Here is a 117,014-nt window from a genome sequence, read left to right on the forward strand (position 1 = left end):
ACCGGGAGAGTCTCCGAGGCAACAAATACAGTGGGAGTGCCCAATAGGTCTTGACAAGAGAATCACTTTTTAAATCTTAGGGAGACCGGCATCCCCGACAAAAGGAAAAGTATTTCAAACCCCTCACTGTGGGGGGAAAATATTTTTCTTAAATAAAAAAAGGAGGGGTGGGGAGACACAGAAGTTCCAACTATAAGGTGCTAAACCTACTACTACAAAGCACTAATTATGTAGCTAAAAGACTAACAAGGGAGATAAATGGACAGCAAACAGGCACATGCTAGACTCCATCTCTGGCCGAAGGCAGCGGAGAAGGAACTGAGGGCGGTTCACCCGTACAGCCCTTTATAGCCTTGGTACAAGGATGCGTAGGACACATGCACAGACAGAACAGGCACTGCTACCAAAATCTCCAATCAAAGGTGCAGTGGCACCTGCGTGCCTGGAGTGAAGCACTCACAGGGACAATACTTGAAGAATCTCTCATTTAACTGCAATATAAATTAGATCCGTACATGGATATAAAATGGTACTTTATTGATACAACTATGCAGACCGCCCTGCACACTATCTGCTCTCTTATATACCCTTGCAGCACTGTGCATCAGCACAGATTTCTGCTGCAAAATTTGTATAGTTGCAGCAGGGAAAAAATTCAAAATGTTCAGGAACTTGCCTTAAGAATACTCACTCCTCATCCTGCTAGCCTCAACAATGAACTTGGGAAAAATGTGGGGTTTCCACCGACGGTGACACATGATTCCACCTCACTATTTCAGCTGTAGGCAGTTCTCAGTAGACTTCTTTTTTGGGTTTGTTCAAGTTTGTGACTTTGGAGAATGTGTTTTAAAGCCAAAGACAGAAAATGCTGCATTTGCCAGCACCAGTTTCCTGATTTACTCCAGCTACAATATGTAACATGGGCACATCTCTTTTATGTGCTCCTGGCATTTAGGTGGCGTTTTGTTTTTTAAAATACATCTTTTACAGGATCTCATTGTTTTGTACTTTGTTCTACTCAGTGGAAACTGGATAGATGAGCAACTCCAAACAATTAAAACGTAAGTGATCATAGATAGGACAATGAATCTCAGATGGTTCAGTTTCATTTCTAAATTTCAAAAGGATCTTCCTTATTAATGGAATTTATTAGGGCACTTGAAGTGATCTGAGAGCAGCTTCTTGAATTTACCCCCTCACCACACAGATCAATATTTCTGAAATGAATTCCCTCACCAGCAGCATTATTTTTAGTTGGCTGGAAATTGCACCCTTTTCGCCAATTTACTATTAACCCCCCTCCCCCACCCACTGAGATTAGTGCTTAATTATCTGCCTGACTTGTCATTAGTTCCATTTGCTCATTTCCTCCTTGTTCACGGTTTGTTACGCTAAACAACTGGATTCCCATTCAGCGTGGCTGAAAAAAAAATCTCTCTCAAAGCAAAAGCCAATTTCATAAGGAGCGTTTGTGTAACATCCTCTCCTCCTAGAATATCATCATAGCTGTATTCCTAACTGGTTTAACGTCTAAGCAGCAAACTACATTTCATGTGCAGCAAGGTCTCCTAGCACACCAATCCACTGGGGGGTGGGAGGGATTATTAATTCTCACCCCCTACTGAGCAATTTCAATGTCAATTGTGTAATCTCGGTATTGAATTCATGTCACCTACCTCTCCCAAAAGCACCCAGGTCTCCTCCCGCCTTTGCCGAGCTGCAGTCACTAAACTGGGAAGCGAGGGATTCGAAATCTTCCTCTCCAGATTTAATCTTCTGGATGTATCCTGTTGACACACGTGATAATTCATAGTCAGAGGCAAAAGTCAGAGAGCATGATTGGGAGCGGGGGGAGGGAAATATTCATAATGAAAAAGGGTAGATAAATCTGAGCTTTTGTTAGTTACTGAGGAGCATTTCAAGGGACCTGCTTTTCCCCTGTGCTATTTCAAAGAGGTGCTTCAGTCTTAGCATCCCCTAATGGTAAGTGTGAGCCACTGCAGAAGGTCCATAACTCCCAAGAAACTAGTGCAGCACCTCAGGACTTCACTTTGTGTTCTTTGTGCCAAATACCAGTGGCCTTTTGCTGCACTGAATCCCAGAAATTCAGGTTGCACTTGCAAGCATGACTGCCGCTTTGGCCATGTCTACACTACTGGCATTTACTGAGGCACTGCTATGTCACGATAGCACCACAGGGTCAAAGTTTCCTACAATGACAGGAGGCGTTTTCCATCACTGTAGAAATTCTGCCTTCCTGAGCAACAGTAGCATTCTTCCGTTCACCTTCATGTGTTTGTATTACAATGTATTTGATCATGTAAATAACATTTCATGCTTTTCTACAACCTCAGATGCTTTCCTAGGATCATTTACTACTGTGTGCGGTTCTGTGTATACTAGAAAAGAATCCATGACAGTGACTTACACAAGATGTGCAACAAATGGGGAAGCAGCTCCTGTGAAGCCCTAACCTCATTCACTAGTCACCAGTTGTAGTCTATAAAACTAGAAGTACTAGGTTCCTACAGAACCTGTCTCAGCGATTCACACCTCAGACGCCTTTTCACCACCCAGCTAAGACAGACAGTAGTGTACTTTCCAAAGTGCTCTGCATGCAAGAAGTGAGGTTTGCAAACCCTCTTAAATGTAAATCAAGTCACAACTATAAACTTTCCCCACAACACTCAGAAGCACTTCTTACTGAAGGCTATTTCCAAGCACCTTTCAATCTTCCTTGTGCATCTTAAGCCTTTTCATCTCTAGTTGCTAAAAAGGGTGATGGGGAGAGAGGGGTTGAAATGCAGAGACTCACCACCAACAAATCAAGACAAGAACTTTGTACTTAAATCTACAAAAGTTTACCCTTGGTAAAAGGCCAAACATGGAAAATTTCAGCCAAATAGGTGGAAGATTTGGAAAGTTATGGGTGTCCGACAATGGGGTTATAATGGAAATACTCAGAGCCTTAACTGGAAGCTGTCTTTTACAACTCCAGCACATGTACTACCCTGCCCTCATATCTGTGTAACAAGAAACAACAGAACGTAACTCACCTTTTAGATTGTTCCTTCACATCAGCAACTCAACAACATTTGACTTGTATTTTGGAGAGCGGAAGGGGGTATCTAACTACTCAGGCATTGAAAACATTTAATCAGAGACAAGCAAAACCATGTCACACGCAGGTATCTGAATTATGCCATGACAGACAATTCTTGATGGTTCATTGAGATCCATTAGCCTCCTGAGCAAAGGGCTATGCAGGACTTCGGGTTCCAAAAAGAGAAGTTCATAGAGGATACATCCATCAACTACTATTAGCCAAGATGGGCAGGGGTGCAACCCTCACGTTCCAGGTGTCCCTAGCCTGTGACAGCCAAAAGCTGGGAGTGGACAACAGGGGACAGGCCACTCGATAATTGCCCATTCTGTTCATTCCCTCTGAAGCACCTACCATTGGCCACTGTCAGAAAACAGGATTCTGGGCTTGATGGACCATTGGTTTGACCCAGCATAGCCACTATTGTATCTTAATGCAAATGAACGGGCCATTCTGAAGAGCATCTCTGGCATACAGAGTACTACACCATTGCTAAATCAACCAGCACCGACCCTGCTTTACTTTTTAATTAGAAGCCATTAGCATTAAGATTAACAAAAGCTCTCAATGCCCACCAGCTCTTTTTGGGAGAGGCACTCCACAAAAACCATGAATAGTATAGAAATTTGTTTCAGTGTTTATTTTGTTTCACTGAATGAAGAAGAATTTCCCTCCACCCAGAGCAGAGACCGTTCCCTGCACTGCATTCTCCCAGGCTCTGCATAAGTTCCAGTGGCTCAAGGAAACGGGCTGCCACCATTTCCACTACTGCACAAGCTGACAGAAGGTCTGGGGTTAGGGTACTAGCCCAGAAGACTTGGGTTCAACTGTCTGCTCCACCCCAGGCTCCCTGCATGACCCTGGATAAGTCACTCAGGCCCAGTCTTCAAAGGTATTTAGATATGCAACTCCCACTAAAGTCAATGGCTGTTAGGTGCCTAACTACTAGTCTGTGCCTCAGTTTCCATCTGTGAAATGGGACAACAGCACTGCCCTGCCTCTCAGGGGGCTTGCAATGATAAGTACTGTAAAGCTTGTCAGGTGCTCCAACACAATGAGACTGCGAGTCCAGACCAGTACCACAGAATATGTGCATCTCTGCCATTAGGAAATGCCACCTCTCTTCTTCCTGTGTCTCCTAGTTAGCTTTTATCACCTAGCTTTCATCCTCACACTCCTGCACTTCCCTAGTCAGTTTCGGTCTCCCCTTCGCATTTACACCCTTCACAGAAATGTTGCAGCCACCTCAGTTGTGATTTGGTGACTGATGATGAAATAAGCATGTGCTTTTTTTTATTTTTTTTTAAACAATAATGGCCTAAGCTTAATAGCAATACTATTAACAGTCAAGGAGTACTGGGGTATTAATGTTACAATAGCATCTAGAACCCCAAATCAGGGCTCCCCCCAGAGCTACGCACTGTGCCATGTAGTGAGAGGGGCCCTGCTTCAAAACACTTACAGCTTAAATAGACAAAAGAGCATGAGGGGAAGTCACAGAGGGTAAGTAACTTCCCCAAGGTCTCACAGGTCAGCGGCAGAGCTCGGAGTAGAGCACCGATCTCCCAAGTCCCAGTCCAGTGCTTTTCCCTCTGGACCACAGGATGTTAAGTCACGTTAACAGCATCATACCTGTGTGTGCTTTAAAGAGAGAGAAGCCATGGCACGCCCCTAAAGAGGGGGAAGTTGAAGGAGGATTAATCAACAGCAGTGTGCCCACTTCACAGATCTCCTGGGATGAGATCATGGCAGGAAGACGAGCACTACCAGCTTGTAGCATTTCAAAACTCGGGAGGTGGTTCTCTCCTTTAGCAGTGAAGAACAGCAGGGGACCGGAACAAGTCAGTCTTCAGATTATTTATAATTAGGGAAGGCAAGGTCCTAATGCTCTTTCAGATAATACAGGAGAACACAGATGTTAGAGGGAGAGATTCAGATCTCGTGTGCATGCCTCTCCTGAGGCACCCTGCAGGTGCACATGCCTCAAAGGTGGTGTCGCTACCTACTTAACTTCAAGGGTTCATGTCTGGGGAGAACTTCAGCACCCCAAACAAAAGGTGAGGGAGAGCTTCTTACTTCTTTCAAAGTAAGTCAAGCTTTGCTGCCTTCTGGACACCCAGTCTTCCATCTCCAAAGAGAAATGCTGGACACAGCAATTGCTATGAAAGGGGAAAGACTGTGCTTGGTCCAGCCATTATCAGCATGAGCATCCCACCAGTGAAACCCTGCAAGATCTTGGGACCATAAGGCAAGGTAGGTGTGGTAGTTGGACTTTCAATACAGCAATGACTGCTGGTTCTCCTGAAGCATTCAGGGAGAAGCACACAAGAAAAGGAAGTTGTTTAGCCTGAAGTCAATAAATCTCCTGGTTTCAGAAGATGAAGAGCTTAATTGAAGTAACTTACCATTTAGGCACTGTAAGCCAGGTGAGAGCACTCATGCTCTGAAAGATGGGCATCTGGACACTAGATTTCAAGCTGTAGTTCATTGCTGTAGGAGGGTCAGTGGAAGAGCCTTATTTCAGAGTGTGTGCGTATGAACGAGAGAGCGCTAAATTCATTTTAATAGTTTGGGGGAATGCTCAGGGACAGAAGAGGGCAACATCAGATGCAAAAGTTTGAGGGGATAAAAAGTTTTGCTACCATATACTCCAAATACGGCTCCAGAAATGCTCCCTCATTAGCAAATATTTTACAGATGAACTGCATCTGCACAGGAAGCAAATGCCACTCTAGCATTATACGGGTGCAAATGGCGCTTTAAGCCCTTTTTCTCTCTGTGTGCACTATAAAGAGCAACTCAGTCAAGCCACAGGTACAGCAATTCAGGTGCAAGAAGCCATGGAGACTCTCAGAGATCAGCACAGGTAGCTCATGGAAGAAGTGGGCTCTGAAGTTAGGAAAGTAAGGCCACTTAGCACAGAGCCATGGGTGGCAAGAAAACGAGCAAGAGTGGGAGAGGGCAAAGCAACTAGAGGGGAAATAGAGGCGCGAACAGCAGCAGCTCATGCGGCAACAAGAGCGAAGATGTTAGCAGCAATGGAGACCTGCAGAGCCATGTTGACAGCACCACACATGAAGAGAGACCATGAAGCGAAATGCAAAACTCCAAGTGTCACCAGAAGGAGTGAGCTTGTGGAAAGAAACACCACATTCCTATTGGAGTCGTGGTGATTCCTGCCTTGCACTGATGGTCCAGTGGAGTTTAGCAATGTCTCAGTGCTTGTTGGAATTTTAAGGGTTAGCCATTACATGCAACAGTCACATCTCATAGCAAGGAGACAGGAGCCTGTCAATAGTCAGAGAGGGGAAGGAAATGAGCTTCCTCCTCAAGACCCCAGAACTACCCACAAAAGCTTGTGGCAGCCCTTGCCTTGGATGACACATTGCAGTAAGCTGCCATGTCCTGAAGAAACGAGAGGAAAAACACCTCACTGACAGCAAGCTAACCAGTCACTGCCAAACAGCTACACCTCAATGATTCTCCAAAAGACTGTCTGGTTTTGGTGACCAACCAGGGACAAAAATATATGGTTGATTTTTGTCTTAAGCCAGTATGACTCAGTCTTCTGCTTGGCTAAGTTTTGTCTATTTTTAGGGACTGAAAGAGGATAGCCTGGTTTTTAAGGAAAAGAAATCTGTCAAACTACATCAGATTTCATTCAGGCAGTTCCCAGTACAATAGTCTTCCACTGACTGAAACCGAGCATAAAAAACTATTCCTTATTGCTTCAAGTCTTGGGATTTCCCCAACAATGGCGCATTTCCCTCCACCCACCCCAAAGTTCAATCAATAGGATCCCTTCAGCTGAAATAATTGCCAGTACCCTACATCTGTGTAATTATGCAAGGAATTTAACTGAGTAGAGAATTGTTTCTGTATCTTTAGCTGGACTAGTGCTAACCTCAGAACCAGGCCTGTAGGAAAGCTGCCAGAGAGTGGCAGAGAGGAAGAATGGGGGACCGACTTCGGACTACAGCCCTGTGACTATATTTTGAGAGCCAGGGTAGTTTATATTCCTTCTGAGGAATTAATGTGATGATGTGCTTTAACGCAAAGACGCTAGCAGTAATGGGAGTGGTATTGCTAAATTAAAGGGGTATGCATATTTATCCCACCTTCTACTTTGTTTAATTAGAGGTGGAGTGGGAGAAGCAAGAGAGCACACAAAGGGAGCTGTGTATCAGTTCAGAATCAGTTCTGTATTTTATTTAAGGAAGATTTATGCAAGATTATGAGTAAGCCATTTACCCCAAAGAGGTTTGTTGTGTTTCTTGTGCCTCTGGGCAGAAGACCATTTGTTTTCATAGCATTTATGTATGCACACTGCAGTGGGAAAAATGAATATTGTTTATCTAATTAAACTAAACTGCTCCAGCCTATTGTAAACAGTATATTTGCACAATACATTTGCTATCAAAATACAGCATTCTTCCAAAATACATATTTGCATCACCCTGAGTGCATGCTTACTTCCAAGCATCATACTAACCATGCTGGTAAATGTGTCATATTACCTCCCGTTGCACCACACACACACGAAGGTTCAGCCTTAATTTGCACACTCATGCTAAAAAAAGTAAAGGCACTTGAGTTAAGAAAGGATCATAAGCTTTAATGTTGAAGTCCCTGAGTAGTCAGTTTGTACCACGACCTTCATGCTGTTAAAAGCTTCTGGAGAATGAAGTTGTTACAGTGAATTTCACAAGCCTGCAAAGTGAAACTAAACAATTTGGTTATCACAGCTCTGCTAAATCTATGACCGTTTATTAGCCCAAGCCCAAAACGTTCTTGCCAACTGGTTAGATGATCTTGTGGTTAAAGCACTAAACTGGGGGTCAACCGGTTCTGCCATGGACACCCTGTGCAGCTCTTGGCAAGACACTTACTCCCCATGCCTCAGCGCCCATCTCCAATGGGATTAATGGTCCTTCCTTTCACCAACTCTGCCTTGTCTATTTCAATCAGAAGCTCTTCAAGACAGGTACTGTCTCTCACTATGTATTTGTGCTGAGCCTGGCACAACGGGGCCCTCTAAGCATTGCTATAATACAAATCAAATCAGGATTATAGTGAAAACTAATTTAACCTACACATTTTAGTCACCCATTTTAACTTTCGTAATGGTATAAGATTTTGCAATGCTGGTTTATTCACAAATAATGCATCACCTCTAGCTGTCTTCAATCTACTTTCCTTATTACTCAAAAGAGAATCACAAGCAAGTAAAATGTCCAAAACTAACCAAAGTTTGTCTATCTAAAACGCTAACCTTTAGCAGGTTCCTTGAGGGCAGGAGACTATAACGAAGCATTTTCTTTAAACAAATTCCAATCACAGGTTTATATTGCATAAAACTTTAATTCCAGAGTTAAAGATTGTGAAGGAAATAGAGACTTAACTGCTCTCTAAACAAAACTTAAGACTGTGGTGTGCTATGTCTGTCGAACAAACGCCTCCCAGGAGATCTACTTAAACAATTCTGTGCTATAATTACGTTCATCAAGTACAGTACATCTGCACAAAGAAATTCAATGATACCTGACTATTTGTCAGAAATTGTAGTGGAGTTAAGTTGTGCATTCATGCAATACATTCTCTAGTGGGTTTTTTTTTTTTTTTTAAACTTTATAATTTTCTGCCATTTTCAGGGGGATAATACCGGATTGGCTCTTTCCAGGTCAACAGTATCAATGTGTCAGCTCACCTTCCTGGAGCAAGGAAAATGCAGAAACAACCTACATAAAATAATTATGAGTGGATGTTCCCTATGACCTTTGCAGGGAATAGCGTTTATCAAGCACAGATGAGAGTGTCGACAGAAATAGATTTTCTGATCATTCCATTTCATTCTCAGGAGACAAAAATACAATGATAATAAACATGATGAATGAAAGAATCCCTAATGGCCTTTATCAAGAACACAGCAGGACATTTACATCAAATAAGTTTTAATCACATCTCTCTCGTCCTCAGGCGCCACACAGGGAAAAAGATTGCTAAACATAAAAATTATCTGATAGTGAGGGGACTTCAGTCTCCAGGGCTGTCAATCCTGCACTTTAGTCTAGCACTAAAAATCACTTTAAAATAAAAATTACATCCGGATCTCATACAGAACAAGATTAAAAAAAGTCTCTCTCCATAACCTTATCAGATGTTGAAGACCTGCTGTGTGAGATAAAGGAGGGCACCCAGACAAAGTTATAAAGACGACTGATTCACGTATTCAGAATAATGTTATCGCCCCCTTAGAAGCCCAGATAACTTGCGTGCAGATCTTCTAACAGCAGAAAGTCTAACTGGCTATAAGGTTCTGAAATACCACTTAGTTAACACAACTCAAGAGAACTTTTCGCTCTAAAATTCACTCTCTCTCACTGGGACCTAAGTTTATGAACACTTGCTCTGTACCATGACAAAAGCACTCTTGCTTCTAGTACAATAAAACCCCATTTATCCAACCCTCCATTATCCAGCTCTCCATATGAGCCAGCGCACACAGGTCCAGAAACGGGCACTCTCCCCTGTGGCCACTAGATGGTGCTGCAGGCCCGCATTTTCCCATTCTCAGGATTATCCCAATTTTTGATTATCCAATCAGGCCCCAATCCCAGTTAGATCAGATAAATGGGGTTCTGCTGTATCAGTATAGGACAACAAACTTTGCTGTACTACAAAGTGTCAATTGTCAGTTATTTGGTGTGGTGTGAAATTCCCCCCATGCAAAGAGCAAACAAGACCTAGGCCCGCCTAAACCCTCACCTCTATGTGGGGGGAAGGGGGAGGCAGCATGAGGCCTAGGTACTACTGCAGTCACGTGCTCGCTCTTTGCACAGAGGAGAGTTTCACCCTAAGATATAAGTGAATCTACTAGGATTAATTACTGTTTATGACAGCCAGGCTGCAAATATTTCAAATTATTTTTATTTATAAAATTCTCAACTCCATGCGCACAGTGCTAATAAACTTTGTTGTAGCAATACACAACAGCTTCTTTATTATGCCAGTTATAACTAATTAATTAACTTAACTCACAAAAGAGATTTTCCTGAGAAGTTGCTAGCATTCTTGGCAGTTAATTCCGCATCTCTTTCAAAACACACTGGGCAACAGGTTAAGCTTCAGGGCTACACAGAGTTTCCTGGGGGTGATTTTCTTCTCCCCCAGATGCTGTCAAATTGTTGGCTTTTTTAATTGAAGCAGGATCAAGGCTGTTGCAAGTAAAACCTCATTGCTGAGCCTTCCAAAAGCAACAAGAAACTTTATAGTAACGTAACAGCATGCAGCTTTACAGCTTCAAAGCACTTTACAAAATGTCAGTCCTCACAACACCCCTGTGAGGTAGGTAGGTCAGACTATTTCGCAAATGGGAAACAGGTTAAGGTGCTGATCCAAAGTCAGAAGAAAGACTCCCACTGACTTCACCCCAGACCCTGACTAACTTGGCCCCAAAGCAATAGGAGAGTCAATGGAGAAGCTGGGATGAGAATCCAGTCTCTAAATGCCAATCCCATGCTCAGTTTGCAAGTCCAAACCTCACCGCCTAAGCAGCATCCCAATTAAAAGCTACTGCCAGCATTGCAAGGGACAATATGTATGGTGACTTGTCCCAACAGGCATTAGGAAAGACACAGGATTCCATCCCTCCTGGATCAGTTTAAGGCTACCGCACACTGGGAAACTTACTGTGTACATTTTGTGGATCATCAAAGCAGGATATTTGACTATCCCTGTGCAAATGTTTATGCACATCTCAGGCACAGATTTATCAGAATTTATAGAAACTGCATTAGGGCAAATGAAATCTTAAATATAGAAAAAGGAAGATGTTAAAGGAACATTTGTTTTAGCTTCAAATAATTATTTTATTTTTAAATATAAAAATATACACATTTACAAAGAAAATACAAACACACCTGTCTGACATGACATTACAAAAACAAAGAGGGGATGGGGAAGGGATGAATCCTGTTCTTAGGTCATTTAATCAGGGTCAGTGAATCACACAGCAAAATTGATTCCCCAAGTGGCTGTGCTACACGAAAGTCCATGTTCAAGCCACTTGGCTCAAAAACTTTGCCTTAGAGGGTTCATGACACTAATAAGGGGTGTGTGGGGGTGGGGGTGTGTGTGGGTCCGGCCCTAACAGGACTTTCCCCTTTTCTACCATCAACCTCTCCTGCTTTTACTTGCCATTTATAAGCTCCAGTGCCTCATCTTTGCTCCGCGTGATCTTTTCCTGCCTCCATGATGAGGGCCTTCTGGATTGGTTGTGCTTCACCAAGAGGTGTGAACAGCGCACTTTGGCGGGCTCTCCTTGGCCGTTCTTCCCGCCACCGCTGGGGCGCTCCCACTGGCTAGCATTTGTAATGTGGTTGAAGTAGTACACACGGCCTACAAATAAAAGGGAGTAGAGGGTTAGATTTTAGAAGTTCCTTTCAGACTCATGGCACTAGCTTCTTGCTTATCAGAAATACAAGACTGAATTTCTGCAAGTGGGTGAGAATGTGTGGACGCTGGCTCAAATCAGGAACTGGAAACACTCAATATCCCATAATAAGGGACTGCTGCAGCATTGCAGATGTCAATCCCATCTGTTAAGATTCTGGTCTCTATCAAACACTCCTAATAAGAAATAAAGGAAGAGGGTGTGAGCACAACAGCTCATTCAGCCTCTTTCCAGCTCTGGCAAGTGACTTCAGTCCTGATCCAGTTCTCATTGAAGTCCATGTCAAAACTCCCACTGATTTATATACAAGAAGGTCCTTAAACCTTCCCAGGATAACCTCCACCACAGGTGAACTGGATAGTTCATATTTGTAAAGTACTAATTATTCTTATGAAATCAGAAAGTGTGTCTGCAGCCTTCCGGCATCACACAACAGCAACACACCTTCGGAAGAAGTGCACTCACACAGCAGAACTCTGCCTGTATTATCCCTGAAGAGAAAATGAAAGGTTCTGGGTTTCTGGCAAAGAACAAGGAGATTATGTTTCGCTTTACCCCAGCATATGTGTGAAGATAAAGCATTGTGAAATCCCTACATAGGAAGGATGAAAGGCCTAGATATCAGTGACTCATACACCTTACAAATGCATCATAATTTACAGATTTCAGGAAAGATGTGGACAAACTGGAGAAAGTCTAGAAAAGCATAACGAAAATGATTAACGGTCTAAAAACCATGACCTATGAGGGAAGATTGAGTTTGGGTTTGTCTGGGGACACAACGGTTTTCAAGTATATAAAAGGTTGTTACAAGATGGAAGGAGAAAAACTGTTCTCCTTAACTTCTGAGGATAAGACAAGAAGCAATGGGTGGTTTGGGTTGGACATGAGGAAAAACTTCCTGTCAGGGTGATTAAGCACTGGAACAAATTGCCTAGAGAATCTCCATCATTGGATTTTTAAGAGCAGGTTAGACAAACACCTGTCAGGGATGGTCTAGATAATACTTAGTCCTTCCAGGAGTGCAGGGGACTGAAATAGAGAACCTTGCAGGGTCCCTTCCAGTCCTATGATCTTGCAGTTGGAAGACTAAGCAAGAAATCATGTCTGTGTGTGCCGGGCACTGCACAAACAATGGGGCCTTGATCCTGGATGTGTCTTTGGGTGCTACCACTAACAAAAACCACTCCTCAACCAAAATCAACTGCTCTTTAGAATAAGCAGCAAAATTCTCCAGAAGCAAGCAGTCAAGAGGACAGGGGACACTCGGCTGTGAAGCCAAGCCAATCAATACTGTAACTTGGAGATGCTGCAAGCTCCTGCCCTCCAAGCTGGCAGCAGCTAATTCCTGCACGAGCAGGAATTCACATGAGCCAGGCTGATTTTCTCCACTATTAACGTCCCTCTCTATAACCCCTTTCAGCCCAAAGGATTTTGAACCAGCAAACCAAGCACTCAATGCTCTTAAGGAGTGTGACTGTCACGCACAGAGCACTGCATAGAAGGCAACAAGGAGGAGAGGGAAAGGGAAATTCCAGTCCAAAGATACAGGGACCAAACCTCCAATTATAAAACTACCACTGTGGGCTTGTCAGCATCCTGGCAAAACTGGAACACATGATTCATGTCATGACCCTGTGCAGGTGCTTTGCCTCTAACTTGCACATGGAACATGTCATGTCATTGCTCCAGACTTGACCCTACCCCATAGCAGAACAAGCCCCAGTTTCCACTCCATCCACACTGGGACCAGCATCCAAGAAAGGCAGCTTCCAGCTTTCACTTCCCCCCCTCACATAGGGACACTCTAGAGCTTCATTCCAGACTTGCCCATCCACCCCAACGTGAACAAACATGAGACCTCCAGAGCTTGCTCTCTGGTCTCACATCACGGGGAAAACTTATCCCCAAGCAAAGACATGGTGAGATTCCCAGCCTGCCACAATAGAGCCTCCCTCCCCCACCACAGAGAATCACTGATAAAGTCACTTCAATCCTGGCTGTACTCAGTGCATGCAGCAGGGCACCCACACCCCATCCCCAACCTTCCCCCAGCAATGCCCTCCCCATGGGAACCAATCACCCTCCTCAAAGACACCCCCCCATAAGGAACAACCAACCCCCCAGGACATCTCCATGCATGCAACAGAACAACCCCCTCACAGACCAGCCCATGGGGACCAAGCAACCGCCCCCCCCATACACCTGTGGGACCAGCCCTTCACAGCTCTCACCTCCAGGCCCAGCCCCGCTGCACCCCAACCCCTGCGGTGCCAGCTCACCCCCCCAGCCCAAGCCCAGCCCCACTACACCCCAACCCCTGCGGTGCCAGTCTCCCCCCCCCCACCAGCCCAAGCCCAGCCCAGCCCCGCTGCACCCCAACCCCTGCGGTGCCAGTCTCCTCCCCCAGCCCAAGGCCAGCCCCGCTACACCCCAACCCCTGCGGTGCCAGTCTCCCCCCCCAGCGCAAGCCCAGCCCCGCTACACCCCAACCCCTGCGGTGCCAGTTGACCCACCCAAGCCTGGCTAGGCCCAGCCCCTCCACGGCCAGGCCCGCCCCACCCCCACCCCAGCCAGCCAAGCCAGTCCCCACCCAGCCAGGCTCCCACCCCAGGCCCAGGCCCAGGCCCGCCCAGCCGGCCCCGGCCACCCCACCCCGCAGCCCCGGCTCAGCCCCAACCGGCCCCGCCCCCAGCCCAGGCCCCCCGCGCCCCCGGCCCGGCCCGCGGTACCTGAGCTGCGGCTCATGCGCTTCTCCCAGCCCGACGGCAGCTTCTCCTCCTCCGCCATCTTCCCTCCGCCGCGCCGGCCACGCCCCGCCCGCCTGGCGCCACTGCCTCCCGTTGGCGCAGGGCAGACCGGGGCCACGCCCCCGCTGGCGCCCATTGGTCCAAAAGAGCTGAGGTCCCGCCCCCTCGCTAGACACTGTCTCATTGGCGCAGAAGATCAGTGATTGGCTACGGGCGAAAGGCCGCAATGATTCCGGAAGCGATTCCGGAGCCTCCGGACCACGTGACGGGGATGGAAGCCGGGGAGGGACAAGGCGAGAACGCTGCTGCCGGGCGTTCCTATGCCGAGCCACGCGGGGAGACAGCCCCCAGCGCACCCGGAAGCGTTACCTGCTCCATAGACTCCAGGGCTGGCAGGGACCTGCCGCGAGGGTCACCGGGTCCCGCCCCCTGCCCTCATGGCAGCACCAGATACCGTCTAGAGCGTCCCGGGCAGACACTGATCCAACCTGCCCCAACTAGCTCCAGGGGTGGAGATTCCACAGCCTCCCTGGGCCCTTTATTCCAGTGTTTAACCACCCGGACAGTTAGGGACTTTTTCCTGATGTCCAACCTAGACCTCCCTTGCTGCAGTTTAAGCCCATTGCTTCTTGGTCTGTCCTTAGAGGCGAAGGTGAACAAGTTTTCTCCCACCTCCTGATGACACCCTTTGAGATACCTGAAAACTGCTATCATGTCCCCTCTGTGTCCAGGGCCGGCTCCAGACCCCAGCGCGCTTGGGGCGTCATTTTGCCAGCAGGGCGGCAGGCGGCTCCGGCGGACCTTCCGCAGTCATGCTTGCGGGAGGTCCACCGGAGCCGCGGAGGGTTCGCTGGTCCCGCGGCCCCGGTGGACCTCCCGACTGCGGAAAGTCCGTCAGAGCCGCCTGCCGCCCTCCCAGCGCACCCTCCACAGGCACGTCTGCAAGAGGTCCCCCAGAGCCGCAGGACCGGCAACCGCCCCTGTCTGTGTCATCTCTTTTCCAAACTAAACAAACCCAATTCTTTCAGCCTTCCTTCGTAGGTCATGTTCTCAAGACCGTTAATCATTCTTGTTGCTCTTCTCTGGACCCTCTCCAGTTTCTCCACATCTTTCTTGAAATGTGGTGCCCAGAACTGGACACAATACTCCAGTTGAGGCCTAACCAGTGCAGAGTAGAGCAGAAGAATGACTTCTTATGTCTTGCTCACAACAAACCTGTTAATGCATCCCAGAATCACGTTTGCTTTTTTTGCAACAGCATCATACTGTTGACTCATATTTAGCTTGTGGTCCACTATAACCCCTAGATCCCTTTGCCATACTCCTTCCTAGATAGTGTCTTCCCATTCTGTATGTGTGAAACTGATTGTTCCTTCCTAAGTGGAGCACTTTGCATTTGTCTTTATTAAACTTCATCCTGTTTACCTCAGACAATTTCTCTAGATAATTTTTCATTTTGAACCTATGCTCCAAAGCAGTTGCAATCCCTCACAGTTTGGTATCATCTGCAAACTTAATAAGCATACTTTCTATGCCAATATCTAAGTCGTTGATGAAGATATTGAACAGAGCTGGTTCCAAAACAGACCCCTGCAGAACCCCACTCGTTATACCTTTCCAGCAGGATTGGAAACCATTAATAACTACTGAGTACGGTTATCCAGCCAGTTATGCACCCACCTTATAGTGCCCCATCTAAATTGTATTTGCCTAGTTTATCGATAAGAATATCATGCGAGACCATATCAAATGCCTTACTAAAGTCTAGGTATACCACATCCACCCCTTCTCCCTTATCCAATCAAAGAAAGCTATCAGATTAGTTTGACATAATTTGTTCTCTACAAATCCATGCTGGCTATTCCCTATCACCTTCCAAGTGTTTGCAGATGATTTCCTTAATTACTTGCTCCATTATCTTCCCTGGCACGGAAGTTAAACTAACTGGTCTGTAGTTTCCTGGGTTGTTTTTATTTCCCTTTTTGTAGATGGGCACTATGTTTGCCCTTTTCCAGTCTTCTGGAATCGCTCCTGTCTCCCATGATTTTCCAAAGATTATAGCTAGAGGCTCAGATACCTCCTCTATTACCTCCTTGAGTAGTCTAGGATGCATTTCATCAGGCCCTGGTGACTTGCAGGCATCTAACTTTTCTAAGAGATTTTTAACTTGTTCTTTTTTTATTTTCTCTTCTAAACCTACCCCCTTCCCATTAGCATTGAGTATGTTAGCCATTCCTTCAGACATCTCGGTGAAGCATCTCTGCCATTTCCAAGTTTCCTGTTACTGTTTCTCCCTCCTCACTGAGCAGTGGGACTACCCTGTCTTTGGTCTTTCTCTTGCTTCTAATGTATTGATAAAAAGTCTTCTTGTTTCCTTTTATTCCCGTAGCTAGTTTGAGTTCATTTTGTGCCTTTGCCTTTCTAATCTTGCCCCTGCATTCCTGTGTTGTTTGCCTATATTCATCCTTTGTAATTTGTCCTAGTTTCCATTTTTTATATGACTTTTTATTTTTTAGATCATGCAAGATCTCATGGTTAAGCCAAGCTGGTCTTTTGCCACATTTTTTATCTTTCCTACCCAGTGGAATAGCTTGCTTTTGGGCCCTTAATAGTGTCCCTTTGAAAAACTGCCAACTCTCCTCAGTCATTTTTCCCCTCAGTCTTGATTCCCATGGGACCTTACCTATCAGCTCTCTGAGCTTACCAAAATCCGCCTTCCTGAAATCCATTGTCTCTATTTTGCTGTACTCCCTTCTACCCTTCCTTAGAATTGTGAACTCTATGATTTCATGATCACTTTCACCCAAGCTACCTTCCACTTTCAAATTCTCAGTGAGTTCCTCCCTATTTGTTAAAATAAAATTTCTAGTCTTAAAAACATCTTGGATTCAGGATGAAAAGCATCATGGGACATGGGTTACATGTATGTTTGGTCATTAACTTGGTTTCCATTTTTGTTTTGTGAACTGCTGGGTGATCTTTGATTGTTTCATATTTTCAGGGTTTCTCACACAGAGCAGCAGGAAGGAACTCCATTGATGCATGATTAAAAATAGCTCAAAGGGATGAATAACCAACATTTAGAAGACAAGGGGAGAAGTCACTACAGGTAAAATAGAGGAAAGTGAAGCACAGGTGTCTGAGAAAGTAAGTCACCAAAAGTCCAGCAGACGGAGCAGCTACAAGCAAAGAGATAGGAATTCAAGAAGATATTTCAGTTTGTTTGGCTGAGAATGCAACTGGTTCCTTATTCCAGTAGAGCTACAAGGACGCATAGGGTAGGTCTAGTTAAAAATTATGTTAAAGGAGCCAGGAAAAGGGTTTCAAGGGGATAAATATAACAGCTGTGAGAGAAATCTTACCAGACTTTACCATGGAAACCAGGAGACAGCCTGAGTTAAGAATGAACGTATTCAGAAGTCTATTATTACTATTGCTGTTATTTGTTAAAGTGCTTTTTAATCAATTGCTCTCCTCTCAGTCTTGCTGCCAATTATGTCTCATTGATGTAAATTCTCAGGATCCTAGCCAATCATTTACGTTTACAGAGCTGAATGAACAGTTCAGAGAGGTTTTTTTGGGGGTGGGGAGAGGTTGTTTGAACGTTCAGTGAGAATGACAGGGCAGAGCATGCACAAGGTTATAGTACCTACCAACATAGGATGCCCATAGCTTGGGCAGAGGCTGTTACAGAAAGAAACATGATGGGAGTTGCTGTTTGCATGTTCCTGCCTGGATCATAGCTTAACCACAGAACTACTGCAAAGTTTCTTTTAAAAATGAGAAAAATCTAAATTTAAAAGGACAGATACATTTGCTTGGGTTTGTGCTGCTTAAGCTAGCTAGAACAGAGTCCCTCTCAGCAGATGGATTCATCTTATTCCAGAAAGTTAAATGGCCTAGAACAACACCACTGCTTCCAACAGCTGTATTAATTAGGGCTCCTGTGGCAGTTACTGAGGAAGAGAGATTTCTTCTGACTTAAAAAGCCAGGAGCAGGACACTGAAGTTGTCAGGAGACTTTTATTACGAACAATTTTTTAAAACAAAATCAACCTTCTTACAAGTTTGCAGCTAGTTTTATTGCCATCAAAGCTAAAGACATCTGATAAAACTACATGCACAACTTGAGCTTTTCATTTCTACCTTACATGAAATAAAGTTTATAGACAAGTTTTATATTAGAAAAAAAATAGAAAAGTGATGCCCGCCATATGCAACTGCAGCTAGAGTCAAGGCTACTGATAATATAACTCCAGGTTCATGCCATCGTGGATTTCATCTGGAAGGAATGAGTTAAGGGGAATTCCCCAGGAAATGCTCAAACTCAAATGGAAGAAGGCATTAAGTTTCTACCAGCTCAATACTTCAAAATAAACTACAGCAGCAAATGTATTCTTTGATACATTGTACAAATTCTCAACAACAGAATTCTCCTTCCCTCTTTACTACTGGTGTGTGTTTCTGTCCCAAATGGACAAACTAAACTGCTAGTGTTATGGAAGGGAACATGGGTCATATGAGACGTTAGCAAGCATCAACGTTAGAAGCAGCAGCATCTTAACTTAGCAAATTAGTCCCCGTCATATGCCACCCCACTCAATTTAGTAAGGGACTTTTTCCTATAAATTCACCAGTTATCTTATGATGGCCTACCAATATCATCAGTCACCAGTACCCAAGAAGATAAGCAAGACCTCTGTTTTGCGACAAGCAACTATGTCAGATTAGAAAAGGTCTCTGTCTAGCTATGTATTTATAATGTGCCTGTCACTCCACTACTTAGGTGGTGGATCTTGTAAGTGACAGTTATTTTAACTAGACAAAGGGTTTCCCCAGAAGCTACAGTTTACTCAGACTATTCTAATGTTCAAGGATACAGTCTCCCAGTGATACATGGTCCTTGAAGATTGTGTACCTGCACAAACGTTTTTAAAAGGAAGTTAGTCAAGAACAGAAGTGTAATACAAGAATTAACAAAAGGAAGTGCAGTCAATAAGAATGGAACAATTGTGATAGTGCCCAGAGGTTTGCTGGTATCAGTTACTACATTAGAAAATCACTGAAATGTTAAAACAGGTTTCTGAAAAACAGTGTTTTTTAACAAATGCCAGTCATGAATTCTGTGGGGAAAGGGAAGAGACTGCCTATGTGCAGTTAGAACAGGAGTACTTGTGGCACCTTAGAGACTAACAAATTTATTTCAGCATGAGCTTTTGTGAGCTACAGCTCACTTCTTCGGATACATAGAATGGAACACACAGGAGATATTTATACATACAGAGAACATGAAAAGGTGGAAGTATGCATACCAACAGGAAGAGTCTAATCAATTGAGATGAGCTATCATCAGCAGGAGAAAAAAAACTTTTGAAGTGATAATTAAGATGACCCATAGAAGGTGTGAGGAGAACTTAACATAGGGAAATAGATTCAATTAGTGTAATGCTCACGAAAGCTCAGGCTGAAATAAATTTGTTAGTCTCTAAGGTGCCACAAGTACTCCTGTTCTTTTTGCGGATACAGACTAACACGGCTGCTACTCTGAAACCTGTATGTGCAGTTACAGTATTAAATATATAACTTCACATACAGTTGGCTATACAGGGTCAGACCAAAGGTCCATCTAGCCCAGTATACTGTCTTCTGACAGTGACCAATGCCAGGTGCTTCAGAGGGAATGACCAGAACACGTAATCATCAAGTGAGCCATTCCCTGTTAGGGGAACAGCAGGAAATTCTGAAAAAAAGATAGAGAACCAAGTAAAAATCTTGAGTCGAATGTCACTGCACATGAGAATATGAAGGAAAACTCCCTCAGTAGCATTCATCCAGAATAATTTGTAGTTATTTACACTTTTGTTTTATGAAGTTTAGAGCCACTGGCCTGCCTCTCAGACGTTGTTAAGTGAGAGGTTTGTCCAGAAACATTGGACAATGGGGAAGGTACAGAATGTGAAACATCTGAGAATTAACAAATTCAGAACCTAAAAAGAAATCTTAAATGAACACTCACTGGAAGTCTACACCTCATGCCTCCTCTCCCTAGGATCACCCTTTCTGTTGTATTCTTTAAGATTTTGCATTCATATGCAGCTTTCCATCCCAGAGTGCATCACAAACTATTGAGACATATTATCTCAAATACAGCCATCTCTGGGTATGTGTGGTGTGAGGGGTGTGGATTGTAGCTGAAGACTGCACCAGACACACCCACATGCAGGGAAGTGCACAGAATTCAGTTTACCTGCCTTGGGAGGACGAAGAACTAAAATGACCCTGCTTGGGATTGAAATCTGTAGCTCCAGGGAGTCCCAGTACATCAAGCCTGCTAAGGTGGGGGTGGCCAACATGCGTCTCTTGAAAAGTTAATATGTGGCTCCTTGTATAGGCACCAACTCCAGGGCTGGAGCTACAGGCGCCAACTTTCCAATGTGCCCAGGGGTTCTCACTGCTCAACCCCTGGCTCTGCCACAGGCCCTGCCCCCACTGCACGCCTTCCTGGGTCTGCTGTACTCTCACTCCTCCCACTCAGAGCCTCCTGCACCACCACGAAACAGCTGATTGGGAGGTGCGGGGAGGGAGGAGGCAGCGCTGATCAGCAGGGCTGCCAGTGGGTGGGAGGTGCTGGGAGCAGGGTGGGGGAGCTGATGGAGGGCTGCTGACATGTTACTGTAGCTCTTTGGCAATGTACATTGGTGAATTCTTGCTCCTTCTCAGGCTGGCCACTCCTGTGCTAAGATGTTTCCTTCCGTCGCCCCTGCGTTTAATTCACCCACTTACCATTTCTTCAGCACAATTTTGTCCCAGCGGGTCCCAGTCTGAGCCGCAATGAGTTTCTTCAGGTCACCGATTGTGTCCTCAGTGCTGAGCAACAGGGTTAAGGAAACTACATTCGCACCCAGGTATCGAGCGCCTGGAGAATGCGACATTGACCAGGGCCAGAATCCCACTCCCCTGCAAGGGGCTACACATTTATAGTTGCCTTCCCCACCTGTCATGTTACAGACACCCACCACCACGGTGTTGTGACGAAGTGGGACTGTTCTTAACGTTTCCTCTGAATACTGTAGGGGTGCCTCAGTTTCCCCTATGCCTTTCTTAAGTCTCTAGGTGGTGGGATAAGGGGGTGTAATTGTTGCAGAACAAAGGGCTGACACTCTATATCCTGGCAACTAATGGCCGGGGCCCTTCCCCCCTGCAAGGTGATAGCTAAAGGTGTTGGAGAACAAAGGAATCAGGTGACCTCCTGGCCTGGGAAAGGGACAAAGCCCACAGGAGGAGGGGCTGGAGGGTGAGTCAGTTTGGGGCTGGCTGGGGACAGAGTGAGGGGCAGACATCAGTGTCTGGCTCACTGCCCCTCAAAATGGACCCGACTGAGAGGTCCTGTTCTTTGTACCTACAAGCTCTGTTTTAGAGCGTGTTCCTGTCATCTAATAAACCTCTGTTTTACTGGCTGGCTGAGAGTCACGTCTGACTGAGGAGTGGGGGTGCAGGACCCTCTGGATCCCCCAGGACCCAGCCTGGGCGGACTCGCTGTGGGAAGCGCACGGAGGGGCAGAGGATGCTGGAGGCTGAATGCTCCAAGGTCAGACCCAGGAAGGTGAAGCCGTGTGAGCTTCTTGCCCTGGAGACAGTCTGCTCATAGAGAGGAGACTTCACCAGAGTCCTGACTGGCTTTGTAGGGAGCAGTGCCAGAGCATCGCCCGGGGACTCCGTGACAGGCATCTCCCACAGGGTAGGGTGCTCTTGCTAGGAGAGGAAAGGGCACTGATGGAAGCTCCCATTCCCAAACGCCCCAAGGCTCCCACAAGCTGTACCCCCAGCATCCCCTCCGGAGGATACTTGCATTTGACCCGCACTTTCTTGCCCAGCCGGTCGTTACAGACAACTTCAATCATCCTGCCTGCCTGGGGGGAAGCGAGAGGCGTTAGGGGTGGAGGAAGGGGAGACCCCCGGAGCTGGGGAGAATTGGGGCTGAGAGCTGGGAAGACTGACCCCAGGTGGTCGGGGCGGGCCTGGCTGAGGGGCGGGGCTGGCTGGGGGAGGCATTAGGCGTGGGGTGGGGTGACTCCTCCGAGCTGGGGAGAATTGGGGCTGAGAGCGGGGAGGAGGGCTGATCCCCAGGCAGTCGGGGCGGGCCTGGCTGAGGGGCAGGGGCTGGCTGGGGGAGGCATTAGGCGTGGGGCGGGGTAACTCCCCGAGCTGGGGAGAACTGGGGCTGAGAGCTGGGGAGGGGAGACTGATCCCCAGGCAGTCGGGGACAGGCCTGGCTGAGGGGCAGAGCGGGGAGCTGGCTGGGCGGGGTGACTCCCGAGCTGGAGGAGAGACTGACTGAGGGGCTGAGCAGGGAGGGGAGACTGACCCCCAGGCGGTCGGGGGGCGGGCCTGGCTGAGGGGCGGGGGCTGGCTGGGGAGGTGTTAGGCGTGGGGTGGGGTGACTCCCCCGAGCTGGGGAGAACTGGGGCTGAGAGCGGGGAGGGAGGGCTGACCCCAGGCAGTCGGGGGCGGGCCTGGCTGAGGGGCAGGGGGGCTGGGTGACTCCCGAGCTGGGAGGGGTGACCCCAGGCGGTCGGGGGCGGCCTGGCTGAGGGGCAGAGCTGGGGCGGGGTGACCCCTGAGCTGGGAAGGGGAGGGTGACCCCAGGCAGTCGGGGGGGGTAACCCCAGGCGGTCGGGGGCGGGCCTGGCTGAGGGGCAGGGAGCTGGCTGGGGAGGCGGGGTGACTCTGAGCTGGGGAGAACTGGGGCTGAGAGCTGGGGAGGGGAGACTGACCCCAGGCAGTCGGGGGCGGGCCTGGCTGAGGGGCGGGGGCTGGCTGGGGGAGGCGTTAGGCGTGGGGGGAGGGTGACTCCTCCGAGCTGGGAGGGGTGACCCCAGGCGGTCGGGGGGCAGAAGGCTCTGGCCGGGGAGGGTCCCTTCCGGGGCCGGGGCCGGGGGCGGGCCGGGGCCGAGCCGGCCCCATCGACCCCGCCCCGGTCACCCACCGCCGCTGCCCCGCCGGCGCCTCGCAGCTGCCGAAAGTGCCGAGGAGATGCTGGGGGCTGACCCGGAAGCGGAAGTGCGCTGCTAGCGGCAGGAAGTCGGTGTGGGGGCCGGGCTGACCCGGAAGCGGAAGTGCCTGGCGATGGCGGCGGCCGCGGGTCTGGGGGCGCTGCCCGACTCCCTCCTGCTGGAGATTCTGGGGCTGCTGCCGCTGCACGAGCGGCTGCGCGGGGCCAGGTGCGGGCGCGGCCCCCCCGCGGCTCGGTCCAGTCCGCCCCTCCCCCTCCCGCGGCTCGGTCCAAACCGCCCCTCCCCGCGGCTCGGTCCAGCCCGCCCCTCCCCGCGGCTCGGTCCAGCCCGCCCTCCCCTCCCCGCGGCTCGGTCCAAACCGCCCCTCCCCCGCGGCTCGGTCCAGTCCGCCCCTCCCCTCCCGCGGCTCGGTCCAAACCGCCCCTCCCCCCGCGGCTCGGTCCAAACCGCCCTCCCCCCCCAGCGGCTCGGTCCAAACCCCCTTCTCTCTCTTTCTCTCCCGCGGCTCGGTCCAGTCCGCCCCCAGCAGCTCTGTCCACCCCTCATCCCCATCCCCCGGGCCCAGTCCAGCCCCCTGGAAAGGCCCTGGGGACTCCTCCATGCCCCGGTGGATGAGCTCGTTCCTGTGCCCCCAAAACTGAGCATGGATGCTGCTGTTCCCACAGGGTCTGCAGACGCTGGCGCAGGCTGGTACAGGACAAGATGCTCTGGAGATTTGTGGATTTAAGGCCCTACAAGGTACCAGCCCAGCTGTGTCCCTGCAGCGTGTCTCCCACTCGAAACCGCTCCAAGGGGCTGATAAATGTTGTCCCAGGGGAAGGGACAGAGGGGCCTATGGGGACCAGGCGCCTACATCTGGGATTCAACATGAGATGGTGAATGGGAGAAGAGAAGGAAGAGGAGAGGCACAGTGAGGATATCCCAGGGGCAGATCTTGCACATATGGGGCATTGGGAGAGGGAGCTGCGTATAGGAGGCTAGTGTTAGACGGGCAGAGAGGCCATGAGATCCGCTGGACCAGTTTCTGAAGAGCATTTAAAACCAGGAGGGTTGTTTTAAGTAGCTCCCTGGAGTCAGGGATGGTGTCTGAGGACAGAGACTGTGTATGTGGAGGAGAAGGCAGCCCCAGCATCTGGCACATGCTGGAGTGTGGAGAGCAAGGACTGAGGTTACTCATAGGGAAAGGAGCTGCAGCAGTCAGGGTAAGAGAAGCTATGCTGCAGGGTCGTGCCTGTGGCTTACCCTACGGGGGTGGAGTATCTTCCTTTAAGATGAATGGGAAAGAGGTATATGAAGAAGAGCAGGGTTGGGCCTTTCCTTGCTCATTTACTGCTTCTGTTGAGTTTGTTCCGTGTCTCGTCAAGGTGCTAAGTGCTGTGTTGCTTGCTCTCTTGTGCTCAGCTCAGCTCCAGGATCCTGTGGCACCTGCTAAGGCAGTACCTGCGCAATAGCCTGAGGGTACTGAAAGTGGGAGGAGCTCTCTACTCAATGAGAAAGCATGAGTTCCTTTCCCCAGCGCTGCTGCAGGCACTCGGGAAGCAGTGTCCCAGCCTCTATCACCTCTGCCTGACCCAGGCTGACCTCCGTCGGCTCCCATATGACTGTATACCATCTTCTCTAAAGAGCATGAAGCTGAGCCAGTGTGAGATCCCTGCTGTGTGGTTCCAAAGATCTGCATCTCCAGAGACTCCCAGAGTCCTGCCACAACTGCAGCATCTCATGATCCATAACGTCTCTGCCTTTTCTGATCAGCATCTGCTTAACATATCATCTCAGACCAGCCTAAGGACGCTGACCCTCTCTGGAACCTACCGGCTGACGGATACTGGAATTCAGAGAGCAGCCCCATATCTGGAGGACCTGGAATGCCTGGTCCTGCGCAAATGTGTCATTACAGATGCTGCTATTCACTTCATCGGGCGCCATATGAAACAGCTCCGCTCTTTGGAATTCAGCAATACTTGTTCCCTAACAGATGCAGGCCTGGCTTGTTTAGCAGCCTTGAAATGCTTGGAAACCCTCCGCCTCGAGTCCAGGTTTAAGCTTTCCCCTGATGCCATTGTTGCTGTGTGCCAGACACTCCCCCAGTTAAGGAATCTCAATTTAGATGGGATTGACTTTGAAGACCAGACAGTACATAAAATTCAGGCAAGTTTGCCCAACTGCCGTTTCTAATGTGCTCCCTGACACACATTCTGAGACGAAATGTTAACAATGGGGAGTTGTATGGAACACATGAGGGTGAGATGTGGGGTGTTCACCCCCATGAAATAATTCCCAGAATTGCTTCTTCTGGGCAGGGTTGTACTCCCAGTGGCAGTTGCATTTATCTGTCTGGAGGCAGAATTTTCTCTGGCTAAAACAATGAGATGAGCAGTGTAGGACGAGGACCATCCTGACAGCTTGTATCACCTGAAAACAGGCCAGCAGAAATTCAGTTCTGCAGTCTGCTTGGCTGGGATCCTGAAGTGATCTCTCACATTCTCCTACTAAGAAAATAACAAGGCCCGGTGGAAAGGTGGCATATGAGGACCAGTGGCCCTATGAGCTTATTTAAATTAGAACCAGTTTGGCAGCAGGGGGTTCTCTCTTAAGTTTAACCCTGTCTCACATTAAACACCATCAGGCAACAGGTGAATTATCCCCAAGCACGAGGGAGCAAGTCAGCTGTCATCCTGATGCACAGAAGTGTTTGGCTGCCCAAACCTTGGACTCTAGATAAAATTTAACTCAGGTCAAAAGGCATTAACCACATTGCTGTGCTATGAGCATACTCCAAAACATACCTAGTAGGAAGTGGACAAAGGATTGTGCAAACACACATTTTAAATGCAGGGAACAGAACCTTTAAGGGGAAAGAACCCATCATGTCCATTTCACAAACACAGACACCAACCATGTGCCACACAGGTCAGTGCATATGCGACTGTGATTGTGTCCTGTCCTGCAGGGTGGAGTGGTGGGAGTTCTGCTGCGACCTCAAGGATACGTGGAATGTGGCGGGAGGGGGAAGTATAAGGAAGTCCTGGAATGCATTTGTCTGTGTGCTGCAGGGGGAGGCAAACACACATCTGTTCAGCCTGAAGTTCAGTCAGAGATCGCAGCATGTGTGTTTGCTCCTTGAGCAGCACCATCATCTCTACCTGTCTGTTTTTCCTGTCCTTGCTATCGCTCTGCATTCTGTCCCTGAGCGTCACCCTCCAAGCCTGGAATCTGACACAGCAGAACCTTACAGGACCTCCTGCAACATGTCTGCCCTTGTCCTCTTCTTTCTCCTGCTTATCTGGGCCAGCCGCTCTTTCAGGGTGGATGGAGAGACCATCAAGGCCACGTTTGCAGTTGCAAAAGAAACAGTGGACAGAGGTACTGTTGTGAATGCATTCACGGCCCCACAAGTTACAAGCACAACATTCTCCCATCTCCTTGGGATCCATAGAGCTGGGCAGCAGTCCCAGGCATGATGAGTACGTCCCGGGGGGCGGAGCGAGTTGGGACAATAACTTGGGGTAGCTCACGGGCGGGTGGCAGTTGCAGATGGGGCAGCAGAGCTGAATAGTGTTGCCATGGGAAATGGGGGCTTTAGACTGCATAGCTATATCTGAACGGAACGGGAAAGGAGGCTGACAACGCTCCTGCACGCATCGCTGTGCGCTGGCTGTCCTGATGCCATGCGCTGCTGCTGGTGCTTGTGTTGTGTGGAGTGTGTCCTAAGGCAGCCCCTCCCAGAAAGAAACCTTCGGCAGAGGATTGCAACCTAAACTCGAGAAAGTTCTGGAAAGATCTCTGGAAGATGCGTGCACATAAACAAACTGTAAACAAACTCCTGTCTCGCAGGGTCTCTCTGTAACTGTACAGCAGGGAATGAAGGCAGACCAATAGAACCAATAGAGAGTTGCTATCTCTTCTCTCCTAAAACCTGAAAAACTTGAGATGATGATGTGCGCCTGCAAAGACAAGCAAATACTTACCAGAGTTCCTTTTCCTTTCTCAGGCTTTCCAGCTGGATGGATGATAGGGGCTCAACTGCTCTCTCTGGTCAGAAGACACCACTGGATCCCCGATCGCCTGTCCCCCAAACCCCTCCTCCTGTTCCTCGTCCAACAGCTTGTATGCAGGGTTCACGCCAGTGGTGCATGACTCTGACTCCTCCGAAGTATCCACAGGGCCCTTGGGGTGGTGGTGGGGTCACCGCCAAGGATGCCATGCAGCTCCTTGTAGAAGCAGCATATCTGCGACTCTGCACCAGAGCAACTGTTTGCCTGCCGCAGCTCCTTGATTTTCATGTGGCCCTGCTGCGTTTCCCTCTTGTAGCCCTTCTCCACCTTCTCCCAAGCCATCTGTCTGTAGATATCTACATTTCTATGGCTGGATTGGAGCTGTGCCAGCATAGCTGCTTCTCTCCAGAGACCCAGGAGATCCACCACCTCCTGTGTACTCAAGGCAGGAGTGTGTTTGTTGCGTGGAACCAGCATGGTCAATTGGGCAGATGCTAGGTGAGCTCTCCAAACAGGAAATGAATTGAAAAGGTATGTGGCGAGTACCTGGCCACCGGACAGTGGAGTTCAAAACAGTGACTAGAGTGGTAGTAGTGTGGCATTGTGGGACACCTCCTGGAGGCCATTAAAGTTGATGTAATTAACACAGTGTCTACACTGACACTGCATCGTAGTAACTATGTCGACTTAAATGCTATGCCTCTTGTGGAGGTGGAATTATTAAGTTGACGTAGCGGGTGATTTACTTTGTCAGGAGCATCATCATAGGGTAGATGCTGATCGAATAAGATCGACGTAAGTCACCTTGCATTGACCTAACTGTAGCATAGACCAGACCCAAATGTATGCGAATAACTAGAGCGTAGATCTCAGGTATTATATTTGAGTAATATTAGCAGGCCGCCAGCAGCCAGATCCTGCACCTGGTTTGTTGGGTTACGTTGCTGTGCATGGCTGCTTGTGCCTTCCATTGTTTAAATACTCCCTCATCTTCACCCGCTGTTACAAAGCCCTGAGTCCGTGTTAGCATGTTTTGGCTGACATTAAAATGGTGGCTGTTATGAAGTTTCCATTCTGGGGCACACTGAGGTTTTGAATCTGCTGAGTTGTTTTCTGTAATCAAATGTAAAATTTATTTATAAAATAAAAATGCTTTTAGATCTGTAAAGTCGTCTCATGCTGTCAGGTTTTGACTGAAATGTGGCAATAGTCGACTTGTGTTTTTTAACAGATCAGCGATACTGCTTGTGTTGTATGGAGAGACCCACCTCTTCCTCCTTTGCCTGGGGCCCCGCTCCTGTTCTGTCTAGTGTTCCCCCATTCCACTCTCCCCCCCAGTGCAGACCCACAACCCGTTTGCTACTTTCTGCATGCCCCCCATGGCCCCGAGACCAGAAAAGCGCTGTCTCTTGCCTCCCACCCCCCGCCACCAGGACCCCAGGCCACAGCAAGGCGTGAGAGCTCCCCCAGCCCTGAGGCTGCGGCAGGTAGCAAGAGCTCCTCCAGTTCTGGGGCCACAGCGGGGGTCCCAGTGCAAGGGATTCCCCTGCCCCCCCTCTCCCTCCAGCTTCCCCTGCCGTGCCGACCCTGCCCACCCAGTGCTGCTGCCAGGGAGCGGGGTTGGGACGTAGGGTCTCTAGGGACCCCCAGTTGGCCAGGGCCCCATAGGCCCAGTGGCTAATCCGCCACTGCCCCATTTCTAGACTGAAAGCATCTTGTCTAATGAGCATTATCCAGGTGTAACTACATTTGAAATACAGCTACATAGTCAATATTCATAATTTCAGATACAAAATCACATCGCGTCAACACCCACCACAGGCCTTCGCAATGCTTTGTTTTAATTAAACTGTCGGATTCTCCTGGTCCGCACCAGTTCTAAGTCAGCTGCTAGGCGCCGGCCAAGGCAGAATGCCTCCCACCCGTCCCCACGGAGGGGGAGAGGCAAGCGATGTCCACCGCAGCTGGGGCAATTCACAGGAAGGGCCCGGCTTGCGTCCAGAGTCGCACCCAGCCCCACTTTGTGCCCCAGCCCCTAGAGCCAATATGTATCCCGAAGTTACGGATCCGGCTTGCCGACTTCCCTTACCTACATTGTTCTGACATGCCAGAGGCTATTCACCTTGAGTCCTGCTGCAGATTCGGGTACGGCCCAGCGCGAGATTTACACCATCGCCCCTGGATTTTCAAGGGCCAGTGAGAGCTCACCGGACGCCGCCGGAACCGTGATGCTTTCCAAGGCTCGGGCCCATTCTAGGGTGCCCTGCCCTTCACAAAGAAAAGAGAACTCTCCCCGGGGCTCCCGCTGGCTTCTCCAGGATCGATTGCGTTACCACACTGGACACCTTGCAGCGCCGATCTCCGCCACTCCGGATTCAGGGATCTGAACCCGACTCCCTTTTGATTGGCTGAGGGCAACGGAGGCCAACGCCCGTCCCTTCGGAACGGCGCCCGCCTATCTCTTAGGACCGACTGACCCATGTTCAACTGCTGTTCACATGGAACCCTTCTCCACTTCGGCCTTCAAAGTTCTTGTTTGAATATTTGCTACTACCACCAAGATCTGCACCTGCGGCGGCTCCACCCGGGCCCGCGCCCTAGGCTTCAAGGCACACCGCAGTGGCCCTCCTACTCGTCGCGGCGTAGCCCCCGTGGCTCTCGTTGCCGGTGACGGCTGGTTATGGGCCCAACGACCCAGCGCCATCCACTTTCAGGGCTGGTTGATTTGGCAGGTGAGTTGTTACACACTCCTTAGCGGATTCCAACTTCCATGGCCACCATACTGTTGTCTATATCAACCAACACCTTTTCTGGGGTCTGAGAGCACTAAGTTGTCATTGGTTAAGAGGGAAGATCCTTTCATGGATTGAGAACTGGTTAAAAGACAGGGAACAAAGGGTAGGAATTAATGGTAAATTTTCAGAATGGAGAGGCATAACTAATGGTGTTCCCCAAGGGTCAGTCCTAGGACTAATCCTATTTAACTTATTCATAAATGATCTGGAGAAAGGGATAAAAAGTGTGGCAAAGTTTGCAGATGATACTAAACTGCTCAAGATAGTTAAGACCAGAACAGATTGTGAAGAACTTCAGAAAGATCTCACAAAACTAAGTGATTGGGCAACAAAATGGCAAATTAAATTTAATGTGGATAAATGTAAAGTAATGCACATTGGAAAAAATAACCCCAACTATGCATACAATATGATGGGGGCTAATTTAGCTACAACTAATCAGGAAAGAGATTTTGGAGTCATCGTGGATAGTTCTCTGAAGACATCCACACAGTGTGCAGCGGCAGTCAAAAAAAGCAAACAGGATGTTAGGAATCATTCAAAAAGGATAGCGAATAAGACAGAGAATATCTTATTGCCCTTATATAAATCCATGGTACGCCCACACCTTGAATACTGTGTACAGATGTGGTCTCCTCATCTCAAAAAAGATATACTGGCATTAGAAAAGGTTCAGAGAAGGGCAACTAAAATGATTACGGGTTTGGAACGGGTCCCATATGAGGAGAGATTAAAGAGGCTAGGACTTTTTAGCTTGGAAAAGAGACTAAGGGGGGATATGATAGAGGTATATAAAATCATGAGTGGTGTGGAGAAAGAGACTAAGGAAAAGTTATTTACTTGTTCCCATAATATAAGAACTAGGGGGCCCCAAATGAAATTAATGGGCAGCAGGTTTAAAACAAATAAAAGGAAGTTCTTCACACAGTGCACAGTCAACTTGTGGAACTCCTTGCCTGAGGAGGTTGTGAAGGCTCGGATTATAACAGGGTTTAAAAGAGAACTGGATAAATTCATGGCGGTTAAGTCCTTTAATGGCTATTAGCCAGGCTGGGTAAGGAATAGTGTCCCTAGCCTCTGTTTGTCAGAGGGTGCAGATGGATGGCAGGAGAGAGATCACTTGATCATTACCTGTTAGGTTCACCCCCTCTGGGGTACCTGGCATTGGCCACTGTCAGTAGACAGGATACTGGGCTGGATGGACCTTTGGTCTGACCCAGTATGGCCATTCTTATGTTCTTATGTTTTCTTAAAAATGATACATGCACACAAATCATCACTTTTCAAATGACCCCTCACATGACTTGCACAAATACATCATAATTATGTCATAATCATATCATCATATCACTGTGAAGAATATGGGGTGCAGTGTCACACCCAGGAAGCGTCCTAAATATATTTTAAAAATTGGCTCCAGAGGAGAGGATTGTGACAAATGTGAGCTCCGTAGTGAGATGTCTCTTAACAACAACTAGTCTTTGGGTTTATAGATAGGTGCTGTACATACCTATATAATATCTTCCTTGGGTCAATTAATCTTTAACAGCCTCTGCCACTGGACGGAAGAGCCAGCCGAGCCTGCTTAGAATACAGAAGTTCATGTGATCAGTTTATGACTAACGTTAATCACAGTGAATAGATGCCATGACGTAGGCCCAGTGAAAGGTCTAGCATTCGCAGTATCACCAGATCCAGCTCGCTCTCTCTGAATTCCCCTCCAACCCACTGGCCTGTGATTTTGATTCAAATTGCCATTTCTTTCCTGGCAAGACTGTCTGCTTGTCAGGCAGGTGCATGAGAAGAGAGTGACACACAGCTGCTGAATTGGTGAATTCCCTAGCGTATTCATCGACTTGTGGTCTGGAAAATACATCAGACGGGCTAACTTCTCAGTTAAGCCCCAGTCGCAGGCCTGTGTTTTTATATAAACAACAAATTTTTCTAATCGGCTGTTTTCCTCCTTTCCAGGTATAGGTTGTGCAAGAAGCTTTCAGATCAAACAACAGACCTGGAAGGCACTGAACCCGTGTGGTGAAATCTGTGCATCTTGGCAACAACGGCCCTGTGTGCCTTGGGCTGACATCGTGTCTTTGTGGTCATACAAAAATAAGATCAGTGCAAAATTTAGGAAAATAAACAGTGGCAAGGGCCCCAGCCTTGCATTGGGAATGGTTCCAGCCTGTTTGTTTAATACCTACTGTGACCCCATGGTGCCAACTGGCAGAGGGCACAGCGGGGGTGCACAAGGTTTCAAGGATTCCCTGGGTCAGGCATATGCATAGTAATTCACCAAAGGGTGGCATGTGAGGTTTCCCCTGAAAGCTCACTGGTCATAATCATGGTGAAATGTATGTAAGCATATTCTAGACAAAGTTATATATTTATACTGAAATGTGTGTTCTTCAGGTGTGTAAGTTAAGACAGATCACTAGAAGGTGATAAACAAGTTCTGCTCAGGCAGGGGATAGTAGACATTTATCTCCCTAAGTGGTCATTGAATATTGCATATCTTACAATATAAGTCTGTTTGCATACGGAGCTACCAGCTAATCAAGATTTCAAAGTCTACAGGAAAACACAAAATCTACACGAGGGAACACAGCAAAGTGTGGCCTCTTTATGACTAAAATCAAAGAATTAGTCTGGTATATCAGGAGAATGCAAGGAAACACAAGGTATTATTCACAGAGTAGACAAGCTGAGTGTGTGGCTTGTTTAACTGAAAAGTGATTACAGCCTACTGGCTGAAAAATGCTGGTAAGCAATACTAGAAGACATGAAAGTAACTAGCTAAGTAAGTCATCTAGGTTCTAGAATGTGTGTTATAATTTTATTTTACTTGTCACCATTTCTTTCTAATACCTCTGCTTGTGATCATTGAAATCTCTGCTCTTTATTTCATAAACTTTTACCTGTTGTCACTATTAACATACTTCTGTGCTGAATGTTAAGCAGAGTGTGATCTGAAGGGAAATGGGTAAGCTGGTGTTGGTAGCATCGGATCTGTGAATTCCGCAGGTGTCCAGTGGACCAGGGGCTGGTCGCTCCAGAGTGACACACAGGGGTTAGAGTGTCTCTATCACTAAACTGGAGAGAGAGCAGGGCCTGCGTAGGCCTTGAGAGGAATGCCTCTGTTGCCTATGGCCGGGGGCTTTGTGGAGCTCACTCTGAGCTGGCACAGACAAGGCTTCCTCATGCTAAGCAGAGGTGGGAGCAAGGGTCCTCACAACCCAGGCACCCTGGGAAGTGTCACACCTACTGATACCTGTTTATCGCAAACACAAAGGTTTAAGATAGAGTAAAGGCTGCAAGGAACTATGTTACCTTCCATAGCATCTGCCACTGGGGCATCTGGTCCCTTTTTAACTACAGACATGAAAACAAATTGGCAAAAATGAAAATCAAAAGCACAGCAAAATCAGTCAGTCCAGCTCTTACCACAGTTCAATGGGTCCAGGCTGGGACTCTGGAATCTGTAAGTGCTGTAACTACAGGTGCTGCCACACCCCCGGCTTGGAGTGGTTTCCATTATACCCAGGGTTTACAGTTTGGTTCAAGTCTCTCAGTACCCCCACTATAAACATTGTTCCAGCTCCCCTGCTGAAATCAAAATGTTCTCTACAGTTGTTAGCACTGGGATGTTTGCAGTCCGCCAGCATCGTGTGCTGAACAGTCTCGTTTAATATTTATAAGTCCCAACTTGCCAGTTTCTCAACTGAGATTTTCTATCCCAGGGCACCTGCGGAACATGCACGTACTAAGCATGGAATGGCAAGGGAACAGCAATTCTACCTTTCATGTACTATCAGACCATTCAGCTGCATTAATGTAAGGAGTCTGGGTATCACAGGCGTCCTAGGGCTGTGCTGGCAACTTGCTGAGACTAGATGACTTTGGGCAAGTCAGTTCTTCTCTCTGCCTCTGTTTCCCCTCCCATCCATTGTGTGCCTTGTCTGTTTAGAACGAAAGCTATGAGGGCAAGGACTGTCTGTTACTGTGCGTGTCTGTACGTCACCTGGCATAGAAAGGTTCCTGTTTCAGACTGGATCGTTGGGTGCTATCACAGTACAAATAATGGCTAATATAAACAGCACAAATATAGCCATATGTTAATGAGCATTACATCAATAATTGCATTTGGACAGCGACATTAAATGAATATAAAACATTCACTAGATGAATTGTGACTTAGCTGGAAGCAGTTAAATTTTACAGTGAGATACAGCACAGAAAAAAATGGAAGAATTCAAACAAACCTCCCAAGATTTCTCCAGGGGCGAGATTATTAAAGGCACAAGTGGTGGGTAGACAAATAACTCCTCCTGTTGCAGGGGTTCTCAAACTGGGGGTCGGAACCCCTCAGGGGGTCACAAGGTTATTACATGGGGGGTCGCGAGCTGTCAGCCTCCATCCCAAACCCCGCTTTGCCTCCAGCATTTATAATGGTGTTAAATATATTAAAACGTGTTTTTAATTTGTATGGGGGGGTCACACTCGGAGGCTTGCTGTGTGAAAGGGGTCACCAGTACAAAAGTTTGAGAACCACTGTCCTATTGCCTGTGCAAGGCATTTAGGCACCTAAATGCCATTTGTGCCTTAGTTATATCAGTAAAGATGTTTTCAAAAATTACTCCTGGAAGATGACCTGAGGCCCATGTGTGTTTGTACTGGACACCGAGGGGTAAAATAAACCCAACATCCTTGCAACAAGATGTCTTGGAGTTAGGAGACAAGTGACAGTTGAGACCTCACAGTGAAAAGCTACAGTGAAACCCTGCTATAACACGATGTCTGGGTCCAAAAAATTCCATTGCGATAAAAGCAGGGTCGCGGTAAAAAAGCCAGTCAGTTTAAGTCAGTGGTCCCCAACACGGTGCATTGATGTGCCTGTAGTGCCCAGCAGGGGAGAGAAGCCGCGGCCCTGCGCCTGCCAGGGATAGAACTCTGAGGCTGCGGGCCCCAGTGCTCTCTGTCCTTGGCAGGCGCGGGGCCGCAGCTTCTCTCTGGTTTCAAGGGGAGCCGCGGCCCCACGCCTCCCAGGGACAGTGGGCACCGGCACCCGCAGCCTTGGAGTTCTCTGTCCCCGGCAGGCGCGGGGCCGCAGCTTCTCTCCGGCTTCAAGGGGAGCCGCGGCCCCACGCCTGCCAGGGACAGTGAGCACCGGCACCCGCAGCCTCAGAGTTCTCTGTCCCCGGCAGGCGCGGAGCCGCAGCTTCTCTCCCCTGCTGGGCACTAGGCGGGGGCACGTCAATGTCCTGGCGGGCGCCATGGCGTTGGGGACCACTGGTATTAGGCCTTAAAAGGGAGCCAACTTATGATCGCGTTATATGCGATTTCGCATTATGGCAGGGCGCGTTATTGCAAGGTTTGACTGTACTTGTTTTTCCAAGTTCCATCATTCAAAAACATTGCATGACCTCAAACATTACAAATTACCATGAGACTCTTACTAAGCACGTGAGATTTTGGGCTCAAACAAAGCTTTTTTGAGAGTTGGAAAAGGGGTTGAAAGAGCACTTAAGACTTGATCCTCCTTTATCCTGCCCCTTTGTGCAGGCATTTATACCAGTGCAAAGGGAGTGCAAAACACTACCGTTCTGATCTGATTGCATCTTGCACCAAATTAAATGACTGCACAAGGAGCAGGGGAATTGGGTACCTAGAACTGAAAACGCTTCAATTACAAAGTAAGGACTATAGCTCCATAATACATATATTTGTAGGACAATGATCAGCCTGGGATCCATTTTATCTTCTTGTGTAAGCATGTCCACTGGGACACTGCCGGTTCTGTATGGAACAACTCTGCGAGTGCTTAGCAACTGCTTTCCAAAGTCGAGTGCTGTGATTTTCTTCCAGAAACAAGGTTGTGAGCTGTTGCTTTCCAAACCCTGCTTTTGTGACCAAGCTGGATTTTTTCTTACCTGCATGAGGGGAGCAGCTTCAGGAACCAGACATCTTGTATTATTGCTCTTGCACAACTTAAAATTGACCAAGAGAGTTTTGAATAGAAAGAATGAGCTGATTGGCCAGCCGAGACCTTTTAATCTGTTTGAGCAGAGAAGTTATCAGGACCCTGTTTGAAATGGAAGCAGTCCAAATGGCCAGGGCTAGAGGGCAAGTTGCCTGGGACATGGTGTGGGCACTGCAGGTTATACATTAACCTCTGGATTTAACATTCCTAGTAGAATTGTGAATTTTCTATTCTAGATATTCCTGTGAGCAGGGTTCCACTTTGCCATGTTCTAATGCCATTTAAAGTCACCTCTGCCTCCCAGGAATCATTTACAGCATGGATAAGGAAAGGCTTCAAGATGAGCTGCGCATTTTTAGAGGTAAGCCCTCTTCCTTCCCTTCCATCCAATAGCTCAGGAATGGGAGGAAAGAGAGAAACGGGTCTCTAGACCAGATGAGTGGCCAGTCATGGGATAAGAGGGAAGGTCCTCTCACGGATCAGCAGCCAGTTAAAAGATAGGAAACAAAGGTAGGAATAAATGGTCAATTTTCAAAGTGGAAAGCAGTAAATAACGAGGTCCCCCAGGGATCTGTACTGGGCCCAGTGCTGTGCAACATATCCATAAATGCTCTGGAAAAGGAGGTAAACAGTGAGGTGGCAAAGTTTGCAGAGGATACAAAATTACTCAAGATAGGGCAAAACTGGGAAGAGAGACAAAGGGATCTCACAAAACTGGCTGACTGGGCAGGAAAATAGCAGATGAAATTGAATGTTGATAAGTCAGGGGCGGCTCCAGGCACCAGCACACCAAGCGCGTGCTTGGGGCGGCAAGCCACTGGGGGCGCTCTGCCGGTCGCCGCGAGGGCAGCAGGCAGGCTGCCTTCGGTGGTTTGCCTGTGGAGGGTCCGCTGGTCCCGTGGCTTCAGCGGATCTCTCGCAGGACCCTCTGCAGGCATGCCGCTGAAGGCAGCCTGCCTGCCGTGCTTGGGGCGGCAAAATGCCTAGAGCCGCCCCTGTACAAAGTAATGCATGTTGCAGAACAGAATCCCAACTATCCATACAAAATGATGAGGTCTAAATTAGCTCTTACTATTCAGGAATGAGATCTTGGAGTCGCTGTGGGGAGTTCTCTGAAAACATCTGCTCGGTGTACAGCAGCAGTCAAAAAAATAACAGGATGTTAGGAACCATTAGCAAAGGGATAGATAATAAGGCAGAAAATATCATAATGCTACTTTATAAATCCATAGTATGTCCAGACCTTGAATACTGCATGCAGTTCTGGTTGCCCCATCTCAAAAAGGATATATTAGAGTTCTTAAAAGTACAGAGAAGAGCAACAAAAATGATTAGGAGTATGGAACAGCTTTCATAGGCAGGACACTGGGCTAGGTGGACCATTGGTCTTACTCAGTGTGGCCGTTCTTAGGAGTCTGCTCCCTCTGCTGAACAGATCCAGCAGAGAAATCTTTCCTTACCCTGACCTGCGAGAAGGGAGATGAGCATCTCTGGCCAATTCAGCCTTTGGCCTCTCTGCTCTGACAGGCAGGCTAATTAGTGCCAATTGTGCGGGGCTGTTTGGGACGAGGATCCTGGCCCTGCTGGGAGCTGTATTTTATGCTTTTCAATGAAAGGGAAATAGTTTGTTGGCAGGTGAGAGAAGGAAGTGGCCTTTCTCCCACTGTAGAGATGTTACTGCTTTGAATTAAGACTCGTGGGCCCTGGTATTCTGAAAGGACTGCGAGTGTCCGACTCGAGACGCCTCAGAGGGGCTGGGTTGTTTAGGCACTCAGCATTGTCTGAAAACCAGAGTCCCCCTTAAGTTGTCTTAAACCGGGCACAACATCCGGAATGTGGAGCCACTCTCCAAAGGCTGAGTCACAGGCCTAATTTCCCTGGGATGAATTTGGAATGTTTGTTAAACATCAATTAATGATGGGGAAAAAATAATCCTCTAGAGGGCATGTGCTAAACAAAACTGTAACCTTAGATACTTGGTCACAGTCTGAATGGAAGCTTAAACCCTTCCATTGCTCGTGATTATTACCAGCCATTATAAGCATGTTACAGTCATGAGAGGAGTGTCTCGTGGATGGTGAGAAGCTTGTAAGCTCTTTGGGGCAGGGCCCATCTCTGTTCTGGGTTTGTTCAGTGCCCAGCACACTGGGGTCCTGATCCAGGATCGGGGCTCCCAGACACTACCGCAGTGTGGCTAAGAAGAAAAACCTGATAGATAGCTGTAAGTTGTAGTTATAAACGCCCTATTGACCTCTATACCAAGCAATTAACCATCTAATTTAGGGTTAATACGATAAATGGGACCTTCCTGCAAAGCGGCACCAGAGCCGCTGCCAAACCTGTCAGTCTGTGACCCTTCGCAATCTTTATTCTGTTCTAAAGACACGAACTTCCTCGGGCAGAAGCTGAGATCCTCCCTCACAGTCTATGTGCTGCTGGCGCTTTCTTACCTGCTGATCCTCATCCTGTTTGCGGTGTCACTCTCCAGAGGTACCGTGCATGGGGCCTTCGGGAGATGAAACGTTTCACGTCATTAATGAGGAAGGAAGTTGGGGCGACTCAGAGAGATGTGGGGTCTGTGTGCTCAGAAGCCCTGGGGTCTAACCCTGATACTGACTCCTCCTGGGTCCTTGTTCTTCTTTGTCTTGCTAGTAGCAAAGAGCTCATCCAAGAGCCCCACTGCGCTGGGTGCTGCGTGGACACACAGGGAGCCAGCCCCTGCCATTCAGAGCTCGCAGGGTGGGAGGGGAAGCAGCTGCCCAGGCTCCCCCAGCAGGCCAGGGGTAGAGCCAGGAATAGAATCCAGTGTCCTGAGGACCAACCCTGTCCCCTGCCTGTCCACCTCGGTAGCAGGGCCCCCGCCCTCTCTGCGTCTCCCTTTCTCTCCAGCTGCGAAGTGGGGGTGGTATTGCATCTTGTTCTCTACCTGGCAGGGGAGGCAGGTGAAGTGACTCTGAAGGTGTGACGCTCTAGCCTTGTTATCTTCATCAATGAGGTACATGAAAGCCTTGCTCAAAGGGAGCCTGCTGGGCTGAGAGGGGGCAGAGGGTGATCAATTAGGTCAAACTTGTTTAACCCTTCCACTGTCTCACACTGAGGTCTTGTTGCCGATGCTGGGGATGTTCTGCTGGACGTAGGCGGCACGTTGAGCACTAGCAAGGGGGTTACTCTGTCAGCACTCTCCAGCCCAAGGGAGCCACATCCGAGCCTCCTTGGTCATACGGAACGTGGCCATAACCCCAGGGCCAGGCGGATTCTCAGAGCTTCATGTTAGGACTTTTCTGTGCTTGGATTTTTGCACTGATGTTGTGCAAATCTCTAGTCACCTTTCACGCCAGCACCGCTACGACAGCATAGCTACCCTAGTGCACCAATGCTTACTCGTGGGGACAAACCCTTGGAAACACTCATCACAGCCTTTGCAAAGCCGCCTGCCCCTTTCTCCCCTGGTGCCTTTGGTTCAGGTCACAGTTGCTTGGAATTTCTGGTGCCCAGTGGGGATTGTCTAATGGCAGTTTTTCCCTTTGTGTATCCCAAGGTGTTTTTGTTTCCCACCAAACCTGTTAAGTCCTGCTTCCTATTCCAGGCTGAACCAGGTTGTAAACCCGGGAGAATTAGTGCATTAAGGTGCCCAGATCACCTTGCCCTGCGACTGGCTGTAAGGGCATGGTTCTGGCTTTCCTCATGGATTAAATAAGCCTCTTGGGAAGGCGTTTCTAGCACACGCAAGTGCTGGTGAGCTCACTGGGTAAAGGGTGTTGAAACCCAAAGATGACTCAATGCCACTCAGACATACTAGGGTGGCAGCAGGGTCAGATAACCTGGCGTGTGTTCTCTCTCCCCCCCTCCCTTTCCCTCCACCCCTCAATTTTAGTTTCAATGCTTTCTTCACAACTTAATGAAATGCGCAATGAGCTGAAACGGAATCATTCCAGCAACGATTTCAAATGTAAGTACAGGGCACTGCCCTATGCCCCGCTCCCCCCTGGCCTCCCCTCAGCTCCTGGCTCCTTTTGCCTCTGCTGTGCCCTCCCCATTATACACTGCCCCTGCCGGAGCCTCTTCCTTCCCAGTTCCTCTTCCCTCCTCTGTCCTCTGCTCTGCCCACCTCCCTGGGTTGCCCTGGCTCCTTCTGGCCACAGCTGCTGTTCCCTGCTGTGATCATCACCTTGCAGGGTATCTGTTCAGTCTCTAGCACCAGGGATCCTAGCAGCAGTTTTGGGGCATTACCTCTTCTGATTTTCCTTGGCTCACTTCATGCTGCCGCAGGGGATCCCGGCTTCTGAACTATTTATTCGCTTTGGAGCCTGGGCCCCAGCTTTGTTAGCCAGAAGCAAACCCCTGTAGTATTGTGACTGGACAGTTCCAGCGATAACCGCTGCCTTGGAAGTCAGGTCCTTGCAGAGCTGGGGTTGTGCTGTCATTTCCACATGGGACAGGGTAGACCTGCCCCAGTTGGTGTCTGTGACTCAGCTGGTCCCTCCCTTTTCCAGTGTTCCCGTGCGGACCTGAGGCCCGGGAATGGGAATACTTCAGCGGGAAATGTTACTACTTCTCCTTGCGTGAGACGTCTTGGCAGGGGGCAAAGGTGCTGTGCGAGGAGGAGCATTCGCGCCTGGCCATCGTTAACAGCCGCGCCCAGCAGGTAAAGACTAGAGAGTCTGGATGGAAAACTCCTGAGCTCCTTTCTCATGGCTGCTTTCTCTCAGGGCCTCTGTCATTCCCGCATTGTTAGCACCCACAGAAACTAGCCGCTTCCCCCAGTTACCTCTGCATCACCCTTCTGTGGGTTCCCAACATGTAACACATGTAACAACTCTCTGTTGTGGGTGGCCAGTGGGAATTGAACATGGCAGCATCACCTCTGAAAGGACAGGCTTCTACCACTTGAGCTGAAGGAGCAACTCCATTAGCAGTCCCAGGCTTTTGTGCTCTTTGTGCCAGCAACACAAAGGAGTCGTGAGACCCTGGTCCTGTGTGGTACATGGTCTGTTATGGGTCCCTGGATGTATGTAGTGGCAGAGCCCTGTGGGGTGTGTTACACATCGAATAGACATGGCTCCCCCAGACCCGCTTCTGCTGTGATGGAAATGAAGAGTAAAATTGTGCTGATCCTGGTAAAGGAGATGACTCTGTGCTTCCTCCCCCACCCCACTTCCGGCTGCAGAATTTTATCATGTACAGGACACGCAACCAGCGCTTCTGGATTGGCCTCTCAGATGAGAACTCAGAAGGGGAGTGGAAATGGATCGATGGGAGCGACTCCACAACCGGTTTCACGTGAGTGCGGGCCTGACCCTTGCTGGCTATCACTCTCCCTCTTCCTTAATGCCGCAGGCTTCCTTCTGCAGAAACAGCCTCTGTGTCTGTTGAGAGAGCCCGAAGGCATGGGGCCGGGCCACATCGGGGTACGATCAGGTCATGGGAAACCGCATGGGACATTGATGTCCAACTTTCCATGGTGTGTAAGGCTGATGGTTTTCACCAGCAATGAGCCTACACTTCAGTCTCTGAGCCAAGCGTCCCCCTAACTCCAGGACACGCCGGCTTCAAATCCCCGTTGTGTATGGCTCCGATCCACCTCCAGCTTTGACCCCGCTCTGTCCCCTGCACCCCGTTCCTGCCACTCCAACTGTAGCCCTGCTGTGTTTAGGTACTGGAAGGAGGGGGAGCCCAACAACAGTGGCCAGAACGAGGACTGTGCGCACGTCTGGACCTATGGGGAGTGGAACGACGTGCATTGCACATACGAGTGCTACTACATCTGTGAAAAGCCTGCACCACCTCCGTGAGCAGAGACCGGACCAAAGCCACCTCCCAGCCACACTGCCTGGACCTGCCGGTCAATGCAGAGAGCCAGCGCTGCCTCCTGGTGGTGACAAAGATACAAGCCAAGGTCCCGTACTTTGAGGCTGTGAACATCATACTAATCTTTGTATTCCCGCCCCCCTTCTGTTCTTAATTTATATTCCCTTTATCTGTGTGTCCATTTCCTGCCAGCTCCTCCATGGGCCGTTGGGTCAGTGTCCTGGAGAGGACCCAGAATGGACTTCCCATGCTAAAAGTCTGCACCTCCACAGCCTGAGCCTAGGGCTGATCCAAAAAACTGTTTTCAAACAAAGACATTGTTGAAAAGTTGCCTTCTTGAAACCAATTTTTTGCATCCGAAGAAGTGGGTATTCACCCACGAAAGCTCATGCTGCAAAACATCTGTTAGTCTATAAGGTGCCACAGGATTCTTTGCTGCTTCTACAAATTTTAAAAATTAGTTTTCAGAATGGTCTGGGGTTTTCACTGCCCCTCTCCATGCCACGAAGTGAAAAAGGGAGGGGGAAAGAGTGAAAATGGGAAAAATTTGAAACCAAAAAATTTGGGTAAAAAATTATTTTTTGGGGAAAAAAATGAAAACAAGTTGTGAAGTTTTCAAAAATAACCAAATTTTCAAAATCCATCCCATCTCCCCACCCCCAAATTGCATCTGTTTTCGTTTTTCAATCAACTCTGGCTGTAACAGACTCGCGTCCTCGGTGGGTTGGGCACCTCGGTAACATCCGCAGACTTGTGGGTCACGCGTGGATGCACTTGGAAAGTTACAGGAAAACAATATGCAGAGTCTGCTGAAAACCACAAGAGGCCGCAGTGGGATCTGTGCCCTCCCTCTTTTTAGCAGGTGACATAATGAGAGCACAGGGCAAAGTTTGATGCAATCAGGGGGAAAGTAGCCAATTTAGGATCGATAAGAGCAAACACAGATTTATCCAGTGTGCGATTCCCTGCCCTCAGGCACAGTCCCTAGGTACAGGGTATGCCCGTTAATAGCATTTATAGCCATCTCTGCAAGCTCTGATCGTGAGGTTAGAGGAATTGTAGTGGGGATTAGGAAGAAATTCTTTCCCTCTGTAGTGCTAGTTATATTGCCAGAGGGGAGGGTCTGTTTTTCCTCTGAAGCAATGAGCAGCGGCCACTGATGGAATAGATGGACCCTTGGTATGAGATGGGGGTGATCCCAGACTAGCTCAGGCAGTGGCCCTCTCGGATGTGAATCCTCTAATGCTATGTAAATTCAGAGTTAACGGCCGCATCTGCAGCTCTGTTAGCTTCTGTGGATTTGTTTACTCCACAAGTGCTGGAACTAGGGGTGCTCCCACCCCCCCTGGCTTGCAGCGGTTTCCATTATATGCAGGGTTTGCAGTTTGGTTCAATGGCTCTAAGCACCCCACCATACACATTGTTCCAGCCCCTCTGCAAAACTCTGAGGTCTCTTCCCCCACCCTACAAACCCTGGTGCTGTTTCCTCCAGGAATTCTCTCTCTGTGGCATGTGACTCTCATATTCCCTACACAGGGAAAGCTCTGGGGTCAGATAATTCTGGTGGCCGGAAAAGTCTTCAGCGAGGGATAGTGACAGATACATCTCTCTGCATCAGACATGGTTTGGTTCAGCAGCAGCTGGTCTGGAAATTAGTTCCCTGTGAAAAACTTCATTTTTGTCAACATGTGACTTTGAAAAATATGGGGGAAATTATTGAAACCACCCCCCACCCCAATAATTGTTTTTCAGCCAACAAAAAACAAACACTTTCCATTTATAACCAAACGATTTCACCTGCACATCCCTCCCCCCCAAAAAATATTGAAAAAGATAACTTGGAAGATAATGTCCATTTTGTCAACTCTTGATGGAAAATGTACAACTAGCTGTAGTTATAATCTGTGTGCAGCAGATGGCGCCCTTCAGCCCGCAGCAGAGCCCTCTACATGGAAAGTTGTACTCAGCATAAAGAACAGCTTCCTTTGCTGTCTCCTGCACTTTCTCTCCTTTCTTCATTGTACACTAGAAAAAGAAATTGAACAGGCTGCAAATTGCAGGCCTGACAGTAAAACTATTTGGCTGGGGGGCTGTTGCTGCCCTGCCACCCCTGAGCACTGTGGTGATAATAAATAATTAATACTACCTAGCTCTTCTCATCAATCAGTCCACAAAGGAGGCGACTCGTTATTCCCATTTTACAGACCTGCATTGTACATCCCCTTAGTTCTCAGCACTCACAGCAGCTTACATGGGGTTATCACATTCCTAATAAAAACAGCCAAGTTGGAAGTGAAATGGGTGATGTTGAATTCAGAGCCCCTGGCGCTCTGAGCACCCACCAGTCCCATTGACCTAGCAAATCAGACATCCCCTGTCTGGATTAGGAGGAGGCACATGAGGTAGGAGTGATGCTAACACGGTTTATTAGGTGTGTTACGGGAGGGCCTTGGACCCCACGCATGGAGCAGGACTCCCGTGTGCTGGGGGCTATACAAAAGATTCTTGTATACAAAACAGATTAATAACCTCTGATGTACAGACACCTAGGGCCCAAGCCTGTATTCCTGGTGAAGGCCTGGGGCTGGATTCTCCAGTCATGTGCCCTGGCATAAATCTGAGCTGCTAAGGCAGGGCCTGCCCCTAGAGACCCATTGTGCTAGGCGCGGGACAAGCACAGAGTGAGAGCGAGCTCCAGAGGCAGGCTGGGGTGGTGTCTCACTCTTCTGTGTAGCAGGGCCCCATCGCACTGCGCCTGACACAATCCCTGCTCTGCAGAGCTTGAAGTCTAAAGAGGCAAGACAGAAACCAAGGCCCAGATCAGAGGCAGAGCTGGGAATTGAACCCAGGTGTCCTGGCTCTGCCCAGTGCCAAGCCGTTAAACACAGGCTCCCTCTGAGAGGCCCCTGGAGTGGAGCTAGGTTCTAATTCTGGCTGGGGCATGGGCAGCAGTTGTCAAGGTTCAAGTGCCAGCATGAAGGATTTGAGTCGGATCCTTCTCCTGGAGCAAGAATATCTTGCAGACAAGTCTGTCACCTTTGTTCCCGTTGGAGTTTGAGGGTAAAAGCGACCAGTGGGCTGTGCCTTGCCAAGCCCCGACTCTGAGAGCTCGGAGAGCCACCTCGTCAAAGGGACGATGTTTAGCATACGCAATAGCTGGGATGGATATGAAGGTGCCAGCCACTTCCTGCATCCCTTAGCTTGGTTGGGGTGGGGAGGATGCACAGTTGGGCGGCTCTGTGCACATGTTAAATAGCCAGGCAGCTGCTGTAGCCCAGGGGGCCGATACGCTCTTCCTCTGCATTTCATTGGTGGACAGCGTTCGCCAGAGAGTTTATACGGGCGAGTCCCCAGAAGGCTGGGGATTGGGAGTGGTTGGCAGGTGCCACTGTCGGAGTCACCAAGCAGCACAGTCCATCGGCCTGCCTGTACACAGGTGGGACCCCCTAATGTGCTGCGGCCTTCAGAGGGTCAATCTGCCTCTGTCTCTTCAAGGTGGAGTGAGGCCGTCTGGAAAGCTGGGGCCCATTGTTACTCTGGCAGGGGCTAGCATGAGTAGGTGGGACTGGATGGCGAATGCTGAGGTTTCCCCCCACACTTAATCACTCACGGGGCGGAGAGGGTCCTGCTCAGCCAGGGGAAGTGGGCTGCGCTTCCCCAGAATCTCCTCCGGCAGCAGGGCCTTCCACGGTGCCGCCATTACATGAGATTGATCACATGTTAGAAACCTCAGCTCCTCCATCTGTAGCGGCTGCCTGGGGAGAGATTTTGCCAAGAAGCTGCTGCACTCCAAGGCCTGGCACCAGCATGCATTGCAACTGCCAGGGGACGCGTACTAGAAAAGGCCATGGCTGGAAGGGAGAGCTCTAGCCAGGGGGACTAGAAAAGTACCTGGGGGCTAGAGCAGGTCAGAGAATGGGCAGGATCAGCTGTGACAAGTTAAAAAAGAAACTGCAAATTTCACCCAAACCTTTTGGGAAAATTTTCAACAGAACAAAACTCCAAACAATTCCGGTTTGGGGGTTTTGGGTCCTCCTCCACCCTGCGTCCCTTCTTCCCCCTTCAAAACAGGAGGGAGGGAATGAAAACACACACACACACACACACACACACACACACACACACACACACACACACACACACACACACACACACACACACACACACACACACACACACACACACACACACACACACACACACACACACACACACACACACACACACACACACACACACACACGTTTGCTGCCAAACATCTAAACTTTTAGTTAAACCAAACACATTTGTTTTTAGATTTAATTTAAAAACGGGGTGACAATGGCTGATGAGGGCAGCAGAGGCCTCCCAGCACCAGCCTTGGCTGAGCACAGGTGAGGGACGGGGGCAGGAAATGGTGGGCCGGGGTCGCTGCTGCACCCTGGACAATGCTGCCCAGGCTGTGCGGCCTAAGGGACATTTCAGGGCCTTGGTCCTAGCGAGAGTCACACACCTGTGGTGCGTGGGCAGGTCAGGCCCCCCAGTGCCCCCTGCTGGCCAGGTGCAGGCCCTCGCCCAGCCCAGCCCAGCCCCGCCTGGGCAGCAGGCTGGGGCAGGGACCCAGGGCTGCTGGTTACTTCTCTACCAGAAATAAGGGCTCCAGTAAGGGGGCCTTGTGCACCCTGGGGCATCTGACACTCCTCAGGCCAGTTTCAGCCCCCACCCCCACCTACCTGCTCCCCTGAGAGGGTCCCAGGGCCCCCAATTATATCCCAGGTAAAACCCCAATCCATGAAACAGAGAAAAGGATCTCTGGGGAGTGTGTGTATGTGGGGGGGGGGATAATCTGAGGGGCCATGATGGGGCAAGGTCCGGGGGGCATAACAAGGGGTCCCAGGGAGCGGGAGGGGGGTTCTGGGCTTTCTCGCTGTTGAGAATTTTCTTCAGTTTTTTTGTGCATGAAAATGTTGGCAAGAAAAACCCTGGAACCGCCCAGCCAGTTCTTGGCACCCCCTTCATCCCCCCCACCCGCTCTTCTTCCCGCCCCCCCCTTCATCCCCCTGCCGCCCCCGCCCCACTTCATCCCCCCACCCCCGCCCCTTTCATCCCCCCGAATTCCCCCCCCGCCTCCATCCCCTGCAGCCCCATGCCCAGCCCCACACCCGCCTTCATCCCCACCCCCAAACTCCCCTTCATCCTCTGCAGCCCCTACGCCCAGCCCCGCCCCACTTCATCCCCTGTACCACCTCTTCTCAGCCCCCACCCTTCATCCCCTGCAGCCCCCATGCCCAGCCCCACCCCCACCCTCATCCCCACCCCCAAACTCCCCCTTCATCCCCTGCAGCCCCCATGCCCAGCCCCACCCCACCCTCATCCCCACCCCCAAACTCCCACCCCTTCATCCCCTGCAGCCCCTATGCCCAGCCCCACCTCTCATCCCCCCCCAAACTCCCCACCCCCTTCATCCCCTGCAGCCCCCATGCCCAGCCCCACCCCACCCTCATCCCCACACGCCTTTCATCCCCACCCCTGTGCCCAGCCCTCACCCCGTTCATCCCCTACACCCCATCGCCCCCGCCTTCATTGCTCAGCCCCCCAGCCCAGGCACCAGGGAGGGGCGGTGCCCCCTACAGCCCCAAAGGGTCCGCAGCCCGCCGCCCTCCTCCAGCCGGGCCTGCGGCTGCTAATTGCGATGAACGGACCGTGCGGATTAATGTGTCTGCGCCTTAAACACCCCGAAGCCAAGACTGGGGACGCGTCCCTGGGCGCCCCTGACTCCCCTTGCGGGGCTGCCCCGGTCCCCCCGCCCTCCCCCTCCCCCACAGGAGAGGGGACCCTGGACCCGCTGCGGGGTCGGTTCGGGATCCGGTTTGGGGCAGTTAATGCGAGGGGTGTAGATTCGGTTTGGGGCAGGTAATGCGGGGGTGAGTTTAGATCCCGTGTGGGGCAGTAAATGCGGGGGGAGGGGGAGTGTAGGTTCGGTTTGGGGCAGGTAATGGGGGTGAGTTTAGATCCCGTGTGGGGCAGTAAATGCGGGGAGGGGAGTGTAGGTTCGGTTTGGGGCAGTTAATGCGGGGGGGGGGGGGTGAGTGTAGATTCGGTTTGGGGCAGGTAATGCGGGGGTGAGTTTAGATCCCGTGTGGGGCAGGTAATGCGGTGGTGGGGGGTGAGTGTAGATTCGGTTTGGGGCAGTTAATGGGGGGTGAGTTTAGATCCCGTGTGGGGCAGTAAATGCGGGGGGAGGGGGAGTGTAGGTTCGGTTTGGGGCAGGTAATGCGGGGGGAGGGGGGAGTGTAGGTTCGGTTTGGGGCAGGTAATGCGGGGGGAGGGAGAGTGTAGATTCGGTTTGGGACACTTTTTACACGCTTTACCCAGCTTCGGTTTGTTACACAAATCGGATTAACCCGAGCCCAGCGGATCCGGCCTGTAAGGACCGTCGCAAATCGCCCGGCCGCTGTGCCCGGGCCCTGTCCATTCCTGTGGGGGGATCCTGCCCTTTGCCCCGCCAGCAGGTGCGGTGAGAAGCAGTCACGGAGCAGGGCCGTCTGTGCCCTGAGCTGACCGCTCACTGCCCCGCTCCGAGCAGCCCCCGGGGCGCGGTCACGCGTGGGGTCTGTCACAGCCACTCAGACCCCTCGCCCAGGCTGGCCTGTCTCTCCACAGGTGCCGGTGGGCTCAGCCCCAGGCCCCGGCCCGCTCCACTGCCTGTTCGCTGCGGGTGACTCCCCAGGCCGGGATATGGCCCTGTCGCATTATAACGCCTGGCAGGAGCTGGTGCAGTGGCATCGCGGTGACCCCACAATCCGACGGGGACCGCAGCATGGCCCCTGGCCCGGGACTCCCCGCACCTTTCCCCCGGTACTCACAACCAAACGCCTGGTCTGGGCCTGCCCCGGTCTCTATAAACTGACTGCCGGTCCGTATAACCCGATCCCAGGCTTCTCCCGCTGGGCCTGCCCCGGTCTCTATAGACTGACTGCCGGTCCGTATAACCCGACCCCAGGCTTCTCCCGCTGGGCCTGCCCGGGTCTCTATAGACTGACTGCCGGTCCGTATAACCCGACCCCAGGCTTCTCCCGCTGGGCCTGCCCAGGTCTCTATAGACTGACTGCCGGTCCGTATAACCCGACCCCAGGCTTCTCCTGCTGGGCCTGCCCCGTCTCTATAGACTGACTGCCGGTCCGTATAACCCGACCCCAGGCTTCTCCCGCTGGGCCTGCCCCGGTCTCTATAGACTGACTGCCGGTCCGTATAACCCGACCCCAGGCTTCTCCCGCCGGGCCTGCCCGGGTCTCTATAGACTGACTGCCGGTCCGTATAACCCGACCCCAGGTTTCTCCCGCTGGGCCTGCCCCGGTCTCTATAGACTGACTGCCGGTCCGTATAACCCGACCCCAGGCTTCTCCCGCTGGGCCTGCCCGGGTCTCTATAGACTGACTGCCGGTCCGTATAACCCGACCCCAGGCTTCTCCCGCTGGGCCTGCCCGGTCTCTATAGACTGACTGCCGGTCCGTATAACCCGACCCCAGGCTTCTCCCGCTGGGCCTGCCCCGGTCTCTATAGACTGACTGCCGGTCCGTATAACCCGACCCCAGGCTTCTCCCGCTGGGCCTGCCCCGGTCTCTATAGACTGACTGCCGGTCCGTATAACCCGACCCCAGGTTTCTCCCGCTGGGCCTGCCCCGGTCTCTATAGACTGACTGCCGGTCCGTATAACCCGACCCCAGGCTTCTCCCGCCGGGCCTGGCCAGTGCCCCACTTCCACCGCCGACCCTTCACCCTCCTGCCCGCCCCGGAGCGGATCTGCGCTTGGGTCTGCAGCCGGGAACCCCGCTGGCTCCGGCTCGGAGACACCGGGGCTGGCTTCACTTCGAATTGATGCGTGTGATCGACCCCCTCGGGCCGATAGGAAACGCCCCGCCCCGGAACAGCCCTTTAAAAACTCCTCGAATTCGGGTCTCCCTATTGCCCCCTGCGGAGCCCGGGCTCCGGGGGCTGCAGAGGCGGGTGGGCGAGGCTCGCCGGGGACCCAGGCGCTGGCCTCTGAAGCTCGCTCGCTCTGGGGGTGGGGGCGAGGCGGACGGGGGCCGGGGGCGCCCCGGTAGCCGGGCACGGACTCGTTGTGTCTGGGAGCAGCAGCGCTACTTTCTCCCCCGGATCCTCCCGGCCTCAGACAATAGGACCCCCCGCCCCCCGTTAGCAGCGGGAGCGGCCGGGGAAGTCTCTGGCTCTGGCATCGCAGCCGGCGCTGGCCCAGCCTCCAACCCTGGTAGGTGTCGGGATTTTTGTCTGTTCTCCTCCCCGCGTCGCTGCGCCGGGGGGTGGGTGCACGGGCCGGGGGGCACCCATGGGGCGGGGGTCTCAGCTCAGAGGTACCAACTTATCCCTGGTGAATGGAGACCCTGGGACCCAGCTGCCCTCCTGGCCGGGCTCACCCCCCTCCCCCCAATTTCCCGGGCGCTGCGTGGGCGTCCCTGGCACTTCATGGGGAGTGACAATCCCCCAAGGCTGCAGCCCCCGCCCCGCCCCAGTGGTGAGGGGCGCGCCAGCTCCGTGCTCTGCCCGTCCAGCCCGGGCAGGTTCTGGGCTCTTTGCGGAGCCGGGCGGGGGGAGAGCGGGGTGCTGCCCCGCGGGAGAACCGCGTGTAAATCTGCACGCGCGGGCGGAGCAGCCCCGAACTCCCGGTTCGGGACCCGGACCCGAACCCGCCGCGCAGCCACAGCCCCCGCCAGCAGGCAGCGACCCGCCCCCGTCTGCGGGCAAGTCCCAGAGAAACGAACGCGGCCGAGCCGGGACCGAACCGGGGGGGTCGGCGGCTGAAACCGGGCAGGCTCGTTAGCGCGGGGAGCCCGGCGCTCGCCCCGAAATTACTGCGGCGAAACGCGAACCCCGCGGGCCCGGGAAAGCTCCGCACGAAGGACACCAAAGCGCCGGGGACTGGGGCAACGAACCCGAGGAACGAACGAAATTTCGTTGGTTCCGATTCCGCGGCGCCGGCCCGGCCCCGTTGTCAGGCGAGCGGCGGCTGCGGCACCGAAGGGAAGGACGCGCCGCAGGTGAATGCGGGTCGCGGGAGCGGGGCTGGGGGCCGGGGGGCGGCCGGGGGGCTGCAGGGACTTTACCCGGCCGGGGCCGGCCGGGGCGAGCGGGCTCCGGGGCGCAGGGGCAGAGAATTCGTTGTGGTTCCATCAAAGCGGCTCCGCGGGGCTCGCTGGACCCAGAGGCGCCGGGCGGGTAGCGAACCAGAACCGCGAGCCTCGAGCCGAACCCAGCGAGACCCGGCGGGGGAAGGAGGCGCCTGCGGGGCGCTGCCCGCCCGGGAGCGGGGTGGGTAAAAACCCACCTCGGCTCCGGGGATTAAAGCAACAGGCGGAAACGCGGGGTGGGATTCTCCCCGCCCCGGGGCTGGGGGCCGAGAACCCCACGTCCGAGCCCGTTATCCGCCCCACCTCCGCCCCGGTATCCGCCCCATTACCCACCCCCACGTTTGTCCCATCTTCTCCCCCATTATCCGCCCCATAACGAACCCATCCTGCCCCATAACTTGCCCCTGTAACCTACCCCACCAGCCTGCCCCATCCCGGCCCCATAACCCACCCCAGTGACGATCCGTAGCTCGCCGGGGCTGAGCCGGGGTAACCGCTGGGGGCTCTGCCCCCACACGGCTCGGGAAGCCTGGAGGTCGATAATGGTGGCGGGGGAGGTTCTTCATTGCCCCGACCCAGGTAAAGAGACCAGCGGATTAATTTGTGCGGCGGAGACGGGGCGGACGGACGGACAGGGGGACATGCTGAGCTGTGGGGACAGACAAGAAGATTAGTGGCCGGACAGACGGGGGACAGGAGGAGCTGTGGGGATGGGGGCATGGGGGGGAGACAGACCTGCACAGGCTGGAGTGGGAAGAGTGGCTCTGTTGCAGGACTCCGGGGCTAGGCTCCGCGGTCTCCTCTCCTGGGGCTGTCTCCCCCTCCAGCTCAGCTCCCACCCCGGGAGGTTCCCTCTCCAGCTCAGAGGATCTTCCTTCCCCCCCTGGTTTCCTGACCCCTCCCCAGGCCCAGGGCAACCCCTCCCGGTCCCCATCCCCTGCCGGTACTAACCCATTCCCTCCCCCACCAGGTTCCCCCCAGCCCGGCTGGAGCATGAAGACAGAGGAGGCGCCATCCTGCCTGCAGCAGGCCACCCCGGTGCTGGGCTTCGGTGAGTGTCTGTCTGTCCTGGGGCAGCCGAGAGACAGACCCTCCTCCCCCGGTAGGGAGTGGGCTGGCTGGGTCACACCCCATCACTGCTGACTGTCCGGAGCCCCCTCTCAACCAGAGCTGGAAAACAGAGCCGGGGCTTGTCTACACCGGGGCTGCTGATGGATTCGGTGTTTGTTACTGCTCCAAGCCTGGGGCTGCGGCAGCCCCCTTGTTCCAGCGCCGCTGCTTGTCTACACACAGATTGGGGCTGAGAGAACGACGTGGCTTTGAGTTCACACAGCCGGGCAGTTTGGTGTGAGTCTGGGTGCGGGGCCTGAGCATGAGCATGAATTGAGGGATGCTGCTAAATGGGAGAGGGCTCGGGGCAGGAGAATGAGATGAGGGTTGGAAAACCTGCCGGTGACAGATCTGTGATGGCAGCAGCATGGGGCTGACTAACCCGAGCGGTGTCCGGCCCCGATTGAGTATTACCCCCCAATACAGCCCGTTATTTACGGGGAGTGTTTTACAAATGCCCGTGTCTTGTGCTGGAGGATTTTGTGGTTTGTGAAAATCATGCCATTCCGGTATTTGTTACGGCGTGGGGGAGGGGTAAGGGGCGCCCCAAAATATCCCTGCCGCGGGCCCCAAACGAGCTAATTCTGCCTCTGGATAGACTCCTCTGTGTAGCTGACAAAGAGAAGGTAGAGGGGTGACTTGATCCGAGTCCACGAGTGTCTATTGAAGGGCAGAAATTGGCTAATAGGAAGCTCTTCACTCTGGTGCTAACCAGATCTAATGGCTGGAAGTTGCAGATGAAACCAGGTGCACAGTGAGGCTAATTAACCATTGGAGCAACTTGCCAAGGGTTGTGGGGGACTTTCCGTCAGGGCCATCTCTGAATTAAGGTGGAATTTTTCTATAAGATCGACTCTGTCAAGCCCAGTCACTGGACCTTAAGCAGGAAATAATACAGGAAACTCCTGTGGCCTGTTGCACAGACGGTGAGACCAGATGACCACATCCCTTCTGGCCTTAGAATCTATGAATGAATTTGGTAAGGAATCAGCAAACTTCCATTGCAATGGGACTCTTGAAAGCAGTTTGCCCTTTAAATTAATGCTGCACATTTTTCTGACTGGGACTCATTCGCCATCTCGCCAGTGCCCCCCTCGGAACAGGAACAAGATTTTTAAACTGTCATGTTTTTAAACTCAAACTGCTGCATTTTCTACCCATTAAGTTTAAAGCCTTGCAGTCCGTAGGATCCAAAATGTCAGAGGCTTGTTTACTTCCCGTTTCAAGTCCAGCCCCTTCTGAGGAGGTTGTGACTCTACCAGGGATTAGATATTATACAGACAAGCAGCATTCCCACTTATAAAGAGAACAATCCAACGATGCGAAGGGTATAAGTTATTGCTGGGTGCTTGGCCTTGTGCCTAACAAAACTCCAGGTGTGAATTACTGACCGTGCCTTCAGCCCTCCTGCTCACACGGCCGGTGTCAGTGAATCACAATACAGGCTGGCCCTGGGCAGGGCTCTGTGGCATTCCACATGGCGTAATCCTTGGCAACAGGCTCACTTGGTCTTTTAATAATATAACGTAAAGTGTGTTTTGAACAAGGAGGGGGAACCTCGCAGCATCTGAAGTTTTGTGACTCAGAGCTAGCTCAAGTTCACATACCTTTGTTCTCCATTTTAATATCTGTTCCTACTCCCTCTCCCAAAAGCTACTTAAGTATTAAAGAATCCCCTCGAAACCCCTAACGGGGAAGCTTATGCTTTTTGTAAGGGGTTGCAGTCACCGCAAAACCCAACCACAGAAAGATACACACCAGGGGTTCTCAAACTTCTGTACTGGTGACCCCTTTCACATAGCAAGCCTCTGAGTGTGACCCCCCCCTTATACATTAAAAACACTTTTTTAATGTATTTAACATTTTAAATGCTGGATGCAAAGTGGGTTTGGGGTGGAGGCTGACAGCTCGTGACCCCCCCATATAATAATAATCTTGTGACCCCCTGAGGGGTCCTGAACCCCTGTTACACACCGTACAGCCAATGGGATGAAAACAGAGCTGGTTTGAAATCTTTCATTGAAACTGTTATTGGACAGAAAACTGGGTTTTTTACTAAATGAGATGCTGTCCCCATACATTTTCCTTTCCACAGAAAACTTTTGGTCAAACAAAAACACCAACAGTTTTTGGAGTTTTGATGAAAAGTCAAATATTTCCATGGGAACAAAAAAATCAGCTCCAGACAAAGACCATGGGCCACACTTTCCGAGGAACCCAGCCTGGGAACTTCTGGAGCTGGGCACTCTAGAAAATCTGATCTTTATTTAGGTGCTTTGGTGGGAAATGAACTCTCTTGAAAATCTGTCCCCAGCTGTGGGTACTGAGCCCTTGGGAATCTAACCCTGGCAGTTTTTTTTTAAATGAAAACTTTTCTTTCTCCCCCCTAACTGGGGCATGAACCCTTGGATATATCTTCACTTTAAACTTCTCTAAACCTGAGTTAATTCTGCTCCTAGCGTAGCATGAGTGAGAGCGGTCACACAGCAACCTGACACTGGAACAGTGTGATTGTTAGTGGGTGAGGAGCTGACAGGCCAGCCAATTTGAGTTACAAGTCCTGCCACACACAAGTTAAGGGGGTTTTGTGTGTGGACAGGACTCAAGCGAGGGGCAACTCTTGAGCTAATTCTGCAGTGAAGACAAGCCCCTACTGTCCCCTGTGTCTGAGTCAAGCTTTTAAATCCACAGTGTCTGTCAGTTCCAAGTTAGGCAAAACAAGATCCCCCAGCCCTAGTGACAGGTGAGTGTCGCTAACAGCCTGGCATATGCCCCTCCACAAAACAAGAGGGAATCTCCCCTGACACCCCATCCTGACTCCTGCTGTGCACTAGCACCACAGCCTCACCCTTTCTGCTTTAAATGGACCTTCCTTGTTTGTGTGGGTTTAGACCTGAGCCTGACCCACTCCTGCAGAGTGTTGTCTATGCTATTCCCATTCCCTTAGGTGTCTCTTTTGAATATTTAGGGATAAGCAGCATTGGGCCCTGATTCAACAAAGCATGAAAGCATGTACTTAATTTTAGGCACCTGCATGAATCCATCCCTATTCAGCAATATAGTTATGCACATGCTTAACTTTTTGGCACATGCTCAGGTCTCACGGAAGTCAAATGGAACTTGAGCATATGCCTACATTAAGCAGGCGCTTTAGAGCTGCTGAATTGAGGCCTTAATGCTTCTCGGTGTGCATAGTGCAGTTTCACTGCGCTCTTGCAATTGGTCTGGTACTGAAGTGCTGCAGCTCCATCCTACATGACTGGCAGTAGCAGATCCAGCAGCTCACAGGCAAGGGTAGCTGAACAGAGAGCTTTGTGGCTGCATTTCATTTGTTTTTCTTCTAAAGGGGCATCAGGTCCTCTCTTCCGAGCTGGTGGAGTGTTTTGAATAAGAAAAAGGTGTCTTCAAGCTAGACAAACACAAAGCAAACAATTTTAAAGGTTTAAAAAAACCTGATTTGATCATTCAAAAAATGAGCTCCTCTCCCCAAATCATAGCCCCCGCCCCACATGCTTTCCAGCTGCTCGGGCTCAGCCATTGCAACCTGGAGTGAATGTGTCCTGACTGAATTTACTCACTTGTGATGACAGTGCTGGCAGGCCCCATGCAGTTCAGGGGCGTGCTAGCAACAATGAGTTGGAGGGGGAGGGACCATTATTAATTAACTGGATTACAGCAGCAGCCCCCACTGTGTTCTAGACTCCTTCCATACAGCATGGGCCCTGGCTCTGAGAGTTTATACTCTCACGTCCCAGTCATGTAATGCCAGGGTGCCAGTGCTTAATCTGTGCCAGGGCTGAGCCCCGGCACCTCCAGGCTTAGCAGTTCTGGGTTTGCTGTGTCTGTTATGGATGTAAAAGGTTGTTTGAGCCCCAGCACATCTTTCATTACAAATTATGCACTGCAGGGGTCTGCTCGCATAGTGCTTAGTGCAGCCTCAGAGACAGTGAGTTCAGGCAACAGAGGTCATGGGACAAACCACACAATCATTCTGCACTGCCATGTGCTAGAGCCATTATTAAGTGGCTAAGTTCTTACAGGCTTTACGGTAGAACTGGGTGACCTTTATAGAGAATCATTTTCATGATGGGTATTACGGTAGTGCTGAAAGGTCCCAGCTGAGATTGAGAGTCCATGTGCTGGGGGCGGCACAGGCAGGAAAGCCCCCGCTATACACAAAAGTGCTGCTTTATCTATCCTGGATTAGCTGAAGCAGCACAACCCCCCTGCTGGATGCAGTTATAACAATATAAATGTGCGTACCCAGGTGTAGCCGGGTATCGGTTCTTACACCTGTCTCATCACTGTGGTATCTGATCGCTTTCCCATAGTGGCTTAAGCAATGCGACTAACAACTGTCACTTCTTTGGTCTTTTATCCTCTTCCCTGGCAAAATGAGCACACTGACACACATTATTTTGGGAGCATAGGTGCTGGAACTAGGGGTGTGGGGGGTGCTGCAGTACCCCCTCACTTGAAGTGGTTTCCATTATATACAAGTTTACAGTTTGGTTCAATGGCTCTCAGCACCCCCACTATAAAAATTGTTCCAGCCCCCCTGCTCTGAAGGGTATGTTTACACCCCACATACCCCTGTATTGCTATGTGTTTATTAGACAACCGCCTTGCACTGTTCCTCTAAGGGGAGGGGAGGAAGCTATCCTGGTACAACTGTGTTCAGACAAGGAGTTGCATTGGTATGACTCTATCAGTAAGGAGTCACACCCCTAACTGGCACAAATAGTGTGTGTGGAGCAGACCTTGGTAAGAAAGAGTCCCATCTCCAAAGTGCCTATGGGCTGAATAGACAAAACCAAAACCAGCTGGGAGGGGAACTATCTTGTCACTGTTCACCACAGGGAATAGAACCTAGATCTCATGAGTCCTAGTCTAGTGCTCACCTTACTAAGCCACACTGCCTCATTACTCTGGGGGCAAGATGTTTCCCTTTAGATGCTGGGGAGAGGGCTAATAGGTTTTGTTCCCTCCAGCTGGCCCCATCCTCTGACTTGCAAGCCCCTCCCCCCAGTGTTTAGTTCAGAATATGTTTGAATCTGAAAGCTGTCTATGGCTTGGTGTAGTTCTGAATGTCCATGGCTGCTGGCAGAGCAGCACTCGGGTAGCCCTGCTCAGGAATGAATCATAGAGGCAGCAGTTCAGCTGGGGGAGCTGGCTCAGGTCCTAGTGAGCCTGAATGGAAAATCTAGCAGGGGCTGGAAAGTGCAGGGAGTAGCCACCTTCACTCATGATGCTCAGTCTCCCAAGGTGCCGACTATGGTAACAAGCCCCGATGAACCCAATTAATGTTACTTACTGCAAATGATTTCTCCTGCTTTTATGCACCAACGATAAGGTGCCCTTGCTGGCTAGTGATGGGCCCGTAGCTTAGCGCTAAAGAGGATCCTAGCAGCTGCCTTTTCTGAGCTGGCTCAGAATGGGGCTGGGCTGAGCTGAGCCCAGGCAAGTGCCTCTGACCATTTTGCTGTTGTATGTGGGTTTGGGACTCATGAAAGACTAGCTACAACTAGCCCTAGAGAAGGCAGGCCCTTCACAAATTGCCCCTCCACAGATTCCAAATGGCTCCACTACTCCAGTCCTGCGCTTCCCACACACAGCTGTTCCACTGTCCCTGAATCGTGACCTACAGTCCCTGTTATTCCAGCCTTGGGCTCCTCCCCCAACTCTTCAGATGCCCCTCACTCCTGACCCACAGCTCTCCTGCTATTCCAGCCCTGGACTTTCCACACGTGCACAGAGCTCTGTAGGGTTGTGCTGCTGAAATGCAATGAATGTTTATCTGTAATCACTTCTAGGCTCCCCTCATGGAGAGTTTGGTGAAAGGAAAGGGGAAAGGATGAAGGAAAAAGCAGAGGCAGTGGGAGGGGCAAGAAATTGGGGTAAGAAGAGCTGGAGGCAGAAGAGAGAGAAACATAAGAGAAAACATAAAGATTAAAGTGGGCGAGAGACCAGAGACAAAACCCAAGCAGAGCAAGCCTGAGTGAGTAACACTTCAGGAGAAACCTGAGGCAGGAGGTATTGCTTCCTAGAACCCTGATTCATGCCCCCAGCAGCAGCAGCAGCATTGGGGCAGTGTTTAAAGTGTATGTGGGAGGAATTCTCCAGGGGGCACAGACTTGGCAAGAATAAATACATACAAATAAATCAAGCCAGGTCACTTAATGGGAAATTGTTGCAAATTAACTAAAGGTGTTAAACTGAAGTGGATTAGCAAAAAAAATGAGGAGTCCTTGTGGCACTTTAGAGACTAACAAATGTATTTGGGCATAAGCTTTCGTGGGCTAGAACCCACTTCATCAGATGTATGAAGTAAAAAATACAATTAAATCCCTGTGTGGATGCTGGTATTCAGAGTTAAAGCGATCTAAACACAATTCACTACACTAACCCAAATTAAGGTCAGTTTAATTCTGCATAACAGCATCCACACAAGGATTCACTGTGGTTTAACTAAGCCACTTCAAATTCACACCATTAGTTAATTTAGATTAATTCCCTGGACGTCTGTGTAGACAAGCCCTCGTCCAAGCTGCTGCTCCCAGGCTATGGTTAGACTTCCCACGCACCCGTTTCCCACACTACTTTAGGCACCGATCGCAGCAGTTCCCAAACTGCTGGACTCCAACATACTGGCAGTAAAAGAGCTCAGGAGGCCGGGGCTGCGTTTCTGTGAGCTGCCACTTTCCCAAACCATCCCAGCACTAATATTCCTCCACCAAATTCAGCGGCTTCCTCTGCTCTTGCTTCCCTCTCCCAGGCCACAAGAATATCTGCTGATCTTCTTCCATATTGGCAAGTATGTGGTTTGGTGAGAGCCTGGTGGGGAGGCAGCTCCTGTTGGCAGAGGTTATTGCTGCTGAATCCTGCTTAAGTAGCGAGATGCAGCAGGAAATGATTGTCTAATGGCAGAGGCTGGGACAGAGCCAAGGCAGAGTCAGGCCATGCAGGGTTAGGGCTCTCCTGGCACCTGCATTCGAATCACGACTACGGTTTGCAGTAACACCGAAGGGCCCCATTGTACAAACAAATAACACAGACCAGGCTGGGCTCCAGAGACTTCCCAGTCTAAGATAGGAAGTAAAATCTGAAAAGCACAGAGCCTGATTCTCCTTTACCCTGCGCCGGGTACTGTGATTTACCCCTGTGCAAGGACATGAATGTAGACAGCTACCACATTGAGAGAGTAACTTTTTACACTCACTCTACGCTGCAGAAAGTGAATGCATGAGGTGCGAGGGGCCAAGGCATCAGGCCTCTGGATTCTAGCCTGGCTCATACGTCATCAGAATTGTTGGTTAGTCCGTTGCTTGGGCAGGCTCTGTCCTCTGTCACACCTGTTGCAGATAACTGAATTGTGACACTCTGCTGAGTGCGAGGCACCTGCACAGGTGTTGCTGAGGGGCTGATTTGGCTCACAGAACCTTTATTATTGGAGGGTGCGTGACCAGGGCTGCCTACTGCCCCCGCTTGCCTCTCAGATCCCCTAGGTAGTGAGTTTTGCAAGGCTGGAAAATCAACACTTCCCTTCTATCTTTGCAGACTGCCTAGAAATCACACAGGCCACTTCCCCCAGCGCTGTGCCCACAGTGCCCCTTTCCAAAGCAGGGCTGCTTTGTGTCCCCAGATGAGAGGGGCACAGAGCATCTCTGAGGAGGGAATTTTATGGCCTTTCTTTGTTGGACACTCCAGTTCTCTCATGACTGCGACATCCCTAGTGCTCGCATGGGGTAAAACTCACCCTGACCAGGCCCAGCGGGAAGCCTAGAGACCTGCGTGCCCCCCCACGCCACGCAGGCCCCAACAGACCCCTTGCCCTTGGACAGGCCCACCCTCAGGCCTGTCTCACCCCGGCAGGCCCCAGCACAAGGCCCTAACCCCACCCCTACCCCTGGGCAGGGCTCAGCATGAGGCCTAGGCCCTACTTAAGCCCCCTATGTGACTAGCTGGCACCTCTCGCACCCCCGCAGGGGGCTCTGGGTGAGCTCTGCCCAAAGGAAGATAAAAGAACAAGGGGCTGGTGAAGGGAGAGGACAAATGAAGGGTTTAAGAAACCGGAGCAGCTCAGCATGATGGCTGTGGAGATAGTGCACTCGGCTAAGGTACCTAGTACCTGCCTGGCTCGGCCTAGTGCCCAGATCCAATGCTCCAGACAGCGTATTTATTACCCACGTGCACTCCTCTATCTTGGAGTTATTGCAGGGAAGCCTTTGAAGGGTAGCCATAGATTTATGTGATGATAACGTCCAGGGAAAAAATCCCAAGTCTCTAGAGCTCTCGCTATTTTAACTGGTTTAGCACCAGGATCTGGCATACACCCGGGAGGCACAGGCTGGCCATTCAGACCCAAATCTGACCTCCTTCCAAACGCTTATTGTAGATTGTCAAAAGTACTCAGCATCCAACAGCTCCTCTTGAGAGCAGCAGAGCGCATCCACACACACATCCCTGAGCACAACAGAGAGTGCATGTCCTGCACCATTGAGAACTGTGAAGAACAGAGATACACACACACACATCCATTGCTACTGAAAACAGTAGGAGCTGCTGGGAGCAGATCACTTTGGAAAACCTTGCTGATGGTGCAAGTGACACTCGGGCCATGTTTTCAGCCCCCAGTGTGCTGATATCATGTGAATATCAAGTCCTGAGTGTAGGTGCTGGGCACTCTACAAGATCTAGCTATTAGAGTCCAGAGGGGATGGTCTCCTGCATTCTGTAGTTTTCTTTAGTGATGGATTTGGAGGGGGGTGGGGGGGGAGAGGATTTTTTAAAATGTACTACTTGAAAATTAGAAACCAATCCTGAAGATGCCATATATTTTTGTGGGAAAAACATTTTTATTTATTTATAAGATTGTAAAAATATGTGGCCAATACAATGTTTCTCTCTTTCTCTGGGTGCATGTACAACAATTAACGCTAGTAACACATGGCTTTAAAAACCAATTTAGCACAAACATGAGGCCTAGGCCTTGGGCCGGGTCTCCTCCCCCGGGGTGAATTCCACCTTAGCAGCACACATCCCCAGTTGGAAACCAGTCCTCCTTCCTGAGACTCATTTGCCTTTTTCTCTGTTGCCAGGGTCGGACTCCAAAATGCGGGAGGTTTGTGCCGGCTGCGACACGCCCATCTCTGACCGGTTCCTCCTGCGAGTCAATGAGCGCTCTTGGCACGAAGGTTGCGTGAAGTGTGCTGCCTGCCTGCAGCCGCTGTCGGGCACCTGCTACTGTCGCAACCGGCAGCTATACTGCAAGCACGACTACGAAAAGTAAGTGCCTCTGGCTTTGAGTTTTGGTTCTCCTCACGTCGCAAGCGCTGGCTATTGTGATTGAGGCTGCCATTAAGGGGGAAGGCAAGCAGAGAGAACAGGTGTGAGATGGATTCCTGGAGATGGACTGTGAAGAAGAGATGACTGGAATGATATGCAGCAGGGGATAGGAAGTATAGGGTCAGGTTATGTATATTGCAGTCATATCTAGAGGCCCATTGTTCGGGTGCCGCACAGATCCAGACAACAGAAGCCCTGTTTTACCAAGTAATTGGAGATAATAAAATCGAATGTATCATTACAGCAGGTTCAGTGCATGAGCTGCAGAAAGGAGCACTGCATCACTTTCTGCTTCCCATCAAACCACTGCAAAGCATTTTCCAATGCACTGAAGATATCAGACTGTGAGGGATGTCGACTTTTCACCATGACTTTCCCTATGTCATTTGTTTTCCACAAGGGAAGAATGGTTGGTGTAACTTACTGTTTGTAAGATTGGGGTGCATAAAATCGAGGTTCTGTTGTAGTGAGAGACCGTCCCTTCCCTAAATAGAGTAGAGCTTGTCAAAAAAATTTCCAGTGGGACAATTTTCCATTGGAAAATGCAAATTCAACAAAATTGAAACACTCCATGGCAACATACAGTATCAACTTTGTCAAAATGTTTATAGAAAAACTATCAGAGCACTTCATTTTGATTTGATTTGTTTCTAAAAATAGAATGGCTGAAATGAAGCACTTTGATAAGGTCATTTGGATCTTTCTAAAACGTTTCCAAAATGGAAATTTTTCTCAGTAAATTTTGAAATCTTGATGTTTTGTTCCAATTTAGGATGAAAGGCAATTTTAAAATGTCAGAATTTCCTGAGGAATGGAACTTCTGAGTTTTGACCAGCCCTAAGACAGACAAGGTAGGAGGGCAACAGAGGCAGGTCATGATTTGACCAGGATCATGGAGCTGGGACTAGATCGCAGGAGTCCCAACTCCCTACAAACTGGACTGATATGCCTGGGCTTACACTGGTGCAACGCCCTGCAATCAGTGGCCATGCACCGGTGCAAATGAAGGCAGAACTTGGCCAGTGCAGCTCTGCTGTAGGCCCGTTGCTGAGTTGCAAATGCAGAGAGAGAGATACGACTGCGTACTAGAGAATATCCTGCACAGTGAGCGGCTGCCTCTCCATGGCTGTCTGCCTGGTTCCAGATTGGAACAGGAGCAGTTTGCATAGAAGTGATAGCATGAGGTTCCAGAGCAACAGAGACCCAGGCCCTGCCTACCTGAGCAGAGACAGCTACTAACAAAGACCTGGAACGTTCTGCAGCTAAGGGGAAAGTTAGGCCTTCCAAAGAGCCAGCAGGGACCAGGGTGCATGCAGCTGGGCCATCCTGCTGGAGCTGAAGTGTATGGAGTTCCCTCGGTTTAAAAGGGAGGGAGCTGCCATGGGGGAGAGCATGTTCTGGTTTGTGGTGCAAAATGGCACAGTTCTATTGACATTTCAGGTGGGCTACTAGATCTGCCTGTCTGCACAGGCTCCTGGTGAGTGCAGTGAGCTTGGAGAGGGCACTGAGCTGTGTTTGTGCTCGGCTTGGCTGGTGGTAGTTGGTTTGTCTCCCCGCTATGGGGGCGAGGGGGTAGAGCCAGCTGGACGGTTACTCATAGACTCTATTTTGAGTGGCTGACAAGGGCTCCGGGAGCACAGAATGGGGCTTCTCTGCTAGGCTGGTTACGGTTTTTTTAAATTTTGTGGATTAAAGTACCAGAGTAGGAACCAATTCGGGCAGGAGCGGTATTGTGTGTAGCTGGAAGCAGAGATGGTATTTTCTGCCAAACGAAAGCCCATTTGTTTTTACAAATGTGGAGTTAAAATGTTACAGGTTCCCTCAAGGAAACACGGGTAGCTGGTGGAACAGCCTTCCCGTCTATCTGCGGGTTACTGCTCATGCTGTGTGTTGCAGTCCCAAATAGCCACTTCTGCATGTTACATCCCCAAACAAATCTGGGGTGAGAGAGACTGTGTGTTTTTGAAATTGAATTTGTACATTTGTAATGGAGGCAGAAGCCCAAACATGGCAATAAGGGATTTGCACTTTGGCCCATCTGCGAACTCCCATATTTTTTGTAGCTCCTTCCCCCAGAGCTCCTGCTCCCACCATTCAGCCCAGAGACACTAGGGGTAGAACCTGAGCTCCATTTAATAGAGATGTTGAAATATTTTACTCTCCTAATATTAACTAAACCTGGAAACCGAAAAGAGGAAAATGCAGACAAAAAAGTGAATAAATTTGGCAATTGGCACCAAGAGGAATCCAGCTATTAGATGGCTCAGAAATGTCTGTAGGGGAGTATTTACCTCCGATCCACCGTTGTCAGCAAGACCCAAACTCTAGAGTTGTTGACAGCCTCTAGAGCAGTGATTCTTAACCTTTACTGCAGCCTGCACCCCTTTGGTTCTCAAAATATGTTCTCCCCCCTGTATCAAAAATCGTTGAAGTAGGTCGGTTCTTTAAACCTAGATATATATTTTGTTTGTATATTACAGTAATCGTTAAAAATGTATAATGTTAATAAATACATAAGTTTGATTAAACAAAGTAGTGGTACTTACGGGCCTGTGCTTAATTTGTGGTTTTCAGTGATTTACCTTCTAAAAAAATCTACCATGTCTTGCACCCCCAGAAAGGGCATCTCGCACCCCCAGGGGGTACGTGCACCCCAGGTTAAGAACCACTGCTCTAGAGATACGTTTGTCCTGTATTTGTACAGTGCCTACCACAGTGATGTCATGGTCCGTGGCTGGAGCACCTAGGCACTACCGTAATACACCTAATAAATAATGTACAGCCCCTAGCACAGTGGGGTCGTGGTCCGTGGATGGGGCTACTAGAAGTTACCACTATATAAATGAACATTACCAATACCTGAATGGCAAAGCTCTTCTTCCTTGTCTTTTAAAAATAGTAACTCAATAGTACATTGAAGCCATCCAGAGGCTTCTGGTGACTTTCCTAACAGAGAAGAAAGATAGTGTTGTGGTGTAAGCACAGGACTGGGAGTCAGGACTCTGGATCCAATTCTTAGCTCTGCCACTGACTTGCTGTGTGACCCCCAGCTGGTGCCTCAGTTTACCCATTTGTAGACTGGAAAGGAGGATCCTGATGTCTTGCCTGGCTCCATTCAGATGAACCGAATTCCTCTATAGCAGGGGTGGTTGGAAAGCAAGGTGGCACCTGCTCTCTCTTCCTCCAGAGAGACCCCTGGGTCCCTGGTGGTCTCTGATGTGATGGTTTCAGGCTGAGCAGGGGTGCCTAGGGGGCCCAAAAAGGGGCTGCCCGCCCGCCGAGGCGGGGGGGGCAGGCGGACCTGCGGCCTGCCCGCAGTCGGCCTGTCCGGGAGGTCCCGAGGATGACCGGATGACGGAGGGGGCGCGGCGGCGGCGGCTCCGCCGCGCCCTCCGCCCCTCCCGCAGCGCATGACGGCAGCAGCTGCCGCTGCCGCGCCCGCTCCGCTCCCCGCGGGGTCCAGGTCCAGCAGCGGACCGACAGCGGACCCTCCCGCTCCGTCATGCCGGGAGAGGTCCGCTGCTCGCTGCCTCTGGGCGCCCCGCGCATGACTGCTTGGGGCGGCCAAAACGCTAGAGCCGCCCCTGAGGCTGAGCTCCAGATTATTAGCAGTTTGTGCATTTAAATTTCTTGAAGTCTGGAAGAACTTTGGGGCTGGGCAGGCTGAGGTGTTGGGAGCTGGCTGGAAAGGAATAGGGTGTGTGAGCATGTGGGGGCACAGCGCGGGGTTATTCCTGAATTGCCAACCAAGAGCAGCACAGAGGTAGGAAGGGGATGCAGGGGACTCTGCTCCTTGCCCTCACACACCGGTCCAGCTGGGACGCAGCCATCTGTAGCCATGTCCACTCTGCAAAAAGACAAGCCCTGAGGTTTTGGGCCCTGTGGACATTGGTAGGGCCCCCTCCTTCCTCAAAGTAGGGCTCCGCTCCAGGGGCTGCCAGCCCTGCACGGTACGAACGGTGTGCTGAGCTCCTGCGCAGGGAGTGCCCCCCCATACATACCAACCCCACCCCAGAATGCTCCTCTCTCCCCATCCCCACATGGACCTCAAATGGCTCTCCACCCTCACATATACCCCAACAACCCTCCACCAGCCCCCACCTATCCTGACAGCCCCCCCCCCACACACATCCCCGCGGCGCTGACGTACATCCCACTCACCTCATCCCCCGATCCCAACATCCCCACTTGCTCCCAATCCCTCAACCCCAACACTCGTCACTCATCCCATAACCCCTACAACTCCCCACCCACCACTTCTGGGACATTCCTGGCCACTCATCAGCACACTCCTCTCCTGTCCCAGTCTAGGGCAGCTCCCCCGGAGCCAGGCTGCCCCTGCAATTGCATGGCTCCACGCCACTCAGGCCAGGCTGCCCTCTCTCGTGACGGGGGCAGGGGAGGCAGCCCGGCCCAAATCTGAGTGAGTGGCTGTTGCGACCTGGCGCATGGGGTTGCACTGCTGCATGGCTGGTTTTTTCCCCTAGAGGTCGGGGCCTCCCCCAAGATGGGGTCCCTGTGAAATTGCACTAAGGGCACAGGGGTTACTCTGGACCTACAACGAGGCGTGCTGTTGCATTACTTTAGCAAGCTCCAAGTTAAATCCTAGAGGATACGGGGTACAGGTAGTTCTAACCCTGATGCTGCTAGTCGAGGCCAGTCCATTACCCACCACCTGGCAGGCACCGTGCATGCAACTTGCAAAATGTATTCTTCTTTTGGGGAAGGGGGAGTGAAAGGCCATTGGTTCTGTTAGGTCCTGGCTCTGGCTCTTGAAGGAGGATGACTTTGGGGAGCTGGTGTATGGGACGATCCCAGTCCGGCTGCCCCTGAAGTCCTCCTTCAACACGTCTGGAACAGCGATAAGCTGGAAGAGCCTGATGGGAGGAGAGGGGCTGCTCATCCCGAACGGGGCTTTGAATGATTAACCAAAGCTGCAGCCTTATGACTCCCCACGCTGGCCAAGTGGCAAAGCTCCATGGAGCGGGTCAGGGGAGATCCTGCAGGAGGTTATCTCCCTGCGCGGAGCACTTTGATCACGGCCATAAGCATCGCAGCTGCTTTGGGCAGACACTCGGCTCTCCCCTCCCTTGCAGCATGGGGGATGATTCAGAGCTTACATGGGTTCCTTATTTCCTGAGGCCAGAGTTGAAATAACCATGGTGCCATTCGGGCAAACTTTAAGAACCCAACCAGTGACCAAAATGCCTTTGAACTCCCCCTCTTTCCTCGGCCACACTGTCAGGACTTGGGGTATCTGTGTAAACCGCAGCTTCTCCTTTGGAATTAGCCTGAACGTACCAGCTGAACCAGGGATCTGTGATGTCAGCTACCTCGCAGCTCGGCCATAGAATCTCAGGGTTGGGAGGGACCTCAGGAGGTATCTAGTCCAACCCCCTGCTCAAAGCAGGACCAATCCCCAGACAGATTTTCACCCCAGATCCCTCAATGGCCCCCTCAAGGATTGAGCTCCCAACCCTGGGTTTAGCGGGCTAATGCTCAAACCACTGAGCTACCCATCAGCTCGAGTCACCATGGCAGCTAGTGATGTCACAAAGACAGGCCTGCAACACCACTGAATGAATCAGCAGGAGAAACAGGCCAAATGCAAGGTGGAGAAGCAGTGGGGTCTGGTGGTTGGAGCAGGGACAGGGCTGAGAGTCAGGACTCCTGGGTTCTCTTCCTGGCTCTGGGCATGGAGTGGGTGCTGGTGGTTAGGGTAGAGGGCGGGCTGGGAGTCAGGACTCCTGGGTTTCTCTTTCCAAACATAGGCCTCCTGTGTGGCTTTGTGCAAATCACATCCCCTCTCTCTGACTGGTTTCCTGGCTGTGCTCTGGGGATAAGAACAGTCCTCTCCTGCACAGCGGCAGGGTGCACTTAGTCTTGGGGCATTTGCGATCCACAGCCGGGGGGAGCATGGTGCTGTTGTGAAAGATGAGAGCGTCTATCTCTGCACAGATAGGTCTCTGGCAGCTGGCGTTGCCGGGAAAAGAAATACAGAGACGGCACATGAGGGTTTGGGGAGGCTGCTGGGAAGGAGACATCATGCTTTGTAAAGTTTCCTGGAGTTTGGCAGCCGCCTTTAAAGATTTTTCTTAACGGTCCAATCTTATCTCCTCCGCACTTCAGAAGAGAGAACACAGCCGCCTCCCTGCCGGTGACGCAGACACTTGGCAGCAAGCAGGGACAGTAATAAAAATACCAGGGCTTGCCCACTTCCCAGGGTTGGTTAGTCGTCAGACACGAGCCAGAAACTGCTGCAGCTGGCCACTCCTCAGTGTAAGGGGACTCAGTTAACATCAGCTTCTCTCAGTTTGTGCCACCCATTCTCCATCACCTCCTCTGCTTTATTTCACAGTTCCCCAGCTCTGCTGGATGCTTCACAGGCTGGTCCTGGCTCGAAAGAGCTTGCAGTGACCCTGACCTTGCACTGGAATCCAGGGAGGGACTTCAGAGGTATTTAGGCCTGATGTTGCCCCTCTGCGCTGGGGTGATATTCACCCGGAGGCCAAGATAGGCTCACAGAGGTGCCTGGACACGGAGGCTGACTTTCCAAAGGGCTGAGCTCCTTGGAAGTTGCTGAGCGCAGTTGTTGTGTTTAGGGCTTTTGAAGCCAGGTGACAGGGGCCCTGTGTAAATTAAGAAAAATGGTGCTTGCTTAAACCACGTTAGCTCAGGGCTTATCTGCACGCACAAGTTGTGCATTTTTAACTGTAGTGGTACCGTTACACTGGAACGACCCGCTCACCCAGTGTGGATGCCATTATACTGGTAAAGTTGCTTCTACTGGTGTAGCTTATTCTTATACCAGAAAGGACGTAAGTTATACAGGTGTGAGGCACCTTTATCATTAGGCTACACCAGGGCCAGCACTTTCAAGGTGTTAATACACCTTTTTTCATCCTCTAGACAGAGCCTGAGTTAGGTGCCTAAATCCGGGGTGTTTTCAAATGCGTGTTTGGGGCACCAAAGTCATAGATGCCTCTGAAAATCCCATTTGGAAATCGTTATTTAGGCAGTGAAATAAGCCTCTAAGGGTAACATTTTCAAAAGCTCCCAAGTTCCTTTTTGAGAGATTTAGGCACTTAGGAGCATTGGCTTTCAAGGAAACACAGACTTTTTGAAAATGGTACTTAGGTGCTTTTGAAAAAAATCACCCTTAGAGGCTTATTTTGGTGCCTAAATAATGGTTCACATATGGGATTTTCAAAGGCATCTGGGAATTTGGTGCCCCAAGTCACTTCTGAAAATGAGACTTAGGCTTCTTAGTCACTAAGTGTTTTTGAAACCCTTCGTCACTCTTGAAGATTTTACCCTAATATCCCTAGGCTCTGAAGCTGCTATTTTCAAAGGAGTCTATAACTTCCAACCCTCATTTTTTTTAAATCTTGTCCTCCCGTGTTTGCATTCTCAGCCTTCTTAAATGTACACACACGCACAACCCCAACCCCAGTGTTTTGGCCAGGGACTGATCTGGGTTTGCAGACTCCAACGTCACCATGGGCAGCGGTTTAGACCATGGCTGTAGCGTGTTGACCCAGAGGGGAGACCCATCTGGCACGTATCCCTCCTCATGTGAACTGTGCAATAAGAGGAAAATGCTTTAATGGAAAGATAAGCCAACAGCTGCAGCTGAATGTGGGGGAAGGAACGGGCTGTTGATCTAGAGATGAAATGTTAAGCCCGAAGATGGATGTTGCTCTCCGGTCCCTATCATATAAAACCACAATCTGAAGGCTTTTGTAAAACTCTCTCTTCCCCTTTTGCTTGGGGCCCTGCCAGCTATCCCGGCGCTTCGTTTGGGCACCTGCCCTGTAAATCCCACTCTGTGCAGCTCGTGTAAATGGTATCAAACAGCAACAGTTCGGGGGGAGGAAAATACTCTCCACTGATGATAAAGTGGCTGCAACGGCCTGGTCCCGGGCGCCTTGTTTACTTTGAAGTTTGTTTTGTGGGATGACAGGCGATGCGGGGGCTGCTGGGGAGCTGTCAGGAGGGATCTGAACCGCAGCCTCACTCTGGCAGGCATCCTTCTCTCCTCCGCGCTCTCCCGCTGCCCATGTGGAGATGATTTGCTTGTCCTTTTCAGAGATACCGGCTGAACTCGGCTCGAACCTGCTTTGCCAGGCACTCCATCGCCGGGCTGCTCGCACGTGACCGGTGCAGCTGAGCACAGAGACAGAACCCCTGAAATGCCGCCTTGGCCCCTGGTCTTGGCTCTGGCCTCTGGGTCCAGAGAAGTCTATTTGGAGTTTCTCTGATGTCGGCTCTGAAGGCAGAGAGCCAGGGACGGCCGACCAGCCGGCACGTCCCAGCGGGTGCCTTTGTCCAAGTCCCCTCTTGGTGCCTAGATTCCTCCCTTTGCATTTTCTCGGAGTTGCAGAGTATCACATGACTGGCCTGGTGCAGTTCTTGGGGCCGAGGTTACCCGCCTCTGAGGCATCCAGGGCCGAGCCCCAGCCAGAGGCAGGATGCTGGGCTTGATGGGCCAGCGGACTCTTCAAGAAGGGCAGTGAATCCTTCATGTGGTCACTTTACAAACCTCCTGAAGGTCACCATAGAGTTCCTCTCATTTCCTAGCGGGCTGTGTAGGCAGAGCTGGGGCTGGGATAGCAGGGGGCCTGCGGGTCGGGATTGGGGGGGCATTGGCAGAGCTGGGGTGGGGAGCCCAGCTTCCTTTGCCTTTCCTCATGATGGATTCTTTGGGCCTGCACCTCCCCTCCCTGGGGAGGTCCCAGGCCTTGGTTAGCTCTTGCACAGGGACACTTTGTGCCGAGCTGGCCCAGCACCTGTAAAGGGGGTGGGTGGGAACAGCCTGACACAGAGACTAGCAGGGATCTTTCTAAGCTTGGAATGAAAGGGAGCAGCAAACTTATTTTTCTTGTTGAACCCTGGCTGAAAAATACTGAGAATCCCCAGGAGCCTCGGGGAGATGCAGGAATAGCACCCAGATGCCTGGCGTTCATCATCTGCAGCGTGTACAGTTTGGTTCAGTGGCTTTCAGCACCCCTGGACGGGAACTTCTCATACTCCAGTACGGTGCAGTGAGGTGGAGAGACTAGCAGGAGGAGGAGGGACACTCCGGGGCTCTGCAGTAATGCCCCATGCTGCATTCGTGCTGCAGCCATGTGGGTCTGTGCTGTACCATTGTGCAATAGTTTTAATGGGGGGGAACCAGGAGGCCCAGATGCCAGCTGGGGAAAAGGGAACTGGAGGCTGTGATGTGTGTGAACAGGGAATGAAAGTGCAAGTGAGCCGATCCCCATTCGTCAGGCAGGCTAACCGGGTCACTGGCATCTTCAGTCTCCTGCACTTGGGAGGGTGCTGGCATGCATGGGCCTGGGAGCCAGGGCCGCGTAGGCGAGGGGTGAGCCAGCAGCACACTCCCTTCCAACCACTCCTCCCTGCAGAACAGGCTCCGAGCAACACAATGACCCTCCCCACTCGGCTCTAGGTGACTGATCCGGGTTCACACGCCTTGGCAACCACTCCATGAGGGCAAGTTAATGTTTAAAGACCGTGTGGGAAGGCTTGGTTTAAAGGTTTAAAGACCCTGTGCACCCCTTGGAGCAGAGGAGAGAAGATCGCCAGGGTAGGAGATGCCACTGGCTCTGGGATTGGGAGGATGGAAATTCAGCAGTTAACCTGCTAAAGGAGACCAAAGATTGTTTTAATAACAGATTATTTGTCACAATATCCCATGACCAAGGTCCAGGCCTGGTTACGCCAGGCCCTGCAAACACACACTGTGCGAGACAGTCCCTATAAAGAACAAAGGCACAGCAAAAGGAAGTAACTTTCCCAAGGTCAGCACAGGGAGTCTGTGGCAGAGCCAGGAATAGAACCCAGGTTTCCTGATTCCTACCCTTGTGCCCTACCCAGGGGGCGGTAGGCATATGGTCGGAGTCTATTGCCCTGCATCCTGTGTCGCTGTTTAGGCCAGTGCACAGCGGATGCAAAATGCCACCCAGTTGAGTGGCATAAAATCCAGCGGAGAGAGATGAGAGGTTCTCTATTCGCATGCAGTGAGGAGACAGGCAGAGCTCTGAGACTGACACTTCAAGATAAGTGTGTGACATAAGCATTAAAAACAATCCTCGTTTGATACAATAAACATCCTCTGCCCCGGGGAGGCTGCAGCCTGAGGGGCCCTGAGATCTGTGATGGAGGATGGAGCCCAGAGCTGGAGGAGCAGAGGGGGCTACAGGTCAGGATTGAGGGGGAACACGGTGGGTGAGGTAATATCTTTTATTGGGCCAGCGTCTGTTGGTGAGAGACACAAGCGTTCAAGTTTACACAGAGCTTTTCCTTGGGTCTTCTTTGGATTGACAGGGACGGGGGGGCAGGGGATAGCAGGAGGTCTGCAGGTTGGGACAGGGGGGCACCAGCAGACCTGGAGGCGGGGCTGGAAGCAGAGGGCTGCGGATCAGGACTGAGGAGCATCAGCAGAGCTGTATGTTGGGGGTGGGGTACAGGAGGGAGATAGCTGCGGGTCAGGATTAACTTGGTTCACCCACGACGTGCTACCTGTTGCTTACCCAGCCTTGCTTCGTGAATAGGGTCACTGCTGCTCACATGCGTGTCCCACGCTGCGGCTGCTCGTATGGTTATTAATGGTTTATTACTCCCTGCAGGCTGCACAGAAACAGCAGGAGGCATGGTCCCTGCCCTGTGGAGCTGCGTCCCCACCCCGCTGCCCTGGCAGCCCTCACGGCCAAGTGTTGATTGTTGTTCTGCAGCACAGGAGGGTCCCTTCGGGGCTGGAAGGAGGTGGGGAGAAGTGGCTGTGTGCTGAGGAGCAAGCAGACAAATGACATAATGAGCGGCCTGGATGAGGCAGTGATGAATGGAGCCCCATCCCCTGCCTCTCAAAGCCCCTGCAGGTGCTGCACCAAACCCAAAGGCAGAGCCAGGTGGCTGGGGAAGCAGGGAGAAGAGAAGGAAGTGCCCTGCACCTCCCGACCCCGCCAGTTAAATCTGGGAGAAGGAGTGGGAGCGATCTCTATCGGCGGTAATAATAATAGTAATAATTTATATCTACTGAGCACCTGAGGCTTGAAAAGAAGTTGCCAAACCCTAAGTCTTATTCCCCTTCCCCACCCCATGCCCTCAGAGGCCAGGGTTGCTGTCTCCATTTAGCAGGTGGGGAAACTGCACCACTGAGAGAAGGGACTTTGGTTACGCAGCAAGTCAGTGGCAATGGCCAGCAGCGAACCCAGGAGTCCTGGCTCCCCCTCCTCTAACCCACTAGACCCCACTCCTCTTCCAGAACCAGGACTTGAACCCAGGAGTCCTGGCTCCCAGGTCCAATGCGAAAACACAGGATGGCACTATGCGCTTATGATCCTGTGATCATATTTTACATCGGTCTTTGCCTTTGCTGTTAATAAGAGCTGAGTGAGCATTCCCCCATTCAGGTTTCTGTCCATAGTAGAGACCCAACTCTGACTGGATTCTCCCCTTGTCCCGAGCATTTTGCTTTCCCCAGCGATGTAAGGGTGGGGAAGATGGGCCCTGTCTCCCGCTGAGAGTGAAGTATGCACTGTGATTAATGATGTTAATTACACAAAGCTATTCCTCGCCCCGTTCACACTGTTCCCTGCACTGGTGGATTCACAGAGCCCAGGAAATTAAACAGTAACTTCATAATCGCTGCAAAATGAAAGAAATATGCAGATGTGCCTTGAACGTGATTAAGAAACACGCCACCATACGCTGTCCATTCCCAACTGCGGTTGGATTGTTTTCTTCTAACAGAGGGATGGGAGGGGGCATGCTTGTCATGGCAAATTATCTTTTTAGTTGAATTACATGTAATTGATAGCTCTCTCCCTCTTTTGGGCTGTTTTTTCCCACCCCACATTGTGTCCTCTTGGTCTGAGATTTTCTGGATAAGGTTGTGTCCATTCAGGGCCAATGGCCTTTTCCATCTGTCCATCTGCTTGTCTCCTCTGTCAGATCACAGCAAAGTCTCTGCAAATGGCCCCAGCCTTCCAGTTACTCTGTTGGGACTGCGCTGTGGGGACTGGGGCCAGATGGACAAAGAGGAATCCGAGAGAAACCAGTGTTGCCAACTCTCACAATATTATTTGGCATCCTTCTTAAAGCTCTGACCCCATGGAGTCCTGTGATGAAGGGAGAATCCCAGGGAAACCAGGACCCAGTCCTTTGGGTTTTCTATGTGCTTCAGCAATGCTGGCCTCTGGCAAGTCCTGAGGAGTGGGGCCGGGGTGGGTAATTATAATGAGATGCTGCTACAGGTGACGTAAGTCCTAGCAGAGGAGGAGTTCTACCACCGTATGTGCCAGACACAAGCATTTGTCCCACTCAGGTAGGGACGTTTTCCATAGCCAGCTGGCATTCTCTGTGGGTGAAATTCAGCCCTGTGCAGAGGGACCAGGACAAGACCCAGGCCCTCCCTATCCCCCCCTTAGACCTCCTGGAGGCCTAGGTCTCAGGCTGAAGCAGCGCCTGGGTCTCGTGCGGAGGCTCCGCACGGGGCTGACTTTCGCCCTGTTTGAAGATCTCACTGTGTCCTCTCTCGTGTCTCAGACAGTATTGGGTCCCTGCTGATTGGAGTAGCTCTTCTTGTCTGAGTGCCTGTAAACGCTCATCTTCTCCCAGGGCAATTTATTGGAACAGTTCACCAAGGGTCATGGTGGATTCTCCATCCCTGGCAATTTTTAAATCAAGCTTGGATGTTTTTCTAAAATATCCTGTCCAGGAATAAATGGGGGAACTTCTCTGGCCTGTGTTATCCAGGAGATCAGACGAGATCATCACACTGGTGCCTTCTGGCCTTTGAATCTATGAATCTACACCCTGGCTGGCTCAGTTCTGTTCAACTATCTTCACCCACCCACACATTCTGCACTTCCCTTAGAAAAAGCCAACGGGTGCCTGCTTTCAGTTCAGTCACTAGTCAGTATCTTTGTAGGCAAATAGGCTTTAAGGCCAGAAAAGGACCAGGATGGTTATCATCTGACCTCCTGCGTAGCACAGAACCTCACCCAGTAGTTTCTGCAGTGAGCCTTAACTCCTCTTTGAGCTACAGCAGATTGGTTAGAAAGACGTCCACGCCTGACTCAGAGACTTCCACTGAGGGAGAATCCACCCCGTGGTAAGGAGCTCTTCATTGTGAGCTGATTTAAATAGCTTATAAAGAGGGAGTGAGAGAGACTGGGATGACTATAACCTTTGGCCTTCTTGACCTACACAAGTGACACCCTTTTTCCAGAATAGTTAAAATGGCACAGACCCCCGTAATAGGGTGGCCGGCCCCTTCAAAGGCCCAGAGCCAGCCGGCCCTGTTCTCTGATCAGATGCAGGTGAGAAGAGGACAAGTGTTCCTTATAAAGAACTGCAGGACGCTGGTGCATGCGGGGGTTGTAGAGAGGAGCTTCCGGAAGGGACAGGTTCCTGCAGGAGTCCCTGGAGGAGGGGGATTCCCAGTGGGAGAAACACCCAGCTGGAAATTTTGTTTTCATTTTGCAAGTTTGTTGGTTGTTCGAACCATAAATGGAGCCTGGAGACAAGGGCTAAAGATTGACTTTGGGAGTGGCTGGTAATTCCACAGGTCCCCATCCCCCTCCCCAGTGTGGATGCAGTTATACCAGTAAATGCAACAAAGAGTCCTGTGGCACCTTATAGACTAACAGACGTATTGGAGCATGAGCTTTCGTGGGTGAATCCCCACCTCGTCGGATGCGTGCTCCAATACGGAAAGCTCATGCTCCAATACGTCTGTTAGTCTATAAGGTGCCACTGGACTCTTTGCTGCTTTTACAGATCCAGACTAACACGGCGACCCCTCTGATACTTCAGTTATACCAGTGTAGCTAATCCTGTCTGGGAAGAGGAATAGTCTATACCAGTGCAAGGCACCTTTGTACCACTTTAACTTCATCCACACTGGATTGGGTTGTATTGGAATAAATATTTTGATGACAAAAAAAAGCACACCTTTAATTGACATAATTGTACTGGTACAAACACCGTATGCAGAGCAGGCCTCAGAGAGGAGACAAGTAAGAGCGATGTGAAAAAGGTATCCAGATTAACAAAGAGGAGAGGAGGTAGCTCAGGAACTTCTATTCTGAGAAAACGAAGAAAGGGGCAATCAATGAAACAGAAAGGTGCCAGAGTCCAAACTGGTAAAAGGAAATGCTTTTCCAAACAGCCCGTGATTAGCCAGGGGAACTCACTACCACAAGATGTCAGTGTGGCCAAGTGCTCTGCAGGGTCCTAGAAGGCACCGAGGGCTTGTCTACACAGAGAAATTAATGGGCATAGCTCTTCTAGAATAAGGATGCCCACACAGGGAGCTAGTCTAGAATAGCTACATTGCTTTACATTCACATCCTGCCTTATTTCAGACTAACTTTCCCCCATGTAGACAAGCCCTAACTGGGATAACAGGAACATCCCCCATTAGAATAGTGAGGGTTAAAACCAGGCATTCTGGAATGGCTAGAACCCTGCCCGCCTCAGCACACCAGCCCCGAGCTCTGACTACCAGGGGTGAGGAGGGAACTCGCCCTAGGGCAGGTTATCCCATTGCTGCCTCCTGCAGGATTTCTGGCTCCTTCCTCTGGAGCAGCTGGTGCTGAGTGCCTGTTAGAGGTGGGAGGCCAGGCCAGATGGGCCCCTTGTGTGATCCAGACGATAAATCCTGTGTTCCAAATCGGTGGAGACCCCTTTACAGCTGCAAGAGGGATCTGGTTATTTAGAGCCTGACCCAAAGCCCATTGACTGCAGTGGGTTTGGATCAGGTCCCACAGCCCTGTGAGCAGGTTGGTTTGGTGGCTTCCCTCCAGTAACAACAGAGTGAGCTTTTCTGCAGATGGGTGGGAGGGGCTGTCCGGACCAGCAGGACGCTCTGCTTCACGCGCTCAGCACGGGCGGCGTAGCCTCTCCAGGAGCTCTCCCCTGCAGTTCCAAAGGGGTAGGAATTGCTCTGCTCGGATGGACGAGGCATCTGTTCCCCGTGGAGGGAGGCTCCGGGTGGACCTAGCAGCTGTGTGTTTGGGAACTGCCCCGATCCAGCAGGGAAGTAGCTTAGCAGCTCGGGGGGCTATTGAGGCTGCATCCTGCTGATGGCCGCTCTGTGTCCCACTCCTGCTGGGCTCGGGTTCTGGCGGCGAGCTCCCAACAGCCAGTTCCAGGGCTGGTGCAAGAGGAGAGGCCAGGGAGATGTTCCACCGAGGGTGTTTCACCCAGCTCCAAGGGGCTTTATGTCAGTGTCCGCAGGACAGCGTTTCGTGAGCTGCCGGGGGAAGGATTTCCCTTTATACACAGGTTTGCCCAGCTGTGTTTGAAAAGCCCCACTGGCAGCATTTCCCTACAATAGCTGGGTTTAGGGTTTTATACAGGCCTGATCCTGCCACCCTGGCTTGCAGGGAGGGCTCAGCAGGATCGGGGCACAGCCCCTGTCCTGGGCACCATGCTGAGGCCTAGATCTCTCTCTCACATGCACACACACTCACACTATCTCTCTCTCTCCATTATAGTCCATGCCCTCCCTGTTCCATCCCTTCCTTGCTCGTCAGCTGAGTCCATCGCAGGGAATACGAGCTCTGTGGCACAGGGGCCCGTCTCTGAGGTCTTTTCTGAGCACAGCCCCGTGCACTCAGAGATACTGTGAAATAATAATAACGTTCAATGAGAAGGCGATGCCGGCTGCTGAGTCACCTCCCTTTGCAGAGACTGCAGGGGCCACTCCTGCCTCGTAGATAGTCAGATTAGGAAGGTAGTTTGAACCCCGGTGCTGATCTGAAGCAGAATCTCTCACGGGCTCCACCCTCTTGGGCAGTTCTTTCCTTGCAGGGTTCTGCTTTTCAGGCTGTGTTTTTGCTATTTGGTGTGGAGGCTGCTTAGCATTAGTGGGGGCTTCAGACTTGCCAGAGGTGTGAGCCCCTGTGCCATGGAATGGTCCGTTACCGGCACTGGCCGCTTGTAGTGCAGCGTAATCAATCCAAACAGGAGCCCGAGACGGAATCCGTGCACAGACAGACGCGCTGTGGTTCCTGGCCCCTGCGGACGACCAGCTGAAGCCCTGGAGCCTGGGAGTTGATCATGGTTGGTTGTTGGCTGCTGAGGGCAATGCAGAGCTTCCTGTTCTTCTCATGGCCCATAAGGGAAGGGGATGAACAGGATGATTCATAGATTTCAAGGCCAGAAGAGGCCACTATGAGCATCAGGAGCGAGAGCTCCCCCCCGCCCCCACCCCCCAGCACACACAGGCCACAGAATTTCTCCAGCAGCTGGTTTAAATCCTATATTTGAAAAAGACGTCTGACTCCGCTTCCCCGCATTGCCTGTTCGGGCTGTGAGCTTGTTGGGACTGTGGATACAGATACAGTGTGTGTGAACGGCACCCTGGAGTCAGGCGCTCGGGGAGGGCTGCTAGCTAGGTGTCATATTGCTGCTACCTCAGCCCTTCCCAAGGCAGCTCCTCAAGAACCGCACGCTGCTTGCCAGCTCTGCTGCGCGAGGCTGCTGGCCAGGCCGAATGGAGGGCAATGGGAGTCTGTCGCGGGGCATCAGTGTCGTCCCATTGCCGGGCCTGACTCTCTCAATCAGACACGGATCAGCAACCACCAGAGGGCACCCGTCAGGGCAAAGGTGCTGGAGAAACAAAGGTCTGAGGTGCCTGGGGTGAGAGCTGGTGTCCAGGTGCTTGGAGAATGATGCAGCTGAAAGGCGCTGTAGAAATTCCATGGTGCACACAGCCAGGAACTGCTCCAAACAGGGTGAAATCCGCACACGCATCCCAACGTACAGAGAGTTATTCTGCGCTAACAGCGCATCCGCCAGTGCTTTGTTTGTAATGAAAGAGGTGCTGGGGATGAAGCCGTTTTTTTACTTTCATAACTGCCGTGGTAAGCCCAGCGATGCCGGGGCTATGAACTGCCAAGCCCCAGCACAAATTAAGCACTGGCTTCCTCTTTTTGAGACACCAGATTCCTCTGAGACCTGAAAATGCCTCAGCTGCAGCTGAATTCACCAAGGAGAGGCTACCGCAGTCCCTGCTGTTCTCTGTTGCACCCATGTCCTGCTCTATTAGCGTCAGTGGTGAATAGAAAAGGATCCATTAGAACAGTGGTTCTCAAACTTTTGTGGTGGTCACACAGCAAGCCTCGGAGGGCCACCCCCCTTATAAATTAAAAACACTTTAAAAAGTATTTAACACTATTATAAATGCTGGAGGTGAAGCAGGGTTTTGGGTGGAGGCTGACAGCTTGCGAGCCCCCCAGGTAATAATCTCATGACCCTGCGAGGGGTCATGACCCCCAGTTTGAGAACCTCTGCATCAGAAGATAGTTAGCAGAGGTACTGTGACAGCTTTGCATTAACCTTTCACCTCAGAAGAGCAAATCCTGTCTTAGTTTATAAGTGACTTTGGTGAGTCTTGTACCAGTTTCCTTTTGTGCCTGTTACAGAATCACAGTTCTGCACGTGGATTGAGGGGCATCCAAGCAGTGGGTAGGGGGAGCCCAGGGCTGGGATAGCAGGGGGCTGCAGGTCAGCACTGAGTGGCATCAGCAGATCAGTGTGTGTGCAGAACCCATGGCTGGGATAGCAGGAGGCTGGAGGCAAGGCCAGCTCCAGACCCCAGCGCGCCAAGCGCGCGCTTGGGGCGGCATTTTGCCGGGAGGGCGGCAGGCGGCTCCGGCGGACCTTCCGCAGGCATGACTGCGGAGGGTCCGCTGGTCCCGTGGCTCCGGTGGACCTCCCGCAGGCATGACTGCGGAGGGTCCGCTGGTCCCGCGGCTCTGGTGGACCTCCCGCAGGCATGTCTGCAAGAGGTCCCCCGGAGCCATGGGACCGGCGACCTGCAGCGCGCCCCCTGCGGCATGCCGCCGTGCTTGGGGCAGCCAAATTCCTAGAGCCGCCCCTGGCTGGAGGTGAGGATTGAGGGGCATCCTCACAGCTGGAGGGGGGACCTCAGGACTGGCATAGCAGCAGGATTTAGGTTAGGACCGAGGGATACTGGCAGCAGTGGGGAGCCCAAGGCTGGGATAGCAGGAGGGCTAGAGGTGGGACTGAGTGGCAGAGCTCAAGGGAAGCAGGTTTATAAAGGTCGAGATGCTACAATCGTTGCATTATAACTCTCTGAAAATCCTTCTGTTCATAAACTTGGTTGTAATTACAGAAAACAAACAAAATGAAACAAAACCAAAAGACCTCAAAGTGTAACGCTTGAAACGTACAGGGGCCTCGTCATCAAGTATTTCCTTCATTTAGAAACCGGTCTAAAGCCTCAAATGCTATTAAGAAATACGAACGATTAATTCAGTATTTTAAAACAAAACCTGCTTCCTCGTGTATTTTTCGGAGGGGAGATGGATAATAATCGATATTCCCCTTACTGAAGTGTCCTGGGACATGAGCCTCTTTGCTCAGTGCTCCTTGCTGTCTAGGAAACAGCCTGTCCTTGTTTCCCGCGTGGGTTTTGCTCCAGGAGTAGAATCTGTGGTTCCCTTTTGGGAACTCGCATTACGGTTAAATTGGAACAGGAAGAAAATGAAAACAGGGAATGTAACACATAAGGAAAGTCTGCCAGGTCTAATGCCAGCCTCCCTGCTGGGTCACTAGAGCTCGCTCGGCCAGGCTGCTTCAGAAATGCATTACGCTCCCTTGCCTATTTTTATCTTTGCTCCACTCTCCTTCCCTGGTACCTTAAACCCTGTGTTTATTACCCTTCAAAGATGAGAGCTCCCAGCTTGGTTTCCTTGTTTCATCTTCATTTCCTGGATTTAATTTTTCCTACGGGGCTTAATGCTTATTCATCGCATCAGAAGCCAAACAGCTGATAGCAGTTCATGGCTCCAGTAATCCCTAAAGGTGTGAGTGCAGCCAGATCACTGAGAATTATGCCATAAAGCCTGAAATAATGGTCCCATGCCAGCAAGGTGAGGACCAGCCAGGGCAGTTAAGTCTCCCAGGTAGCAGTGAGAGGCAGTCTCTGCCCTGAAGAGGTTACAATCTAAACAGACAAAGACAAAATTATTATCTGAGGACCAGAGAGATTAAGGGCCTCATCCTACAGATTGGACCCCCGGACCCCCACAGAACAACCCGCAGGGTCAAGGTTGCACAGGGAACCTCTGAAAGAGCCAGAAACTGAAAGCAGGTCTCCTGAGGCACAGCCCCATTCCTCAACCCTTCAGCCTGCCTTTCTGTGGCCTCCCGGACTCTCTCCTCTCACACATGTTTTGGGAACAGCCAGTTCAGGTTTGGCTGAGGCGGAAGCAGGAGGCTGCATCCCTCCTGCCTGAGCGGTCTCTGCCCAGAGTCTCAGGGGGCGTTTTCTCAAGCACAGATTCCTAGTTGCAGACATCCAGCCTCAACATGCCTGTTTCTGCTGGTCGCTGAGGCTCCTCCCCTCTCATCCTGGCCTCTCCCCCACAGCCTGTCGGATCCGAGTCCCGCACGGCGAAGCATCAGTCTGGAGGAGGCGCTATTGCCAACCCTAGCCATTTGAAAATGATGAGTCAGCCCCCCATTGTGATTTAAAAACCAGTACGTTAGGGGCTCTTTGGATTTGCCGTGTGATTTCTCAGCCATTAGGCGGCTCATTCTCCAGCTTTTCTCCATAATGGAGGGGGCCAGAAACTGATGGCTTTTTAAAAAAATGGAAGCTGTCACGTAATCACCTGAGTCCAGGAGCTGGGACTTTAAGAAAACTATTGGGAGACTCATGATAAAATGGTGAGAGTTGGCAGCACTGAACAAGTTTTCCTGTTACTCACCAGGAGCAAACCACTGCCCACTTTCCTGGGTGGCTGCTGATTAGCTCCCACTGGATGCTAAGCATCTTGGGAAATCAGACCCCCAATCTCTTCTCCCCAAGGTTCACAGCCATCTTTCTCCTCGCTGTCCAATTCCTCAACTGTGCCACTGCACCAGAGACTGAACGGGGACCTCCAGAGCTCAAAGCACCAGTGGGGACAGCTTCAGCCAAAGTTCCCTAGCTAGGGCTGTAACAGACTCTTGTCCTGTGTAGACGGTGCACAGAGGGGGACCTAGAGCACACACTCATTTGGGGTTATACTCGACTCTGCTGGCTCCAAATGGCATCCACCTGATGGCCGTTCTCCTGTGCATTTCTTTCTCCTCTCCTCTCTGGCTTTCATCCCAGTCTCTCTCTTTGCTGGGCTCCCCGAACGTTTGGGCCTCCACAACCTTTGGGTTGTTAACATGCTTTGGTGATGGCAGAACAGGGGCCTTTCCTTCTAGCTGATGCACAAATTGCATTATAAACCAGATCCATAAAGCGCTTCCAGCTTTCACTCCCCCCTTGTACTGTAATTAATCCTAAGTGCGGTTAATGAAAGTTTTCCCTACCTAGCTAGGTGGCAGCGTCATGTGTCTTTGGCTATTATACATCTTTCCCTTTATCAGGGTGTTTCGGATACAGCTGGAAGAACATCCCAGTCACCCAGGGCCACTCCCAATGGTTCCATCTAAAATTCTTTCCCCAATTTCCTCCATAATGTCCCCTCCCTCCGCCCTTTTAGCATGACCACTTTCTTCCCTAGCCTGCACAGAGCTCACTCCTGCTTCTGGGTGCACCAGCCTGTTGCTTCTGGGGAGTGTCTCCCTTTCTCCAGAATCCCATGTCACACTCCAGGATGTACATGCTACATTCAGTATTTTGTTGCTCCAAAGCGCACAGTTCTTCATCTCCCACTATTTCTGTGCTAGAAGGAGACTTAAACGTCATGCCGTAAAGCATCCCCTTATCTCATAAACCCAACAATAAATCCAGGTTCTGTGTCTGGGAATTGTTTCCCCACCAATAATACATGCTTTAAAAAATCCTAAAATGTAAATAAAAGTTTCATTAGGTCACATTGAGTCCCTAGCCAGAGCAAGGAACCACTCACCTAGGGAGAGGGTGGATTCTCCCTCACATGCAGTCTTTAATTCAAGACGGGACTATCTTTTTAAAAGAGATGCTCTAGCTCAGTGGTTCTCAACCAGGGGTACACGTACCCCTTGGGGTATGCAGAGGTCTTCCAGGGGTACATCAACTCATCTAGATATTTGGCTAGTTTTACAACAGGCTACATAAAAGCACTAACAAACTAGAATTTCATATAGACAATGACTTGTTTATACTGCTCTATGTACTATACACTGAAATGTAAGTACAATATTTATATTCCAGTTGATTTATTTTATAATTATATGGTAAAAATGAGAAGGGGGCAATTTTTCAGTAATAGTTTGCTGTGACACTTTTGGATTTTTATGTCTGATTTTGTAAGCAAGTAGTTTTTAAGTGAGGTGAAACTCGGGGGTAGACAAGACAAATCAGACTCCTGAAAGGGGCACAGTAGTCTGGAAAGGTTGAGAGCCACTGCTCAAGCTCATTCAGGAGTGATGGGCTTGATGCAGAAATTACTGGGTGATGTTCTTCGGCCTGTGCGATGCAGGAGATCAGACTAGATGAGCATAACGGTCCCTTCTGGCCTTACTGTGAATTTCCACCCATGCCTATGTGTAATGAATAGAGTTAATGTCTCGAAAGTCACTTCAGGCAGGTGTTTTCATTGGAACCTTTACAAAATGTAAGGATCATGTGTGGGCAGAATAATGGAACAGCTGGTACAGGACACGTTTAATAAAGGAAGGTAACATAATGACAATCAACATGGGTTTATGGAAAATAGGGTCTTGTCAAACTAACTTGATATCACTTTTGATGCAGTTACAAGTTTGGTTTATAAAGGAAACAGTGTTGATACACTTAAACTTCTGTAAGGCATTTTATTTGGTATTGCATGGAAACTTGATTAAGAAAGTAGAATGATACAGAATCAACATGACACACATGAAATAGATTAAAAATTGGTTAAATGAGCTCCCACTGCAACACTGTGGCCAAAGGGCTAATGTGATCCTTGGGTGTACAAACGGGGGAATATCAAGTAGGAGTGAGAGGTTGTATTACCTCTGTATTTGGCACTGGCGCAACCACTACTGGAATAGTGTGTGCAGTTCTGTTGTCCACAATTCAAGAAGGATGTTGATAATTGGAGACGGTTCAGAGAAGAGCCATGAGAACGATTAAAGGATTGGAAAACATGCCTTATAGTGAAAGAGTTAAGGAGCTCGATCTGTTTAGCTTATCAAAGAGACGGTTAAGGGGTGACTTGGGCACACTATAGAATTACCTACACAGGGAACAGAATTTTGATAATAGAGTGAATTTGATAATAGAGAGAAGTTGAAGTCAGAGAAATTCAGCCTGGAAATAAGGCACAAATTTTGAGCAGTGCGGCCATTTAACCATGGGAACAATTGACTAAGGGTTGTGATAGATTCTTCGTCACTGGAAATGTGTAAATCAGGCGGAGGTGTTTTGCTCAAAGGTCTGCTCTGGAATTTTGTGGCCTACGTTATACAGGAGGTCAGACTAGGTCATGCTAATGGTCTCTTCTGGCCTCATGAGAAGGGAGGTACAAATAAACAGGGGCCTGGTCCACACACAAAGCTGCACCCATTTGGTGTGATTTAAAATTAATTTAATGTAACCAGTGAAAACTCCTGTGTGGACACTCTTAATTCAGTTTAGACCTGGGATTTAGAAACTGTTTGAGTTTAAATCAAGATGAGTTCTGGCGTAGACCCATCCTTACAGCAGCTTTAAGTTAAAAACCTCATCTAGCTAATATGGCTGCCACTAGTAACCATACTGTCTGCGCAACTCACAAGCTGCAATGTATTCAGCCTTGCACGCGCCCATAAGTAGGATCACCACCTCTGAGGTAAAAACAAAAAAGGGGGAGACATCAAGGGTGGCCCTGGGCCGACAAAACGAGACAGCTGGCAGTGTGTACCAAGCGCCCTTACTGATTTCCTGGGGCAGTTACCTCAAAAATGAGACAATCCTGGGAAAACTTGGACAGATGGCAGCCTGCCTGTGAGGCAAAGCAGTGCGATGACTCCTCTTGTGCCGATGGAAACTGAGACACAGAGGCTAAGGCCAGATCCTCAAAGGTATTTAGGCTGAAATCACTGGGGGTTAGGAGTCTAGATACCCCTTTGAGGTAAGCCGAGGCCACACACGGAGTCTGTGGTAGACCTGGGAATTGAATCAGGTCTCCCAAGTCCCAGGCTAGCAGCCCTAACCACTGCACCTTCCTTCCTCTCTAGCTTATCCCCTTAGCTTATCCTGGGCACCAGGTATAGGCCCTTAAACCATCAAGAACTGGTTATGGCATTTCCCCAGGAAAGATGGTTCATTGGTTAGAGGTAGGGTGACCAGATGTCCTGATTTTATAGGGACAGTCCCAATTTTTGGGTCTTTTTCTTATATAGGCTCCTATTACCCCCGACCCCCATCCTGATTTTTCACACTTGCTCTCTGGTCACCCCAGTTACAGTCATCATGTTAGGATGAAATGTAGCCAAATGGTTTCACAGGTGACTGGAAAAGGCTCCAGCCCCGGCAAGCTGACGGTCAGACGTGGGAAGGGACGGTGCCTGCTATCACTGGTCACTACTGACTCTTCCTTCGCGGCTGCTCTACCCACTTCCCAGTGCCTCACTGCTTTAAGAGAAAGAGAGAGAGAGCCCAGAGTTTAATTTAAATCACGTCTCCCAAGCTTGTTCTTTTCTCAATCAATATTGCTTTTTGCATCATATCTAATCTCTTTTTTCTCCAAAGTAAAATTTAATTAAATAATTCTAATGAATGTTTAATGATGTTCTTTTGTCATTATTAAATCTGTAATAAAAAAGAGTCTGCAGCCCCTCTGCCTCTCTCCCCCTCGTATCCACCCCCCTTCGCGTCCCCCCTTTCTGTCTCCCCTCCGCTCTGACATACGCCGTCCTGCTCACGCGCTCGCGCTCCCCCCACACTCTGACAGGGCTGGCATTCAGACCTGCAAACAGGAAATGAGAAAGGGAGAAACAGGATATTGAGTTTGGATACTATCTGGATCGGTAATATCACCCCTAGCTACTGTGGGAGGGAAGGAACGCTTCCCCACACTGAGAATACTAATCTAACCCACCAAGGCTTTACAGAGGCGGCCAACGAGGCACCACAAAATCAATATGAATTGATAACTCCAGCTCGAAATTCAAATACCTGGAGCAAGCAGCTTGGCTGGCTTGTGCTTTGCGGACTGGAAAGTGAGCAGGCGGGCGGAGGGAGAGCAGAATGCTGGCAGGGAATTCGTCTCAAGGGATGAGAGAGGGGAACGCCAGCAGGAGCATCCTATCTGGGATGTAAGATTGGGACCAATGCTCCCAAGGCCCTTTCCAGAGAGAATTGGCTTCCTTGTATCAGAAGTGCTCGTCTCAGTTTTTAATCAGAATCTGGAGTTTTCTAGGTGAACTGGGATGGGGTAAATAGGAGCCATAACAAGAAAAAGCCCAAACGTCAAGATTCTGAAAAGTAGCTGGGGACTTTGGGTGCCCAACTTGATACCATAAAGTGGCTTGATTTTCAGAGAGTGCTGAGCTCCCATCCTCTGGAAACTAGGCCCCTTTAACGTGCCTCCCATTGGGCGCCCTAAATCACTAGTCACGGAAAATCTCTAGCTAAGGTGCCCAGATCTCTACTCATGGTGACAGGGTGCACAAATCTATTGTTTCTACAGACAATGCCATCTCCCTGGGAACTTCCCCACAAACTGAGATCTAGAGATGTTCGCAAAAATGTCCTGACAGAAATTGTGGCTTCTTCAAAATAGACATTTCCCATGGTGGAAAATGTTTATTTTGCCAACAGTTTACATTTTCCAATCGGGGAAATATAACGTCAAATCCAAATTTTGAAATGAAACCACATTTATTTCCTTTATAAATCATATCATTTTGACGTGTTAAATTGTTTTGTTTAGACTGAACATACTGACATTTTCCATTTTGACATTTACAATGAGAAACTTTTTGGGATTTCTTTGCTTCCTGAAAATTTCTGGTATTTCAACTTTTTGTTCTGATTCAGAATGTAAAGTAATTTCAAAGTGGATGAGATTTCCTGTAAAAGGACAAATCCGTTTTTCAAAGAGCTTTTCTAAGATTAGTGTGAACAGACAGGTCTCATCTCTGCTCCTCCACAATTCTCTGGTGACCAATGCGAGCTCTGCTCTTTCTTGCTCCTCAGTCCTACAGCTCTATTGGCTGGCCTCACTCACCAGTGGCCTGTTTGAGAACCAAATGCAGGGCCAACAAAGTGCACCTAAGCTACAACTAGATCTGTAAGTGGAGAGAACAATGCGTCCCAACCGTGACGCTGCTGCCGCGGTCCCAACTGCCCTGTCCTAGGGCACGTCAGAGCTCCGCTCCTCTCACAATTTCCCCTGCTGGAAAGTAGTTTTTTAAAAAACCTCGAAGAACTTACACTGAGCTGCATGCTGGTGGGAATCCAGGCCAAGCCAGCAGAGATGCAGGGCCTGAATCTCCCATCGCCATGCTCCCTGGGCAGTCATGTGCCCCAGTGCAAAGCAGACATAAAGCGGTATTGAATCAGAGCTGCCGCATTTTGCACCCTCTCGGCACTAGCATGAATGATAGTCACTCTCAGTGGACAGATTAAACCACTGGTGCCATTGACTGGATTCTCAGTGCTGAGCGTGTTTGAAAATCTGGCCTCCTTATTGGCAGCCTCAGCAAAGAGGCCAAGAGATGAATGAGTTTGGAGACTCACTTCCTCTCTGTGCCTCAGAGAGGGTCTCTCTTAGGTGTTGCAGGGGGGGATGTATGGGACACTGCCCATGCTGCACTGCTCTGAAGGGAGGGCAGCGCATTTCACCAGCCTTAGACTCGCTTAGCAACAAAGAATTAAATGCCCATTTGGGCTACAAGGCCCACACGGGTCAGAGCAAGCACTCGCCTTGACCGTTCTCCTCCAGAGCATGGAATGAAAACCCCCTTGTGGCTTTACACTGGGTCCTCTGTAAACAGCATGTGTGATAGCTCCATTTTCTGCCTTTACAATACTTGGCAAAAGTCATAGCTCAAGCGTGGAAGAAAACACGTCAGTGGGAGATTCCTGGGTAATTTTCACTTCTCCATCAAAAACATTGATTTTGGGGAATAAAATAATCCTACTGAGCGCTTACCATCTTGGAACATAAGCTGTCCATTCCGCTGACGTTACGTATTTCTGCGGCGCTGCAGCTGTAGCATCGCAGAGCAGTTTTAATCGAATCGTCTCGTCACCTCCATGTGAAAGAGGCAAATGGTTATTATCAGCATCCCCCATTCACTGAGGGGGAGATTGAGGCAAAGGGAGGGACCGTGACTTGCCCAGAGCCCTAGAGCGGCTCGGTGTCAGAACATAACAGTTCCTGCTTTGTTCCTACATCTTTGCTCAGAGCACTCGATGGGGACCTGAAGTTCTGTTGCCATGCAGTCATGCACCCCGAAGCAAAGTGCTGCTGGAGGCAGTATTGGCACCTGTGCCAAGTGGGTATCAGATAACTGCACACGAGGCAGGGTCCCTGGCCTCTCTCTTTCTCCTGCACCAACAGTGAGGTTAGCTCCGTGTTGCACGGGGCGAGAGTCCCTGCCCTGAAGAGCTTGCGGTATAGATCAGAATGATTTCTCCCTGACTGGGAATGGAACCCACTCAGCTGCAGCAAGAACACTGTCTCCTGGCCACCAGAGAGGGAGAAGGGGAACAAGCTGGTTTTCCAGTATAGCTTTTCCTACAATATATTGATGGTTTAAACTCTGCACCCACAAATATGTCTCCTTGTATCGGGGGTGTTGCATTCAGCAGCACAGGGGAGACCAGGAAGACTGTCAGGAGCAGACAGGCAGATGGCCTCTGTCCTGCCTGAGTGGAGAGTTTGTATGAAAGGTGCTGTATTTCAGCCACTGGTAATTCGTACTAGTTAAAAATAAATATGTAAGAAATTCCAGTAGTTCCCTTTGGTAGAGCCCAGCACCCCTTGCTGTCTGAGATGCTGGTTTGAAAGAAGCAGTGGACTGCTCATCTCCAACCAAGATGAAAGTTTGGGAAAGGCTATAAATCCGCCTGCTTCAGGGCAAGAACTCTAACCCCTAATTAATGAGGATCAGGAGGGAACTTCCCCTGGGGCCTGGTTATCCCATTTCTGCCTTCTGTAGGGTTTTCTTTGGAGCAACAGGTGCTGGCTACTCTTGGAGATGGGAGACTGGGCTAGACGGGACCCTTGTCTGATCCCGCCTGGCAATGCCTCTGTGCCTATGGCTGAAGATCCAAGTGAAGACAAGTGACAGTGAAGACAAGATGCCGTGAGCATGCTGTGAGGGCATTGTTACCATCTGCATCACAATGACATCTGCACATCCCATGCACCAGCATCCTTCAGCCATCATGTTACCATTGTGGGCCTCTTTCTACCCATACAATTCCAGTGAAACCTCTCAGGGCCACCAGTGGGATTGGAAAGATTCGTCCCTCTGAGCCTCTTTTCTCCATCCCTGGTCTGTGTCCAGAATGCCTGCCTCTGGGATGGGGAGAGAAGAGGAGGTGTTGATGCTTATCCACAGGGAAAGGCATCTTTCCCATTTTGCCCACTGCACCTTTTCTGGCAGCATCCCTCCCTCCCCTGCACCTGACAGAGACACTCACTGACATGCAGCCTCTCACTGGCAGTACCTAGAGAAAAACAAATTTTTTTGTTAGCATTCTGCAGCGATATGACAGGCGCCCTATGAATTCTGGGAGATTTTAATAAAGAAGACAGGACTGTGAAATTTAATAAAAGAGTTCATCAGATTATATGGTGATGGCTCAGTGCCACAGAACTGGCAGTAATATCCTCACAGTAGGGGGCTTAACCCCTTGAGGCACGGAGCAGAAGCACTGTATTAAATCTTTCAGTAGCGCTTCACTCGTGTCACTTTAATATTTATGAATCTCCACGGCTTTGGGAACTAGTCGGGGGTTTTGTTTGTTGTTCGTTTTTTTATTTAAGGACCAATTTTCATCCCCGGCATTAACAGACTCAAGCCCTGACACTAACTATGAGGGTTATAACAACTATTCTCTTCAGAACTGATATCAAGGGTAGTGCAGGGCCCAGCCAGTCAGACCTGCTCTTGCGAGGTTCAGAATTTGGTGCTTTAATAATCAAGTGGCAATCACAGTAAATGTTGCTAGCGATCGATTTAGGGGTCTTTGCAAACCTCTCCAGTATCCCCCATTCCAGGCCCAAAGTTCCCTCTGTTCAACACAAATTTGGAGTCTCCTTCATTTTAATAATGAAAATTTTTACATTGCGTAAAAAGAATCATCAACCTGCAGTTATTTTTTTCCACTAAGGGAATGAGTTCTGTGTCACTGTAAGTTCCCTGCTGGAATAATTTTAAGGGGGTCCTACTCTAGTCTAGTCTATACAGGTTCTTTTACCACCATCATCATCTTAATAACTTGGGCACCTTTTAGCTGTGCCTTAAGCAACATAACTAACACCTGTCATGTGAGGTTTGTTCTTTCTGTCATCCTTCCCCAAGGGGAGAATTGTCTGTGTTGTTTTGGTAGGGTTTTGTTTTTGAGGATTTTGTTGTTTGTTTTTTAGTGTACATGGTGCTTCGTGTTTATGTTAGAGAAAGCAAGACTGAAGAAGTGTGTCTGGCCCTGGGAGCAGAAGGTGGGGAGGTTTGTGACCATCCTTAGACCCTGGGCTAGTTTGTTCTCTGACCAAGGCTCTGTCTCCTGCATAGACGAGCCTTGGTAGAAAGTCCCATGCTCCTGAGGAGAAGAGTTGTAGCCACAGTCTTCATCCCAGAGCTTTAGGGCCTTTTAGTCCTGGGCCCAGCATTGGGTACCATGGAGATAAGTGCCAAGGCCTTTGAACTCGACTCGGTTTTCTATGGGAAGCCAATGCAGAGAGCAGAGGACAAGCACGACGTGCTGGCAGGAGCCCAGGTGGGGGCCCTGTCCAGGAAGCATATTGCGTGATGCTCTTTTCTGAGCAAAGCTGTAAAGGATTCTCTGTCGTAACGCAGCTGCTTGCTAAGTGCTTGGAGAGCCCTGGATGGAAGGTGCTCGAGACGGGGCACAGGGCGATGGTCACCAAGTGCTGTGTGGGTTTATGGTGCTCTATCAATCCAGTATGTGATTCGTGTCACAGAGTCAGTGCTTAACTAGCAGCACTTAGTAGGCAGAACGACACCTCGGCATTCTCTCGCTCACACAGGCCTCAGTCCCACCAGTCCTTGCACCCTCATGATGCTCAGGGATAGGGTTAACCTGGCAGGCGTTCAGCAGCCTCAGGGTCCCCTGTGCTTCCCCATCCTGCCCATCGCACTTATCCACCCTTGCCCCAGCCCCTGTGCAGAGTCTGCAGCATGTCCAGCCATTGTTGCAATCTACCCCCTGAGCAGCTCCTTCAGGAAAGCCCGTTCCCTCCCCATCCAGCCCATGTGGTTTCCCCACAGGCCCCTCCTTGAAGTAGGCCAAACGCAGTCCTGGAAGCTCACTGATGTCCATTGCTTTGGGGCTTCAGTTGCCCCCCAAGGAACGATCCATTTCAGAGAGAAGGACAGATGGTTTGGGCCTCCAGGGACTGGCTGTTTAAGCAGAAAGTTTCCCGTCACCAGAGAGTAGAGATCTCCCATCCTGCTGGTGACTGTGCATGGAGAACAGCGGAACATGCTCTGCTCCTGAGATTGTGCTGCCAGGGGTTTCCCCTGAAACGGGGAGTGTTTGCTGCACAGATCCCGGCAGGAGGAAGGGCTGTATGGGGCCTGCTATGCTGAAATTCTCACCAGTGAGATAATTGGCTTAATTAACTGTGGCTTGGGTGTGAACAGGACCCAAGGGCCCCTTTCTAGAGGAGAACCCCTGCGTGTCCCTTCCAGAGAGGCTGACAAATGCCCTGGGGGAAAAGATCCGTGAGGAAGTGAGAGTCTCACCCAAACTGCTCCTTCACTCTGGCCTAGGCATTGCTAATGTGTCATGGAAATGAAGCAGAGGGGAATTTTGCCCCTTAACCCCTCCCCACCGCCCCATATCATTGAGGGAAGACCCTGCTATTGTGGTGTGAGTGAAATAAACTCCTTAGAATGAAAGAGCGTATTGTATTTCCAGCGCCGCCTTATTCCACCCCGTGTGTCCCACCCCCCTGCTCCTAGCCCGGCGTGAAATCTGGAAAGGGGCTTTACAAGTTCCACTTCAATATTTCAGACGGCTACGATGGATTTTGCAGCTCAGCGTTAAGTAAACAGACCTTGCTTAAGCCAGGACTGCTTCATTTTGACTAAACCCTAACTAAATAAGCCGGTTTCATGAAGCACAGGCCTTGTGGCTTTCAAGGCTGCCTTAGCCCTTGCTTCATTAACACCTTTTAATCCCACTAGTACAATCTTATACGCTCCAAATTACCCTTCCCAGGCCTGGGTCAGGGCCCTCCGTGCTGCCACACAACAGGTCAGAGAACTGCTCAATAACTTGCTGCTCAGCTCAGCCCCATCTGGAGTCGCTTTGAGGGGCAGAGCCCTTGCTCTGACTGTGATTCCTTCTACAAAGCAGTCTGCAAGGAGAACGGTACCCCCAAGAGCGACTGGTCTGGCTCTGTAGGGATTAATGGCTGCTTAGGGAGTTGCGGTATTTTACTAGCATTTGAATCTGATAGATGATGGAGTCTATTAAATATCTGAAAACAGGTGGTCTCTGTAAACACTTCCCAAATATTCTGTTGAAGAGGCAAACCCTATCAATGACCTGCTGTAGAAGGAAATAGAAACAAGATATCAGACTTTTCTGGGACTTACGCAGTTCAAAAGAGATGAATAGAGGGAACTTGGACCAAATACCCAAACAAAAGTACCCCTGAACTCTAGGGTGTGTGAAATCTGGCTCTGAATTTTGCATCGGGGGTGGAGGGGTCTCTCTCTAGCATCCAACTTCCATGCTTTTTTGCAACAGTCACCTCTCTCCCCTACCATGGCATGGTTAGAAATTTTTGCTAAACTTCCTAGGGAAAATTAGTTAAACTCCAAGTCTCTCTCAGCTGTTTTAGTGACTGAGCAGTTTGCCTGTCATTCAAAAGCAAATTGTAAAGGGTGGGGATAGGAGCAGCTCTGCTCTGCAGAAGAGGATGTTGATTGTTTGTTTGAAGGAAAATGTGAATGTAGAATGCAGCCAGATCTGCACCTTATGGTGAGCAAAATTCATCTCTGTACACCAGTGAAGTGCCACTTAAGTCCAGTGCATAGGGCCTCTGTAAAGGAGTGTACTGCACCCAGTGTGAGGGTAGGTGACAGCAGCAGGCAGGGGATGCTGGGTCTCAGGCTTCTAATTTCTTGTAAATGACACACAACATAGCTCCATGGAGGATTTTACTTTGGGAACAAAGGCAGAAAGATAACTGCATGTGGGGAAGATGATGCCCCTCCAAAGAGGTCTTTGGAGTTCCACCCAGTGATCATATACACTGCACACTTTGGTAACTGAAGCATGAGCCATGGTTGGCCAATCCACAACTGATGAAAGGAAATCATTTGTCATACAGTATGTAGTTAGGCTGCGGAACTCATTGCCACAAGATGTAGTTGAGGCCAAGAACTGAGCAGTGGGCATTTCTAAGGATAACAAGAATATCCAGACTTACAATAATTAATGCTAACAGGTATTTTCATAGGGATACAAAACCTCAGGCATGAAATCTTAGGCCAATCTCTAATGATTAGTGGTCAGGATGAGACCTTAATGGGGAGCAGATTACCCACACTGTAGTTCCTGAAGGGTTTCCTGCACCTTCCTCTGCAGCAACTGGTGCCGGCCGTTACTGGAGACAGGACTCTGGGCTAGATGGGTCTGATCCCATCTAGCAATTCCTATGGTCCTGCAGTGGGACTCAGTGCTGCATTGTAGTATGTTAATAGCTGACTCTGCCACATATGCTTTCCCAGGGGCTGCTCTCTCAGTGGTAGCTCTCAGCTACACAGTGACAGCTCGCTCAGCCGCTGATGTCTGCCCAGATTCCAAAGTGGAGGGTCAAGCTGTCGGACAGCAGCCTTCCAGCGTGGGCCTGACCTGTCTTTGTCCTTGTCTGGATGGTACAGCTGCTGCCTATGAGCAAATGCCTTGGTACAGGTGTACCTTCTAAGAGGCAATTTACCAGCCTCCTGTTCTGTCAGCAGCACTGGCCCCTGTCTGTGCTGCTGCTCCCCGGAGAGCATTGCAGAGTAGGTGTGAAGAAAGGGCTGAGAAGGGTCAGGCCTTCTATCCCAGGTCTGCCTCTCTTCCTGCTAAACTTGGAGCAGACACTGCCTGCCCCAGATGCTTGTTCCATGTAGCTCTTCAGAGCAGATTTTCCCAAGTGTGAGCCGGCTTCCCTGCCCATCATCCGCAGACACTTGTTCCGCAGAGCAGAGTCTCTCCTCCATGCCCCTTTAACACGGCTCCTTTTCCAGCAGGAAACACAAATTCCACCATTTGTAGAATGAATTAATTTGGTGCAGGCTGAGCAGGTGTGAAAAAGGTGATAGATATCTGTATTAACTTTACAAATGTTATGTGCCTCTGTCTACTTGATTACTACCATTCTGTCTGCTTCGTGGCTGCAGAGTTAATTCAGTCCCAGGTGGCTTTTGCACACTGTAGATAGCCTAGTTGCTGGTGCTTAATGGACAAGGCAGGTGTCAAGGTCTTTCGTCTCCAGGTGGGAAAGGGACAGGCCCTTCAAGCAGGAAACCTTAAATGCAGAACTTGGAACTGTTAAGACAACAACCCTGGTGCACAGAGGCAAGGTCTGCGGTGATGCAGATATTAAACCTGGTCCCCAGAAGAGCTAGGGTATCAGAGCTAATTCGAGCCCACCGCAGCCCGTAGCGCGTTTGTTGTTTTAATACGTTTCTCTCTGGTTGCTATATTCCTATGGATAAAATAAATCATGCTTTGTTGTGGGTGTCATTGCATTTACCTCCTGGACACAGCTCCCAAACGGGAGTCTATAGAAGGGGCCGAACTCAGTGGGACCTTCCAAGGAAACATGGTTGGTAAACAAGGGTGTTGTGCCCTGGAGACCCAGCCTAAAGTGGGGTGAATCACTGAGAGAAATGCAGGCACTGAGCCTATCACTGGAAAGGGTGCCTGTGAGGAGACTGAAGGGTACGTCTACACTGCAATCAGGAGATGTGATTGTAGCATGTATAGACATACCCGAGCTAGCTAGATCAAAGCTAGGTAAGTACGTTGAAACATGCTGCAGTCGCACTTATAACTGCTGTGGAGATGTACTCTGACTGAGGGGTCAAAGGTACAGCTCACTTTGAACTGTGACAGCTGGTGAATGGATACACCTGCTCAAACTACCTAATCAGTTAGCAGTGACTGCCTCGTGCTCTCCCACACAGGCCCATCACTCAAAGGAGAGGGGTCATTATGCAGTTTAGAGAGGAAAGTTGAGGTTTGGGTACAAATTTGAAGACACCACATTTTTCTTCTCAAACTATTGGGCTCTGATTCCAGTGGAGACCTAAGCTGCAGTGAAATGTTTGACTTGAAAAACTTCTGTTCCCTGCTAGTGACCAAATGCAGCAGGAACAAGGCTTTTGTCTGCTAAGCAACATGCAAACATAATCCAACGTTTAATTCCTTTCTGCGTTTTCAACAAGTGCAGCAAAGCGTGAGGTTTACGTAGCTGCTTGATCCTGTCATGGGGGTTTCATACAAACACACAACCTCATGCCAATTGTCATTAATTATTGTTATTTATTATTTGTATTGTTGTAGCACAGAACAGGACCCCATTGTGCCCAGAGGCTGTACAACCATAGATCAAAAAGACAGTTCCTGCCCCAAGGAACTTACAATATAAGATAAGAAACAACAGGTGAATACAGGCAGGGAGTACAAAGAAACAGTGAGGTAATATTGGTCGGCATGATGGGCAGTGATCTCTGCACACCAGCTACCTACCCGGCATCACAGTTATACTTCTTCAGTGAGACTTTCTGGTATGACTAGCTGCATGAGCATTGCCAAAGTGTGAGAAAAAGACCGACCTCTCGGGTATCTGTCAAGGGTGGGTAGGACCCAGCTAACCCATCGGCCTTCTTTCTGGGAGTTTGATAGTAGTACAGCCTCAATGGGTAATGCACCTGTCCCTGCAGTTTGTGAGTGCCAGAAAACGTGGGGGACGGGATGGCTAAGAGGATTGGAAATGGGACATTGAGCCTTTGGCCTGTAGGTGACTAATCCGAATGTGCTCGCAGATCAGTAGTGGATGAAAGCTATTATGATCTGAATGCCGGGGTGTGCCCTGGGGCATGTGAAACAATTTGGTTGTTGAAGAAATGGGCACGACCACAATTAGCATCACCCTGCGTCCTCGTTGGCTGCCTCAGCAGAGAGCCCAAGGACTGACTGGACCTCGGGGTCTGAACTCACTCCTCGCACTGGGTGCGTCCTTAAAGGTGGTGAGAGATGTTCATAGTGGATGGGAAGCTCTCCCTGCAGTTGCCTGGGCTGTCCCCTCTCTGTGGACACACCCAGGGCTGTCAATCCAGCACCTTTGCTGGCGCTAAATCCACTTCAAGTAATGAACCTGGAAGCCCAATTAGTATCTGCAACATCCCCCCAAGTGGCTTCCAGGGGCAGCTGCATTCAGACACCATGCAACCATGTTCCCACCGCAGCCGCCCTTCCTTCCTCTCAGAATACTGGCTGCAACGGAGATGTATTCTGTTCCTATGACAACCCAAACAATATTACCTTGACTTAAATGGATTCAGGCGATATTAAAACTGGCCTCTTTAGGAATTCCTAGTGTTGGAGGGGCTGAGAATTTTAATTTTGTGTAATGCGAGCTGACACCGTGTTTATGAGCTGCTTGCTGAATGTTTTCTTCAATTAGTACAAAGCAGAGCAGATTTGTTTTCAGGGCTTAGCTTGGGAGAGGGAGGGTGTGGGGCTCATAGTGCCTATGTGAGATTGAGTTATGTTACAGCAGCTGTGCATCCCTCAGCTGATCACAGCTGGGAAGCCCATCCTATGAAATCCAGGTGAGATGGCCAGCACCTGAAGGGGTCTTTAGACAAGACTCGCTAACTGCCTCGTTCTAATAGGGGTAGGGTAAAGGAGCTAGTCATCTTGCACCTATAGGGAATCTGGGGATGGGCAGGCCTCTTCTCCCAGCTCTGACATCTGTTTCCAGGTATCTTTGCTCCACCTAGTATCTCTCACAGCTTTCACATTTAAAACCAGTGCATGCACACAAACACATGCATTTGCACACTCAGGACATTCACCTGACCTTGTGCGTATCTCTACCATACCCTGTCCTGTGCAGGATCAAGCCCAAAGCAAGTTTTATGTCGGGAAGTTTCTCTTTCCCTGCCCCTCCCAACCAATACTGAACGGTTAGTCTGCAGAACTCATTGCCATGGCATATCATTGAGGTCAAAGGCGTGGTTGGAATAAGGATTAAAAAACAGCTTAGATATTTCTCTGGATAATGGAAATTTCCATAGCTGTCATGGTAAGTATTTAAGGATTTGTACAAGAACTAAACCCTCTTTCAGGGCAAGATCCCCACTTCGGACTAACGGGCGTCAGGAGGGAGAGTTATCCTGCAGAGTGGCTTTATTCCTAATAATTCCTGAATTCCTTATATTTCAACTGTTATGTCTGTAGCTCTAACCACATGCTGGACTCATCCCCTCACCTTCTAAAAGCCTGCCTGTCTGGATGCACAAGAATGGTAGGGTTGGGGTATGTTACAGGAGTGTGACTGGACCTGCTGCTCCTGGGAAGAACTAGCTGAGACTAAACATCATCCCTGGGACCAGTCTCTCTAAAGACCCAAGAATCTTCGTGTCATGGAGATTTGTTCCCATGCCTAGGAGGGAAATTCTGCAAACCAAGGAGACAGTGGCGAGCCTTTGCATTTAGTAGTTAGGGTAGTTTGGACTGAGATCTAATTCCAGACGAGAGGGCGGGAACGTTCAATAACGCATGCTCTGCCGTTTTACAGTTACCACAACCAATACTAGAGCGCTCTTCAGCAGACAAAGGCACAACAAGACCCAGTGGCTGGGCTCTGCCACTAGACAAACGCAAACTGGAAATAAGTAATTTGCTGGTAATTAGCCATTGGAACAGTGTCCAAGGGGATGTGGTGGAGTCTCTATCACTTGGAGTCTATAAATGGAGGCTGAGTGTCTTTCTACAAGAGGTGCTCTAACCTAACCACAGACCATTGCAGGACGCCCTGGGTGAAATTGTCTGGCCCGTGCTATGCAGGACGTCCAACAACATCAACAATAAGGTCCCTTCTGGGCTTAAATTCTAGGAACATAAACAACTTGTTACTTGGTAATAAGTCACATGCTTGTAACTGATCACAGATCACAGTGAACACGGAAGGGTTTACTTTGTCTTTTCACCTCCGCTGGTGTCAGAGAGGAACAGATTTGTATGCAGGCCACCTCTGGGACTGTGCATGGAGCACTCATCCCACCTGCTCCTTTGAGGCAGTGTGTGGGTGTGGGTTTGGTTTTTAGTACGTGACTTAGTGGCAGCTTTTTTCTTTATACTGAACTTCTATTTAGGATGACCAGACAGCAAGTGTGAAAAATCGGGACAGGGGGTGGGGGGTAATAGGAACCCATATTTAAAAAAGGCCCAAATATCGGGACTGTCCCTATAAAATCGGGACATCTGGTCACCCTACTTCTATTTCAAACTCAATTTTTTAAAGTAAAACATGAATTGCAAAAAGACGGGGGGGGGGGGAATGCAGAGAGAGATGGAGAGGAACAGACAGATAAAGGAGAGAGCAAGAAATCCCACGTGCCTCCAGTTGGAATGTCCCAGCCACTTCAGGCGAAGGCCATCGCGCAGCACAGCTCCATGGTGGTATTTGGAAGGGCTGAGCTCTCCCCTGTAATCCTCTCCATCCCGCTCCGCAGAGTTTGCCAGGAGGATTAACCCAGTCTTGTTCTCAATCCCAGTTTATGAGTTCCCTGCTGGTGGGGAAGATCCTGTGTGTTTAAACAACAGCCTAATTAATCCCCATTTTATTACTTTCTCTTGTCAAGTGGCTAAATAGAAGCTGTCAGCCGGCAGCCACCGTGCTCACATTTGTTTAGATCCCAAATTACTTCATCAGAACCATCTGCTCTGAATGCCGGGCACTCGGCGATTGTTTATTTCTCTCTCAGGATGCCGCAAGGGGCACAAACAGCCTCCTCCAGGGCTCCCCGTGCCGGATCCGTACAGTCCCCGGGGACTACGTTATTAAAATTAGTTTAGGGGTCTCGAAGGAAGCCCTACCTGCTGAGACCACACTAACAGACTGAGCTGGGCTGCATGGTCCCTGGGGGCTTCTCAGGCTGCATTCACTGACTCCACTGGCCTGAATGCAGCGAGATGTATCAGCCCTGAATAAGCCTCCAGCAAAGTTCATTCAAGAGCAGAAGAGGCACTTGGGACAGCCACGCCCAGGAGGGCAGCACGGGCGCTGACTCCACAGGGGCTGAAAGGCCGGGCAGGCCGTGTTCCTTGCAGAGCTGGCTGGGGAAGTCGGGCAGCATGGACCTAGCCCAGAGAAACCAGTACCCATCTAGGGGTTATTTATGATACCTGTAGGGCCGGATCCTTAGCGAAGGTCAGTGGCTCCTTTGACTGCACCAACGGCCTTTTATACCGGCGGATGACCTGGCCCCTGGTTTCCATATTCCACTTTGTGGTGCTTCCCTGCGCCCTTTCCCACGCCCCCACCCTCACCCCCACCCCTCCCCTCACCAGGTCATTGCGCTGGTGACCCACACTCACTTGCTCTCTGTCATCCTGTTCAGAACAGCCGGACTCGCTTGGGAGCGCCTGGCGGGCCCAGCCCGACCCTGCCTCAGTGGCCTTGAGCCTGTGTCAGCCCCCAGAGCACCCGGTGCTGCTGTTTTTCTGTCCTCCCCACCGCGTGGGAGAACTGGAGCCTTTCCCAGCTGCTGCGGAGCCCCTGACGGGTGGGACTCCTGACCCCTCGTACACCTGCTCTACCCGCTCCAGTTATCAGTGCAGGCATTTACACCATAGCATCGCAGCACCTGTCCGTATCTAGCGGAGAACAACCCTCACCCTGAGACGTTGCTCTGACTAGTGAAGCCCCAGTCATAACCGGGACCCCCTTAAACCACTGCAGTATCTAGATATTAGGCCTATCAACCCAATACTTCCCATAGTTCCAGTACCCCCCTGAGTCCTTCCTAGTCCCACTGCCCCCTTAGCCCTAACCCCTAGGCCCTGTCCGACTGCTTCGTTCCCTCTCTGGCCACACAGGCTTTTCCAGACCAAGTGCAGCAGCTGCCTGAAGGCGATCGCCCCGTCTGAATTCATCATGCGGGTGCTGGAGAACGTCTACCACGTCCACTGCTTCTTCTGTTGCGAGTGCGAGCGGCGTCTGCAGCGTGGGGACGAGTTTGTGCTCAAGGAGGGGCAGCTACTGTGCCGCAGCGACTATGAGAAGGAGAAGGAGATGCTGAGTGCCATCAGCCCCGCGCCCACTGAGTCTGGTGAGGCCCACAGGGGACCTACATCCTTGGGGCCAACGGGGAAGCAGGGGATGGGGCGAATGGACCCCCCTCATGGGGCTGGGAATGAGGGGCTCAGCCCTGAGGTTCATGGCACAGCTAACGTAGGGTGTTGCAGGGATACTGCCTGGTCCCCAGGGGACAGGGCTGTGAGATTGGGAGGTGTGGGATGCCCATGGAGGGGGCCAGTCTGTGTCCTCTGAAGCGTCTGTCCCCCAACCACTGTCTGAGCCAATGGCCCCTTGGTCTGATCCAGAGCGGCAGGGAGGGAGTGAACGGCGGGGACACTAGTGGTCTGATCTGAAGGGTCGGGGTGGATGGATACTGGGCTAGAAAGGCCCATTGGTCTGATCTGGGGTAGCCAATGGGGAGCAATACTGGGCTAGATGGGCCTCTCTGGTCCTAGGCACCGTATCTCAGGACAGGAGCCCTTGTGGGCCTGGCCCTTGCCGAGGACATAAGGGACCACAGCCCTGAAAGAGGAGGAAATTTCCTGGCTTTGCTGCTACAGCAGCTGAGCCAGAGAGGCCCAGGCCTGCCAGTGGCAGTAACAGCTAACGGTTCCCCTTCCAGTGAAAAGTGAGGATGAGGATGGCAGCCACTCCCACGGCAGAGGCAGCGAGGAAGGCAAGGACCACAAGCGCTCCAAGCGCCCACGCACCATCCTCACCACTCAGCAGCGACGGGCTTTCAAGGCCTCCTTTGAGGTTTCCTCCAAACCCTGCAGAAAGGTAGAGTGCAGGAGGGAGTTTCCTCACTGCCTGGGCCAGAGTCCCCGCCCGGCTTTTATGCCCGTAACCCCCCCTGTAGTCCTATGGCTTCAGAGCCCAGAGTCCTGCCTCCAGGCGCCCAGCTGGGCTGCAAAGCAAGCGCTTCCAGAACACACCACAGCGGAGCCTGACTCCGGAAGGGAGTGACCAGGTTCCCTTCTGACAGTGCGTCCGGCCCAGCAGCAGCGTGGCGCACATCCCGTGGCTATGTGCTGACTGGTTTTCTGTGTACTGCAGCTTTAAGTCTCAGCACAGCTTGGCAGCCAGCTTGGTTTCATTTCAGTGCAGATGGTTAGAGAGGAGATGCACACACTGGGCCAGATGTTCCACTGCCCTGCATCTTGTGCTGTCATTTACGCCAGTGCGAAGTAGGTGCCTTCTGATCTGGGAGCATTTCACACCCACTCTCCACTGGTGTGAATGATGGCACGAGGTGAATGAGGCCCACTCTGAGCCATTTCATAGACAAGTTGCCTACCTTGGGGGGTTCACAGTGTAAATTCAGAGTAATGACAGGAGAGAAGTGGTAAACAGGAGCTAGGGGACCCTGCCCTTTGGGGGCACGGTTTCCTGCAGGGAGTGAGAGATTCTGCCTTTTAGATACTTTTCTGTGCCAGTCATTTTCTAAACTCTTGAGAAGGGACAGTTTCTCGGAGGAACTTACAATCCTAGGACAGACAAAAACACGGAAGTTAGGAGTAGGCACTTTATGTACAAGTCAGCATGACTCATTGTAGGCAGCAGGGTAGATTTGCAGCCAGTGTGAGTTTCTAGGAAGGCTCTGGAAAGGGCAGCGGACCGTCGGGTGCACAAGCTTAGGGACACTGTTCTAAACATCAGCTGGGTTGATCATTTTCCAATATAACGAAGCTCTAACTCACCTTTTCTGATTCCTCTCCCCTCTGCGGGTAGGTGAGAGAGACCCTCGCAGCTGAGACAGGCCTGACGGTCCGGGTGGTGCAGGTCTGGTTCCAGAATCAAAGAGCCAAGGTGAGTGACTGCTTCTCTCGTCGGATCCAAGCTTGGGGGCCTGGATTCTCAATTGCACTGAGGCCCTTTGCACTGTTCTGGCAGTGTAATGGGGCAGAAACAGCTCTCTGAGAATCCCACCTACACAGGGGGCCTCCCCAACCTGTGTGGAGCTGGTGATAAGACCCTGCTCCCAGACTGCAGCACATAGGGGTGGATTGAGGCCATGGCTGGTATGCACTTTGCTCTGATATTCTGTGCTTCCCAGGGCCTATTTTGGCAACATGAAACCCCAATGAGGCGCTCTCTGCTTCAGGACGAGTGTCTGTGTAATGCATCCTATCCTCATTACTCGGCCCACTTATTTATACCTATGATTACCTGTAATTCCTGTATGAGCGATGTACCCTCACTGCTTGCTGACTGTACCTTGATTCATCCACCTTAAACCCCAACATTGGGGATACTGCAGACTATATGTGTTATGTGCTATCCAATGTCAAAATACTAACATCCCCCTATACTCTGTATGGTACCCCCGATGACTGTTAACTGAATTTTCAACGCTCTGTATCGTTTATTTTTAAACATTTTCTAATAAAATTTTAAATCTGCACTGCGTTAACTGCAGCACATTTCCTCAGCCAGACCCTTAATGCAAACTTAGGGCCTTGCTTTCTTCTCCTGGCAGATGAAGAAGATTGCTCGCAGGCAGCAGCAGCAGCAGCAACAGCAGGAGCAGGAGCAGCTGGGCAACCCGCGTTTAGGGACCGGCCGTGGGACAGGCCGCAGCAGCAGACAGAGTAATGATGACAGTGAAGGTGAGGCGTGGCACAGCCTTGGGATCAGCTCCCTACAACAGCACAGTGGGGAGGCAATCTGGGATGGAGGGGGCTCGGCAGAGCTGTGCTGAAAGAGCAGGGGCACTGCAAGGCAGGACTGAGATGTGCTGGCACAGCTGAGGGGAGAGGAAGTAAAGGGAAAAGTCTAGATGAGCTCCTGGCAGACTGTTGGGGGGAAAACTGGTGTAATGCATAAAGCACAGGACTGGGACTTGGAATTCCAAAGTTTCAGTCCCTTTGAGACCTGGGGCAAGTCACTTCCCCTCTCTCGGCCTCATAAGCTGTACAATTATGATAAACCTACTTCATAGGGTGTCACAAGGATTTATAAATCTCTTTTAGTCCTCGGATGTAAGGAAGGAGCTGTAGGAGAGTGAAACTTATCTTTACTAAGTGTGACTTTTGAATGCTTCAGTACATCTGATGTCAGTTGTTTCTGACTATGCAACAGGAGCTCAGTTCTTGTACCAACTGGTGAATTGGGATTCTCTTCAGTTTAGCTTTTACATGACAAAACCAATTTTTAATTCATGCCCATTTGACCTTTTACTCTAGGATTAAGGGTCCCATGTTCCCATACTAACAGCCCCTTCTCTTCACAGCACCTTAATGACAGTGAAAAGAATCCAACAGAGATAGACTCAATCACTTGACAATATGGACCTGTCATAAAAATCTTGTCACAAGCAGTTTAGCCACACTCTGACGTCAGGACAAGATTTCCAGAAGTGACCTGTGATTTTGGATGCTCAACTTGAGATACCTAAAAAGGACTCAATTTCCAGAGGGCAGGAACTCAGCCCTTTCTGGGTGTCTTTCACGTGTCTCAAGTTGGGCACCCAGAATTCACTAGTCACTTCTGAAAATCTTTGGCTTTGGTTCCACAGGTGTAAATCCAGAATAAATCCATGGATTTCAGTGGAGTCACTTTCAATTTACGCCAAAGTAACTAAACACAGAATCTGGCCCAAAGTAACAGTCTTTTATTGCATGTTTGTGCAGAGCCCCATGTAATCTGCAGGGCCCATTACAATGGAGCCTGATCCTGATGGAGGCCTGTGTGCACTACTGCAGTATAATACAGCATAACGTATTGTCAGGATGGATTTTACTCTGTTCATACTCTGTACCCACTGCTTCCACCTGTCCCACTGATTCCATATTAGATGGAGCAAGTGTTCACGGACTAGATGGGCTCATGGTCCCATATCCCAGGATTCCCCAGCAGCAGCTGCTGCCGTTGGATCAGAACAGCTACAGCACAGACTTGTACAGACAAGGACTCACGCCGCCCCAGCTGCCGGGAGACCATCTGCATCCCTACGGTAAGCGGGTGGCGAGGAGGCTGGTGTGACTCAGCGCCAGAGCTGAGCTCAGACCGCAGTCTGGAGTGGTCGGACCCAGTCCTACTGTTATTACTGTCTGACACATGCCCACCATAGCCAGCGCAGAAAGACACACCAGGCAGGACGTGGCAGCTGTACAGATGGCGGAGTATTTAAGGGGTAATTTGTGTCTCATGCCTCTTTGGTTCAAAGCTACCCTGAGAAGGTGCCCATGAAGGAGGAAACCACCCCCCACAACTTCATTCTTCACCTACCAGATGTTGGGGAGCTCAGGGCTTCTGCCCTGCGGCGGGGTGGTGGGGCTAGGGCCTTCTGCCAGAGATGGCTGGTGCCTGCTGGGGGAGAGAGGGGGGCACAATTTAAAGGTTCGTAAATCCTGGAAAAAATCAGAGGGGGGAGGAAGGAGTGATCCCATATGTCCCGCTCGTGCGTCACCTCTGACTTCTGCCCAGCGGAGAGGGGGCATCTCAGGGCTTCAGCCCCACAGGAGGCATCTGTTGGGCCTTCAGCCCTGCAGGGACATGTGCCAGGGCTCAGGGCTTCAGCAGCAGTGGGGCTTGAAACCGCAAGCCCAGTCAGGAGCCTCCCACAGGCTCAAACCGCACGACCCCTCCATCCCCGCAGAGGTGAAGCCTTGAGCCCAGTCCGGCACCTCCTGCAGGGTTGAAGCCCTGACCCCTGGCAGACATGCCCCGTAGGATTGCCAGGTGTCAGGTTTAATGGGACCCTGGTGGCTCCGGTCAGCACCACTGACTGGGCTGTTAAAAATCCAGTTGGTGGGGCTGGCAGGCTCCATACCTGGGTCCACACAGCTCCCGGAAGCAGCCAGTATGTCCCTCTGGCTCCAGCCAGGGAGGCTCCGCTCACTGCCCCTGCCCCATGCACCGGCTCCACAGCTCCAATTGGCCGGGAACCACCTCCAATAGGAGCTGTGGGGGGCGGCGCCTGCTCATGGAGGCAGCACAGAGCCGCCTGGCCACCCCTATGCCTAGGAGCCGAGGGACATGCTGGCTGCATCCCGGGAGCCACCTGAGCTAAGCACTGCCCGCACCCCACACCCTCTCCCGCATCCCAACCCCCAGCCCTGAGCCCCCTGCCACACCCAAACTCCCTCCCAGATCCCACACCCCCTCCCACACCCCAACCCTCTGCCCCAGCCCTGAGCCCCCTACGACTCCCAAACTCCCTCCTGGAGTCTGCACCCCACACCCCCTTCTGCACCCCAACCCTCTGCCCCAGCCCTGAGCCCCCTGCCACACCCAAACTCCCTCCCAGATCCCACACCCTCCCACACCCCAACCCTCTGCCCCAGCCCTGAGCCCCTACCACTCCCAAACTCCCTCCTGGAGTCTGCACCCCACACCCCCTTCTGCACCCCAGCCCTGAGCCCCCTGCCACACCCAAACTCCCTCCCAGATCCCACACCCCCTCCCACACCCCAACCCTCTGCCCCAGCCCTGAGCCGCCTACGACTCCAAAACTCCCGCCAGGAGTCTGCCCCCCCCACCCCCGTCTGCACCCCCCCCCGGAGCCCCCTGCCACACCCCCTCCCACACCCCAACCCTCTGCCCCAGCCCTGAGCCCCCTACCACTCCCAAACTCCCTCCTGGAGTCTGTACCCCACACCCCCTTCTGCACCCCAGCCCTGAGCCCCTGCCATACCCCTCCCACACCCGAACCCCCTGCCCCAGCCCTGAGCCCCCTACCACACCCAAACTCCCTCCTGGAGTCTACACCCCACACCCCCTTCTGCACCCCAGCCCTGAGCCCCCACCACACCCAAACTCCCTCCCAGAGCCCACACCCCTGCTGCACCTTGCCCCAGCCCTGAGCCCCCTGCCACACCCAAAGTCCCTCCCAGAGCCCGCACCCCCTCCCACACCCCAACCCCCTGCCCCAGCCCTGAGCCCCCACCCACACCCAAACTCCCTCCTGGAGTCTGCACCCCACACCCCCTTCAGTACCCCAGCCCTGAGCCCCCTGCCACACCCAAACTCCCTCCCAGAGCCCGCACCCCCTCCCGCACCCCAACCCCCTGCCCCAGGCCTCAGACCCCTTCCCACACCCAAACTCCCTCCCAGAGTCCACCCTCCCACACACAACCCAGAGCCCCCCCCCTCACCCTGAACCCCTCATTTCTGGCCCCACCCTGGAGCCCACAACCCCAGCCAGGACCCTCACTCCCTCCTGCACCCCAGCCCCCTGCCCCAGCCCGGTAAAAATGAGCGAGTGAGTGAGGGTGGGGGGAGAGCGAGCGACAGAGGGAGGGGGGGTGGAGTGAGCGGGGGGGGCGAGGCCGCAGAGAAGGGACAGGTCACGGTGGGGGCGAGGCCTCAGAGAAGGGGCGGGGCTTCGGAGGAGGGGGCGGGGCAGGAGTGGGGTACAGGTGTTCGGTTTTGTGCGATTGGAAAGTTGGCCACCCCAGTGCCCCGGCCCTTGAACTTCTGAAAACTGTCAGATGTGGCTCGGAGGGTCAGTAATTTTGGCCACCCCGGGACATAGGGTGAAATTTCAGGGCCAGCACAAGTCCTAGCTCGCTGCCCCCCAACACCTCCCTGTGGGCAGGGCACAGCACAAGGCTTAGACACCATTCAAGTGCCACTTACGTCCTAATCTGAAGATTTAAAGAGTGCGTCGGTCTGGTGCCAGGCCCTGCCCAGGGGTGAGGGGCGGGGGGGTGCGGCTAGGACTTGTGCTGGGCCCTGCCCAGGGGTGAGGGGCGGAGGGGGGGCGGCTAGGACTTGTGCTGGGCCCTGCCGAGGGGTGAGTGGGTGGGGGGGGCGGCTAGGACTCGTGCTGGGCCCAGCCTAGGCGGGAGGGGCGGGGGGGGGGCAGCTAGGCCTTGTGCTGGGCCCTGCCTAGGGTGAGGGGCTGGGGGGGCAGCTTGGACTCGTGCTGGGCCCTGCCCAGGGGTGAGGGGCGGGGGAGGGCAGCTAGGACCTGTGCTGGGCCCTGCCCAGGGGTGAGGGGCGGAGGGGGCGGCTAGACTTGTGCTGGGCCCTGCCCAGGGGGGAGGGGGGGAGTGGGGGCGGCTAGGACTTGTGGTGGGCCCTGCCTAGGAGTGTGGGGGGCAGCTAGGACCTGTGGTGGGCCTGGCCAGGGGTGAGGGGCTAGGGGCTGGGGCGGCTAGACTTGTGCTGGGCCCTGCCTAGGAGTGAGGGGCTGGGGGCAGCTAGGCCTTGTGCTGGGCCCTGCCTAGGGGTGAGGGGTGGAGTGGGGGCGGCTAGACTTGGGCTGGGCCCTGCCTAGGGGTGAGGGGCGGAGGGGGGGCGGCTAGACTTGAGCTGGGCCCTGCCTAGGAGTGAGGGGGGCAGCTAGGACCTGTGCTGGGCCTGCCCAGGGGTGAGGGGCTAGGGGCTGGGCGGCTAGACTTGTGCTGGGCCCTGCCTAGGAGTGAGGGGCTGGGGGGGGGCAGCTAGGACTCGTGCTGGGCCTGCCCAGGGGTGAGGGGGCGGCTAGGACCTGTGCTGGGCCCTGCCTAGGGGTGAGGGGCTGGGGTAGTGGGGGCTCAGGCGAGGCCTTGCCCAGAGGTGGGGAGTCACAGGGGGCCTAGACTTCATGTTGGACTCTGCCCAGGGGTAAATTTCACCCAATGTGAAGAATTTCCCTGTTTCTATCGTCCCATTTTTTCAGTGCTGAGTCAGGCAGAAGTGATACAGAAGCCCCTGGTGGGACGTGCTCATGTCTTTCTCCAGTGGTGCAAGTAGATTTTAACTTTTACCAGTACGGTACCGACCTCCCCCCCCCAGCCTCCCTTCACAAAAAATGTTCCGTAACTAGAGCCCTGCGTGGATACAAATTTATACCTGCGGATGCAGGTATTCGTGGATAGAAATTGGTATCCGCTGAACCCGGGAACTGCAGAGGCGAAAGGAACAGAACGTGGGGCTGCCGCTCCCAGGAGCCAGCGCCCCACGCTGGCAGCTCCTCCAGCCCAGCTGTACCACCCCCAGTCCCACTCTCAGCCCTTCCACGCACCCACGTCTCCTGTCTGGGGTCTGTACAGCCCTGCCGGAGGACAGGACTGGGGCCAGTACAGCTGCACTGGAGGAGCTGCCGTCACGGGCCACTGGCTCCTGGCAGCGGCGGCCCCACGTTCTGCTCCTTTCGCCACTGCGGTTCCCAGGAGAGCCCTGTGGTTCAGCGGATACCAATTTCTATCCACAGATAGCCACATCTGCGGATAGATATTGTATCCGCACAGGGCTCTACAATTCATTCTTGAAAATGTGTCTTTCTGGTACGGTGTACCGGCAATAACTGTCTTAAGGGTACAGCGTACCTGACCGTACCAGCTTACTTGCACCATTGTCTTTCTCTCACTTTCCTTTTCTTCCTCCCCTAGACTCTGAAGGCGTTTTCCATGACATGGACAGCGACAGCATCAGCCACTTGGGAGACTGCCTGCTGTCAACAGCCGAAGCCAACCTCCTCCAAGCCCGAGTGGGTAACCCCATTGACCGACTCTACTCTATGCAGAGCTCCTACTTCACCTCCTGACCGTGGAAAGGGTCCTGGCCCTTTTGTGAGTGTCTTGGACAGACGTTCTGAATTCAGAATGAGGAGTGGGGAGGAGAAACAACCCTTCAGAGAAACTCTTTGAACCCTGCACAATGGAAGAGGCAGCTGGGTTTGCCAAGCACATAAGCACTAATTCATGAGGACCTTCCACAGCCCAGAGGACTCAACTGCGTTGCCTTTCCCCCCCTTTTCTCTAGCCACAAGTAGATGGGTAACATGATGTTGTTTAGCTGTAACTGTAGCAGTTTGTCCAGTGTTTACGCTTGAGAGCATTAGATTCCTCAAACGAGACTGGCCAAGTTACCCAGAGTCAGGCTTGGAAGCAGCATCTCCTCTGTCGGCTGCATTTATTTAAACCTTGGTGCAGCTGCGAGGGATTTCACCAGCCTGCCCCCTCCTGAGCCTGCGTCATGGGACAACATTAATTTTCCTTGGGGAAGGCCAATGACTGATACCACTTTGATACCACTGCCATTTTGGAGGCTGCCTTCAAGGGGGGTGATTTAGGTTTTTTAATGGCTGACACCATGGAGAAATGTAAGACAGGTTGGGCCCTGAGGGAAACGGCTTTGCTTGGGGACAGTATTCACTTTCAGGAACAAAAGATTATTTGGTCTCTGTTATGATGCGAGGAAGCCAAGGGACATGTCCCTGAAGAGTAACACATCTAGAGAGGCGTATCAGCCTCTCCTGACTGCCTCTGCGCCCCTCACTTTAAAAGGAGGCTCACTCCATCCATTCAAAGTAGAATGAAGACCTCATTCTCACAGCTGTAACACTGCAGATGCTGTCTGCACTGGCTGCTGTTTGTTTCTTTTAAAACTAGTGGTGTGAACAGATCTTATTTAAAAATGTTCTTACCAGAAACCCCTCCCTACATGTTTCCATCTCGAGTGGGATTTCTCCCCCTAACTATTTACCCAGTTCACTGGGACCGTCGCAGCATTTTGCTTCCCTCAAATACATGAGAAGAGGAAAGGGTTGAATTGTGTTATCTTGGAATGTGCCCTGTGCCAAGTCACTTCCACTCCAACAGACTGAGTTTGTTCTTGGCTTTGAAGGCAACAGATAGGATGCCCAGCATCCGCTGAGAGACCGCACTGTTTCTTTGGATGGGGAGGAGCAACACTTCTTCTCCAAGCATGAAGCTCTTACAAGCTCTCAGTGTGGGGCAGTTTAGGATTAGAGATTAGCAGACAGGTTTGGGGTTATGGCACAGAAGGTTTATAAAAGATGCAACAGACAGCAGCAGGAGAGAGTGAGTGGAAGTTTAAATCAGATATTTAAGAAGAAAATTCTTTACTCACTCACCCAGTATTTTATGTTTCAGATACTGTATGGACAGTTGGCACCCCCAGAAATGGCAAATGGTTCCCTGTGAGCCCCCTTTTGCGCAGGCTGGTGGAAGGAGTAAGAGCCTCCAGAATTTGCCTTCCCTCAGTTATTCAAACACTCACTGAGGAGAGGACATCTCCAATGGAAAATAATAACTTGGCATGAGCAGGATGTTTAAACCCTGATCCCTAGAGTTGCAAATCCAGCAATTAGGTTTGTGTTGCAGCTATCAGAGAACCTGGCTCACTGATGTTTCTGTACAGCATGTTAATTTTGGTTCTAAGCTCCACCACCTCATCAATCTGGTTTCAAAGTTATGCAAACCCTTCTCAAATGGAGAGGAAGAAAAGGCTAATAGTGATCATTGCTGTATTTCTGTGGGAGCCATTTGTGAACATTAATAATCATGAGCTTTAGGAGCACAGGAGACCCATTCCCAATATGTGTTGCCGTCTGTCAGGAGTTCCCCATCTAGTCAAGGGAGCTCAGATTGTGGTGCATCTTCCCCCATTAATACAGTTGTGTAAATGTGCCATTCACCCACGGCAGTCCCTTGCCTCTTTGTTTACAAAACGATACTTTTTATCTGGATTCTCCTACGGTCGTCAGTATTGGATGATTTTTGCCTTCCAGGCAGTTGTGTAAATAGTTTACAGATATTTTGATGTTTCGTTTAAGGGAAGTGTCCTCTCCCGGGGAACTGGCAATTTGTGAGTTACCTCCATCCCCACAGGCAAGTTCTGTGGAAGCAGGTTTTCCCTGCTCCTTCCAGCCTGAGTTGCTGCACTCGGTCCGTTCCCACCTCTGTTGGTGTCTGTCCGCCCATAAGAAATTAGACTGAAAACTCCCAGCGCTGTTTTTCTTTCTCTTTCTTTCTTTCGGTGGCTTTTGCACTAGAAATGGTCTCAGTTTAGATTAAATTTTAAGAAAATGTTTCAGTGAACCATGTGCAAATTGATACGTTTCCTCCAAGCGCCGGAGGCAGCTTCACCCCTGAAATCCTACCCTTGCTCCCGTTGTGATCCAGTGCTGTAATGTGCCAGTGTTTTTGCATGTACATTTGGAAATAAAAACAAACTTAAAGCTGAAGTCTAAAGTTTGCCTAAGCACAGAAAAATTGTCTGTACCTTCACTCCGCTTAGATTAGATCTAAGTAGGCCTGTCCATCTAGCTACTTGCTGTGCAATCCCATGGGGATTTGGCCTGTGGTCTTTAGGGGAACATTTAATCAGAACCTCATCTTTCCCTGGGGTCAGACATCCTGGAGCAAGAAGTGAGGCACTAGTGCTAACAGCTGTTCTTACTTTGATAAACAACCAGCAAATACAACACCTAGAGTCAATTACAATTAGCTGCAAGAGAAACTGAATTCCCCATATGAACAAATAAGACACTGGTAAATGAGGTGAAGAACCATCCTAGGTGCTGGTGCAAGGGAGTGACAGTGACCTGAGCTTCAGAACCAATGTTCAGATTCACTTGCAAGAACTGAAGAAGGAGATCACGGCCAGACTGACCCACCCCAGATAGGAGAACTAGCAGGACTTCACCCTGGCCTAGTCTGAACTTGTGCTGAATCAAGAAGTGGCTAGTCAGCCCATAGGCACCAAACCAACAGCTGAAGTCTTTATAGTCTGAAAAACTAGCACATTTGCCAAGCAAAGTCCTGGTGCTTCTCTGATCTCAGCACCATTCTGAGGGACAGAGGTGCTTTTAGTATCATCAGCATTGCCAGGTAGTTTCTGCAGCTCCCAAGGGCTGCAGTTCGTCCCAGTGTGTTTTGCAGCAGCAACTCTCAGCTCTTGCCACCAAGAAATGACAAGGGGCTTGGAGCAGAGACAAAGGGCCAGTTGACATCAGTGCCAGTGGGAAGCAGCTGTTGCAATTACTCCTCCTGCCCCTTCACATTTACATGTGAGAAGATCCCAGGATATCCCGAGTGTGAGCTCTCGCCCCCTCTGCTGACCAATGTCATTGATCACTTTGTGCCCTCCGAGCTGGCCCTGAATCACCCGGATTGGTAAACGGTGGCTTTTCCTGGTGCATGACTCCCACCTAATGGACAATTGAGTGCTAGCTGAGTTTCAGTTCTGTCCCTCCAGACTGCATGTTTCTGAGTTGTCCAAAAGTTTCTGACTGGATCACAACTGCTGGGTTCTCTTATTGATATGCCCCAGGCCTCTGCTTTCTTGGTTTGTTTGCTGTCATCTTCCTAGGCTGTTCCTTCCTGTCCGTCTGCTCTGGTATTTGTGACACAGGCGGCTAGTGTGGCTCCACATGTGTGGCATTGCTGAGTACCAGTAAGTTGACGTTGGTTCGTTTTGTGGCATGCAGTGTCACTGATAGGTGCCCAATGCCATGCTGCTTCTCTATGAAGCAGTAACACTTTGCTCCTCAAAGCCTTTCACAGACATTAAAGAATTAAGGCTCAGAACAATCATGGGAAAGTAGGGAAGTGTTACCCCATCGTACATGTGGGGAGACAGGGCCACAGAGAGGCTAAGAGGCATTCCTCAGGCCACAGCACAGTCCACTGCAGAGCTAGGACGAGAAATCAGAGAATCCTAACACCATGTGCAGTAACCATTACCCTGCACTGCCTCCCTTTCCCTTTTCTGTAAGGGATGCAGGCTGGAAACCACCACTCAGTCTGATGGCCCTTCACTTCTAGATGTCAGAAGACAGAAATGTTTGGTTTTGTTTTTTCCAGGGAGGGAGGCTGTCAGCCTTGCCCAAGGCTCCAACGTACCAATCTCTTTGCTGGGAGTAAGACCTGGGAGTTCCCGACTCCCAGTCTCGTGCTCAGACGTGTTTATTTTCGGTGTGTCTAGCTACACTTTAAAGATGTCGGTTGACGAGAAGGTGCCTCCCCTCTGCCCATGCAGCCTCTCTCATGCCTTCCAGTGACTTGATGTCAGCTGGATGAGAGCCAAGTAAAGCAACCGGGTGTGTGAATGGAATGTGGTTCTGCACAGCTCCCTACCCTCTGCCACTGCCCATGTCAGCCCCGGACCTGCCAGCAGTACTTAATCTTCCCCTAGGACTGCCGACACCAAAGGAACACGCTGATTTATGGCTCTTTTAAATAAGAGAAGCCGAGTGTAAAATTAGAGCATTTTCTGGATGAAAAATTAAAGGGATGTTTTTGTTAGTTCCTCATTCTAGGCTCATGTGTAATTCACCTTGTTGGTTTTAAAGTTCCACTTGAAAGGAAACTTGACTTCAACAGAAGTTAAAGTACCAGGCTGCAAGACTCCCAGCACACTTAATTTCATATTCAGAGGGTTCTAAATCAAAAGGAAACAGAGGAAAAACAGCAAAGAATTAACTGAACTAATGATCTTTGGCTTTGTCTCTCTTGTGGACCTCAAAGCCCTTTACATGCATTAATTAGCTAACCCTCATTACTCCCTGGCAAAACAGGTGTTACGTGTTCCAGAGATGAGGAAACAGAGGCAAAGAAAGGTGCAGTGGCTAGTCCCCAAGGTCACACAGCAAATCATTGGTTGAGCTGGAAACAGAACCCAGGAGTCCTGATGCCCAGGCCACTGCTATACCTATCAGCCAACACAGCCTCTTAGCTGGAAACAAGAATCCGGAACAAGTGAAAGGGGAGCAAAGCAAAGTGCAGAAAGGTAGCTGAGAGCTCATTATTGGGCAGAGGAAAGGAATGTCCATGCTGGAAGGTGAAATGATTTGAAATAAAGCTTCCACTCCCATTTCTGCCCTCTGTGGTGTGGCCTCCAATGCAGCCTGTTATTGCAGTGGCACAGATGGGCTGTGTGTGAATTAAAGGGAAAACACCCCTATAGAATTAACCCCCAGAGTGAGAATGTGTCAAATGTCTGTGACAGCCAGAAATGTTCTAGAGGTTCTGAAGTAACTTAGAACTTGGGGCTTTTTAGGCTCCTATCTGTGGATTCTGCAGGGTTTGAGTATTTATTCCTGGTCTGTTCTAAGTTTCTGAGAACAATAAGATTGCCAGTTCACTAGAAGATGGCTCTAAATCCATTTTTGTGAGGCTCCCACCATGGAAAACACAGACTTACTCACTTATTGACTTGGGCCCTTTGGGATTAATTTCGCTGAACCTCTCAGCAGCCTTTGGCAATGGAGCAGAATGTATGGGGTTGATTGACGGCCCACCGACTTTTCTACTGCTCAGCCCAATGCTGGTGCATCTCTAACTTCTAACAGCTTCCTGGATTTGTTTGTATGGGTCTGTTCTCTCTTGACTTGGGATGCAGTTTGTAACAGAGTCCAGCCAGTCTTTGGCTGTAAGCATCCTTATGCAATAGATTCTCCATGTCCTAAGACACAGGAAATGAGGATGGGCATTTCCTGGATTTCTAATGTTTGTGTTTTGTTGCATGTATTTTCTGGTTCTCAGTAGTTTCACTTTTCACCATTGTGGAAGGGTATCAAGCATTGCTAAACAACCTGAACAGCCCAAAACAGCAGTTGGATGTAAGAGTATAGAATTTGCATTGCCAGATCAGACCACTAGCCTGTGTAACCCAGAACCCTGACTCTTGCAGGAGCCAATACCTTGTTTCAGAGCACTTGCTGGTCCCAGGGTGCTGGCTCCTTCTTATTTCCAACTGCTACACTGCATTAAAGCAAATCAGATGCCCACTGGTACTTCCCTAATGTTGCAGCCCCATCCCAGCAACTGCTGTAGCTGGCACCATGATCTTATTCCATCACAGGCAAGAGGAGATGGCCCACCTGTTTGCAAAGGGAAGAGGAGGTGGCCATGAGAAAAAAAAAACCCTCTATAAAACTATACTTCACCCTATGAAAAGATTTGAGACCCCACTGCTGCAGAGCCAGATGACGAAGATTACAACTGATCAGCTGTGCAATACTATACAGAGCTAAAAAATCCTTCAGGGCAAAGGAGTGAAAAAATGCCACATGCTCCCTGCAACCAGTCCCTGTGCATGTGCAACTTGAAAGGAGACGGACTGCGGGTGATGATCTTCATTTATCAGACCATTTGCCCCTGCCTTTCCACAGAGGATTTGCCAAATGCGACGAGGCCATTGGTTCATTTAGTTAGGAATCTGCCTCCAGCAGTTCTTGGTAACTTGGGGGAAGGTAACACTTTTAAAAGCTGGCCTCCTATGCAATTCTGCCCCATGAGGGCAGGTTCCTTCCCCAGTCCTGCAGCACAGGGCTTTATGACCCTAGTCTACGCAAAGGTGCATGACGTACATTCTGCATTCAGAACAAAACCTACCACCGCCTTGTTACGATGTCCTCAGAAAACATGGTTCTCCTTGATTGTCAGAGCCTGAACACACAGGGCGCAAGGGGCGGCAACCCCTGCATTTTATCCTCCCTGTTCCTCAGTAACTGGTTGACTTTGTGACCAGTTGTCAGGGTTCAGCTGATCAGCTGCAAGCTGACATGGACAAATGCCTGGCAGCGTGGTGGTTAAAGCAATAGACTCTGAATAAGTAATAATGGAGTGGCTCAGACTGCTGAGCAGCAGGAGACGTAGCTGGGCTTAAAAGGGGGCCCAGTGCACCCTAAGCATAATGAAAAATGGCTTTTCTGCTGACAGCCTGACATTTCAATACAATTTCAACAACATGTAAAGCACCTTCGTTCCTGCATAACAGCAGCCTTAATAAAGCTCTTCCCACTACAGATATTTATGACTAAAGGGATCCTGGCTGCTATAAATAATCCCAAGGGAGCCGCTAAAAATAGATTTTTCTCTCTCTACAGGCAGTTGCAGCCTCTCTCTAAATTCACTCCGAAGCTGAGTGGCCCTCACCGCCTCTTCCAACTTTCCAACCACTTTGCCACTAAGCAAATTGGATTCCCTTTGAGCGGCTCACAGTGTGTTGAAGGGATGAAAGCAGAAAAATGCTCCCTGCGTAGTTTATTTATAAAATACCCTTAGTTATAAGTGATCCCACACACACAAATCACATCACTACTGAAATGCAGCCACCGCTGGGGTAGAGGACAGCAGCTAACAGGGTTACAGCAAGCAGCACAACAGCATTGTCAGCCACCTGGAACAGACAACCTTCAATCTGCCACCACCTCCCTGGAGAAGGGAATCTCTGCCAAAGATCGGCTATTGGAAGATGGCGAATTATGTTCATCAAACACCACATGCTCAAAGGCAGGAACCTGGCCACCTGCCTCAGCTGAAAGGTGGACAAGAAATAACGTGTCCTGGCCAGGGAGAATTAAATAGTTGGGAACCAAGTCAGAGATAAACCTATCTTGGTCCTTGCTGAGCCCATGTGAAAAGTGGTTGCCTCAAATTAAAGCATGCTACAGAATTACAGTGGGATTTAGAATATTGGACTCAAGTAATATGCGATCTGACATCCTTGTTTCTATACAAGGCACAGAGATCACTTCCCTGAGCAGGGCCGCCTTGCCTGGGTTCCTGGCCCCTTATCCGTCTCACTTCTTGGGCGGCCCCAGCAGCCTGGCAAGCTAAGTTCTCACGTTACTAGTGCTCACAGCCACGAAGCTGTTGTTAGGAAGCCAAATGGCTGGAGTGCCGAGTCTGTATAAGCATATCAGAGGGAACCGTGCTGTCCTTCTCTAGGGCCTCTGAGTATCTCAAAGAACTTTAGAGCCCAAATTAAGCTTTACACTTCCGGTGGGAGGCAGGACTTAACCCCGTTGCACTCACAGCACATTACACAACACCCCAGAGACTCATCCAAGGACGGAAATCAAAACAGCAGAAGCGCTGGGAAATGAATCCAGGAGTCCTAACTCCCCGTACTCTGCCCTAACCAGCAGACATGGTGTTTCTTGCACATCCATCCTCTGCTTTAGGCATGCTCAGGATGCCTCTCTTTGCCGAGTGAGGAACTCAAAGGATTCACAAGGCCAAATCTCCTGTTCTTAATTCACTCCTCTCACAAGAACAATCCACTGTGTTTTGTGTCATTTTAATTCCCCTAGATGGTCTGCAATCTTGAAATAACCTCTCTTTCCCTGTCACCTGTTTCCCCTCCTCCATATGGTGAACATCAATGTTCCCCCAGCATTTAGGAATTTGTTTGTTGTCTTGTTTCTACAATGGTCAGGTTTTGTAAAGCATTTCAAACATGTGCAGTGCTAGTTATTAGATATCCCTACAGCTCTGCTGCTGACAAGGCTCCCTCTGCTGGCTCTAAAGCAAAGCATAAGACATGCTAGTCCAGTGGCTCTGTACTGGCGACCCCTTTCCAAATAGCAAGCCTCTGAGTGCGAACCCCTCCTTATACATTAAAAACACCTT

At 50.8% G+C, this 117,014-nt stretch overlaps 4 protein-coding genes across 13 annotated transcripts in view; 2 read left to right on the forward strand and 2 right to left on the reverse strand.

Moving 5' to 3' along the window:
• Positions 1–14,440, reverse strand: part of PIN1 (peptidylprolyl cis/trans isomerase, NIMA-interacting 1) — a 21,339-nt gene extending 6,899 nt beyond the window's left edge. Inside the window, exons 1-3 of the mRNA XM_039514108.1 lie at positions 14,288–14,440; positions 11,300–11,500; positions 1,677–1,787 (exon numbers count right to left, since the gene is read on the reverse strand). Of these exons, the coding sequence (XP_039370042.1) occupies positions 1,677–1,787; positions 11,300–11,500; positions 14,288–14,345 (370 nt within the window). The 5' untranslated portion in view covers positions 14,346–14,440. The remainder of the gene's footprint in view (positions 1–1,676; positions 1,788–11,299; positions 11,501–14,287) is intronic.
• A 3,869-nt stretch (positions 14,441–18,309) lies between these two features.
• UBL5 (ubiquitin like 5) lies at positions 18,310–23,405 on the reverse strand. Of its 2 annotated transcripts, none has more exons than XM_039513867.1 (5): positions 23,292–23,405; positions 22,151–22,215; positions 21,089–21,172; positions 19,186–19,223; positions 18,310–18,587 (listed from the first exon to the last, which is right to left on the reverse strand). In XM_039513867.1, the coding sequence occupies exons 2-5, from the start codon at positions 22,204–22,206 to the stop codon at positions 18,544–18,546; spliced, it is 222 nt and encodes a 73-aa protein (XP_039369801.1). In that variant the 5' UTR covers positions 22,207–22,215; positions 23,292–23,405; the 3' UTR covers positions 18,310–18,543. The 2 variants fall into 2 exon arrangements, with proteins under 2 accessions (XP_039369801.1, XP_039369800.1); XM_039513866.1 differs by having other exon boundaries at positions 22,151–22,211; positions 23,292–23,397.
• On the forward strand, positions 23,397–42,320 carry FBXL12 (F-box and leucine rich repeat protein 12). Of its 6 annotated transcripts, XM_039513865.1 has the most exons (8): positions 23,408–23,522; positions 23,980–24,057; positions 32,081–32,227; positions 38,469–38,576; positions 39,961–40,035; positions 40,580–40,731; positions 41,254–41,366; positions 41,740–42,320. In XM_039513865.1, exons 1-8 carry the CDS (start codon positions 23,432–23,434, stop codon positions 41,876–41,878), a joined length of 903 nt encoding a protein of 300 aa, XP_039369799.1. In that variant the 5' UTR covers positions 23,408–23,431; the 3' UTR covers positions 41,879–42,320. The 6 variants fall into 6 exon arrangements, 5 of the variants coding, with proteins under 5 accessions (XP_039369796.1, XP_039369795.1, XP_039369799.1 ...); XM_039513864.1 differs by lacking the exons at positions 23,408–23,522; positions 32,081–32,227 and adding an exon at positions 36,323–36,447 and having other exon boundaries at positions 24,031–24,057; XM_039513863.1 differs by lacking the exons at positions 23,408–23,522; positions 23,980–24,057; positions 32,081–32,227 and adding an exon at positions 36,258–36,447.
• A 7,627-nt stretch (positions 42,321–49,947) lies between these two features.
• LOC120390898 (LIM homeobox transcription factor 1-alpha-like) lies at positions 49,948–111,840 on the forward strand. 4 transcript variants are annotated; one of them, XM_039513868.1, is made up of 9 exons: positions 49,948–50,142; positions 51,990–52,070; positions 61,228–61,414; positions 99,717–99,949; positions 100,541–100,698; positions 101,650–101,727; positions 102,398–102,527; positions 103,715–103,873; positions 108,240–111,840. In XM_039513868.1, exons 2-9 carry the CDS (start codon positions 52,013–52,015, stop codon positions 108,392–108,394), a joined length of 1,158 nt encoding a protein of 385 aa, XP_039369802.1. In that variant the 5' UTR covers positions 49,948–50,142; positions 51,990–52,012; the 3' UTR covers positions 108,395–111,840. The 4 variants fall into 4 exon arrangements, with proteins under 4 accessions (XP_039369802.1, XP_039369804.1, XP_039369806.1 ...); XM_039513870.1 differs by lacking the exon at positions 49,948–50,142 and adding an exon at positions 50,762–50,929; XM_039513872.1 differs by lacking the exons at positions 49,948–50,142; positions 51,990–52,070 and adding an exon at positions 58,025–58,127.
• The last annotated feature ends 5,174 nt before the right edge of the window (positions 111,841–117,014 follow it).

The sequence above is a fragment of the Mauremys reevesii genome, linkage group 25 (genome assembly GCF_016161935.1).
Source record: "Mauremys reevesii isolate NIE-2019 linkage group 25, ASM1616193v1, whole genome shotgun sequence".
In the NCBI taxonomy this organism is placed as follows: Eukaryota; Metazoa; Chordata; order Testudines; family Geoemydidae; genus Mauremys; species Mauremys reevesii.

Coding starts and splice junctions, on each gene's coding strand:
- FBXL12 (XM_039513861.1), top strand. CDS start 23,432: ATGGCGGCGGCCGCGGGTCTGGGGGCGCTGCCCGACTCCCTCCTGCTG. Junction 23,527..23,984: donor GAGCGGCTGCGCGGGGCCAG/GTGCGGGCGCGG, acceptor CTGTTCCCACAG/GGTCTGCAGACGCTGGCGCA. Junction 24,058..24,720: donor TGGATTTAAGGCCCTACAAG/GTACCAGCCCAG, acceptor TCTTGTGCTCAG/CTCAGCTCCAGGATCCTGTG.
- UBL5 (XM_039513867.1), bottom strand. CDS start 22,206: ATGATTGAAGTTGTCTGTAACGACCGGCTGGGCAAGAAAGTGCGGGTC. Junction 19,224..21,088: donor AAAATTGTGCTGAAGAAATG/GTAAGTGGGTGA, acceptor ACGTTTGTGCAG/GTACACAATCTTCAAGGACC. Junction 18,588..19,185: donor CCATGTATCACTGGGAGACT/GTATCCTTGAAC, acceptor CATTCCTTCCAG/ATGAAATCCACGATGGCATG.
- LOC120390898 (XM_039513868.1), top strand. CDS start 52,013: ATGAAGACAGAGGAGGCGCCATCCTGCCTGCAGCAGGCCACCCCGGTG. Junction 99,950..100,540: donor CCCCGCGCCCACTGAGTCTG/GTGAGGCCCACA, acceptor TTCCCCTTCCAG/TGAAAAGTGAGGATGAGGAT. Junction 103,874..108,239: donor AGACCATCTGCATCCCTACG/GTAAGCGGGTGG, acceptor TTCCTCCCCTAG/ACTCTGAAGGCGTTTTCCAT.